The sequence below is a fragment of the Salvelinus namaycush genome, chromosome 16, assembly GCF_016432855.1.
Source record: "Salvelinus namaycush isolate Seneca chromosome 16, SaNama_1.0, whole genome shotgun sequence".
In the NCBI taxonomy this organism is placed as follows: Eukaryota; Metazoa; Chordata; class Actinopteri; order Salmoniformes; family Salmonidae; genus Salvelinus; species Salvelinus namaycush.
Window position 1 is genome coordinate 9,284,042 of NC_052322.1, and position 144,179 is coordinate 9,428,220.

The window sequence follows — 144,179 nt, forward strand, 5'->3', positions numbered from 1 at the left end:
GTAATTTTGGCTACACCAGCATTTGTGGCTAGTTAGTTTCAAGCAGCATGTGACTTATTATATGCATACTTGCAATGGGTGTTCTGTAAATAACCTACATCTTCCATTGGTTTTATATTACAGAGTTACCACAGTTTCTAAATGAACTACATTAGTTGGAAAAAGTTGATATATTTTTGCAATACATCACAAATGGGAAAAGCACATCAACTGAAGCTTAGTTTAAACCTGATCAATCAAATGTATGTATTTATACAACCCCAAAGAGCAAGCAATGCAGATGTAGAAGCACCTCCACAATACGGTGACAAATCCATCCTCTTGGTTGGATGAGAGCAGAATGGGCGGAGCTGCTATGTGTTGCCTTGGAGGCAGGAGACAGGCTGCTTCCCAGTCCTTGATGAAGGAACAAAGGTATTTTGTGCGTTCAATTAATAAAGCCTCTCTGCATAAAGAGTCAATTGCTTGACTTTTCAGAGCTCTAGTGCTCATCTATAAAGTTGACATTCTAAATTCACTCAAGCAGTGACAGTTGAAATCCAAACCAACTGTCCTCTATCTCACAGCAGTCCAGTCCGTTGAGACCACGAAGGACTCTGAGCCACAGCAACTCCTCTTGGCCAAATCCCGACTCTGACATACAAAGGAAAACTGATTCACCGGCTTCGCTTGAAAGCCTAGTTGAGTGCTGATTGCCATCATTACGGCAATTGCCAGATCCCATTTCACTCTATTATAGGGCTTCCACTGACTGAGCCCACTGGCACTGCCCACAGTCCCCTTCATGGGACACTTACCAACAGGAAGCGTGCGTCAGGGTTGATTTGAGGTACAGGGAGAGAGGCGATACTTGGGGTTTTAGCTGTGCCTGGGACAGGAGCCCCCCCCCCCCTTCCCAAAGTGGAGATGGCTCAGTTCAGCTTTCAAATTAACATAATTAACAAATACCATACAAACAACAAAAGGAATAGTTACATACTAAAATCACCCACTCAATTACTCAAAAACTTAAAATCCTTATTAATCATCGCTGCCATCCAATGGAAAGGGTTGGGAATAATTCCAGCTGCAAGAACAGTAGACCTATTGTGATACAGTCAGGGGTGAAAGTAACGGCATATGGTCTGGTACGACATGACTGCATATCAGCCCATGAAAAAAATTGAGAATTGACTGGAAACCGGGTGGTATACGCTCCAAATTGCGTTGTGGTTTGAGGAGAACACTTTTTGTCAAGGCGGAGATGAGTGGCCTAGACGCTCACGGACGAGGCAGAGATGAGTTGCCGAGACAGAGCGCGTATGTGTTTTGTTACTGATGTCTCTTTCCATTCATCAAATTGCTGTTGTGCAGTGTTGGGGTTTGGATTCTGAAGTTATTTTCTGAGGGAAGTGTGCGCGCGTAGCCAATAGGAGCGCCTTTGTTAAGTGATTGACAATCAGATGAAAACATCATGACTGGTTGTTTTTCTACCACATTAAAAGGCATAGGCATCGTGTCCATAAGGACAGGTGAAGATAAGCTTTCCCTAAAGTAAATGTAATTAAATAGGCAAAATTATATAGGCCTAGTCTAATTAACTTACTCCTGTCTATACATAAATAAATACAATCATTCAAAATAGGCTACTTCACCAGAAAGCATGATTTGGCCACAGAGGATCATGAGCTTCATTAAAAAAAAGTGGATTGTTTTAAATCGCATAACCTACACTAGAAAGGGCCCGCAATTTGGACAGAATTATAAAAATGTCTGCGCTCACTTCGTTGTCACATAACCGTAAGACATTAAATCTACTTTATAACCCACTGGGTACACACTGGTTGAATCAACATTATTTCTACGTCATTTCAATGAAATTACGTTGAACCAACTGGAAAGACATGTTGAATTAACGTCTGTGCCCAGTGGGAAGTGTATAGAAAATCAATACCTCAATATGATCCAGCTCATTTCAGAGCTGTGCAAATTCCAGACTAATCGGCTTTATATGCAAGGTTCTGTCACACAAACATTATGAATGTTTGTTTGGTAATCTTCAGGTTTTAGTGCAATGCTCTCATCTTTGGTAGTTTGATCTCATTCCCCCTGTGGACATTTTTGTTTTCTTCCACTTTTATTAGTGATGGCTATTGGCTAATGAGTGAAATCCAACCAACCTCTTGATATGGTCACTGGTTTTGTACTTCAGAAAGTACTTTAGAAAGTGTTCATACCCCTTGACTTATTCCACATTTTGTTGTGTTACAGCCCAAATTCAAAATGGATTAAATATATTTTTTCTCTACACATAATACCCATAATGACAAAGTGAAAACATGTTTTTAGAAATAATACAGACATATCTATTTTACATAAGTATTCACAACCCTGAGTGTCACACCCCTTTGGCGGCAATTACACCTTTGACTAGCCTTGGGTATGTCTGTATCAGTTTTTCACATCTGGATTTGGGGATTTTCTCCCATTTTCTCAAGCTCTCTTATATTAGATGGGGAGCGGCGGTGAACAGCAATCCTCAAGTCTTACCATAGATTTTCAATGTGATTCAAGTCTGGGCTTTGGTTGGGCTGCTCAAGGTCTTTCACATTCTGAAGCCATTCCAGTGTTGGTTTGGTTGTATGCTTAGGGTCATTGTCCTGTTGCAATGGAAATCTTCACCCAAGTTTAAGGTCCTTTGCACTATGAAGTAGGTTCTCCTCAATGATTTGCCTGTATTTGGCTCCATTCATTGTTCCCTCTATCTTTACCAGTCCGGTGACGTCGACCGGTGACGTCGACCGCCGAACACCGCCCGAACAAGGAGAGGCAACGACTTCGGCAGAAGTCGTGACACTTATGGTTTTGCCTACACCTAGTGACCTGCTTTTTAAATTATATGAACGAAAAATATTCCATTTTAATTGGAATGGCAAGCCAGACAAAATTAAAAGGGCCTATTTATATAACAAATATGAATTCGGGGGGGCAGAAATGATTAAATATTAAAGCATTAGACCTCTCACTAAAGGCATCAGTCATACAAAAGTTAGACTTAAATCCAAACTGGTTCTCTAGTAAATTGGTAGGAATGTCTCACCCCATGTTCAAGAATGGCCCTTTTCCCCTTATTCAGATTACAACTGCTCACTTTCAGTTGTTTGAAAAGGAAATAATCTCCAAAATATCATTATTTTTTAAACAAGCCTTAGAAAGTTGGTTGCAATTTCAGTTTAATCCACCTGAAAGGACAGAACAAATAATACAACAAATATTGTGGTTAAACTCAAATATACTATTTGATTAAAAAAACGTATTTTTCTATGAAATGTTTAAAAAATGAATATTTTTTGTGAATGATTGTCGCCCTGACCATAGAGAGCTTTTTATTCTCTGTTGGTCAGATCGGGGTGTGACTAGGGTGGGTCATCTAGGTAATTATATTTCTATGTTGGCCTGGTATGGTTCCCAATCAGAGGCAGCTGTTTATCGTTGTCTCTGATTGGGGATCATATTTCCCCATTGTGCTTTGTGGGATCTTGTTTTTGTGTAGTGCCTGTGAGCACTGCATTTTCTTCACGTTTCGTTTGTTCGTTTATTGTTATGTTTTGCTTTGAGTTTCACTTAGTAATAAAAGATTTGGAACCCAGATCACGCTGCGCTTTGGTCCAGTTATTATGACGATCGTGACAATGATATCATAAATTTGACTGGTGGAGTTATGTCACACATGCATCTAACACAGACATATGGTAATGTCTGCTCTACCCAAAATTACAACCAACTAATTGCAGCGTTACCACAAAAAATGGAAGAGGAAAGTAGAAGGGGAAAGAAGTAAGGAACTTGTCTGTCAGCCCTGCATTAAAGAACATAAATGATTAAAGAAAAGTGTGATAAATAAAAACATATACCAATTTCATTTAAGGACCAAAGAATTTACAGCTGTTCCATATAAACTGCAAAATAGTTGGGAAGAGATTTTTGATGTACCCATTCCATGGCACATGGTTTATGAATTGACACGCAAAACAACGCCGGATTCAAAATGTATAATTTTTCAATTTAAATTACTATACAAAATTCTTGCAACCAATAGAATGTTATATATATATGGGGGATACAATCTTCCCAGCTCTGCAGATTTTGCTGTGAGGAGGCATAGTCATTAGATCATTTATTTTGGTACTGTCCATATGTAGCTCGTTTTTGGTCACAGTTCCAGGAATGGCTGAAGAATTGCAACATTTGCCTAGAACTAACGATGCAGATAGCAATACTGGGTGATTTGAAAAGCCATAGTCAATCAATCAAGAATATAATAATTATTTTAGCAAAAATTCTTATCTTTAATTTACAATCTGTAGAAGCTATGAGAATAGAAAGGTTCAGTACTTTTGTAAGGCATCACAGCACAGTTGAAAAATATATGGCAAATAGAAATTCAAAATGGATGGTGTTGAGAGATAGATGGGAGGGGTTGAATGGAGCTGAATGGTGGGACTAATAACAACAAGAAAACCAATGTAAAACATACGGGGTCTGTAAAATCTATATAGGTTCAGAAATGTTGTGAAATAGCACAGTTACAAATAGAAATCAAACTGGATGGACATCAGAAATAGAGGAAGGACTAAAGACAAACAAAATATAACTATTGTAAAATGGATTGTGTCTGTAAAATGTGAATAAGATGTATAAACTGAAGTTAGAAGCCTAAGTGTTATTGTTTATTAGTTTACTCCAATTGGGGGAAGGGTGGTAGGGTTTGCGGTGAATAATAAAGGTATATTCTAAAAAAAGTATGTATATCTATATAGGTATGTGTATGTATATACAGTGGGGAGAACAAGTATTTGATACACTGCCGATTTTGCAGGTTTTCCTACTTACAAAGCATGTAGAGGTCTGTAATCTTTATCATAGGTACACGTCAACTGTGAGAGACGGAATCTAAAGCAAAAATCCAGAAAATCACATTGTATGATTTTTAAGTAATTCATTTGCATTTTATTGCATGACATAAGTATTTGATACATCAGAACTTAATATTTGGTACAGAAACCTTTGTTTGCAATTACAGAGATCATACGTTTCCTGTAGTTCTTGACCAGGTTTGCGCACACTGCAGCATGGATTTTGGCCCACTCCTCCATACAGACCTTCTCCAGATCCTCCAGGTTTCGTGGCTGTCGCTGGGCAATACAGACTTTCAGCTCCCTCCAAAGATTTTCTATTGGGTTCAGGTCTGGAGACTGGCTAGGCCACTCCAGGACCTTGAGATGCTTCTTACGGAGCCACTCCTTAGTTGCCCTGGCTGTGTGTTTCGGGTCGTTGTCATGCTGGAAGACCCAGCCACAACCCATCTTCAATGCTCTTACTGAGGGAAGGAGGTTGTTGGCCAAGATCTCGCGATACATGGCCCCATCCATCCTCCCCTCAATACGGTGCAGTCGTCCTGTCCCCTTTGCAGAAAAGCATCCACAAAGAATGATGTTTCCACCTCCATGCTTCACGGTTGGGATGGTGTTCTTGGGGTTGTACTCATCCTTCTTCTTCCTCCAAACACGGCGAGTGGAGTTTAGACCAAAAAGCTCTATTTTTGTCTCATCAGACCACATGACCTTCTCCCATTCCTCCTCTGGATCATCCAGATGGTCATTGGCAAACTTCAGACGGGCCTGGACATGCGCTGGCTTGAGCAGGGGGACCTTGCGTGCGCTGCAGAATTTTAATCAATGACGGCGTAGTGTGTTACTAATGGTTTTCTTTGAGACTGTGGTCCCAGCTCTCTTCAGGTCATTGACCAGGTCCTGCTGTGTAGTTCTGGGCTGATCCCTCACCTTCCTCATGATCATTGATGCCCCACGAGGTGAGATCTTGCATGGAGCCCCAGACCGAGGGTGATTGAGGTCATCTTGAACTTCTTCCATTTTCTAATAATTGCGCCAACAGTTGTTGCCTTCTCACCAAGCTGCTTGCCTATTGTCCTGTAGCCCATCCCAGCCTTGTGCAGGTCTACAATTTTATCACTGATGTCCTTACACAGCTCTCTAGTCTTGGCTATTGTGGAGAGGTTGGAGTCTGTTTGATTGAGTGTGTGGACAGGTGTCTTTTATACAGGTAACGAGTTCAAACAGGTGCAGTTAATACAGGTAATGAGTGGAGAACAGGAGGGCTTTTTAAAGAAAAACTAACAGGTCTGTGAGAGCCGGAATTCTTACTGGTTGGTAGGTGATCAAATACTTATGTCATGTAATAAAATGCAAATTAATTACTTAAAAATCATACAATGTGATTTTCTGGATTTTTGTTTTAGATTCCGTCTCCGTCTCTTGACGTGTACCTATGATAAAAATTACAGACCTCTACATGCTTTGTAAGTAGGAAAACCTGCAAAATAGGCAGTGTATCAAATACTTGTTCTCCCCACTGTATGTGTATATGTATGGGTATGTACATGTGCATGTATATGGATATATATATTTACCCAAAAAATATATGGGGGATTGGAAATGATGCAGACAATTACATTGATGGAAGCAACAATCTTTCTGCAATATTAAAGTGATCCACCCCTAATAGAAAAAATAGAATCCCCTTAGCTGCCCCCTTCTCCCAGTCCCTCTATAACCTGCGGGAGACAAAAGAAGCACCAGTTTAATGAATGTCAGTCTTTCCACTTCCGTTTAATAACATTGAACCTAATGGAGATGTATTTATTCTCAATAGAATTAAATCATTTTAGAATTGTGTAATATTATTTAAATATTGTATTGAAATGCATAGACTGTAGGGGAAACTGCTGGTTAGAAGAGCAAAGCTTACCCCACTGATACGTGTCTTGGATGATGGGGAAAACAAAATAATGAACAACATTACATTTCATAATGGGGGGAGCAAGATTAGCAGCCAAATATAAAAAAATGTATGTCAGTATTACTGCTCCCATGCAACTTACATACTCGATACAGTTGAAAAGGAGGCGAGGAGAAATAATGCAAGGAATCAAGGAAATATTCATTGGGATTGCATGTCTTCTCTCTCCGTTTTTTCCAGTTACCTCTCGTTCCCTTTTTTTTACCTGGTGTTCTCCCAGGCTCACTGAATAAAATGAAAATGTGGTAAACATGGATGATTACGCACATATTACCTACATCTAGATTGTTCTTTGGGCCAGCTAAATACAATCAATGCATGGATCACATCCAGACAAACCTAGCTACTGTGTTTCAATTCTATTTCATTGTATTTCTATTTTTATAGAAAAAAAATAACCCCATACCTACTGTGAAATAGACATTTAATCAGAAGACTGGAGGGTTTCAACTACTAACGTTAATTAGCTAGCTATCTTGCTAGTTATTTTACTCATCAATGCCTTTTAAAATAGGAAGTCAATTCAGCTGTTCATGAAATGCTTATAGATGTATAATAAATGCGTTATGGATATGTAGTCAACGTAAATCGTTACCAGAATTTTTCCAGAGCCTTGATATCATTGGTTTGCACTTACGGACTGCCCTCTTCAATTCAAACCACAGGTTTTTAATGGGGTTCAAGTCCGGTTCCAATCCAAGTGCCAATGCTGTTTAACTCCAGGCGGTGCTATGGTCAGATGACATGGTCAGATGCACACCAGTGGTGGGTTTGGCGTTGAAAAATGGATGCATTAGCAGAAAATAACCCCATACCTACTGTGAAATAGGGTAGTGGATCTGTGATGTTATGGGGTCATCTCAGTCTCAGGACTTGAACCCCATTGAACCCTATTTTACTGAGCATCCAATATAGCTTGTATTATTTATTTTACACATTATTTGTTGATCATCTTTATCAAGGGTGCCAATCATTTTTCGACCTGACTGTATATATTGTAAAACTATTTTTTATCTAGGACTAGTTCAGACTTTTTTGTCATCAAATTAGCACCTTTGAAAGCCCCTTTAATATGATTTTAGAGCGAGACAACAATCTTGATAAATGTGACCGACTGATAGGTTGAAACTTTGAATTGAACACAGGTTGTCTGCACACAGCAAAACTGTGTTAGCCTGCTTTGTGTGTTTGCATGTATGTATTTCAGTCAATATTTTGGCGTGTGCTTTGCCTTGCACCGGCCTGATACTGTGACCTGTTGGTGAGGTGAAGCACACACTGCTTTCCCCACTGGACTGGAGGAATATATTTTTGTCGGCCAAGGTACATTCTGTTCCATTTGATTTGTGTGTGTGTCGAACACATGCGCATATGTGGCTGTGTGTACGTGTGTTTGCATGCCAGGACTTGAAGACCTGTAAAGATAGCATACCAACACAACCCTGTCTCATTACATGTGTCCACCACTATAGGTCTGGGTCCTGGAGAACTGGCTGTAAGATTCCCTTGTTCCCTTCTACTATGGCATTGTGGAATCTTTTATAGTTCAATGAAGAAGCAGCAGACTGACTAACAGAAATGGAATGTTGACCATTCAAATGATTTGGCCTGAATTATCTGTGAACAGCTTACGCTTTAATCCAGTGAGTGTTGATGGACCTCGTTCCTTATTGACTGTCTATAGTGATACCAAAGGGACCTTCGCTAGAAGCAGGGATATACAATGCCTTCAGAAAGTATTCACACCCCTTGACTTTTTCCATATTTTGTTGTTACAAAGTGGGATTAAAATGGGTTTAATTATCATTTTTGGTCAACAATCTACCAAAATACTCTAATGTAATGAAACATTTGAAAATTATGAAAGAGTTATGAAAAGGAAAACACTAATATATCTTGATTAGGTAAGTATTCACCCCCTGAGACAATACATGTTAGAAATACCTTTTGTAGCGATTACAGTTGTGAGTCTCTAAGAGCTTTGCACAACTGGATTGTACAATATTTGGTCATTATTCTTTTTAAAATTCTTAAAGTTCTGTCAAGTTGGTTGTTGATCATTGCTAGAAAGCCATTTTCAAGTCTTGCCATAGATTTTCAAGCTGATTTAAGTCAAAACATTTAAATCAGGAACATTCAATATTTTCTTGGTAAGCAACTCCAGTGTAGATGTGGCCTTGTGTTTTAGGTTATTGTCCTGCTGAAAGGTGAATTGGTCTCCCAGTGTCTGTTGGAAAGAAGACTGAACCAGGTTTTCCTCTGGAATTTTGCATGTGCTTAGCTGTATTCCATTTATCTTTATCCTAAAAAACTCCCTAGTCCTTGGCAATGACAAGCATACCCATAACATGATGCAGCCACCACCATGCTTGAAAATATGAAGAGTCGTACTCAGTGATGTGTTGTGTTGGATTTGCTCCAAACATAACACTTTGTATTGTTGCAAACCGGATGTTCAAAATGTTCTGGAATATTTTTATTCTGAACAGAACTCCTTCTTTTCACGCTATCATTTAGGTTAGTATTCTGAAGTAACTACAATGTTGTTGATCCATCCACATTTTTATCACAACCATTCAACACTCTGTTTAAAATCACCATTGGCCTCATGGTGAAATCCCTGAGCAGTTTCCTTCCTCTCCGGCAACTGAGCCTGTATTTTTGTAGTGACTTGGTGTATTACACCATACACCAATACACCAATACACACCAATACACCATCCAAAGTCTAATTAATAACTTCACCATGCTTTACACATCTACCAATTGGTGTCCTTTCTTTGTGAAGCATTGAAAACCCTCCCTTGTCTTTGTGGTTGAATGTGTGCTTGAAATTCACTACCTGACTATCGGACCATACAATTATCTGTATGTGTGGGGTACAGAGATGGGCTAGACATTCAAAAACCATGTTAACCACTATTGAGTCCATACAACTTACAGTGAGCTCCAAAAGGATTGGGACAGTGACACGTTTTGTTGTTTTGGCTCTGTATTCCAACACTTTGGAATTGAAATAATACAATGACTATGAGGTTAAAGTCCAGACTGTCAGCTTTAATTTGAGGGTATTTTCATCCATATTTGGTGAATCGTTTAGACATTTTTGTACATATTTCCCCCATTTTAGGGGACCAAAAGTATTGGGACAAATTCACTTGTGTGTGTTTAAGTAGTCAAAGGTTTTGTATTTGGTCCGATATTCCTAGCAGGCAATGATTACATCAAACTTGTGACCCTACAAACTTGTTGGATGCATTTGCTGTTTGTTTTGGTTGTGTTTCAGAATTTTTCCCCCCAATAGAAATGAATGGTAAATAATGTATTGTGTCATTTTGGAGTCACTTTTATTGTAAATAAGAATAGAGTATGGTAGCATGTGAATGTACCATGATTACGGATAGTCCTGAATGAATCGTGAATAATGATGAGTGAGAAAGTAAAAAACGCACAAATATCATACCCCCAAGATATGCTAACCTCTAACCATTGCAATAACTGGGCAGGTTAGCATTTTTCGGGGTATGTTATTTGTGCATCTGTAACTTAATCAATTATCTAAACTTTTGACTACTTTAATACACATAAGTGCATTTGTCCCAACACTTTTGGTCCCATAAAATGGGACCAACTACAGTTGACATAAAATGGGACCAACTACAGTTGAAGTCGGAAGTTTACATACACCTTAGCCAAATACATTTAAACTCAGTTTTTCACAATTCCTGACATTTAATCCAAGGAGAAGTCTTAGGTCAGTTAGGATCACCACTTTATTTTAAGAATGTGAAATGTCAGAATAATAGTAGAGAGAATTATTTATTTCAGCTTTTATTTCTTTCATCACATTCCCAGTGGGTCAGAAGTTTACGTACACTCAATTTGTATTTGGTAGCATTGCCTTTAAATTGTTTAACTTGGGTCAAATGTTTTGGGTAGCCTCCCACAAGCATCCCACAATAAGTTGGGTGAATTTTGGCACATTCCTCCTGACAGAGCTGGTGTAACTGAGTCAGGTTTGTAGGCCTCCTTGCTAGCACATGCTTTTTCAGTTCTGCCCACAGATTTTCTATGGGATTGAGGTCAGGGCTTTGTGATGGCCACTCCAATACCTTGACTTTGTTGTCCTTAAGCCATTTTGCCACAACTTTGGAAGTATGCTTGGGGTCATTGTCTATTTGGTAGACCCATTTGCAACCAAGCTTTAACTTCCTGACTGATGTCTTGAGATGTTGCTTCAATATATCCACATAATATTCCTACCTCATGATGCCATCTATTTTGCGAAGCAAAAGCACCCCCACAACATGATGCTGCCACCCCCGTGCTTCATGGTTGAGATGGTGTTCTTCGGCTTGCAAGCCTCCCCATTTTCTCTCCAAACGTAACGATGGTCATTATGGCCAAACAGTTCTATTTTTGTTTCATCGGACCAGAGGACATTTCTCCAAAAAGTACGATCTTTGTCCCCATATGCTGTTGCAAAACGTAGTCTGTCTTTTTTATTGCGGTTTTGGAGCAGTGGCCTTGCTAAGCGGCCTTTCAGGTTATTCAGGTTAAGCGGCCTTTCAGTTTTACTCTGGATATAGATACTTTTGTACATGTTTCCTCCAGCATCTTCACAAGGTCCTTTGCTGTTGTTCTGGGATTGATTTGCACTTTTCGCACCAAAGTATGTTCATCTCTAGGAGACAGAACGCGTCTCCTTCCTGAGCGGTATGACGGCTGCGTGGTCCCATGGTGTTTATACTTGTGTATTATTGTTTGTACAGATGAACGTGGTACCTTCAGGCATTTGGAAATTGCTCCCAAGGATGAACCAGAATTGTGGAGGTGGCTGATTTCTTTTGATTTTCCCATGATGTCAAGCAAAGAGGCACTGAGTTTGAAGGTAGGCCTTGAAATACATCCACAGGTACACCTCCAATTGACTCAAATGATGTCAATTAGCCTATCAGAAGCTTCTAAAGCCATGACATCATTTTCTGGAATTTTCCAAGCTGTTTAAAGGCACATTCAACTTAAGTGTATGTAAACTTCTGACCCACTATAATTGTGATACAGTGAATTATAAGTTAATTAATCTGTCTGTTAACAATTGTTTAAAAAATTACTTGTTATGCACAAAGTAGATGTCCTAACCGACTTTGCCAAAACTATAGTTTGTTTACAAGAAATTTGTGGAGTGGTTGAAAAACGAGTTTTAATGACTCCAACCTAAGTGTATGTAAACTTCCGACTTCAACTGTATGTACAAAAGTGCTGTAATTTCTACACAGTTTACCTGATATGGATGAAAATACCCTCAAATTAAAGATGCCAGTCTGCACTTTATTTTACATCATAGTCATTGTATAATTTCAAATCCAAAACTCATTTAGGCTTGCCATAACAAAGGAGTTGAATACTTATTGAAACAAGACATTTCAGGTTTTCAAGTTTTATTCATCTAAAACAATGGCTACAAACTAAATTCCACTTTGACATTATGAGGTATTATGTTTAGATCAGTGACACAAAATCTAGATTTAATCCATTTTAAATTCAGGCTGTAACACAATACAATGTTAAAAAAGTAAATGGGTGTGAATACTTTCTGAAGGCACTATATATGCTTCCACCCATATGCTTAGAAAGCTTTACAGTCATTAAAAACATAGTCCCATTACTGTACAGTTAGCTAACACACTGAACAGGGATATGTGACCAGTGTTGGGACTGAACCCTTGACCTAAATGTTGCCAGCACCATGTTTAAACCAACTTAACCACCTGGACAACTTTGAGATTGTACATCAGAGTTTGTTGGACTTCATGACACTAGAAGACACTTTTCTCCCTTAAGCTTATTTGTATTTTCTTCATTGGATGTCCAAACTTTGCAGACCATTGAACACATTCAACCTGTATTACAGACATCAATATTTAATACCAGAGCTATTGATGTGATCCCTTCTGATTAGGCAGCTTAGACGAGTGGCAGAATCCACTGATTGAAGCAAACAGTTGCACTAATGTTTTAACTAACGGTTCAAAAAGACGAGCTGGAAAATGTTTGCTCCTAATGTTGGAAAGTTGGATGTGCACCGTGCAGCCATTTCGCTGTCATCTACTTTGAAAAGGTCAGGAGTTGGAGCCAGCGAGACTGGAGGTTGTGGTTTTTCAAATCGCTGTTTGTGGTTTCCATTGGCAGTGATGCGATTCTTGAAATATAAATGAAAAAAAGGTTGAAGTAATTTGCCATGTTTGGAAGTTGCTTATGGAAGATATTTACTGTTGAGTTTCGTCCATTATTTTCTGGCATTGGGCTGTTCGTCGTTACAGTACCAAGATGTTTCTGTTCGAACTAATCCGTTTTCAAAATGGCCTCCAGGGATGTAGCAAATTTCCCTGTGAAATCTGCGGTAGGAAAGCCAGTGAACAAGGTTGAAGGCAGAGGAGTTGACCTGATGCACCATGACCACATGACTCAGCATAAAAATAAAACATTTTGTCAGACGTCTTATGGCCCATATACAGTATATATACTGTATCCATTTTCCTAGTCAGGTCACATGGTTAGAAAAGCTCTGGGCCCTACTTAAAAACCCCTAAACCCTTCTTTCCCTCTTTCTCTCTCAGATATGAATGAGTGTGAGGAGACCAACGGTGGCTGTGAGGCTTTGTGCTGCAACACCATCGGCAGCTTCTACTGCAAGTGTCCACTCGGCCAGGAGCTCAGGGAGGACGGCAAGACCTGCCAAGGTGAGTGCTGTCACCCGGTGATGTCACCTATCACCTCACACTGTTCCCAGAAGCATCTGTGAATACAAGCCTGCAGAATGACTTAAAGGAATAGTTCACCCAAATTGCAAAATTACATATTGATTTCCTCACCCTGTAATCAGTTTGTAATTTTGTAATTTGGATGATCTTTCCCTTTAAAACAGAATGGTATGGGTTCACAGAATTAACAAATAATGCTGTATAGCAGGGGTAGGCAACTAAATTCAGCCGCAGATGATCGGGGGGCTGGAACGTAATTATAATAATTTGTTCACCACTAAACCCCAAAATAACTATTATTTGATACTTTTATTACGTTGATGACCATCTAGATTATGAGATGAAAGGTTCTCCTCACCATAGCTTTAGCCACGCCATTAGTGCTTAGTTGTGGTGGTCTGTCTGATCTCAGCCAACCTTTTGACGGATAGGAAGTGATTGCACAAAGCAGTGTTATTACAAGGAGATCTCTGTAATTAGTGTGTCCTTACATGGACACGGCTTCAAAGGTGCCTCTCTCTACCTGATATTTTACTTCCTGGATGTAGACTAGAGTACAATCAGTTACCTCTGTTTAAGTTGGAATCTGTTGCGTTGAAACTGCCACGTCCGTCTGTTTGTGACATTACAACAACAAAGACGTTACTTCAACTAATGAACACTGTTTTATTCCCTCGGACATCATTGCACATCACTGCTCCCGTGACAGAACTACAGAGTGTGTACTATGATTTGTTTTATTACGTTGCTGGATGCTCATCTCCTCCTTTTCAAAAACACAACACAAACAATAACAAATGTGCCTGTGGCATCCAGTGGTGCTTTCACCTTTCGCGCATTTTAGCTTTAAAGATGGGTTCCATTGCCCTCAAGACCAGCCATGTCATTCTACCCAGCATAACATGGTCCGGCCTTGGATTTGAACTTGGTTTTGAATAGTTGAGGGCTCTGAATCCAGGCCGATATGTCTTAAAGTTTCAGAAAGGCGATTTGATGTCAAATTGTAACGCTAATGTAGACATCTGCCATACATGCATGGTTGTCTTTGTGCCCTGATTCATTGCATATACTAAAAAGGACGCAAAGTTGATGTCGTTGAATCTTTTCAGGGATACTGAGAGTTTTTGACTCTCAAAAAACATTTGACAGGTAAAATCTATGGAGAATATCCTTTAGTCCTTTAGCGTATCTAGCTACATGGTAGTTTAGTGTCTAGCTAGCTACCGTCAAAGCACACTCATTAACTCACCTACACACAGAGCCCCACAGTGAGTCGGGCTGGAGCTGAGGATCACACATGTACACTGTCTGATGCAACACATTTTGTTTGTGTCATTTTACCCTCCAAATATTTCCTCTTCTTCTTCAGTGTCAAATCCAGAGGGGCTTGACACGCTAATAAAAACAACATTCCCGAGGACATTTAATGAATGCCTTGGAGAGAGTCCTCGAGTTTGTTTGTAATTTAATGAAGTATATTTTCAACCTCTCTCATATCCATCGGTAATAAATGAATGGCTCTTTTAATCCTTTGAATGTTTATCGCACAACTTCTTGACACAAAGAATTCACTCCTTGTCCAAAAGCATCGGTCCCCTTGGGAGCTACTTATTCTTCGGTCATGGCAATGATAGCTATTTTCTCTATTACACTCGGAATCCCAACAGCCGCCTATTGAAATGAAAGGAAGAGGCAGATGTTTGGAAAGTCATTAAGAATGAATAATATCCTGTCCGGTTTACATAAAGTCTTGGCTTTTCCCGGGTTGAAAGAACTGTTATGTTTTCTTTCCTTGGCCTCATTATTCATAAGAAGCTTTCAGGAGCTGTGTCCATGCCGTGCTGTATTACAGTAAGCAGGAGTGTAGGTGTGTAGATGTGTCACGTGTGCACGCGCATGTTGGGAACAATCTATACTGAGCCGCAGAAATGTAGTGGTGCTACAATGATTCTGTGTGTGTATGTGTGTGTTTGCGTGCATGTTTGTGTGTGTTTGCATGTCCATGTGTGTGTTTGTGCTTGGTGCTCATGTGTGTCCTATTTATGTCCAGACCTTTTGGCCTGAGGACAGCACCTATAAAAGACAGGAACAATTCATCCCAAGAGTCTCACTGCCATGAAAAAGACAGAGGATCCCTGAGTCAAAGCCAACATAAAATGCTCTCACTTCAAAGCAGGCCTTTAGCCTAGTCAATGGGGGTGCGTTCAGGAAAGTATGAACCACTGTGATGTGAACAGCCCAATCTCTTTCTAATCATGTCCGACTGGCTGCTGAACAATGTCTAAGGTGTCGCAGAGTATCTGGTTTGTATCATAGACTTATGGCACAGGTACACGAGCCAAGTATTTATTTGTGGGACAGTACGGTATCCATATTAGGACAGCCTCAGGATGTGAGACATGACTCATGTGGTGAATGCTGCCTGCATGCTACATACGCAGCATCATCAACACAGCAACGTTTGAGGCTTGTGTGCCTGGATTGTCTTTTTACACTAGTAAGGGCCGTCACTACATATGAGGATACAGAGGTTATAATAGCTTAATAAAAATATATATTTTGTACACAATAAAGAAAATCTATTACGGGTCAACATCTAAATATTTCTCCCAGTGTTAACGAAAGCTCAGAACGCTTATATTCTTGATCTGACAGTTTTAATCGCATGTGACTCTTTGTGAATGAGTGGAATCATCAACGGCGGTTTATTCGTAATGTTTGCCTGTATCCCCGGATTTGCCTCACAGATTTTACTTTTTAGCAGCACATTCACCACTCACCCAAACAGCAAAGTCCGCCCTCTTGCAGTACATGCCGAGGGCCTGATACGTGAAATGAACTACCCCCGAATTCCCCCAGTTTGAGACTAGAGACGCTGCAGTGTGTTTGCGAGATGCCGGACAAAAGGCAATTTTAGAACCGTCCCGCAACTCCTGCTTTGTCTACAGACATCCCCCAAACAAACAATGCAGGAGGAATGTAGGAGGAAGCATATAGGAGGATGCAGAGGAGACCGATAGAGAAGCTTCATTATTAATGCCTAGGAATACAAATCTGAACGGTATGGAATTTGAAGAAAAGAGATATCTATGTGAAGATTTTATGATTTTATTCTATTCATCATTACAACTGACTGAACAAAAATCTAATTTAATTGGTTGCATACTCATATTTTGCAGATGTTATTGTGGGTGTAGCGAAATGCTTGTGTTTCTAGCTCCAACAGTGCAGTAATACCTTATAATACACAACAATATACAGTCGCTGATGCTATGAACTTACAGCAGCTAATGCTGGTGTCATTTTTGCTTGTTTTTTCTGTTCTCCACATGACATTTTAAAGTGTTTTAAATGTATAGAAATGCAGTAAATGAGCTTCAACTTTAAACTTGTTTTACTTCAGGCTTTGTCATTCTATAGATGAGCTCACATATGGCTTGCTTCATCACTTGAGCACACTATTACCATGCTATTTCCCTCACTCAGCTGAAGTTGGCCATTCCCTCGCTGCTCCCATCCATGCACAGCAGTAGATGATTGAATACATCAAGAACAGCCTTTGCAAATCCCACAAAGCCTTTAATGTCCAAAATGGCATTAACGTGTTGATTTATGTCGGGCTTATAGCAATATACTTTGGATAGAGTTGATAGAGTCCATCATGTGAATAAATATGAGTTTTTAACAGTTTCATGTGTTGAATGTAGTTTAATGTGTTGAAATGCTTTTATTGTGGTGTAATTCAACATCTTGTGAATGTTCCTGTGTGGTGCAGTTGTTTCGTGTTTCTCCGCTTCTGTAGAACTGTGCTTCTGTCATTGTATCTGAGGATGGAAGAAGGAGGGAGGGACATGGAGGAGGAGTGTGGACCTGCGTTCGGTGAAAGGAGGGATGAGGGAGGGTCTCCCAAGTCAAAGAGAGAAACATGCAGCATGTCTGTCAAAAGCTGAGAGAGTTAGAGAGAGAGAGAGAGAGAGAGGAAATGCTGCCTGAAATAACAAAGAACATGACTCACTCTACTTAAACCCAGAGAGTCAACTGGTGCGGTGATCATACCTCCTCTGGGATACTATCGACAGCTTGGTACAAGCTCTACTATTCTATCTACACATCTTCTAACTTCCGAGCTTAGTTCTCTGTAGATACTTATCTCACACTTTCAGTGCTGTTAGGACCATGGCATCCCTAGGATGGTTCGTGGTGGTTCTAGTGGGCTTTTGGAGCCAGCTATGCCCAGGTCGGGGAGCTAATAATGGGCCTGGCAGATACCGCTACCAGCGCAGGAACTGCTACACCTGCTTCTATGGATACAATGGCTACAACACGGGACACATGAAAGGTGCAGGTGAGTGAGAAGTATGTGCTGCGTGCACAGTGCTCTACCATAGTACATAGTATAACAGTATATCAGTCCCCGTTGTGAGCAAGATCATGTCATATCTGTCATCGTGTGTACTGTATGACGTTAGACGTTGTCACCTGAACCTCCTGGAATGCAAGGGAACCTGTCGTTTTTTATTGATTATTTCTAAGAGATTATAATTCTGAATCAAGGCTTCTGTGTGTACTGACATCTGACATGTAGACACATTATCTGTGTGTGTGTGTGTGTGTGTGTGTATGTGTGTTTGTTTGTTTGTTTGTTTGTTTGTTTGTTTGTTTGTTTGTTACAAATACAATGCAACTTCATTGTCCCATATAGGACTGTGAACCTACATTAATGGCTTAACCTGCATTTATTTGCGTATTTAAAATTGTAATGGTGTGAGTGGAGTAATGGGACACGTATAAAGTACTTTGAAAGCAGGTAGGGATCAGGATACACTGCAGCTGCTGCAGTTAAGGGGAATATACTGGAAGATGAGCTCTATGAGCCCTGTGTAGAAATGAAAGTGAGAGAGACCATGCAAGTCTTTATCGAGGTTGTCCTTATTGATTACAGAGAGAATTACAAATTAACAAATATGTGACCGACTGGCTTGATTCGATCGTATGTGGCAAAACTTGAAACTTGAAACTTTTTTTTTTACGTTGGATACAATTAGAGACTCAGAGCTAGAAAATGGTATATCTTACACTACAGTTCAGGAGCAATGGGAAAGTAATTCTGCTTTGAAAGTTGATAAACTTGTAACACCACTTTTGAGAAAATTGCCCTTGAATGTTTATGTACACCTACTGGAGAGCTCTTCTTTGTCTACATCCATTCAGCATCTTCACACCCTCTTAAGCCTTAGCCACACCCATTTTTTTAAGCATTCACATCAAATCAAATCAAGTTTATTTTATATAGCCCTTCGTACATCAGCTAATATCTCGAAGTGCTGTACAGAAACCCAGCCTAAAACCCCAAACAGCAAGCAATGCAGGTGTAGAAGCACGGTGGCTAGGAAAAACTCCCTAGAAAGGCCAAAACCTAGGAAGAAACCTAGAGAGGAACCAGGCTATGAGGGGTGTGCCGGGTGGAGATTATAACAGAACATGGCCAAGATGTTCAAAATGTTCATAAGTGACACGCATGGTCAAATAATAATCAGGAATAAATGTCAGTTGGCTTTTCATAGCCGATCATTAAGAGTTGAAAGCAGCAGGTCTGGGACAGGTAGGGGTTCCATAACCGCAGGCAGAACAGTTGAAACTGGAACAGCAGCAAGGCCAGGTGGACTGGGGACAGCAAGGAGTCATCATGCCCGGTAGTCCTGACGTATGGTCCTAGGGCTCAGGTTCTCCGAGAGAGAGAAAGAAAGAGAGAAGGAGAGAATTAGAGAGAGCATACTTAAATTCACACAGGACACTGGATAAGACAGGAGAAGTACTCCAGATATAACCAACTGACCCTAGCCCCCCGACACATAAACTACTGCAGCATAAATACTGGAGGCTGAGACAGGAGGGGTCAGGAGACACTGTGGCCCCATCCGATGATACCCCCGGACAGGGCCAAACAGGAAGGATATAACCCCACCCACTTTGCCAAAGCACAGCCCCCGCACCACTAGAGGGATATCTTCAACCACCAACTTACAATCCTGAGACAAGGCCGAGTATAGCCCACAAAGATCTCCACCACAGCACAAACCAAGGGGGGGCGCCAACCCAGACAGGAAGATCACGTCAGTAACTCAACCCACTCAAGTGACGCACCCCTCCTAGGGACGGCATGAAAGAGCACCAGTAAGCCAGTGACTCAGCCCCTGTAATAGGGTTAGAGGCAGAGAATCCCAGTGGAGAGAGGGGAACCGGCCAGGCAGAGACAGCAAGGGCGGTTCGTTGCTCCAGAGCCTTTCCGTTCACCTTCACACTCCTGGGCCAGACTACACTCAATCATATGACCTACTGAAGAGATAAGTCTTCAGTAAAGACTTAAAGGTTGAGACCGAGTCTGCGTCTCTCACATGGGTAGGCAGACCGTTCCATAAAAATGTGGATAACAATATCTCTATACTCTCTACACTCGCCAGTTTTAGCTTTAGCCAGCACCATCTTCAGATTAGCCTTAACGTCGGTAGCCCTGCCCCCTGGTAAACAGTGTATGATCGCTGGGTGATTCGTTTTAAGTCTAATACTGCGGATAATGGAGTCGCCAATGACTAGGGTTTTCAATTTGTCAGAGCTAATGGTGGGAGCCTTCGACGTCTCAGACCCCGTAACGGGAGGAGTAGAGACAAGAGAAGACTCGGCCTCAGACTCCGACTCGCTACTTAATGGGGAAAACCGGTTGAAAGTTTCTGTCGGCTGAATGAGCGACACCAGTTGAGCATTCCTACAGCATTTCCCTCCAGAAGCCATGAGAAAGTTGTCCGGCTGCGGGGACTGTGCGGGGGGATTTATACTAACGTTACTATCTGTACTTACTGGTGGCACAGACGCTGTTTCATCCTTTCCTACACTGAAATTACCCTTGCCTAACGATTGCGTCTGAAGCTGGGCTTGCAGCACAGCTATCCTCGCCATAAGGCGATCGTTCTCCTGTATATTATGAGTACAGCGACTGCAATTAGAAGACATCATGTTAACTTTTACCGCCTCAGAAACCCGGATCCGGGATCACCCCCCACCCCCCCCCACACTGATTAGCATCGCTAGCATAGCGTCACAATTAAATAGTAGCATCTAAATATCATTAAATCACAAGTCCAAGACACCAAATGAAAGATACAGATCTTGTGAATAAAGCCACCATTTCAGATTTTTTAAATGTTTTACAGGGAAGACAAAATATGTAAATCTATTAGCTAACCCCGTTAGCAAAATACACCACTTTTCTAACTCCATCAGTTTCTTACTCCATCAGGTGCTATCACCAATTCGGCCAAATAAAGATATTGATAGCCACTAACCAAGAAAAAACCTCATCAGATGACAGTCTGATAACATATTTATTGTATAGCATAGGTTTTGTTAGAAAAATGTGCATATTTCAGGTATAAATCATAGTTTGCAATTGCAGCCACCATCACAAATCTCCCCAAAGCGACTAGAATTACTACATAGAGCAACGTGTATTACCAATTTACTCATCATAAAACATTTCTTAAAAATACACAGCTCACAGCAATGGATAGACACAGATCTTGTGAATTCAGACAATATTTCAGATTTTCAAAGTGTCTTACAGCGAAAACACAATAAATCGTTATATTAGCATACCACATATGCAAACGTTACCCGACCATTGATTCAAGCCAAAGAGAGCGATATCGTTATCATCGCCAAAATATATAAATTTTTTCACTAACCTTCTCAGAATTCTTCCGATGACACTCCTGTAACATCATATTACACAATCCATATAGAGTTTGATCGAAAATGTGCATATTTAGCCGCACAATTCGTGGTTACACAACGTGATTAGTGGGCAAAAAATCAAGCAATTTGCCCGGCGCCATTTTGGAAAGGCACCTAATCTTATCGAAAACTATTCATAAACTTGACTAAAAAAATACAGGTTGGACATGAAATGAAAGATGCATTAGTTATTAATGCAACCGCTGAGTTAGATTTTTAAAATTAACGTTACTAGACATACAGTGTGCGTTACAGCCAGACTAGTGCCGCAATAATGGCGTCACTAGTCGCCATTATTGAGTTTACATTTTTCCACATAAAAACGGAATAACATCATAAATAGCTCTTACTTTTCGACGAGCTTCCATCAGAATCTTGGCCAAGTGGTCCTTTGTCCAAAAGAATCGTTGCTTGGTTGTAAAACGTTGCATTCAACTTCTGATATAGCAGCTAACAATAGCTAACAATAGCTATTTTGCCCCAACGTGTCCAAATCCTCAAGACGCAATACTGAGGAAATTCCGAAAAATAGCAATATACTCGCATAATCTGATATAACTCGGTTTAAAATAGCTTCGTTATGATGTTTCTAAAACCTATATCGAATTAAATTACAGACGGATACATCTAACGTTGATAATTGAGCGTTTGAAAATGGCATCCTGAGGTCCCTCTCTGCGCAATGGTCAGCGTCGAAAAGAGGGCGCACCTCACTCCTTGGCCTTTTATAACCTCCGAGAGCTACGTAAAAAGCCCATTCCACTTCTCATTGGTTACTGACATCCAGGGGAAGGCGGGTGCAGTTCATGTCGTTCCATAGGATACACACAGACCTTTAAAACTGATCTGAGACCAGAGCTTCGCTCTCAGACCTTCGCAGTACCTGTCATGGATTTCGCTGTAGAAAGAGTTCTGGGTCACCCACAGACATAATTCCAACGGTTTATGAAACTAGAGAGTGTTTTCTATCCAATAGAATTAATAATATGCATATTGTACGAGCAAGAATTGAGTACGAGGCAGTTTAATTTGGCGACACCCAGAAAAAAAAAATGCTAACTGCTCCCCCTATTGACAAAAGGTTAATGTTACTGTTGAAAGTGCTGACGAATCATGAGTGAAAAAGTTGAATGAGATGTGTGAGGCCGTGTGCTAAACAGAGTGACTACAGTAGTGTACTAAATAACCAAAGATTCAAGACTAAAGGCTGGTTTATACTGTCTATCGACATGTCTGTTTAAAGTTGTCATAGTTACATCATGAACATTCTATTGGCGTCCAACATCAAACTTGTCGTTGTTGTAACGAAAAAGGATGAACACAAAACGACAGGCTGCATGACATCAGCAGCCTGGTGGTCCAAAATAGCATAACTGGTGTATTTTAACACCAATAAACCCATCCGTTTAACAATGAATTTAGTATATGTCAATCTAGCAAACCAGGCAACTAAAAGCAACTTTCTTAACAATGTTTTGTACTCCCTGACAAAAGGCCATGCAGCCGAAACACTTCAGAGTTTTTCAACTTTGTTTCCATTGAACATGCCATACAAATAAAGTAATTTTAATTCATTATATGAAGAGTGCCCTGGTCCTCCTTTCTTTTTAATGTTTTGGTTTGTGTCTAGCTTGTTAGTTAGCTAACTACGTTAAGTTAGCTGGCTAGCCAGTTCAAATAATGACCATATCATATAGCTGACAACGTCTTAACTTTAGCTAATTTGTATTCATTATTACAGGAAAATAAACTCAATTCAGATAATTATTTACAAGATAATGGCGAGCCAATTACAGAAAATACACTGTCTCGTTGACCTAACGTTATATCCTAATTTGACTTTGGTGCAGGTCATGTTGTTCTTCACTTCTCTGGTAAACACACACTATATCAAATAAAATCTATGTTTATTGTTGGATACAGAAGGTGTAAATGGTACAGTGAAATGGTTACTTGCATAGTGGAGTCTTTTGTTTAGACATGTAGCTAACTAGCTAGCTAAAAAATGAACCATAATCCTAACTCTTTTCTACCCTGCTTGAATCTACAGGTAGCTAAAGCTAACCAACTAGGTTTAATGTTAGCTAGCTAGCTAACATTAGGCTATAACTAGCAATGCAAATGGTTCTGAGATACAAATAATATTACTACACAGATCATACACATAACTTTAGCTAGCGAGCCAGCCAGCCAGCTAACGTTAGCTATCTAGCTAACAGTATGCTTTAACTTGAAATGAAAACAACTTTCTGACAAAATTAGAAACTTATGATATCTGAAAATATAGCTAGCTAGACTCTCTTACCCGTATACATGGATAAACGCTTCTCCCTCTCTGTCACAGATGCCATTGTTGCGCTTAGTTTGAAGATGTAATCCGGAGACAGGTGTTTTATACAACAGCCTTCTGTGTGTTCTCTTTTCGACTCCCTCCACATGTTTGCAATCAAACGCCTGAATTTTCTCCATCTCCTTAGCTATCATACTCTGCTTCCACCGGGCATTCCACTGATTTCAAACTCGGTCCTCCAGAAAGTGGAGAGCATTAGCAAGACTTTTTCAGTTCTTCATGATATCGTTAAAAAAAGCTGCTTTAGAAAGAATTACCTACATATACTGAGCAGCTCATGTTATAGACAGAAGCGTGCTACATAGCGCACCAAACTCATCTCTCGGCATGTCCAGCCCATCCCCCATCCATTATCTCAGCCAATCATGGCTAGCTGTAAGGTTCCTAGCTTTTTCTGCTAAAACATCTAGGCTCGTAATTTAACAATTTTATTCAGATTTACAGATGGCATACAATTTTGATATTACTGCACATTGAAGTTCACATATTCCAGAAGGCATTTCTACCAAATAACGCATTTTGATTTTTAAAAATTGTTAATTCAAATGCCTCTCCTGTGAAGTAGTGACGCTCGACATATGCCTAGTTTCCTGAAATGAGTCACATATAATTCCATTTACTGGCCACTGAAGCCTCCACTCTTCAACTCAATATTTTATAACGATCAAACAAGGAACTGAATTGTTGGAGCGAAATTTCCTTACTTTCAGTCTCATGATAAATGTTAATTAGAATCATGAAATATTGACTTATTGAATATAATTATGAATATTGCATTATGAATTATGGAGTATGATTGGTGGAATCATGTTTTGAGTTTTCTATTATGTTATCATGGGTATTTGAAAGCAGTATGGAGCCTCACCTGGACTCACCCCTTTTTCCCTTGTTCCCCTTCCCTATACCTATTTAGTGGTATGGTATTATGGCTCAGCTAGGCCTCAGTTATGGAGGGGTGCCATACAGTTTTTGACTACTACTACATTTTAAAATCCGATCGCTTTTGCTTTGATCATGGATCGACTATAGCCTTTGAAATTACCGTTGTTTGGAAACGTGAAACCTTTGTTTGGAGATTTTTTGTTTTGTTTTTATACAATCAAGGCTTGAGTCTTTTTTTGGTTGCTTTGGAAGCGGGTCTGACTGTGGCATCACATACCTGTAGCCTCAAGGCAAGTTTTGAATTGCATTACATATTGCCTTTATAACAATGTTTTACAGCTGTAAACAGATACATTTTGGGAAGGTGATGGGATAGCCGTCATGGAAAAAAGCTAAGGAAAAACCATCATGTCCTTTGATGCTTTAAGCATCCAGTATGGTGTGTTTTTGCTACGGCCACACTCAGACGTGGCCGCGTGAACACAGAGGAAATCGTATGACTTACATGAAAAAGCATTGACTCCATCCGAAATTCTCAGACTCCAAATCCCAGTGTCGGCACCCTAACTCTAGATGGTGTAACCCGCGTCAGCATCAGGGGAGGGTGATATGAGAGTGTGAGATGTATGTCTTAGATTAGAGATGATAAACTACCTGGCGTAGTCAATCTGCAGATGTAGCAGTTTCTCTGTTGTTTCTTTGACTTGATGAATTCATGGGATCCTCCTGATTTATGACAGTTGGGCTTCTGTTGCTTTTTGATGCGTCTTATCATTGTCCAGTAAGAGCATGGCGAGCACAGGGAGATCCTGGCATCAGATCACACATGCCGATGCATGGACACAGACAAGAACACACATGCACACACATTTATGTGCAAACGTACACACACACACAAACACATGCACACACGCTCACATACATACACACACACATATGCCAATGTTACTTCCCAAAACCAAGCTTCTGCTGCACTCCATACTCCTAATTTTTAATCACTGAGTGATTGGACCACAGAAGACCACAGTCTTGTAACCACCAAGATACATACTCTGTCATCTCAGCCAAGTGTGTTCATGGTTCCAGTTCCAATCATGTTGATGCTGGCTGGAAGTGTGAGATCGACCCTAGGGCAGCTGTTTAGGACATTACAACTGTTTTGTTGTGCTAGTCTGTGTGAATTTCATGCCTGTTAATGAGAGGTCAATGAGCAGTGAATGACTGTGAGGTCAGGGAGAGAAGTTGGTCAGGGCAACAGGGGCCAGAGGCTGATACCCTTGACAGATTGCTCTCTTGCTGCAGTTGTTCTTTCTCAATTCACTTAAAAAGGCTTTTTTGTGTAAACTGCTCTGTGGCAGAATTTGTAGGTTTTTTACTTTTAAGACAGTGACATGTGCGCCACAAACATTAGTGATTAATCGCCTGCAGTGGAAATACAATTATATTACTGGAACATTACTGGACTAACATTATTACATTTACATTTTAGACATTTAGCAGACGCTCTTATCCAGAGCGACTTACAGTAGTGAGCGCATACATTTTCATACTTTTTTCATACTAGTCCCCCATGTTGACTGACTAACCTTTTCAGGAACTTCAGTCTCCCTTGACCTTGGGTAGCAGCAGGAGATCATTTCATCTTCTTTATCCTGTGCCAAACACATTTATTCAAGGAGTGTAAATTGTTAACGTTAGCTGCTGGCTGCATGATTGCAGCAACCCAGTTAGCTAATGTTAGCGCGCTAGCTATTTAGCTAGGCTACTCTAAAGCTAACGTTAGTAGCTAGTTTTCTTAGCTAGCTATAGATTGGATCATTCTAGCTAGCTTTAGAGGATGACTGCTTTTATTAACTGCTTTTATTAACACACCTTGTTTTCCATGAAAATGTGTGTTCACTCTCTCATGAGGCAGGCAAACAAGCAGACAGGAGAGGAGGGTTTCCACTAAATAACAGCCACAAAGTCAGATTCTACAGACGGGAGAGGAGTGTGAGCGAAGAAAGAAACCAAGTGCAGAGTCAAACAACAAGGTGTTTGTGCAGCTAAACTAGTTGTTAAGAGGTGTGGTTGGTGAGGCTCTGTAGGCTGTAGCTAGGAGGCCACTGTGACTGACAGGTGAATTCACCTGTCACAGTGAACGTGGGGGTTACCGCGTGAAATGACAGGGACAGGATTGCAGTCACTAGACAAAACTGAGGCTAACAGGCTAAAATTGGGAGATATACTGTATGTAACTTGTCCAGTAAGAAAAACCTGCTTTCTTTTCCATTGCAAAATGTTTTTCAAAGTTTTTATATGACGTGAACTAATGAATATGTCTGGTAAACGCGTTCAGTGTTTTGAAAGTAGTGTGACGGCACCACACCAGATTAAAAAGTATTGGGGCAAATGCTGTCTCACCACATGTTGTCCGGCTGCTCTGGTGTCAAGTAATTGTCTTTTGTTTTTTCATGATTTGGTTAGGTCTAATTGTGTTGCTGTCCTGGGACTCTGTTGGATCTGTTTGGGGACTCTTCTCTATGTTAATCTATCTGTAGGTGAGGGCTTTGTTATGGAAGGTTTGGGAATCTCTTCCTTTTAGGTGGTTGTAGAACTCACTGGCTCTTTTCGCACACACACACTCATACACACACACAGTGTGTCAATTGAGCCTCCTGTCAGCGCCCGGGCCACAGCAATAAGATTCTTTGCAGATCTGTCAGAGGGGGTCCTCATTAGCCTGGAGTGCCTGCATGTGTTCGATTAGTACACTGTTTGGGAGGCTCACTTTGTATACACTGTATATGTAAATGTGTAGACTATGTACTGTATACAGTGTAATATAATGTTCTTTAATGTACTGAAACTGGAGGCTATTCTGCACAGACACAGATAAGCAAATACACAGTATGTTACTGTGGCGCCCAGAGAGAACAGATTTGGATGGAAATGGGTTGTTTTCTGTTGTTCCTTATTCTCCTGCTTTATTAACAATTCTGAGGTCGGATTGTGTGTGTGTGTGTGTGTGTGTGTGTGTGTGTGTGTGTGTGTGTGTGTGTGTGTGTGTGTGTACACCTGCTTGTGAGAGCTTGCCAGTGTGTGCTTGCCAGTGTGTGAAGTCTGCGTGGCATGTTTCATGAATCCCTGCTTTCCATCAGTGTTGATGTGGCTTTGGATTTTATCTCCTTGTTGGCAGTGTCCTATGAAAACATGCCACGTCTTGCATACACCAACAGCCTTAATAAAATGCCTCGAAGCAGCATGATTGATGAAAGAATGGTTATTTTTCAAATTGAAATGCGTACTCCTCACTTTGTTGTGGAGTCAACGTTCACGAGCCGTGAATGGCCATTTTGTCTGCCATCGTTTCATATGAGAGTAATCTTCCCCTTCATGTTTCACCCTGTAATTATCAAGAGGATATAAGGTTATGGAGCTGATGCTTAGACCAGATTCTGTTCAGTTGTAATGTGAAGAAAAGGTTAACGCTGTTAACATCCCTCTTTAAAAAATGACTGATGCCTTTGCCCATTGGGGTAAGAAACATATCGTATGTCAAAGTGCCTACAACCTTAAGACAATGATTTGCAACCCCGATATTTTGCCAACAGAACGTTAATATGGTTGCCAGCGCAGTGAGAAATACATTAGTAGCGCCTATTGTACAGTATATAATCTCAGAAGTCCCTATCATCACAGAGAGGATGCTGGCCATTTACGTGTGGTGGCCCCCAGGGGTCAGACATAATTATTTATCTCATGGAGGAGAATAGGCAGGCCTTTAATCATCATCACAGGAGTATTACCAAGTCCTGAGTGCAACCAGGCCCTTTTATCATGGGCAGCCTCGGAGAGTGTGCCAGACTGTCTGATGAGCTGTCTGGACAAGTCTGCCTTCCTTCTTCAGAGAGAGACTGACCTCTAATCAATGCTGCAGTCAAGTGCACTTGACTGTACTCTTCTACCCTACCTTACCCTCTACCTTACAGCACCCCGTGGGGTGGTCTGGCACTGCTTTGTGTTTATCAAGAAAGGCCACCCATTCCATCACTGTTAAAGGGCAATATTTCACCACTTTTCAACCTCATATTCATGATCTCCAGCACCATAGTTTGTCTACATATGTGAAAACAGCCATTTGGGAGAGCATGGAGGAACCACGAAGTTCAGATGAGCTCTTTTCAGTTGGTTATTTTTCTTCTTAACCATAATTGGTTTCTGTATACATGTACAGTTAGTAATGTGTCATTAACTTGAAATATGAGTGTTTCACTTTGAGTAATGCTGCTTTTACATGGTACGAGGTAGACGGCAAACCAGATGTCATTGTTTTCAATGAGAGAACGATTGTAAATGCCATTGAGGCTGGCGGTGAATGCCATCAGCCGCCACGGTAGATGGGACTTGCCGCCAGAGTTAAAATATTTCAACTTTTGCCATCTGCCATAGTGTTGTTCTCTACCGGATGTGTGTTTACTGAAATCACCATAGCAACGCATACTGTAGTGCTGGCTTGCTTTTGCCATCATTGTCTTTCTTGCTTTCTTGTCCCGCTATGCCGACTGGTAGGACGTTTTTTGCATCTAAACGCAGCATAACTCCTTGTTTGGCTCCTGCATGTTAAAGCAATGAAACGAAGATCCCTGCACCCTTCATTTCTTAGCTTCATCGTGGCGTCCTTCTGCGTACGTCTCTTGTCGTCTCCACTAATTTCTGTGTTTTTATTTAGACTCTCTCCATCCAGTCTCAGTCTCAAGAACCTCCAGCAGTAAATTGTCCCTTGGCTGTGAGAAGTAGCAACATTTTCCAATCCTTATAGCATTTACATGCTGCGTCTGGGAGCAGCTGCATCTGGGAACAGGGATTGTGTCTGGGGTTCAAATGGCTGTAAATACAATTTGAAGATGAAAGAGACAGCTTTGTTTTGTCTGTTAATGGACTTTCAGATCATTTGAACTGACGACCTTAACCTCACCCAGACACAACACTTGATTAGGCTATTTGGCCCAATGCCTCATGAAGTGCAGTTATTCCCGCATATGTACATTATATAAATACCAAACCGGACAAAAACTTTGCCGCTGGCCAACACTCTCCTCTGACACACAAACAAAATGTTCAAGTGTTTCCCTCCTCTCGATAAATAGATTGAGCGTTGCTGTAACTCTCCAAACCCCTCATGCTACCGAGATAAATCCACTGGTACGATCAACAATGCCTGACACACTAAATCCCCGGCTGATTACCAGGCATTTACTGCTTATCACACTGCCCAGTTTTAATGGCCACTGGGCCACTCTCCACTACTGGGCCAAAGCCAGATCCTTCCTTTCGCCTTTTATAACGTCCTCTGGTGGCTCATTCAGGCACATGCCCCCAAGTGGACCCTAATATAGCAACAGACGCAAAAACAACAGAGGACAACAGAGGACATCTGAGTTTAACAGCGTTTGTGTCAAATGCCAAATACCTTATTTCTTGTTCTGGCTTTCATGGTTTTGTTTTGGTGCTCTCTGGTCTTGTTGAAGTTGGAAGTTTAGTGGATGTTTGCGTGTCAGATGGTTTCTCATAGGCTTGAAAGGCAAGCCTCGTGACCACAGTGTCTTGAAATGATAACAGTAATGCGTGTCAGTGTTGTTGTGGAATGCTGCTTGACATTGTGGAGGAAAAGGAAGAAGGAAAACATGTTTGTTCTTCATAAACCCCAAATGGAGAATAAGCTTTCGTCTTACTTAGAAAATGTCACTTGATGGCTTTGATAAAGTCAACAATAGAGACATACTGTACTTGTCGTGACTGCTGTTTGCTGCCACATGTGTCTTGTTGATTGTATTGATGTGGCTCCTTAGGATAACAAAATGTTAGCTTATAGAGCAATATCCACTGTGCTGGAAAGAAACTGTTATGTTTTTGATAGGCACAGGTTTGTGCTGAGCATGTATTGTCCCATGGTAGTGCTCTTTGAAGAAGTATTATCCAGAAGAGAGGACCTTCAAACGGGTCCCTGACGAACACCTAATGTCATAGAGGACCCTGGATAAAGTTTTAATAGAGGCATAGAGAATCATTGACCTTTGACCTGTTACGGACAGATACAACTTATGGAGAGGAACTGGATGACATGTTTACAGCCTTTGAGGAGGCTTGGCTGGGCCCCATGTTCATTTTCCATTGCCATTCCTGATCCAGGGAGTAACGCTAACTTTTGTTGAAATAAATGGGATAGATATACTCCATTGTAGTGGTTGGTTGTCAAGATGCAGTAGGCTTTCCATTTTCGCAGGGCGTCTGTGGTTAGACTGGCTGATTTTGTGAATGTGTGTGCGTGCGTACATGTGTGCGTGTGTGTTTACTGGCCCTCCAGTGCTTGCTTTGCTAATTGTGCTGGCCTTTGTCCATCTGTCTCCAGTTACCACCTGGCTCCGATGAGATTGGCATGTGCCTGTATTTCTTGCTGATTGCGCTGTGTGTCTAAGGCTTCTCTATAAGAGGCTTGCAGGGCTTCTGGGGCTTAGGCAGAGCTCTTCCACTGCAGTACACTGTACAGCGAGAGCAGGGTTTCTGTGGTACACCCTACAGTGAGAGTTCTTCCAATACAATACACTGTGCAGCGAGAGCTCTTCCACTACAGTACACTGTACAGCGAGAGCTCTTCCAATACAATACACTGTGCAGCAGAGCTCTTCCACTACAATACACTGTACAGCAGAGCTCTTCCACTACAATACACTGTGCAGCAGAGCTCTTCCACTACAATACACTGTGCAGCAGAGCTCTTCCACTACAATACACTGTACAGCAGAGCTCTTCCACTACAATACACTGTGCAGCAGAGCTCTTCCACTACAATACACTGTGCAGCGAGAGCTCTTCCACTACAATACACTGTGCAGCAGAGCTCTTCCACTACAATACACTGTGCAGCAGAGCTCTTCCACTACAATACACTGTACAGCGAGAGCTCTTCCACTACAATACACTGTGCAGCAGAGCTCTTCCACTACAATACACTGTACAGCAGAGCTCTTCCACTACAATACACTGTGCAGCGAGAGCTCTTCCACTACAATACACTGTACAGCAGAGCTCTTCCACTACAATACACTGTACAGCAGAGCTCTTCCACTACACTACACTGTGCAGCGAGAGCTCTTCCACTACAATACACTGTACAGCAGAGCTCTTCCACTACAATACACTGTGCAGCGAGAGCTCTTCCACTACAATACACTGTGCAGCGAGAGCGCTTCCACTACAGTACACTGTACAGCGAGAGCTCTTCCACTACAATACACTGTACAGCGAGAGCTCTTCCACTACAATACACTGTACAGCGAGAGCTCTTCCACTACAGTACACTGTACAGCGAGAGCTCTTCCACTACAATACACTGTGCAGCGAGAGCTCTTCCACTACAATACACTGTGCAGCAGAGCTCTTCCACTACAATACACTGTACAGCGAGAGCTCTTCCACTACAGTACACTGTGCAGCGAGAGCTCTTCCACTACAATACACTGTGCAGCGAGAGCTCTTCCACTACAATACACTGTGCAGCGAGAGCTCTTCCACTACAATACACTGTACAGCAGAGCTCTTCCACTACAATACACTGTGCAGCGAGAGCTCTTACACTACAGTACACTGTACAGCGAGAGCTCTTCCATCTACACTACACTGTACAGCAAGAGCTCTTCCACTACAATACACTGTGCAGCGAGAGCTCTTCCAATACAATACACTGTGCAGCGAGAGCTCTTCCACTACAATACACTGTACAGCGAGAGCTCTTCCACTACAATACACTGTGCAGCGAGAGCTCTTCCACTACAGTACACTGTACAGCAGAGCTCTTCCACTACAATACACTGTGCAGCGAGAGCGCTTCCACTACAGTACACTGTACAGCGAGAGCTCTTCCACTACAATACACTGTACAGCGAGAGCTCTTCCACTACAATACACTGTACAGCAGAGCTCTTCCACTACAATACACTGTACAGCAGAGCTCTTCCACTACAATACACTGTACAGCAGAGCTCTTCCACTACAATACACTGTACAGCAGAGCTCTTCCACTACAATACACTGTGCAGCGAGAGCTCTTCCACTACAATACACTGTACAGCAGAGCTCTTCCACTACAATACACTGTGCAGCGAGAGCTCTTCCACTACAATACACTGTACAGCGAGAGCTCTTCCACTACAATACACTGTACAGCGAGAGCTCTTCCACTACAATACACTGTACAGCGAGAGCTCTTCCACTACAATACACTGTGCAGCGAGAGCTCTTCCACTACAATACACTGTGCAGCGAGAGCTCTTCCACTACACTACACTGTGCAGCGAGAGCTCTTCCACTACAATACACTGTACAGCAGGGCTCTTTCACTACAATACACTGTGCAGCGAGAGCTCTTCCACTACAGTACACTGTGCAGCGATAGCTCTTCCACTACAGTACACTGTACAGCGAGAGCTCTTCCACTACAATACACTGTGCAGCGAGAGCTCTTCCACTACAATACACTGTGCAGCGAGAGCTCTTCCACTACAATACACTGTGCAGCGAGAGCCTTTCCACTACAGTACACTGTGCAGCAGAGCTCTTCCACTACAATACACTGTGCAGCAGAGCTCTTCCACTACAATACACTGTGCAGCAGAGCTCTTCCACTACAATACACTGTGCAGCAGAGCTCTTCCACTACAATACACTGTGCAGCAGAACTCTTCCACTACAATACACTGTACAGCAGAGCTCTTCCACTACAATACACTGTGCAGCAGAGCTCTTCCACTACAATACACTGTGCAGCAGAGCTCTTCCACTACAATACACTGTACAGCGAGAGCTCTTCCACTACAATACACTGTGCAGCGAGAGCTCTTCCACTACAATACACTGTAGAGCGATCACACTGATTTGTATATGATTTGCAGTATGTTTCTCACTCTCTGCTCTTTGTCATTTCTTGGCCACAGATGTTGACGAGTGTCAGGTCCACAACGGAGGCTGCCAGCACCGATGCGTCAACACCAGAAGCTCGTTCTACTGCGAATGCAACCCAGGCACCCGCCTGCACACAGATGGCCGGACATGCATCGGTAAGGAGTAGTGTGAAATTGCCCTTAGACCAGTGGTTCCAAAACTATGGGTGACCTGATATGAAAATGGGGTCGCAGGAACATTTCCAAAATCCCCCCAAAATGTTTTTTTTATCGTTGTATCTCAAAATCATTGTAATGTGGTTACCCTTAAAAATCTAAATGATGATTGTTGAAATCTAAACGATAAAGTTCAATCAGAGTGCCCTTAGATCGTGGGAAAAGGCCGCACTTGACTGATGCGCATCGGAATGATTCAAGTGCAACAGTCAAGTGCAACCTTTTGTGCTGTCATGTGACTGAATGCTGCAGTCTAAGCATTCACGGGTCATTACGGAGGAGTTTTGGTTACTGACTCAAAGGGAATACCCTGTTGTCTCCTTCAGAGCATTAAAACGTTTTTATTATTTAACTAGGCAAGTCAGCTAAGATCAAATTCTTATTTACAATGACGGCCTACCCCGGCCAAACCCGGACGACACTGGGCCAATTGTGCGCCGCCCTTTGGGACTCCCAATCACGGCCGGATGTGATACAGTCTGGATTCGAAACAGTGACTGTAGTGACACCTCTTGCACTGAGATGCAGTGCCTTAGACCGCTGCACCACTTGAGAGCCCATGGTACCCTTCGTCAGCTCATATCTGTGTGAAGCTGGATTCAGCAGTGCTCTCGTCTGCATTAAAACCAAATATTGATCCAGGTTGGATGTGACAGCAGTGATGAGGAGCGCACTGTTGACCACGCCCCCTGACTTTGAGAAGCGACATGCACCAAGTGACATGCACCGAGCACACCCATCTCATCAGTGGTGGTGAGATAAGAGATAATGTCAGAGTAATTTTGTTAAAGGAATTTTAATTCCTATGTTTATCAACCAATTAAATTAAAACACTCTGCCCATACATAAGAATTTGTAAGATAATTATCAGCATTAAATGGACAGAAACCAGTCTTAAAATCAATCAATCAATAGCGTTTATTCTCGAGAGTACTGATCATAATACATTTTACATCAGGTTATATAATAAAGATGATGTCATAGGTTTTAATGTCCATCCTCCTCTCGGATACAATGGCAGTACAGTTAGCGTTCTCATTACTGTCTGCCACCTGTTCAACTATCTGCAACTAACCCAAGGTCTTTCCCCTCCCTGGGTAGAGACATCATTCTAGCCTGTCTGAAGATAAACCCATTCTTTCTAACAAGGAACACATAACATTCAACATTATGATTATAATAAGATTCATTCTTACAGTATTATAGTAGTATTCTGTTTAGTTATAATTCTAAGTCAAATGTATACATATTTTAGTCATTAAACACAAAAATCCCATAACAAATTTGCAATTGACTGTATAGCTCCACATTAAAAGTATGTGATCGGGAGTTGAGAAAACAATCAGAAATACTGTTAGAATGTTTTGCAATTGCCTGCCATAGCCCCAAATAAAAAAGTAAACATTGGCTGTTAATTACAACTTTTTTTGTGGTTGGGGTCATGAGAACTTTCAGATATCAAAACGGGATCGTGGACGAAAAAAGTTGGGGAACACCTGCCCTAGACGCTGACCTTGGGTCAGTTTTGCATTTCCCCACTAATGGTTAAGGTTAGGCTTGGAGGAGGGGAAGCTGATTCTAGGTCTCTACTGTACCTAGGGGAACTTCACCCTGGAGCCATCAGTGAGAGCTAAAGGGAGGGTGGCGCTGTGGAAGGGCACCTAAGGTCAACCAAGGTCAGGGGTGAGGGGTTTGGGAGTGATAGGGGTTTGGGATGAAAGAGGTGGATCTGGTCCAATGTGCTGGCTGTATCCCATTGTTGCCCTCACCATCTGGAAACTACGCTATGGGAGAGGCTGGGACTCACATCAAAGCAGGGAAAGGGGTCTTCACCTTCTGCTTGTGTCAAAAGGGGGAATCAAAGAGTCTTTTGTGCTGGCAAAAGAGGTGCTTTCCTGCTGTTCTCCAGCAGCCCTTACAGAGCAGGTTTGTGTCTGGGCGTATATACTGTAGTAGCGCAGTGTCTGCCTCTCTCTTGTCTCTTTCTCTCACACACATGTACACAGACACGAACACACACACACTCTCTCTCTTTTTCTCTCTCTCACCTTGCACTGTATCATAGCTATGGCACACAACAACAGCATGTCAGGTTAACTCAAATCAAATCAAATTGTATTTGTCATATGCTCCGAAAATAACTGGTGTAGACTTTTCCATGAAATGCTTGCTTATGAGCCCTTCCCAACAATAAAGAGTTTAACCCATTTCAGTCAATTGACGCACCGGTGTGTCAATCTAAGTAACATAATAAAAAAATCCCCATTTAAAATCCGTCAGTTTATTAAGGTCGAAATATATTTGTTTGCTTTGGATGCGTCTCAATCCACTGCATCTGCCAATGTTGCACTTCCGCATCTGCAGTGAAAAGTGACATCCTGAAAATCTGTCTTCTCACTAAAACATCTGTAGAGTCCGAACAGTTTGACATACAAACTACGATGGAAAGGGGAGACTCTCAGGTACATGAAGGCGTTCTCTGTTTTGCTCTACGACCACCACAAGTGGCAAGGGACTCATCTGAAGTCGGTACCGTTGATGTGCTAACTTCTGTTTGTAGCTTCCGAACCGTTTGGGCTACAAACTAATGTGACCTCACTGTGGAAAAGGGAGATTCTCACGAATACGATGATCTTCTACGTTTTGCTCTATAACCCCCACAAGTGTCAAGGGACTCGTCTGAAGGTATCTAGGACCCGTGAAAAAAACAAAATTGAAGTATGAAGGTAGTTTTGTGCCTACCCAAATTATGAGTAAAAATAAATATATTCACTACCGTTCAAAGGTTTGGGGTCAATTACACATTTCCTTGTTTTTGAAAGAAAAGCAATTTTTTTGTACATTAAAATAACATCAAATTAATCAGAAATACAGTGTAGACATTGAAAATGTTGTAAATGACTATTGTAGCTGGAAACGGCTGATTTTGTAAATTGAATATCAACATAGGCGTACAGAGGCCCATTATCAGCAACAATCACTCCTGTGTTCCAATGGCATGTTGTGTTAGCTAATCCAAGTTTATCATTTTAAAAGGATAATTGAACATTAGAAAACCCTTTTGCAATTATGTTAGCACAGCCCTGAAAACTGTTGTCCTGATTAAAGAAGCAATAAAACTGGCCTTCTTTAGACTAGTTGAGTATCCGGAGCATCAGCATTTGTGGGTTCGATTTGTGGAGTGATTTGTTGAGTGGGTGGAAAACTAGTTTTAATGACTCCAACCTAAGTGTATGTAAACTTCCGACTTCAACTGTAGATATTCCATAAAAAAATCTACCATTTCCAGCTACAATAGTCATTTACAACATGAACAATGTCTACACTGTTTTTCTGATCAATTTGATGTTACTTTATTAATGGGGAAGAAAATGACATTTCTAAGTGACCCCAAATTTTGAACAGTAGTGTATATATATACAGTTGAAGTCGGGAGTTTACATACACTTAGGTTGGAGTCATTAAAACTTGTTTTTCAACCACTCCACAAATTTCTTGTTAACAAACTTCATACTTTGCTGCAAAAAGTGCAAATCAATCCCAGAACAACAGCAAAGGACCTTGTGAAGATGCTGGAGGAAACAGGTGCAAAAGTATCTATATCCACAGTAAAACAAGTCCTATATTGACATAACCTGAAAGGCCGCTCAGCAAGGAAGAAGCCCCTGCTCCAAAACCGCCATAAAAAACCATACTACGTTTTGCAACTGCACATGGTGACAAAGATCGTACTTTATGGAGAAATGTTCTCTGATCTGATGAAACAAAAATATAACTGTTTGTCCATAATGACCATCTTGTGTTTGGAGGAAAAAGGGGGAGCCTTGCAAGCCGAAGAACACCATCCCAATCACAAAGCACGGGGTGGCAGCATCATGTTGTGGTGGTGCTTTGCTGCAGGAGGGACTGGTGCACTTCACAAAATAGATGGCATCATGAGGAAGGAAAATTATGTAGATATATTGAAGCAATATCTCAAGACATCAGTCAGGAAGTTAAAGATTTGTCGCAAATGGGTCTTCCAAATGGACAATGACCCCAAGCATACAAAATGGCCCTGACCTCAATCCTATGGAATATTTGTGGGCAGAACTTAAAAAGCGTGTGCGAGCAAGGAGGCCTACAAACCTGACTCAGTTACACCAGCACTGTCAGGAGGAATGGTCCAAAATTCACCCAACTTATTGTGGGAAGCTTGTGGAGGGTACCCGAAACGTTTGACCAAAGTTAAACAATTTAAAGACAATGCTACTAAATACTAATTGAGTGTATGTAAACTTCTGACCCACTGGGAATGTGATGAAAGAAATACAAACTAAAATAAATCATTCTCTCTTCTATTATTCTGACATTTCAATTTCTTAAAATAAAGTGGTGATCCTACCTGACCTAAGACAGGGAATTCTTACTAGGATTTTTAAAAAAAGTCGGTCCCTCTGCTTGTTCGGGCGGCGTTCGGCGGTCGACGTCACCGGCTTCTAGCCACCGCCGATCCACTTTTCATTTTTCCATTTGTTTTGTCTTTGTTTTACACATCTGATTTCAATCCCATAATTACTTGTTCATTATTTAACCCTCTGTTCCCCCATGTTTTTTTGTGAGTGATTGTTTATTGTATTTTCGGTCTGTCATGGTGTGCGTGTATTTTGTTACTTTGTATATTTTACATTTTGAGTAAAAGTACGTTGATTACTCATATCTGCTGTCCTGCGCCTGACTCTCTACACCAGCTACACATAGGACCCATTACAATCTGACCTAAGACAGGGAATTTTTAATAGGATTAAACGTCAGGAATTGTGAAAAACTGAGTTTAAATGTATTTGGCTAAGGTGTATGTAAACTTCTGACTTCAACTGTATTTCCTGAGCTTTCTTGTATCTCCTAGATATCGGACAAACACTTAAAAACCATGTTTCTTATGATACGCTTTTTGACTGTCTTTTTCGCTCTTTATGAATGTGTTATTCAGTGCGTTTCTCTGGGCTATACAGTAGTAGTAAAGGCCAAATTCAATAATTTATCAAATAGTGGTTTTATTTTTTATACCTAAAGAGGTCCTACAACTCAAAATCAACTAGCTAAATGATCCGTAGTATGACCATAGTAAAACAATTCCAAATGTCCGCTTATAATTAAGAATTAAAAATAAATGGTAACACAAGTGGAATAAAATAAAATACACAAGAGTGGAGCTACAGTATATACAGGGAATACAAGGGCACATGTCAAATCATTTCAGCCTTCTGAGGGGGAAGAAGCGCTGCCGTGCCCCCTTCACGACTGTGTGGGTGTGTGTGGACCAGATTAGGTCCTTAGTGATGTGAATGCAAAGGAACTTGACGCTCTCAACCGGCTCCAAAACAGCCCCACGCTCCACAACAGCCCCTCTTTCTCCTATAGTCCACAATAAGCTCCTTGGTCTTACTGACGTTGAGGGAGAGGTCCTGGCACCACACTGCTAAGTTTCTGACCTCCTCCCTGTAGGCGGACTCATCGTTGTTGGTGATCAGGTCTACCACCTTCGTGTTATCGGCAAACTTGATGATGATGTTGGACTTGTGCGTGGCCATGCAGTCGTGGGTGAACAGGGAGTACAGGAGAGGACTAAGCACACACACCTGAGGGGCCCCTGTGCTGAGGGTCAGCGTGGCGGAGGTGTTGTTGCCTACCCTCACGACTTGGGGCCGGCCCGTCAGGAAATCCAGGATTCAGTTGCAGGGGGAGGGGTTCATTCCCAGGGTCCCTCACTTGGGGATGAGCTTGGAGGGGACTATGGTGTTGAACGCTGAGCTGTAGTCTATGAACAGCATTCTCACTTAGTTATTTCCCCTCTTGTCCAGGTGGGAGAGGGCAGTGCGAAGTGATTGTGTCATCTGTGGGTCTGTTGGGGCGGTATGCGAATTGGAGTGGGTCTAGGGTGTCTGGGATGATGGTGTTGATGTGTGTCATGACCAGCCTTTCAAAGCAGTTCATAATTACAGATGTGAGTGCTACAGGACGATAGTTGTTTATGCAGGTTACCTTGGAGCTCTTGGGAACAGGGACAAGGATGGTCAGCTTGAAACATGTTGGGATTACAGACTGAGACAAAGAGAGATTGAAAATGTCTGTGAAGACACTTGCCAGCTGGTCTGCGCATTCTTTGAGAACACCCCCTGGTATTCCGCCTTGTGGTTGTTAACCCGTTTAAATGTTTAGCACGTTTGATGTCTTGTCAGAGGTCATAGTGGACTTTCTTGTATGCGCCCATGTCCGTGTCCTGTTCCTTGTAAGCGGTAGCTCTAGCCTTTAGCCCAGTGGACATTACCTGTAATCCTTGTTTTTTATGGTTTGGATATAATCTTAGAGTCACTGTGGGGATTTTTTCTGTTTGAGCTTTAAACAGGAAGCAGGAAAATGGAGTCATGGTCAGATTTGCCTAAGGGAAGATGATGGAGGGCCTTATGCGTATGCGTTTCTGTGGTTAGAATAAAAGTGGTTGAGAGTTTTAGCACCCCTAGTGGCGCAGGAGACATGTTGCTAGAAGTGAGGTGGAATGGTTTTAAGTCACCCCGTGCTATAGTCTCCACACACCAGAAACGCTGCCTCTGGGTGAGCCTTTTCTTGTTTGTTTATAGCCCCATACAGTTTGTTGAGTGCCAGAGTGTTTGTTGTTGGCTTGGGGTGGGATGTAGACAGCTTTGATAATTACGGAGGAGAAATCTCTTGGTAGATTAAAGGGTCTGCAGCTTACCATGAGTTATTCTTTATCAGGTGAGAAAGAGCGAGAGATTTCCTTCACACTTGAAGTAGCACACCAGTTGTTTTTTCTTTAAAGAAACACTACACCTCCTTGCAACTTCTACAAAGCCTCTGTACGATCCTGCCTCTGCATGGAGAATCCACCGAGTACTACGTGCATAGCGTCCTCATCCAGCCACGTTTCAGTAAGACATACATATAACATCCAGCTTTCCAAGTCTCTCTGATGGGAGATGTTACATTCCCACAAGACAATCTCAATATATCGCTCACGGAACGGGGACTAACAAAGAAAATCACTTTGACAACCAAAACAAAACAGAAAGGGGTTCAAAAAGGGTTCTGAAAGGCACCCTTGTGGGTTCCCACTGAAAGTTGGCAAAGCCACTAGTAAGACACCCACCATGGATTCCCACTAGGTTTTCCTCCAAAAAGACAAACTAAATGAAAAACCCACAACAACTTCGGATAGGGCGTAAAAAGAAAAAGAGTCTTCTTTCAAACTTAAGAGGTTGAGCTGGAGCACTGAGCCAGCCACTCTTAAATATCACCTGGGCTAGCACAGGTGAAACACCTTCCGACTAACGAAATGGACAAGCCAGCACAGGTGTAACACATACTTACTAACAAGGTGACACCAATTGGTGTGCCCTACGTGCTAACGTTATACCTCAAAATAAAAAAAAATCTGTAACAGAGAGACTCGAACGAAGATCATCCATCTTATTCTCGAGTGACTGGAAATTTTCCAATAGAACGGAGGAGAGCACCGTTTGGTTTTGTCTTTGCCTCAATTTCACCAGGAATCCACCTTGTGTCCCGTGTCTACACCTGCTGCGTTTTGTTAGGCCATGGAACAAAGGAATAGGATCCGGTATGAACAGTGGAATAGCTCAGTCGGAGTTGAAGTCGTATTTTAAGTCCAAATTGAGGTTAGTAACTGTCGATCTGATGCCCAGAAGTGGCTGGAGGTCATATGTGATAATAGTATGAACTTTCTGTATCAAAAAAGTAAAGATAAACATGATAAAAGTCACTATATAGCAAAGTTGTGTCACGTTCCTGACCGGTTTTCTGTTATTTTGTATGTGTTTGACGGTCAGGGCGTGAGTTTGGGTGGGTAGTCTATGTTGTGTGTTTCTATGTTTGTTAAGGGTGACCTGATATGGCTCTCAATTAGAGGCAGGTGGTTTTCATTTCCTCTGATTGAGAGCCATATTAAGGTAGGTGTTTTCACACTGTTTGTTTGTGGGTGGTTGTCTCCTGTGTCAGTGTCTATGTACGTTACGCCACATGGGACTGTTTCGGTTTGTTTGTTCGTTTGTTCGGTTTATGTAGTCTGTTCCTGTTTCATGCGTTCTTCGTGTCATGTAAGTTCATATGTTCAGGTGCGTCTACGTCGTTTGTTGTTTTGTAGTTTGTTAAAGTGTTTTCGTGTTTTTTCGTCTTTACTTTAATAAATCATGTCATATTCCAACGCTGCATTTTGGTTCAATCCCTGCTCCTCATCTTCGGATGAAGAGGAGGAGGAAAGCCGTTACAGAACCACCCACCACACCAGAACCAAGCGGCGTGAATTCGAGCAGTGGCCTGCTACACAGGAATCCTGGACATGGGATGAAATATTGGAGGGAAAAGGACACTGGGCTCATATTGGGGAATATCGCCGCGCTCGTGAGGAGATGGAAGCAGCGAGAGCCCGGAAGCGGTGGTATGAGGAGGCAGCAAAGAGACGTGGCTGGAAGCCGGAGAATCAAGCTCAAAACCGCAGATATGAAGGTACGCGGCTAGCAAGGAAGCCCGAGAAGAAACCCCAAAAATTTCTTGGGGGGGGGCTAAGAGGTAGTGGGTCTAGGGCAGGTAGGAGACCTGCGCCCACTTCCCAGGCTAACCGTGGAGAGCGGGAGTACGGGCAGACACCGTGTTACGCAGTAGAGCGCACGGTGTCTCCTGTACGTGTGCATAGCCCGGTGCGGGTTATTCCACCTCCCCGCACTGGTAGGGCTAGATTGAGCATTGAGCCAAGTGCCATGAAGCCGGCTCTACATATCTGGCCACCAGTAGGTCTTCTTGGGCCGGCTTACATGGCACCAGCCTTACGCATGGTGTCCCCGGTTCGCCTACATAGCCCGGTGCGGGTTATTCCACCTCCCCGCACTGGTCAGGCGACGGGGAGCATACAACCAGGTAAGGTTGGGCAGGCTCAGTGCTCAAGGGAGCCAGTACGCCTACACGGTCCGGTATTTCCGGCGCCACCTTCCCGCCCCAGCCTAGTACCACCAGTGCCTCCAGTTCCGGCACCACGCACTAAGCCACCTGTGCGTCGCCAGAGCCCTGTACGCACTGTTCCTTCTCCCCGCACTCGCCCTGAGGTGCGTGCCCTTAGCCCGGTACCACCAGTTCCGGTACCACGCACCAGGCCTATAGTGCGCTTCGAGAGGTCAGTGTGCCCTGTCCCTGCTCCCCGCACTAGCCTGAAGGTGCGTGTCCTTAGCCCGGTGCCTCCAGTTCCGGCACCACGCACCAGGCCTACAGTGCGCCTCATCCGGCCAGAGCCATCCGTCTCCCCAGCGCCATCTGAGCCATCCGTCTCCCCAGCGCCATCTGAGCCATCCGTCTCCCCAGCGCCATCTGAGCCATCCGTCTCCCCAGCGCCATCTGAGCCATCCGTCTCCCCAGCGCCATCTGAGCCATCCGTCTCCCCAGCGCCATCTGAGCCATCCGTCTGCCCAGTGCCGTCTGAGCCATCCGTCTGTCCCGAGCCATTAGAGCCGCCCGTCTGTCCCGAGCCGTCAGAGCCGTTAGTCAGTCAGGAGCCGCTAGAGCCATTTGTCAGTCAGGATCTGCCAGAGCCGCCAACCAGACAGGATCTGCCAGAGCCGCCAACCAGACAGGATCTGCCAGAGCCGCCAACCAGACAGGATCTGCCAGAGCCGCCAACCAGACAGGATCTGCCAGAGCCGCCAACCAGACAGGATCTGCCAGAGCCGTCAGCCAGCCATGAGCGTCCAGAGCCGTCAGCCAGCCATGAGCGTCCAGAGCCGTCAGCCAGCCATGAGCGTCCAGAGCCGTCAGCCAGCCATGAGCGTCCAGAGCCGTCAGCCAGCCATGAGCGTCCAGAGCCGTCAGCCAGCCATGAGCGTCCAGAGCCGTCAGCCAGCCATGAGCGTCCAGAGCCGTCAGCCAGCCATGAGCGTCCAGAGTCGTCGGCCAGCCATGAGCAGCTCCTCAGGCCGGAGCTGTTATTTATCCAGAACTGCCCCTCAGTCCAGAGCTGTCTCTCTGTCCGGAGCTGCCCTTCAGTCCGGAGTTGCCCCTCTATCCTGAGCTACCTCTCTATCCTGAGCTACCTCTCTATCCTGAGCTATCCCTCTGTCCTGAGCTACCTCTCTGTCCTGAGCTACCTTGTCCCGGAGCTGTCCTTTATCTTGGTGTTGCCCCTTAAATTAGGTGGGTGGAGTAAGAGGGTGGTCATTCTGAGGGGGAGACGTAAGCTGGGATTGACTATGGTGGGGTGGGGACCTCGCCCTGAGCCTGAGCCACCACAGTGGTCAGACGCCCACCCAGACCCTCCCCTAGACTTTTGGTGGTGCGTTCGGAGTACGCACCTTGAGGGGGGGGTTATGTCACGTTCCTGACCGGTTTTCTGTTATTTTGTATGTGTTTGACGGTCAGGGCGTGAGTTTGGGTGGGTAGTCTATGTTGTGTGTTTCTATGTTTGTTAAGGGTGACCTGATATGGCTCTCAATTAGAGGCAGGTGGTTTTCATTTCCTCTGATTGAGAGCCATATTAAGGTAGGTGTTTTCACACTGTTTGTTTGTGGGTGGTTGTCTCCTGTGTCAGTGTCTATGTACGTTACGCCACATGGGACTGTTTCGGTTTGTTTGTTCGTTTGTTCGGTTTATGTAGTCTGTTCCTGTTTCATGCGTTCTTCGTGTCATGTAAGTTCATATGTTCAGGTGCGTCTACGTTGTTTGTTGTTTTGTAGTTTGTTAAAGTGTTTTCGTGTTTTTTCGTCTTTACTTTAATAAATCATGTCATATTCCAACGCTGCATTTTGGTTCAATCCCTGCTCCTCCTCTTCGGATGAAGAGGAGGAGGAAAGCCGTTACAAGTTGTTACCGTTCTCTTGTCTCTCTGATTGATTTAGGACCGTTGCCTCGCAGCGGGCCATGGGAAGCCACCGAGGCCTGTCGAAACATTGTTGGCTTTGACCAGGGCCAGTTTGAAGGAAAAAAGCCTGATTTGTGTTTTTTTTATGAGTAATTACCACAGAGATGGGAACCCATTCATATTATTAACGTTTTTATAGAAATGGGCCCCAAATTACAGTACCTCAGTTTGTGATTATAATTATTAATTCATTGATTCATCCTTTTCCTGGAGAGCTACGACTGTGCAAGCTTTTGTTCCAGCCCTGCACTAACACAACCGATTCAGCTAAAGGTCCTGGCAAACAATTAATTAGTCAAATCAGGTGTGTTAGAGCTGGGCTGGGACAAAAATGTGCACCCCCGTAGCGCTCGAGTGTTGGCCACCCCCAAAGCCGTCATGTCAGTTGATCTACAAATACTTTTAACCCCATTTACTGTTCCTATTCACCACTGAGAGGTAGAACATGTGCTCCGACACACGCACTAATCTTAGATTCCCTCTTGGCGTCTGCACAGCAACTGCGTGCAGTCCAGAAGCGCATATTCAATTCAGTTATTTATTTAGATTTTAATCAGGCTACTTTGATGTCACGGTACGCTCTGATGGCATGATGTGTCATACAAACCATCTCATTCTTCTCATGCTGTTGTTTTTTTGCCAGGCCTTGTTTTCCTCCTTTAAATTAAAGGCAGCTTACCAACTCAAGGATGTTCCAAACAGTAGAGCAAAATAAGACACCATACATAAACTCTGTGACATATGTTTTAATGAGAAACATATGACTGACTGACCACACCCTTGGTGTGTTCCTACGTCACAAAAGTGTTTTTATCAAAGACTCAGATTGAGCTAGTGTTATTTTAAATTAATTTCTCTATTTCCCTGAAAAAAAGTATAGACCCTGTGCTGGAAATGTTTAATGATTGTGATTTTCTAATAACACATTTCTGTGTTCTATTCATGTGCTTTTCTAATAACAGTTTTCTGTGTTCATACAAGTGACCATATTGAACGAATCCTCACTTATCAGTATCTACAATTTGGCAGTACGCCCAGACCTTATTTGAGAACGAAAGATATCCTAGTTTCAAGGTCTCAGCTTAGAGAGAAGAAGCCTCGTGAGGTATTGATCGGTCACATGAATGAAGCAAACATTAATTATTTATGAATGATGAACAAGCTAAATCATGCAAATAGGACTTGTCTGCATTATATAAGGGAATTAACGGGACTGCCCCGTTAGAGCTCCTAACAGATGTTCACTATGGTGCATCAAGTTTGTTGGAACCTCTCCAGCAGGCTGATAATAAATAATGATTCATTTAAGATCGATTTCGAATGTCCCTGTGTAAGAACTTGCACGACAACCCACGTATATGTGTCTGGCCTTTTGGATTATTTATGAGCCCTAAGTAGTCTCAACTGTTCCCTAGCACAGAGCTTCCCAAAAAAACTCTTTACACTGGAGTTGTCTCCAGATGGCTATGCATATTCATGGCATGAGGCTAGTAGCATAGCTGCTCTCTCCATTGAATACAGGCGGTTGGCGTCAACAACCCTCATCGAATATTTAAAAAAGGATTACAATAATGAGATGTGTAGACAGCCCGCCGTGCCACTTTGTGGACAACAACTCCCATGTGTTATGGTGGAGAGACATGTATCTTGTCAGTATATCCATAATCTTTGCTCTTTCTTCCCCATGTCATTCTTTCACTCACATCTCATCTGGGTTCAGGCTTAGCACAGCCAAAGGAGCCAACTCATCCATCATTGGGAAATTGAACATTGCTATTTGAGAACTAGTATGAAATGTGGACCAAAATTAGACCTACTTGGCTCATATATTGGTCATGTGACGTTTTAGGTGATTTACTATCGATGGAGAGCATACAGGCAATTTACTTGCCAAAGCAACCCTGTCAAGTGAGTCATTATGGCTTCCCGGGGCACGTTGTCAGTCAGGGGAAGACCTGATACTTTCCACTGAAGATCTCACAGCTTTCCTGAATAAACAAATGCCAAACACAACCCCCTGCCCCTATACCACTCTAGGCACTAGATCTGACAGGATAAGATAGGTGTGGGAAATATTGCAAGTTCCACCTAATGGGCAAGGTTGAGCAACTATCATATTGCTTATACCTATCCAGTCCTTTCAGATATGCATAACGTTCCTAGGCTCTAGAGCAGGGGTATTCAACTCTTACCCTACGAGGTCTGGAGCCTGCTGCTTTGATGTTCTACCTCATCATTCATTGCACGCACCTGGTGTGCCAAGTCTAAATCTGTTTCTGATTAGAAGGGAACAATGAAACCAAGCAGTGGAACTGGCTCCGAAGGTCCAGAGTTGAGTTTGAGGGATCTAGGGGTGAGCAGCAAGGGTTGCTTCTAGTCAAGGTCCACTGCAATGAGCCACGTATTGTAAGTACCCCCTGCTGTCCGCAGGCTTATCGGCCCGAATCAGATGTCTCGCTAATGGAGCAGCAAAAAAAAGCGCTGTTATTATTGGGCCTCTGTTCTGAGATGGCAATTGAAGAGAAAACAGAGTGGAGCAGAGAGGGGTCAGCGTCTTCATCAATTTCCAAGATCGGAGTGTAGATAGGGTTCATGTTTGTTTTTGTTTTGAAACTGGAACCTCTTTTTTCTGAGATCCTCCAAATGAAAATGCAGGAGCTTCATCATCTTTGAGATGCAGTTCACCTTGGGTTATGCGTTAGCATTAATCAAATGTTTGAAACGATCTGGTGGTGTCTTGCACTTTGTGAGAACATGTAGACAAACACTTGCTTGTGCTGTCAGAGCGAGCAGACCTACTGTACATGTCATTTCCGCAAGTTTATCCGGCTCGCATGAACAACTATTTGCCTGTGTCATTGTAGATCATCTGACTAAAAAACAATGGTGGTCAAAAATGTAACTTTGAGAGTTTCTAAACAGGTACTCTTTCTTCACATGATGATCAATCAATTACATTTGTGTACTGTACATCGCCTTTAATTGTTGATCTATCATGTCTCACTCTGTGTGTTTCTCCCCAGCCGTCCACTCCTGTGCTGTCAGAAATGGAGGCTGTGAGCAGGACTGTGTGCAGCTGTCCCCGGCTCACTACCAGTGTCGCTGCAGACCCAACTATCACCTTGCAGAGGACAGCAAACACTGCAAGTGTAAGTGTAGTCGGTCATTTAAAAAAAAAAAAACCTGTGTGTGCTTGTGTGCAAACTTCTCAAAGCATCTGAGTTGTTTGGATTAAAAATCTGCGGTGTTGACCAATAGTATTACTGTCAAGTTAACCTCCAATCAGATATCAGACTTACATGGGGGTTGGAGAGATAATACAGAGAATGCTGAATTCCTAAAATGACACAAAGGAAATGATTGCATCCAGTTGATAAGAAGAGTCACTTGGGGGGCTGCCCTACAACAACGCTGGTGATGCTAGCTGATGCGAACTGATGCTGAGCCATGCAGCACAAACCTATTTTTCTTTGTTTTCCATGACAGGGAATAACAAAATGCTTACTATGCTGTGTTGGCTGTATTGGCTATGCTTCGACAGTTCATTTTCTGCCTGTCTGATCTGTCGTGGGGCCAAAGAAATCTAATGTCATTCTATGACTATAAATCCAGCCTGGTGTTTAACTTACCAGCGCCACTATGTTTTCTCCAACAAAGCCCATGAAAACCATGAACCAATACCGCAGCCTAATAAAAGTAGCACATTAAACAAACTCAATTGCACTTGTGGCCATTGTTGTTTCCCATGCCCATTTGGTATGACCCCCTAAAGGAGTATGGCAGCCTTGGCCTGTGGTGAATTTGAAATGCAATAAAACACAATTATGTCTTCTTAAAGGCTGCAGACTGCACCGATTCTGTCCATCGTAACTTGCTAACTTGTGTTAATGACCACTTGCCCAAGCTCTAGCGCCCAGATTTCCTCCTGCTACAGATACAGTAGATGGAGTATACAACTTATAGTCCAGGCAATATGTGCCAAATCTTTGGAGATATGTTCACTTTTTCATAAAAGCTTGAAACTTGGTACACTTGTACAGTTTGGGGCCCTGAATATGTTCAGATGGAGGCATGGAGGCATCGCAAAAACACCTCCCGGCGGATGTGGTGGACATATTCCATTCCGCCATAAACAAACAATGTATTCTGCGTCATATCCTATGAACCAAACATGTTAACACAGAAAATGTGATGTCTACCTCTCTATGTTGATGGTCAAGGATTACAATAATGCCATGCACAACATAAAAAATGCCCCCTGGCATCCATGGTGGCCATTTTGCTATTCTGCTACAAGCAGACAATGTATTTGCCCTGTCATATCCGCTGAACCATACACAGTAACACAGAAGAGGTGATGTCTGCACCAATGTTTTGATGGTCAAGGATTACAATTGTTAGTAATAGTTACGACTATTATAAAATGGTGGACTGCCACTGGGCGAAAAAGCATCCATATCAGGGGATATCTTTACACGTTTTTAATATTCTAAAGAATACAGACCATTTCCAATGCAAATTTGGAGTTTTGTGGATATATACTATATCCTGACAAATTCTAAATCCAGATGTGTCTTTTAGACATACAGTTTATTAGGTACACCACCCCGTTCATGAAAATGGTTCGCTCCTACAGACAGTCAAATCAAATCAAATGTATTTATATAGCCCTTCGTACATCAGCTGATATCTCAAAGTGCTGTACAGAAACCCAGCCTAAAACCCCAAACAGCAAGCAATGCAGGTGTAGGAGCACGGTGGCTAGGAGAAACTCCCTAGAAAGGCCAAAACCTAGGAAGAAACCTAGAGAGGAACCAGGCTATGAGGGGTGGCCAGTCCTCTTCTGGCTGTGAGTCACATGGTCATGGCTTGCTATATAAAGCAAGCAGACGGGCGTGGAGGCATTCAGTTACTGTTAGATTGAACGTTAGCATGGGCAAAATGAGTGACCTAAGCGACTTTGAGCGTGTTATGATCATCGGTGCCAGGAGCGCTGGTTCCAGTATCTCAGAAACGGCCGGCCTCCTGGCCTTTTCACGCGCGACAGTGTCTAGGGTTTACCTAGAATGGTGCGACAAACAAAAAACATCCAGTCGGTGGCAGTCCTGTGGGTGAAAACAGCTTGTTGATGAGAGGTCGAAGGAGAATGGCAAGAATCAGGCGGGCCACAAACAGGCAAATAACAGCACAGTACAACAGTGGTGTGCAGAATGACATCTCGGAACGCACAACTCGTCGATCTTTGTCATGGATGGGCTATTGCAGCAGACGACCACACCGGGTTCCACTCATATCAGCTAAAAACATGAAGAAGCGGCTCTAGTGGGCAAGCGATCACCAACACTGGACAACCGAGGAGTGGAAAAACATTGCCTGGTCTGACAAATCCCGGTTCCTGTTGGCGTAAGGATTTGGCATAAGTAGCGTGAGTCCATGGCCCCATCCAGTGGTGTAATGGTGTGGGGAATGTTTTCCTGGTACACGTTGGGTCCCTTGATACTGTTTCCATGCCCTGAAGAATTCAGGCTGTTCTGGAGGCAAAGGGAGGTACGACCCTGTACTAGATGGGTGTACCTAATAAACTGTGGGGGACCAGACATCCATCCTTGTCCCGTGCAGAATCGTTCTTGCTCGTACTTTAGCATGGTGTCGATGACGATACATTTTCAGTAAAGCAGAATAAAAAATTATTGATTCCACATTGCCCCCAAACTAAGCTTAACCTAAAGTATAATGTTTCTCAAAAAATAGTTGAATCAAATTTTCAAATCAACAACAGAAATATTATTATATGGTGTACATTGACATTGAGCAGGTAGCCTAGTGGTTAGAGCATTGGGTCAGTAACCAAAAGGTTGCTGGATCAAATCCCCGAGCCGACAAGGTAAAAATCTGTCATTCTGCCCCTGAGCAAGGCAGTTAACCCACTGTTCCCCGGATGCTGACGGAGTGGATGTTGATTACCTCCCACACCTCTCTGATTCAGAGGGTTAAATGCAGAAGACACATTTCAGTTGAAGGCATTCAGTTGTACAACTGACTAGGTATCTCCCTTCCCCATTGTCAGAAACTGAGATTTCATTGGATTTTTTCCCATTGTTTACCATAGCAGTTCACCATTATATAATAATCTGAACTGTTTGATGTTTTACAGGGTATCATTTTAATCCTTGACCATCAACACATAGGTGTAAACATCACCTTCTGTGATATCATGATATCATTCAGTAGATATGACAGAAAATACATTATCCGGCAATGGCGGAATAGCAAAATGACCGCCACTGCCACTAGGTTGCGATTTGATGTTGTGCATAGTACCATTGTAATCCTTGACCATCAAAACATAGGGGTAAACATCACCTTCTCTGTAATAACATGCTTGATTCAGGAGATAGGAGAAATAAATACCTTATTTGGTTATGGCGGGAATGGAAAATGTCAGGCGTTTTTCCGATGCCTCCATATCTAAATGTGCAGGGCCTCAAACTGTACAAGTTTACCAAGTTTCGTGCTTTTATGAAAAAGTAAACAGAATTTTCACAAATCCCCTGCGTGAGTTTAGCTGAACTACACAGCTGTGCTGGAGTGGTTGGCTTCAGATATCGTGGCTGGCAGTCCTCAGTCCTTACCCAAAGGCCATTGGCAGCCTGGATCCTTACTTCTGAATTATACTTCAGATGGTTCTTATTGTGGTCGACACGTAGATCTCAGATACATCATGTCGTATTTTATATATCAAGACATATGTACTATTGTTGGAATTTTACATTTAAACATCAAAAGACAAAAAAGCCCTCAGAGAAATGTCAATGATGTTTACAATCCAATTGGATTGAAGTGATATTTAAATGGTTTTGATAAAATAGAGGGGAAAATACAATTATAGTAATTTATGAGGTTACAAAGCAGAGCTTGCAGCTGTTGGGAAGTGTGTTGGGAAGTGTAAATTACTGTTCACTTTGGCGAGCTTTGAAATTCCTCTAGTCTTGTATCCGACTGCGAGGTCTGAGACAGACCAGCCGGCCGGCTTGGCGAGACTTGTCATTGGCTTGGCGACCTCTGACCATTGGTCTGACTGGCCAATACACATTAACTGAGTCTTACCAGAGGCTCACTGTTGCCTTGGTTACCAAAGCACCATCCAAGAGCGCAATGCATGAAATAGTTATACCTAGGGTGGATTTCAAACAAACCGGCATTGTGGAAAAGTTACATTGTTACTGTTGTGTCAATTATATCTTTGGGCAGATGTGGAAATCTTGTACCTTTACTGACTTTCTGTTCCTTTACAATGAATTCTCTGTTTCCTGCTTAGCTAGATGTGCACTGTCTTCCATACATCGACAACAAGTAGCTACGAAGAAAAAAAACGAAAAAGCACTTGATTCCTAATACATGTAGCCACTTGGAAATTCACCTCTCAGGGGTCCAGACATGGAAGTAATTATGGCCATATCTGAAGGGAGAAAGACTCCCATTTAACCCCATTACCCTCTTCCTCCCACAAATCCACAAGGGAGAGTGCCGGCAAGAGCATGGAGAATGTGTTTGTGTGTGTGTTTCTGTCAGTCTGTGTGTGTATGTGTACGTACATTATTGTACTCATTCTGTGTTACTGTGTTCCAGTGAGAAACCCCTGTGCAGACGGAAATGGAGGCTGTGTGCACACCTGTAGAAATGAAGGAGGAAGATCTCAGTGTGACTGTCGTCCTGGATATACACTGGCACAGGATGGCAAAAACTGTGAAGGTAAACTTCCAAATTGACTATGCTTCCAGGGATTATTCTATTAGTGGTAATGGTGATTACAATGATTGAGGTGTGTGTGTGTGTGTGTGTGTGTGTGTGTGTGTGTGTGTGTGTGTCTCAGACATCGATGAGTGTGAGACAGGCCAAACTGCCTGTGCCCACGGTTGCCATAACACCCAGAGTTCCTTTACCTGTGTCTGTAACCCAGCATACAAGTTGGGTGCCGACGGCAGGAAATGCTATCGTAAGTCAACTTTCATTCACTCTCAGTCAACTCCCATTTACTCATTGAGACATTACCAATTATCAGTGATGTCAAAATAGCATTACACATTTACACTTTTATTATAGAATTTTTACTGGCATGAATCATCATCCATATTCTCCTTTAGGCATGTTGGAGTTTAGAGTAAAATACAACAAAGGCTATTACAGATGTTTTGGTCAGACTAAAACATTAGCGCCACAAGAAAAAGGGATTATTTGCAAGAAAATATTGTGTGTATGTTTGTTTTGGAACAACAGGTTTCCACATTTGTCTCCCCTTAGGTATCGAGATGGAGATTGTGAGCGGTTGTGAGACTGCCAATGGAGGCTGTTCCCAAAAGTGCCAACACTCCGCCCTCGGACCTGTCTGCAGCTGTAACCATGGTTTCCATCTGGACGATGACCTCAGGACATGTGTGGGTGAGCAAAGAGCAGTTTGGAGAATAATATAATCAGTTTTGATCGATATGGAGTGATTTTAGTGCCGTGAATTCAAAACGATTGAATTGACAAATTATTGGCACTAAAGTCCCTTCGTAGACAGACTTGTCATCAATGGTCGTGTGTGTTTTAGACTTGGATGAGTGCGAGACGGGAAGCTCGTGCTGCGAGCAGGACTGTACGAACTATCCCGGGGGTTACGAATGCTACTGCGGGGCTGGCTACCGTCTCAACTCGGATGGGTGTGGCTGTGATGGTATGGTCCATTTAGCAGGATAACCTCCTTGATCAAATGCTATCAACATTTTTCTTAAATGAACTATCTACACAATGGGTCGACTTCCTGTTTACAGACATAAACAACAGAATAAAAGTCAGTTTGCTCTCCCTGATGTAGGCATGCCTTTAAAAAATATATATATATATATTTCACCTTTATTTAACCAGGTAGGCAAGGCATGCCTCAAGGGACTGGGTAAATTGGAAGACAATAATTGTAGTCTTGGCAGATTTAAGTTCTGTTGTTGATGTCTGTAAGCACGAAGACACCCTTTGCTCACAATGATGTAATCTCGCTGAACCTAAACAGCTTTTTAATGGGGTTTTCCTTATTGGTGTGTTTGCTGCAGCTTGAACTCTACAGTCGCGGCAAGCACATAGGTTTTCTTCAGGAAATGTACCTTTTCTAGTTTTGGTTGTTGACGTTGCAGATGTGGATGAGTGTCTGGTAGACAACGGAGGCTGTGACCATACCTGCCAGAACACAGCCGGCTCCTTCCAGTGCTACTGTCGCCTCGGACACCGGCTAAACGAGAACCGTCTCTCCTGTATTCGTAAGTGGATTGAAAATGAATCCTGTCTGGGCGGTAGTCAGGTCGAAATAATACTTAGGGCCAGAAGTTTATCCTGACTTGACCATAACCTGGCGGAGAAAAGCTCTGGGCCTTAGTGGTAGGCTATGACAGGCAGTAGACGTTATAGGCTGTAACTAGGGCTCAGAGTTGATTTAAGTGGCATGCTAAAGTGGATACTAGAATGGAGACTAAGTGTGCAGAGACAGAGACAATGACGGTTCTACTTTCTCCCTCCAGCCCTGGAGCGGGCAGTAGAGCTGTTGGAGTGGAGCGGCCGCATCGCGGTGAAGCTCCCTCCACCCCAGATCACCCTGCTGAATGACAACTTCCAGCCGCTGGAGCGCTATGACGACTATGAGGAGGACGGCCTGGGAGAGCTCCGGGCCCCGAGCACCCTCACCAAGACCTTTGGTATACATACACCTGTAGCAACACCCACATAAGGCACATATAAGACTGTTGTAATACCCAGATAAGGGAGTCGTAACACAGATGTAAGCAGCTTATAAGAAAGATGATAAACAGCTTGTTTGCACATGTTTTTTTAGATAGCAAACAATGTCAAAATTGGCTTCACTCCTTTACTATATATGTATATTGTACCTCATCTTCCTCTTCCTGCTCCTCCTCACCAGTGTGTCTAAATGAAACGTTTGGCCATGACTGCAGCCTGACGTGTGACGACTGTTCCAACGGTGGTGTGTGTGACCTGGAGGAGGGACGTTGTGACTGTCCTGATGGGTGGCGAGGCCTTGTCTGCAACCAGAGTGAGTCTCTTCTGCACCTGATGCCCTGCAGAGAGAACAAAATATACACTACATGTACAAAAGTATGTGGACTGACCTTCAAATTTGGGAATTCGGCTATTTCAGCCACACCCGATGCTGACAGGTGTATAAAATCAAGCACACAGCCATGCAATCTCCATAGAAAAACATTGGTAGTAGAATGGCCTTACTGAAGAGCTCCGTGACTTTCAACGTGGCACCGACATAGGATGCCACCTTTCCAACTAGTCAGTTTGTAAAATTTCTGCCCTGCTAGAGCTGCCCCGGTCAACTGTAAGTGCTGTTATTATGAAGTGGAAACGTCTAGGAGCAACAATGGCTCAGCCGCGAAGTGGGTAGGCCACACCAGCTCACAGAACGGGACCGCCAAGTGCAAAAGTGCGTAGCACATAAAAATCATCTGTCCTCTGTTGTAACGCTCACTACCGAGTTCCAAACTGCCTCTGGAAGCAACGTCAGCACAAGAACTGCTCGTCGGGAGCTTCATGAAATGGGTTTCCATGGCCGAGCAGCCGCACACAAGCCTAAGATCACCATGCACAATCAAATCAAATCAAATTTATTTATATAGCCCTTCGTACATCAGCTGATATCTCAAAGTGCTGTACCGAAATTCCAAGCTTTGGCTAGAGTGGTGTAAAGCTCGCCGCCATTGGATTCTGTAGCAGTGGAAATGCGTTCTCTGGAGTGATAAATCACGCTTCACCATCTGGCGTAGGTCGACGGACGAATCAGGGTTTGGTGGATACCAGGATAACACTACCTGTCCGAATATATAGTGCCAACTGTGAAGTTTGGTGGAGTAAGAATAATGGTCTGGGGCTGTTTTTCATGGTTCGGACTAGGCCCCTTAGGAAATGATATTCTAGACAATTCTGTGCTTCCAACTTTGTGGCAACAGTTTGGTGAAGGCCGCGTCCTGTTTCAGCATGACAATGCCCCCATGCACAAAGTGAGATCCATATAGAAATGGTTTGTCGAAATCGGTGTGGAAGAACTTGAATGGCCTGCACAGAGCCCTGACCTCAACCCCATCGAACACCTTTGGGATGAATTGGAACGCTGACTAAGAGCCAGGCCTAATCGCCCAACATCAGTGCCCGACCTCACTAATGCTCTTGTGGCTGAATGGAAGCACGTCCCCGCAGCAATGTTCCAATATCTAATGGAAAGCCTTCTCAGAAGAGTGAAGGCTGTTATAGCCGCAAAGGGGGGACCAACTCCTTATTAATGCCCATGATTTTGTAATGAGATGTCCGACAAGCAGGTGTCCACATACTTTTGGTCATGTAGTGTATCAAAACTTTAAAAGGGTTTAATCCTCAAAGTCACAAGTGTTATTGAGAACCTGCTGTGTTTTTAGTCAACAAACCCATATGGGGTTAACCCATTCCTGGGTGAAGCTACAGATGTAGGACCCTAATTCAACCAGTATTGCCATAGCAGCATAATCCTGCAGCAACAGGATTTGAACATTTAGTCCATAATGTGGCTTGAGCGGTGATGAGGCTATTAGCTGGACAAAAGTAGGTCACATGAAAGTACAATACTGTTAGTATAACCCGTGTTAGTGTGGGTTTTCAGTGAATTTATGTCAATCCTGAAGCTCAGCTGCATTTCCTGCGGCTTAAATTAAGATCCTACATCTGTATAAAAGTTACCTACCTTGTGTTTGAAGGGAATTTCACATTATGTCAGACATAATCATCCAACAGAAATGGCCTATTTTGATGACGTATCCAGCTTTGATTGAGAGACTTAACGCCATACGTCTATGCTTCTCTCACCCTCTCTCTCTCCTTCCCTCTGCCCAGCTTGTCTAGAGGGCACATTTGGCAGGAACTGCCTCTTCAGCTGTAAGTGTAAGAATGGTGCCACCTGTGACCCTGTGAGCGGGCACTGCCGCTGCCCACCTGGAGTCAGTGGGGATCTGTGCCAGGATGGTGAGTTGGCACACATTCATGTTATCATGCAGACCTGGATCAAAATAGCATTGTTTTCTCTTTAAATAGTACATGTGATTTAGCTTACCTAGCATTTGAGTTATCCCAAAAGTGCAAATACCAATATTGGTGCACATTATAATGTGCTATAATGTACTCGCTACTCTTTTCTATGTGTGTCTGTGCTCCATAGGCTGTCCTAGCGGCCTGTATGGGAAACTTTGCAATAAGAAGTGTAACTGTGCCAATAAAGGGCGCTGCCATCGGACCTACGGAGCCTGCCTGTGTGACCCTGGGCTCTATGGGCGTTTCTGTCACCTACGTGAGTGGTGTGACATCTCACCGACTCTCTGCTTTCTGTTTCCTTTCTGTCATACATTCACTCCCTGTAGCCATTTATTTAAATTGCCAGACCCAGTGATTACATCAAGGAAAGACTCATTCCTACTACGTCAGGATCATACTGTGATCGGGGGCTGTCAAGCATCTCAGAGGATTGCTGATCGAGGATCAGGTCCCCTCTGTCCATGTAATGCAATTCAATGTGATTTAAATGGCTAAACTGATCCTAAATCATAACCCCAACAAAGAGATTCTTTATCAATACGGGCCATGGACCTCTTGCCCTGCACAACCATGTACACAGTCAGGCAGTATTCCTGTGTGCCCTATCAGGCCTGCAGTCCTGTTTAACCCTTTGGTGTGCCGTCTCTACCCAGCGTGTCCGAAGTGGGCATACGGACCTGGCTGCTCGGAGGAGTGCCAGTGTTTCCAACAGAACACTCTGGAGTGCCACCGCCGCCATGGCTCCTGTGTCTGCAAACCAGGCTACCAGGGCAAGAACTGCCAGGAGGGTCAGTGGTTCAGGAGATGTTCTGCATGCACCCACACACACACACACACACACATCAAGGAATGGTTCTATCTTGCTTAATCTGGGTCTGGGAAACTGTCCCTAAATGTGTAACCAGCACTTTTAACCCACTTTTGCGCCTCTTCTCTAGAATGTGACAGAGGATACTATGGCCTTGCCTGCAAGAGGAAATGTGAGTGTCCATCAGGGGTACCCTGTGATCATGTGACAGGGGAGTGTCTGCGCCAGTGCCCGCCTGGTTTCCATGGGGACAACTGTGACCTAGGTGGGTACAGTGCATGGCGTGCCAGCCCAGACCAACGCAGAATAGTACTTCATTGTCCATTTATTGGGAACAGAAATGTGTATTTACACTGAACTAAAATATAAATTCAACACGTAAAGTGTTGGTCCTATGTTTCATGAGCTGAAATGAAAGATACCAGAAATGTTCCATATGCACAAAAAACATATTTCTCTAAAATGTGGTGAAGACATTTGTTTACATCCCTGTTAGTAAGCATTTCTCCTTTGCCAAGATAATGTATCTACCTGACAGGTGTGGCATATCAAGAAGCTGATTTAAACAGCATGATCATTACACAGGTCCACCTTGTGCTGGGGACAATAAAAGGCCACTCTAAATTGTCACACAACACAATCCCACAGATGTCTCAAGTTTTGAAGGAGCGTGCAATTGGCATGCTGACTGCAGGAATGTCCACCAGAGCTGTTTCCAGATAATTTAATGTTCATTTCTCTACCATAAGCCGCCTCCAATATCGTTTTCAAGAATTTGGCAGTACGTACAACCGGCCTCACAACTGCAGACCACGTGAAATCACGCCAGCCCATGACCTCCACATCCGTCTTCTTCAATCCACGGTTTCTGGTTGGGGACGGTTTTAATAGTTGCCGTTGGTACAACATCACCGATGCACTTGCTAATAAACTCGTTCACCGAATCAGCGTATACATCAATGTTGTTGTTCGACGCTATCCGGAACATATCCCAGTCCAAGTGATCGAAGCAATCTTGAAGCGTGGAATCAGTTTCTGTCTATAGGCTGGGGGCAGCTAAATGGAGTCGTGGTCAGATTTGCCGAAAGGAGGGCGAGGGATGGCTTTGTATGCGTCGCGGAAGTTAGAGTAACAATGATCCAGAATTTTCCCAGCCCGGGTCGCGCATTCGATTTGCTGATAAAATTTAGGGAGCCTTTTTTTCAGATTAGCCTTGTTAAAATCCCCAGCTACAATTAATGCAGCCTCAGGATATGTGGTTTCCAATTTACATAGTCCAATGAAGTTCTTTCAGGGCCGTCTAGGTGTCTGCTTGGGGAGGATGTACACGACTGTGATTATAGTCAAAGAGAATTCTCTTGGTAGATAATGCGGTCTGCATTTGATTGTAAGGAATTCTAGGTCAGGTGAACAAAAGGACTCGTTAATCATAAGGCATACACCCCCGCCCTTCTTCTTACCAGAGAGATGTTTGTTTCTGTCGGCGCGATGCGTGAAGAAACCAGGTGGCTGTACCGACTATGATAAAGTATCCCGAGTGAGCCATGTTTCTGTGAAACAGAGAATGTTATAATCTCTGATGTCTCTCTGGAAGCAACCCTTGCTCGGATTTCGTCTACCTTGTTGTCAAGAGACTGGACGTTGGCTAGTAGTATACTCGGTAGCGGTGGGCGATGTGCCCGTCTACGGAGCCTGACCAGAAGACCGCTCCGCCCCTTCTGCGGCACCGTTGTTTTGGGTCACCTGTTGGGATCCGAACCATTGTCCTGGGTGGTGGACCAAACAGAGAATCTGCTTCGGGAAAGTCGTATTCCTGGTCATAATGTTGGTAAGTTAACGTTGCTCTTATATGCAATAGTTCCTCCCGGCTGTATGTAATAAGACCTAAGATTTCCTGGGGTAACAGTTTAAGAAATAATACATAAAGAAGAAAAAGATTGCATAGTTTACTAAGAACGCGAAGCGAGGAGGCCATCTCTGTCAGCGCAAAAATCCATATTTTGGATGCTCTGGATGGACGCATACAACAGCGTGTTCCAGTTCCCGCCAATATCCATTAACTTCGCACAGCCATTGAAGAGGAGTGGGACAACATTCCACAGGCCACAATCAACAGCCTGATCAACTCTATGCGAAGGAGATGTGTCTCGCTGCATGAGGCAATTGGTGGCCACTGGTTTTCTTATTCACGCCCCTACTTTTTTTTTAAAGGTATCTGTAACCAACAGATCCATATCTGTATTCCCAGTCATGTGAAATCCATAGGTTAGCGCCTAATGAATTTATTTGAATTGACTGATTTCTTTATATGAACTGTGCAAACAATCTTTGTAATTGGGTCAATTCGAATTTAAGTCATTCAATTTAAGAAATCAACTGCAATTCCAATTCAATAATTGAAAGAATTGCATCCATTTTAAATGATTTCTCAATTAACTGAAAACGTGAAGCTAATCACTTCCTGAATTGAGTGACTTAAATTCCAAGGGACCCCAACCTTGCACAACACGCACATGCACAGTTTGGGCATCCATCTTTTTTTCTCATGGTGTTTCTCATGGACCCACACAGTCTTCAACGCACACAGTAGTTCCAGCTCTTTATGAGTTCATATTCTTATTTTAGATAAGTTACTCAACACTGGTCTTCTGTTTCCCTCTCTCTTGCTGTTTGTGCTGAGCAGTTACACAATAATCAACAGGAGGCTGGGGGGGAGGGTGTTAGCTGCACATCAGGACCTTGATTATTTGAAACAGGTGTGTAAGTGCTGGGGTTGGAACAAAAGCCTGTACACCCTGTAGTCCCCCAGGACAAGAGTTGGAGACCACTGTATTGGAGCCATTAGGTAAGAACAGAAGTGTTCATTAAAGGGTGACATTTTGATCATGGAAAAAAGGAGAGCTCATTGCAACCCCTGCATCAACAGACAGCACCCTAGCTATGAGCCAACCATGTGATTCTCAGCCCGGTCTCCCCTACTGCATCATTCTATAATACCAAACACGTTAAAACACTTCTCCAGACATTGTAAAATCTGATAATTCGCTTACAATGGCATTGGTGTATCTGGAGCGTGCGTGCGTGCGTGCGTGCGTGCGTGCGTGCGTGCGTGCGTGCGTGCGTGCGTGCGTGCGAGAGAGAGAGAGAGAGAGAGACCGTGTGGCGGAAGGGGATGCTAGAGATGGTGTGTGCTAGTGGGTCTGGGCAGGTGTGATGTTTGTATTATGTTGTTGTTTGTATGTGTATGTTCTGTATTGTTTATCAAATATCATCTTAAAAAAACAGAAGACTAAAATGTAAAACATTTGTGCGTGTGTGTGTTATACAGCAGTGTTTTGGCCACACTGACAGGCAGCTGTGTGAATGTGTGGGAGGGAGGCTTATTGACCTCTGAGGGTGATGTTCTAGGAACCGGAGCCATCCTTTGGGTCTGCTTCCTCCATCCATGCCTCCCTCTATCTTTTGTGTCTGGCTTTGGACCTAGCAGGATGGTCATTGTGTGATGGATATACTCAAACTCTGTGGGAGATAGAAGTGTCTGTGTGTTTGTGCATTTCCATACACGCATGCTTGCGTCCATGACGGTGTGTGTGTGGGGAGGTGAACTTACTGCCGAAGTAACTATATTACTGTTCGTGTCTGCGTGTGTATATAGCTATGCATGTGTGTGGTTGTGTGTGTGTCCATACGACGAAAATAACCAGAATAGTTTCACTGAAACACAAAGTTGGCGTTGAGTTGCTTGTCATCTGGAAGCCATGAAGCGACCAGAGCCTTGCATCTGCATTCAATTAGGAACATTGGGGAATCGTGCCGGGATTCTTTATTTTTTTTCTCTCCCTCCCCAATTCAATTCGCTTTATTGGCATGACGTAACAATGTACATATTGCCAAAGCTTACTTTGGATATTTACAATATGAAAATCATAAGAATCAAAATTGTCAATGGGACAACAATAACCAAGGGTCAAAATAACCATACATTGAACAATAACAATAAGCATACAGTAGAGGTTGATTGGTCTGTCAGACACTGTCCCTCATCTTATGGCAGGCAGCAATGTATTGCGCTGCCAACCCACAGCTCTCTGCATCCTTCCCCAACAGGATGGGTAGCCTAATCAGAGAGGTATTTGAAACCTTGAATAAGGGTTTCAAATTTGGGGAAATTACACTCTCTAATGGTTTTATATTTTTGACATTTTGTCAGGAAATGCAGCTCCGTCTCAGGTTCTGCTGTTGTGCAGTGGTTGCACAGCCTTTCCTCTACAGGGAGCCAGGTTTTCCTGTCTACCCTTCTCAATGGCAAGGCTGTGCTCACTGAGCCTGTACTTTGTCAAGGTTTTTCTAAGGTTTTGATCAGTAACCATGGTCAAATAGTTTGCCATGGTGTACTGTCGATTTAGGGCCAGATGGCACTGCATTTTGCTTGTGCTTGTTTTCCCAATAAGCAATGCAGTTTTGTTTTGATTGTGTTGTAATTTGTTTTATTCTGATTGATTGGATTTTCTGGTCCTGAGGCTTCAGTGTGTTAGTAGAACAGGTTTGTGAACTCAGCTCCAGGACCAGCTGGATGAGGGGACTCTTTTCTTTGCTCAGCTCTTGGCATTGCAGGGCTTGGTAATGATATGAGAGGGGGTCACTGTATTTTAGTTTCCAAAACTTAATTGCTCTTTTTTGTTGTTTTTATTATTAGTGGATATTGGCCTAATTCTGCCCTGCATGCATTGTTTGTAGTTTTCCTCTGGACATGTAGGAGAATCTTACAGAACTCTACATGCAGAGTTTCAATGGGGTGTTTGTCCCATTTGGTGAAATATTATTTTGCCAGTGGACCCCACACCTCGCTGCCATAAAGTATAATTGGTTCAATGACACATTCAATTAGTTTTAGCCAAATGTTAATAGGTATTTCAATTTGAATTGGTTTTTTAATGGCTTAGAATGCCCTGCGTGCTTTCTCTCTCAGGTAATTCACTGCCTCATTAAGGTGTCCAGTTGAGCTTATTTTTAAACCTAAGTAATAGTAGTGTGTGCAGTATTCTATATATTTCGTACCAATTGAGAACTTTAGTCTAATTCCCTGAGATCTGGAACTTCTCTGGAAAATCATTATTTTAGTATTTTTGGGGTTTACTGCCGGGGCCCTGGTCTGGCAGTACTGCTCTAGCAAGTCCAGGCCCTGCTGTAGGCCATGTGCTGTGGGTGACAGCAGGTATAGGTCTTCTGCGAAGAGTAGGCATTTAACCTCTGAATTGTGGAGACTAACACCAGGGGCTGAGGATTTTTCTAGAATAGTGGCCAATTCGTTGATGTAAATATTGAAGAGTGCAGGGCTCAGATTGCAACCCTGGCGAATGCCTTGCCCTTGGTTAAAGATTTCTGTTATTTTCTTGCCAATTTTAATGCTGCACGTATTGTCAATATACATTTGACTTAATTATGTAATGTTTTAGCCCCTACACCACTTTCAATAACTTTGTAGAACAGTCCTGTTTGCCAAATAGAATCAAATGCTTTTTGGAAGTCGATAAAGCAAGCATATATTTTGGTGGACATGTTATCTATCAGGGTGTGTAGGGTGTAAATATGATCAGTCGTGTTATGTTTTGGTATAAATCCAATTTGGCTTTTACTCAAGACATTGTGCTTATTAAGGAAGTTTAGAAATCTTACATTTATAATACTACAGAAAACCTTCCCCAGGTTACTGTTCACACAAATGCCTCTGTAGTTGTTAGGGTCAAATTTGTCTCCGTTCTTAAAGATTGGAGTTATGAGTCCTTGATTCCAGATGTCAGGGAAATAACCTACACTCAGGATCAAATTAAACACTTTTAATATAGCCAATTGAAATTTTGCACTAGTGAGTTTGAGCATCTCATTTAGGATGCCATCAGGTCCATATGCCTTTTTAAATTTGAGGGCCTGAAGTTTCTTATAGAGCTCCTGGTCAGTAATTGGGGAGTCCCATGGATTTTGATTGTCCTTTATAGCTTTTTCTAATCCATTCAACTTCTCATGAATTTGCCGTTGTTCTGTGTTTGTGTCAGTTTGAATGGTGTTGTAGAGTGTTTTACAATGGGTTGTCCATATGTCACAATTTTGAATCGCTAATTCCTCTTTTCAATTTTTTTTGTTTTTTCCAATTTTGCCAGAAGTTGTTTGTGTTTATGGAATCCTCAATTAGTGTCAGCTGCTTGCTGTTGTACTGTGCTTTTTTGGTTCTGAGTGTACATTCATAGAGTTTTAAAGTCTCACAGTAATGAAGGCGTAATTCACCATTATTTGGGTTTCTGTGCTTTTGGTTGGATAGTGTTCTAAGTTTTTTCCTCATAATTTTACAATCTGCATCAAACCAGTTGTCATCTGTTGTCACGTTACTGACCTTTATTTCCTTTGTTTAGTCTTTGTTTAGTTGGTCAGGACGTGAGCTGGGTGGGCATTCTATGTTTTGTGTTTCTATGTTGGGTTTGTTGTTTGGCCTAATATGGTTCTCAATCAGAGGCAGGTGTTTGTCATTGTCTCTGATTGGGAACCATATTAAGGTAGGCTGTTTTCACTGTTTGTTTGTGGGTGATTGTTCCTGTTCGTTGCGTTCATTGTTTTTCCTATGTTCACATGTTCAGGACTGTAGCGTCGTTGGTTTCGTTCTGTTTATTGTTTTGTTCGTATTGAAGAGTATTCAAATAAATATGGATACATACCACGCTGCGATTTGGTCCGAGTTTGGTGGGTGATTCTGTAACGATCTTCGTAATGTGGAAGAGAGGATGACCAAATGGCAGCGTGGTATGTATCCATATTTATTTGAATACTCTTCAATACGAACAAAACAATAAACAGAACGAAACCAACGACGCTACGGTCCTGAACATGTGAACATAGGAAAAACAATGAACGCAATGACCAGGAACAATCACCCACAAACAAACAGTGAAAACAGCCTACCTTAATATGGTTCCCAATCAGAGACAATGACAAACACCTGCCTCTGATTGAGAACCATATTAGGCCAAACAACAAACCCAACATAGAAACACAAAACATAGAATGCCCACCCAGCTCACGTCCTGACCAACTAAACAAAGACTAAACAAAGGAAATAAAGGTCAAGAACGTGACATCTGTGGTCTTTGTTTTGTTTTTTTATCAATTTCAGTTGTGCTTCTTTTGCCGTTTGCCTGATGTTTTTTACTGCTAGATTGATGCCTTCTTTACTATGAGTGTCACGTCACAACTTGAGTTGGGGTGGGTATTCTATGTTCTATGTTTTGGCCGGGTAGGGTTCTCAATCAGGGACAGCTGTCTATCGTTGTCTCTGATTGAGAACCATACTTAGGCTGCCCTTTTTCCCACCTGTGTTTGTGGGAAGTTGACTTTGTTTAGGGCACATAGCCTTTAGCTTCATGGTTTGATTTTGTAGTGTTTATTGTTTTGTTCTGCGTCATTTTTATTAATAAAAGAAAATGTACGCTCACCACGCTGCACCTTGGTCCTCTTCTTTTCACGGCCGTGACAATGAGTGAATGTGGTATCCAGAAAGTTATCTAAGTGTGTGTTTGGATAGTTTGGTTACAGGTTGCTTTCTGGTATTCTTCTGTGCTGTTTTGGGCCCATCTGTATGAATTGCTGATGTTGTATAGCTTACTGGGCTGTGAATGTGTGGTTGTTTCCATGTCTGTTCTTTTGAGGAACAACATAATTTGGCTGTGATCAGACAGAGGTGTTAGTGGCTTGACAGTGAATGAGCTGAGAGAGAAAGGGTCAATGTCTGTAATCATATAGTCTACTGTGTTGTGGCCAAGAGGTGAGCAATAGGTGAATCTCCCCAAAGAGTCCCCCTGTAAACGACCATTGACAAAGTACAGACCCAGGCTTCTACAGAGCTGCAACAGATCCCTTCTGTTTTTGTTGATGGTGCTGTCACTGTTGTTTCTATGGGGGAGATTAAGGCAGAAACAGTATGGCCCGTAATAAAGCTGTCCCCTCGTGTGGTCGTTAGATCAGGTAGTGTTCCTGTGCGAGCATTTGTGTCCCCACAGATGAGCACATTTCCCTGGGCCTGGAAATGGCACGTCACTTCCTTAAGTGTGGGGAAGATCTCCTCTGAGTAATATGGGAATTCTGAGGGGGGGATATATATTGCGCAAAGGAACACATATTTTTCTGTCAGTACACGTTATTTTTCAGTTTTAACCAAATGTAAAATTGAGGGGATCAATTAGATGTTGTAGTTCGGATTTGTACCAAATGATCAGTCCTCCAGAGTCTCTGCCTCTATTGACAGAGCTGTGTTTCTGTGATGGCACAATTACCTCTTTGTAGCCTGTGGGACAGTGAGTGACAATGTCAGCCTTACACTATGTCTCCTGCAGAATGATGACGTCAACATCTTTAAGATTTTTGTTGAACTCCAGTGCTAAACTCTTCAGTCCAAAGGTTGGTGAGTTTAGGCCCTGAATGTTCCACATGCTAAGTGATAGTGATTTCATGTTGCAAAGAGAAAAAATAGCAGTCAAAAAACAGTAACTACTAACTATTAAATTGTTAAGAGTGAGAAACAGGATAACAGCTAACATTTTTTCTGTTATATATATATATATAAATATTCCTATTCATTGAACAAGTCAACTTTTAGTACAATAGGTGTGTGTGTGTGTGTGTGTGCATGTGTCCGTGTGTGTTTAGTGCAGATGTATTGGAGGAGCTGTTTAATCTCACTCAATCCTACAGGGTTCTCTTGTCCTCTGACGACCTCTGCGTAGCTGTGCTGGTCCTGCTATTGGGCCCTGTGGAGGGGGGCCAGGTCTGGGCCGTGTGGCTTCCTCTCTGGTCTGGTAGAGGTGGTGGTCTGGTGCGGGGTAGTAGGCTGGGCCCTGTCCAGTCTGGATAAGCCGATGGAAGTGGTGATGCTCTGGTGGTGGGTGGGGCCTGTGGGGTGCGCTGGGTCTGGTGTGGCGTTGAATGGGCCTGGGGCTCCTTGGTGGTGCAGTGGTCTGGTAGGGGTCTCTGGGTGGTCCTCTGGCCAGTGCGGCATGGGGTGTTTGTCTACCAAGTGCCACGTCCTTTAGAGACTTGGTAAACATCCCTACTGTCTGCTTCCTCAGGTGGGAGTGGTCGTGCAGATGCTCTGGGGTGATTGTTGGGTGGTGAGCAATGTGCACGTTCTCTCTCTCTCTCATCAATTAATTTTACTAGAGAGTGCACATTGCTGCTTTTCCATGTACATCAACATTACATATGTAGGATCTTAAATTGTTTTTGAGGTTTAAAAGGGCTTCTAAAGTTTGTAATTGTTTCTAATTAGCTGCTGCTCACACACCACCTCCCTTCACGTTTCTTTCTTTACTCCCCCTTACTGAACCATGATGCTGTAGGCTGTTTTTCAACATTACATCGCTAAAGAATATTACATTGCTAATTAGACTGAGTGTATGTGTGTGTTGCCTGTGTTTGATATGCTGCGTACATAGCTGCATGTAACTCCCCACTTGAGTTTTGCATTGGGGCCAAAAAGGTATCTGCTTGTTTGTACGACCATGTTGATCGTGGACATAGCATGTAGCCTGACTTCCCTCCTGGTCAAAATAACATGAACTATCCTACTGAGGCATGGAATGCAATAGTTTGAACATGTCCAACATGTCCTTTGTGTACAACATGGAGTTTATAGGCTACACCAGACAAAGGCATTAATTTCCGATCAAGGAGGGTGATGCGGCAGAGGAGCACTGAGCAGGAGCTGCTGCCCACTCCACTGCCTTCGTAGCTATGTAAAATAAAAATGTGCAGAAATCTCAGTATCTTTAACCACGGCAAATCGGGTTTCCATCAAATTGGGTACAGCAGCTGCTCCGTAGTTCTAATCCACAAATTAATTCACATTTCCTGTTGTGGCAGGATTATTTCCTGCTGTGGGAAACGGGTCAAATTAAGATCCTACACCTGTAGCAAATGGGGAGTTTCTGGACATGCTGTGCTAGACAGGTCCACCTTTCAAGAGAAACTGATGCAGGATAAGTAGAGGGTGTCCAACACACATCCACACATATTTCCTACATGTCAATCCAATCGAAACATATTCATCCAAATTAAGTCAATTGAGGGTAGCCAAACAGCTGTGTAAGCATAAATACTTCATCTGTATATCATCATACTATCTGTCAATGAATCATGAATGTCTGTGTGTGTGTGTCCTCTCTTACAGACTGCCTGAAGGGGCGCTACGGGGCTGAATGTAACCAATTGTGCCACTGCTCTGGCGCGCCATGTGACAAGGTGACAGGACAGTGCCACTGTCTTGACGGTGTGACTGGACAGCACTGCGAGACTGGTAAGGACGGGGGGCAACATGCTAATAGGGCAATGGGGAAGAGGAACAGGGATGGTTGGTGGAGTGGTTTCCAATCACTGAATCCAAAATATTTGTTATATTGCTGCCTTTTCTCTTATGTGTACTACGCAAACATCCAAGGACATTTGTCAGGCACTAGGAATATAGAGTATCAACAGTGCACAACATAGAGCTGTCACAGAAAACCTCAACCTCCGAGGTGTTTGGAAAAAAAGGAAAACTAGATAGGAGAACCAGTACTCCTAGAACCAGAGCCCATCCTCATCTGGCTGGCCCAGGCATAATGACAAATCCAATAGGAATATCCTGGCATACCGGCATGGAAATATCCCTGTGCAGCAATATCGGCCATGGTCGGCCCTCTTTAAAAGCCCTCTTCAAATCACCATGGGATGGGCTGGCCAGAGACGCAGCAGTATGTGTGTTACATTCAACAATGTGACCACACATCTCTCTCCAACGGCTAACCATAGTAAAACAATCCAAAAAAAACATGTTGTGATTCCATCTCTGATGTCTTTCATTCGGGTCCGTTTGAGCTTCTCTTGGACATTGTTGTGAATACGAGCTCCTTGGAGGAGGAGATGGAACTGAGTCTGGCGGTTTTAGAGAGAAGTGAGGGCTTAAGTTCCACACCACACTTGCTGTGTCCCAAATGGTACCCTATTCCCTACTTAGTGCACTACTTTGTACCAGGGCTCTGCCATTTGGGACGCATCGAGTGTCTTTACTCGACCTTGTTCACCTCTGGCTAAGGTCAACATGAACCAAAACGGCACGGAAAATGATGGGGCAGCTAAAGCATTGGAGCCTCTCTTCATTCACTGTTTCGCAGGAAGAGTTGTGTCACAATATGGACCCATAAAAACAATGTTAACAAAAAAGGCTTGTGCACCCATTATAGTACACATGTGAGGGAGAGAGAAAGCGAGAGAGAGACAGATCAAGAGTATTTGTCGTCAGAAAAACCCTCTGTAGAGAGTTATCAGCGGCAACCCACCAAAATGCAAGCCCCCGTGGGTGCTGCCATAGAGTTACATTAGAAGTCATTGGCCACAGATAAAATGACGTCAAATCGTGTTATATCTACAGTAGCTTTGATTGGACTGATCATGTCAACATCATACTTTCAAAATCTTAGCTAGCAAGCTAGCAGTCATAATCATCAAGTTGACAATCTACTGGCAAATGCTTTTTAATCCTTGTCATATGAAGAGAAATAATGAAGAGTATTTATAGATAAAACGTATCGGTGCTCATCGGTATTTACGGCCTCCAGTATTTATGCTGCAGTAGTTTATGTGTCGGGGGGCTAGGGTCAGTTGGTTATACCTGGAGTACTTCTCCTGTCTTATCCAGTGTCCTGTGTGAATTTAAGTATGCTCTCTCTAATTCTCTCGTTCTCTCTTTCTTTCTCTCTCTCTGAGAACCTGAGCCCTAGGACCATACGTCAGGACTACCGGGCATGATGACTCCTTGCTGTCCCCAGTCCGCCTGGCCTTGCTGCTATTCCAGTTTCAACTGTTCTGCCTGCGGTTACGGAACCCCTACCTGTCCCAGACCTGCTGTTTTCAACTCTTAATGATCGGCTATGAAAAGCCAACTGACATTTATTCCTGATTATTATTTGACCATGGTTGTCATTTATGAACATTTTGAAAATCTTGGCTCTCTCTAATTTTCTCCTTCTCTCTTTCTTTCTCTCGGAGGACCTGAGCCCTAGGACCATACGTCGGGACTACCGGGCGTGGTGACTCCTTGCTGTCCCCAGTCCGCCTGGCCTTGCTGCTATTCCAGTTTCAACTGTTCTGCCTGCGGTTATGGAACCGGCACCTGTCCCAGACCTGCTGTTTTCAACTCTTAATGATCGGCTATGAAAAGCCAACTGACATTTATTCATGATTATTATTTGACCATGCTTGTCACTTATGAACATTTTTGAACATCTTGGCATAGTTCTGTTATAATCTCCACCCGGCACAGCCAGAAGAGGACTGGCCACCCCTCATAGCCAGGTTCCTCTCTAGGTTTCTTCCTAGGTTTTGGCCTTTCTAGGGAGTTTTTCCTAGCCACCGTGCTTCTACACCTGCATTACTAGCTGTTTGGGGTTTTAGGCTGGGTTTCTGTACAGCACTTCGAGATATTAGCTGATGTACGAAGGGCTATATAAAATAAACTTGATTGATTGATTGATTGACCGGCCATTGGACAAAACATTACACAAGTTGGAAATCGCAAATTCAACATGAGTGATTTGGAAGGAATTAGTGGCTAACTGCAAGCATTGCAAAGCAATCACTAGCCTGCTATTCAGTGGATTGGCTATGTGTGTAACGGTTGTCCTCCTCCTCTTCGTCCGAAGAGGAGGAGTAGGGATTGGACCAAAACGCAGCGTTGTGATACGACATGAATATTTATTAAACAAGACGAAAACTAAACACACTTGAGAATATACAAAATAATAAACGAAGTCAAACAGACCCGAACAAACGAACTTACATATACACGAAGAACGCATGAACTGGTACAGACGACACAAACGAACGAACAAACGAAACAGTCCCGTGTGGTGCACAGACACAGACACGGAAGACAACCACCCACAAACAAACAGTGTGAACAGCCTACCTTTATATGGTTCTCAATCAGAGGAAACGTCAAACACCTGTCCCTGATTGAGAACCATATAAGGCTAATTACCAACGAACCTAAACATAGAAACACATAACATAGAATGCCCACCCCAACTCACGCCCTGACCAGCTAAACACATACAAAACAACAGAAAACAGGTCAGGAACGTGACAATGTGGTCCCAAGTCTGGGTTTAAGAGTTGTTTTTCCAAGCTTAAAATGATAAACATTTAACATTGTCAATCCAGCATGATTTCTGCCGCGCTCAAAGCCACTTAACTCGGAACTGGGAAATCTGACTTCAGTGAGTTCAAGACAACTGGGAACTCAGGGGGGAAAAAACGAGCTCCGACTGGGAAAATACGTTTTGAACGGTCAACCAACTCGGAATTGTAAGTCGGGAACTCGGGCCTCTTTCTAGAGCTACAACCTGAAGATCACTGACGTCGTCATGATTTTTTTTTTTTCTGAGTTTCCAGTTTTCTTGAAAGCACCATAAATCCAGAGAATGCCAGATTGATGACAAAGTTTGATGACAAAATTTGCCCACGAAGGACCGTCGCGCCACCTTCCTGTTCAAGTGAGCACAGCACAACAAGGTGAACCCAAAAATGTATTGTACGCTGCTGCATAAATGATGTAATATGCCAGGGAGATATGTAAATTGTAGCTCAGAAAGTAATACTAAGTGTATGCTGTATAGTATGCTGTTAGGAGTCCATGTTCCTCACCCTAATAATTTGGTATATTATCCCCTCTTAATTTCACCTACTGTTCTGATTTGGTGGTGCACATGTAGCCTATAACCTGTTTTAGAGAAAAAATAATTATAAAATATTGTAAGCGCTTTCATTGCTTGTATGCCCCTTTATTTATCCTACAATTCTGACTTGGTGTACAGGGAGAACACTGTATGAACGGCCCATGTTCTGAATTCTGTCGCTGTACATTTCAAAAGTGCTGAACAAATAGTTACATTGACTACAGTACGTCCGTCCTAGCTCGCTCATTAATGTCTTAATCAAAATTACGCATTGACTCTTGTCCGCTTGTCGCCCCTTATGCCATATTTTGTACATCTCAATTGTCAGAAGAAACCACAATTGTTTACGCAAGTCAGCCATATCAGCTATGTTCTTTTTAAAGGCAGTAAATGAGCCTGAATGAACTGTTTCGCTGCCAGACAAGGTTCCGCTGATAGCCAGGTGTAGTATTGGTAAGGTTTTGGGACTCTGTTGGGACAGCTTTATGTAGGCCCTAACAGTTTGTAGGCACCATTTGTCACCATTATAGTGCAATTAATGTATTGTTTAGTGTTGTGTAATGGCTTTGCTGGCATGCATTCCCCACAAAAACATTTTTTTCCCCCAACAACATTTAGATGTTAGAATCGCCACTGCGAGTTATACATATTTTAAAACAGCACTTTATCAAATTTGATTTTCATAGAAGACATGAGAAATACTACTCTGTTCATTCTTTCACCATGGAACACTGGTCAGAATAATAATACTTAATAGTATTAAGGAGATGGAGAATAGAACAATTAATTCACCATGTAGTCTTTGGAGTCTTTCTCTCTCTCACACTTTTTCTCTCTCGCTCTCTCTCTGTCTGTTTGTTTGTTAGAGTGTGAGGAGGGTCGATGGGGTGTGGGCTGCTCAGGCTCCTGTCCTCACTGTCAGAACGGGGGAGTGTGTGACAAACACAATGGAACGTGCCGCTGCCAACCTGGATACATGGGCACCCTTTGTCAGAGTGGTGAGAGACACACGTGCACACACACTCTAGTTACCACTCCTCAGACTTAGTATAATTGTAGAGGTGGGGGAAAAAATGTATACAGTGGAGTATCGCAATATAATTTTTGATAATTTAATATTGACACTGACCAAGTATCAATTAGTAAAAATAAATAAATAATATAACAAAAATATTATTTTTTGCTAAGTAGTTAAGTTAGTCAGCTGTACCTGTGCTCAAGGTATTTCTCAGCCTATTGCTTGTTCTCAATGTTAAAAATGGTGTGCCAACATGTTTTGAGAACTTAGTGCCTTCGGAAAGTATTCTGATCCCTTCGGAAAGTATTCTGATCCCTTGAATTTTTCCCCGTTTTGTTCATTCTAAAATGGATTAAATAAATAAAAATCCACAGCAATCGACACACAATACCCCATAATGACAAAGTGAAAACAGGTTTTTAGAAATGTTAGCAAATTTATTAAAACATAAAAAACAGAAATACCTTATTTACATAAGTATTCAGAACCTTTGCAATGAGACTCGAAATTGAGCATCCTGTTTCCATTGATCATCCTTAAGATGTTTCTGCAACTTGATTGGAGTACACCTGTGGCAAATTTAATTGGTTGGACATGATTTCGAATGCCACACACCTGTCTATATACGGTCCCACAGTTGACAATGCATGTCAGAGCAAGCCATGAGGTCGAAGGAATTGTCCGTAGAGTTCTAAGACATAATTGTGTCGAGGCACAGATCTGGGGAAGGGTACCAAAAAATGTCTGCAGCATTTAAGGTCCCCAAGAACACAGTGGTCTCCATCATTCTTAAATGGAAGAAGTTTGGAACCACCAAGAATCTTCCTAGAGCTGGCCGCCCGGCCAAACTGAGAAATCGGGGGAGAAGGGCCTTGGTCAGGGAGGTGACAAAGAACCCGATGGTCACTCTGACAGAGCTCTAGAGTTCCTCTGTGGAGATGGGAGAACCTTCCAGAAGGACAACTATCTCTGCAGCACTCCCCAAATCAGGCCTTTATGGTAGAGTGGCCAGACGCAAGCCAGACTCAGTAAAGGCACATAATCTCTGGTATGATGAAACCAAGATTGAACTCTTTGGCCTGAATGTCAAGAGTCAAGAGTTGCAGTATCATGCTGTGAGGATGTTTTTCAGTGGCATTGACTGGGAGGCTAGTCAAGATCGAGGCAAAGATGAAAGGAGCAAAGTACAGAGATCCTTAATGAAAACCTGATACAGAGCGCTCAGGACCTCAGACTGTGGCGAAGGTTCACCTTCTAACAGGAAAACGACCCTAGCACACAGCCAAGACAACGCAGGAGTGGCTTCGGGACAAGTCTCTGAATGTCCTTGAGTGGCACAGCCAGAGCCCAGGCTTGAACCCGATCGAACATCTCTGGAGAGACCTGAAGATAACTGTGCAGCAACGCTCCCCATTCAATCTGACAGAGCTCGAGAGGATCTGCAGAGAAGAATTGGAGAAATTTCCCAAATACAGGTGTGTCAAGTTTGTAGTGTCATAATCAAGAAGACTCGAGGCTGTAATCGCTGCCAAAGGTGCTTCAACAAAGTACTGAGTAAGGGGTCTGAATACTTACAGTTGAAGTCGGAAGTTTACACACGCTTAGGTTGGAGTCATTAAAACTTGTTTTTCAACCACTCCAGAAATGTCTTGTTAACAAACTATAGTTTTGGCAAGTCGGTTAGGACATCTACTTTGTGCATGATACAAGTAATTTTTCCAACAATTGTTTACAGACAGATTATTTCACTTATAATTCACTGTATGACAATTCCAGTGGGTCAGAAGTGTACATACACTAATTTGACTGTGCCTTTAAACAGCTTGGAAAATTCCAGAAAATGATGTCATGGCTTTAGAAGCTTCTGATAGGCTAATTGACATAATTTGAGTCAATTGGAGGTGTACCTGTGGATGTATTTCAAGGCCTACCTTCAAATTCAGTGCCTTTTTTCTTGACATCATGGGAAAATCAAAAGAAATCCGCCAAGACCTCAGAAAAATAATTGTAGACCTCCACAAGTCTGGTTCATCCTTGGGAGCAATTTCCAAATGCCTGAAGGTACTACGTTCATCTGTACAAACAATAGTACGCAAGTATAAACACCATGGGACCACGCAGCCGTCATACCGCTCAGGATGGAGATGCCTTGTGTCTCCTAGAGATGAACGTACTTTGGTGCGAAAAGAGCAAATCAATCCCAGAGTAACAGCAAAGGACCTTGTGAAGATGCTGGAGGAAACGGGTACAAAATAATCTATATCTACAGTAAAACAAGTCCTATATTGACATAACCTGAAAGGCCGCTTAGCAAGGAAGAAGCCACTGCTCCAAAACCGCCATAAAAAAGCCATACTACGTTTTGCAACTGCACATGGTAACAAAGATCGTACTTTATGGAGAAATGTTCTCTGGTCTGATGAAACAGAAATAGAACTGTTTGGTCATAATGACCATCGTTATGTTTGGAGGAAAAAGGGGGACGCTTGCAACCTGAAGAATACCATCCCAACCGTGAAGCACGGGGGTGGCAGCATCATGTTGTGGGGGTGCTTTGCTGCAGGAGGGACTGGTGCACTTCACAAAATAGATGACATCATGAGGTAGGAATATTATGTGGATATATTGAAGCAACATCTCAAGACATCAGTCAGGAAGTTAAAGCTTGGTCGCAAATGGGTCTTCCAAATGGACAATGACCCCAAGCATACTTCCAAAGTTGTGGCAAAATGGCTTAAGGACAACAAAGTCAAGGTATTGGAGTGGCCATCACAAAGCCCTGACCTCAAACCTATAGAAAATTTGTGGGCAGAACTGAAAAAGCGTGTGCGAGCAAGGAGGCCTACTAACCTGACTCAGTTACACCAGCTCTGTCAGGAGGAATGGGCCAAAATTCACCCAACTCATTGTGGGAAGCTTGTGGAAGGCTACCCGAAATGTTTGACCCAAGTTAAACAATTTAAAGGCAATGCTACCAAATACTACTTGAGTGTATGTAAACTTCTGACCCACTGGGAATGTGATGAAAGAAATAAAAGCTGAAAAAAATCATTCTCTCTGCTATTATTCTGACATTTCACATTCTTAAAATCAATTGGTGATCCTAACTGACCTAAAACAGGGATTTTTTACTAAGATTAAATGTCAGGAATTGTGAAACTGAGTTTAAATGTATTTGGCTAAGGTGTATGTAAACTTATGACTTCAAATGTATGTAATTGTGATATTTCAGTTTTTTATTTTTTATAAATTAGCACAACAAAAATTAAAACTGTTTTTTCTTTGTCATTATGGGGTACTCTGTGTAGATTGATGAGGAAAAAAACTCAAATTTAATCAATTTTAGAATAAGGCTGTAAATAAACAAAATGTGTCAAAAGTCAAGGTGTCTGAATTCTTTCCGAAGGCACTGTATCTCCTAAACTCGTTTCCTCATGTCTCTCTTGTTCCTCTGCAGTAGACATATACAGTAGTGAGCAATATGTTTGGAACATCAAATCACAATAAAATTGCAGTATCGAATTTCAATACGTGATATGTATAGAATCGCAATGTATATCTTATCGGCACCTAAGGAATGTGATAATATCGTATCGTGAGGTCCCTGGTAATTCCCAGCCCTATATATTTTACCATACTATCTCTGTCTCTTAGTCTGCCTGTTGGGTAGATTTGGCCTGGGTTGCCATCTACGCTGTCTGTGCGATAACGGTGGGCGCTGCCATCCGTTGACGGGCCGCTGTGCCTGTCCTGAAGGATGGACTGGACCCAGCTGCAGTAGAGGTAATGCTGACAGTGTGTGAGCCACAATCAATGCTGTAGTACTTTATGATACCCCCCTACAACTCAGACCTGGGTTCAAATCAAATATTATTTCAATCTGATTGATTTAATTGAGTTTCCCTGGCACAAGGGAACCAATAGAAGAGTCGAAAAATTGAGGCCTCCCGGGTGGCGCAGTGGTCTAGGGCACTGCATCGCAGTGCTAACTGCGCCACCAGAGTCTCTGGGTTCGCGCCCAGGCTCTGTCGCAGCCGGCCGCGACCGGGAGGTCCGTGGGGCGACGCACAATTGGCATAGCGTCGTCCGGGTTAGGGAGGGTTTGGCCGGTAGGGATATCCTGGTCTCATCGCGCTCCAGCGACTCCTGTGGCGGGCCGGGCGCAGTGCGCGCTAACCAAGGGGGCCAGGTACACGGTGTTTCCTCCGACACATTGGTGCGGCTGGCTTCCGGGTTGGAGGCGCGCTGTGTTAAGAAGCAGTGCGGCTTGGTTGGGTTGTGCTTCGGAGGACGCATGGCTTTCGACCTTCGTCTCTCCCGAGCCCGTACGGGAGTTGTAGCGATGAGACAAGATAGTAATTACTAGCGATTGGATACCACGAAAATTGGGGAGAAAATGGGATAAAATTAAAAATAAAAAAATAAAAAATTGTAAACCGTACACATCTGGCTAAAGCAAACGTATTTGAAAGACTTCATATAGTAGTGAATCCAGGTCTGCTACCACTACGGCTTGCAATTATAGTGATAATAACCCATAAGAGTCTAAACCCTGTCTAATCCGGGGGAGGGCGTTCTACTAAGCTACAGTGCCTTTGGAAAGTATTCAGGCCCTTTGACTTTTTCCACATTTTGTTACGTTTCAGCCGTATTCTAAAATGGATGAAATGAGGAGGGAAAAGAACTCAGCAATCTACACACAATACCCCATAATGAAGCGAAAACAGTTTTAGAAATGTTTACAAATTTATATAAAAGAAAAAACATAAATACCTTATTTACATCAGTATTCATACCCTTTTCTATTAGACTCAAAATTGAGCTCATGTGCATCCTGTTTCCATTGATCATCTTTGAGATGTTTCTACAACTTGGAGTCCATCTGTGGTAAATGCAATTGATTGGACATGATTTGGAAAGGCACACACCTGTTTATATAAGGTCCCGTAGTTGACAGTGCATGTCAGAGGAAAAACCAAGCCATGAGGTCGAAGGAATTGTCTGGGGATCTGGGGAAGGGTACCAAAAAATGTCTGCAGCATTGAAGGTCCCCAAGAACACAGTGCCCTCTCACATTCTTAAATGGAAGAAGTTTGGAACCACCAAGCTCTTCCTAGAGCTGGCCACCTGGCCAAACTGAGCAATCGGGGGAGAAGGGCCTTGGTCAGGGAGGTGACAAAGAACCCGGTGGTCACTCTGACAGAGCTAGAGTTCCTCTGTGGAGATGGGAGAACTTTCCAGAAGGACAACCATCTCTGCAGCACTCCACCAATCAGGCATTTATGGTAGAGTGGCCAGACGGAAGCCACTCCTCAGTAAAAGGCACATAACAGCCCTCTTTGAGTTTGCCAAAAGGCACATAAAGACTCTCAGACCATGAGAAACAAGATTATCTTGTCTGATGAAACCAAGATTGAACTCTTTGGCTGGAATGCCAAGCGTCACTTCTGGAGGAAACCTGGCACCATCCCTACGGTGACGCATGGTGGTGCGAACATCTCTGGAGAGACCTGAAAATAGCTGTGCAGCAACGCTCCCAATCCAACCTGACAGAGCTTGAGAGGATCTGCAAAGAAGAATGGGAGAAACTCCCCAAATACAGGTGTGCAAAGATTGTAGCGTCATACCCTAAAAGATTGGATGCTGTAATCACTGCCAAAGGTGCTTCAACAACAATACCGAGTAAAGGATCTGAATAACTTTTTTTTTGCTTTGTCAATATGGGATATTGTGTGTAGATTGATGAGGAAAAAACAATTTAATACATTTTAGAATGAGGCTGTAACGTAACAAAATGTGGAAAATGTTAAGGGGTGTGAATACTTTCTGAAGGCACTATATATGGAATTATTTTAAGAAAGTCATACCAAGATTCATTTAGCTATTTGCTTTTGAATTTTAAGACACCTTGAAGTATAATTTATTTTATTATCATTTTTTTATGAAACATTTTATTTGGGCTTAGTGCTATTAGCCAATGCAAACGCGTTGAATAACAGATTCACTACATTGAGCAACAGATAGTCCCCCCCAAAAATCTAAAGGAAGTTTGTTCTGAAGTGTCTGTCCTATACATGTATCTGAGAGAAATAAGAAAGACCAGGAAACAGCAGTTATTTTTTTTTACATGTATTTAACCCCTTATTTTTGGCACTAACAAGTGTCCATATGTACACCGAACAAAAATATAAATGCAACATATAAAGTGTTGGTCCCATGTTACATTAGCTGAAATAAAAAATCCTAGAAATGTTCATGCACAAAAAAAGTATTTCTCTCAAATGTTTGTGTGTTTACATCCCTGTTAGTGAGCATTTCTCCTTTGCCAAGATAATCCGTCCACCTGACAAGTGTGGCATATCAAGAAGTTGATTAAACAGCATGATCATTACACAGGTGCACCTTGTGTTGGGGACAATATAAGGCCACTTTAAAATGTGCAGTTTAGTCACACAACACCATGCCACATATGTCTCAAGTTTTGAGGGAGCGTGCAATTGGCAACTGCAGGAATGTCCACCAGAGTTGTTGCCAGATAATTGAATGTTCATTTATCTACCATAAGCTGCCTCTAACGTTGTTTTAGAGAATTTGGCAGTACGTCCAACCGGCCTCACAACCACAGACCACGTGTAATCACGCCAGCCCAGGACCTCCACATCCGGCTTCTTCACCTAGGGGATCGTCTGAGTGGGAGTGGGGAGTTGCTGATGACTATCTCTGTCTGGAATAAAGCCCTTTTGTGGAGAAATCCTAATTCTGATTGTCTGGGCCTGGTTCCCCAGTGGGTGGGCCTGACTGCCAAGTGGGCGGACCTACCATAGTCATGTGAAATCCATCGATTAGAACCTAATGAATTAATTTCAATTGACCGATTTCCTTATATGAACTGTACACTGTAATTCCATTTTAGAAAATGAACTAGTCCCCGGGGACCTTCAGACGAGTCTTGTGTGGGCGTGTCCAAGAGCCAATCAACCGACATGTACTGTACGTGTTCGTGAGAGTCTCACCTCTCCACGATGACACACAAAACGGAGAACACCGTAATGTGTGTGAAAGTCCAATCTTTCCATAGAGGGGTCATAATAGTTTTGTAGGCCAAACCGTTCGGACGCTACAATTTTTGAGTTGTCTCATGGTCTGACAAGCAGCGCTCTCGCTCTGTCACCTTTCACCGCAGATGTGGAAGTGCGACATAGGCGGGTGTCGTGGATTGAGACGCATCCAATGCAAAAAAACAGATATCTCTAGCTTTAACTGATAGGTTTTTATGGGAATTTTTATTTAGCTAATACATTTTCTGCAGGGGCGCAGACATCGACCTCAGGGGATAACACTGTACTTCATTAGTTGGTTCCTTTTTTGATCATGTTCACTTTGATTTGGAGAGACATTTGAAATACTGAAAGGTCTTGTGCGTCTGAAATGGCACTCTATTCTCCCTTTAAGCCCCCTACCCAGTTGTGGAGGTCATGACTTTTGACCTCTGACCTCTGTCTCCATGGTAGCGTGTGACGCCGGGCGCTGGGGGGTGGACTGTGCCAACGTGTGTGAGTGCCCGGACAACGATGGCAGCTGCGACCTCATCACGGGACAGTGTCGCTGTGAGGCGGGCTACACAGGACCACGCTGCCAACAGAGTACAAACATAAAATATCTCCTTTCTAGTGTGAGTGTGTGAGTGTGTGTGTGTGTTAATGGAGGCTGGTGACTTGGAACATTTAGGAGAATGGGACAAAGTGTGTTTCAAAAATCAAGGGACAGCAACCAACCAAGACTAATAGTTGCCATAGCAAGGTTATTTATCATCCAATATGATTGCGTAATACCTGTATTGACGGTATTTAACTTTCCTAGTTAAATAAAAACCCTTTAAAAGTAAAAAACATGAGAAGCTAGTTAAGCGAGCTAGCTAGCTAGGCTAATGGAGACTGCATGCGCTTTCTTGTCCTACACAGTTACAAACAACAACAACTCCTTTCAGAATATAAAGTAGCAATCCTACCTGTTCTTAATAGCCTCGTTTCACTGCCACAAATAAAATGATACCGTCTAGCGAAATAACAACACAATGTCAAATACAGGTAGCTTAGTCAAATAATTAACATCCAACCAAATTAACCGTTACTCTCTCGCGGGAATTCCACTAACGGTTCGTATGTAGCCAAACGTAGCTGCTGCTCATTCTGTTTTTTCGAAAATTGATAAATGGTAAAAAATAAAGTAAGGCCCACGTCCATAGAGACACATAGCAGCTCTACTGGTAGTACTGCTACTACCAACAGTTCTACATCTGCACCTGTCGATGACACAAGTTGTTCTGCTTCCACGAGCACATCCAATGCTAGCAACAGTAATTCTACATTTGTTGTTAGCCCAGCTTGCATGGACACAGACAGTTGTGAATCTGATGCAGCCGAAGAGCTACTGCCCCCTTACCTGGGAAAGCACCGAAGAACAAACATGGACATTGGACCATCGAAGAGGCGCAAATATGATGAGAACTACATTCATTTGGGGTTCACTTACACTACCATTCAAAAGTTTGGGGTCACTTAGAAATGTCCTTGTTTTTGAAAGAAAAGCACATTTTTTGTCCATTAAAATAACATCAAATTGATCAGAAATACAGTGTAGACATTGTTAATGTTGTAAATGACTATTGTAGCTGGAAACGGCAGATTTTTAAAATTGAATATCTACATAGGCCCATTATCAGCAACCATCACTCCTGCGTTCCAATGGCACATTGTGTTAGCTAATCCAGGTGTATCATTTTAAAAGGCTAATTGATCATTAGAAAACCCTTTTGCAATTATGTTAGCACATCTCTGAAAACTGTTGTCCTGATTAAAGAATCAATAAAACTGGCCTTCTTTAGACTAGTTGAGTATCTGGAACATCAGTGTTTGTGGGTTTAATTACAGGCTCAAAATGGCCAGAAACAATAACTTTCTTCTGAAACTCGTCAGTCTGTTCTTGTTCTGAGAAATGAAGGCTATTCCATGTGAGAAATTTCCAAGAAACTGAAAATCTTGTACAACGCTGTGTACAACTCCCTTCACAGAACAGCGCAAACTGTCTCTAACCAGAACAGAAAGAGGAGTGGGAGGCCCCGGTGCACAACTGAGCAAGAGGACAAGTACATTAGAGTGTCTAGTTTGAGAAGCAGATGCCTCACAAGTCCTCAACTGGCAGCTTCATTAAATAGTAACCGCAAAACACCAGTCTCAACGTCAACAGTGAAGAGGCGACTCCGGGATGCTGGCCTTCGAGGCAGAGTTGCAAAGAAAAAGCCATATCTCAGACTGGCCAATAAAAAGAAAAGATTAAGATGGGGAAAAGAACACAGACACTGGAAAGAGGAACTCTGCCTAGAATGACAGGGAGACAGTGGAGTGGTAACGTGCGTGCAAGCAGTTGCTTCCGACGCCTCTTGGGTACACTGCAGCGCAGCATCCACTGAGAGGCTCTTGCTGCCAAGGGAATGCCTGACAGCTTGAAAGACGTTTTGGACACTACAGTGAAAATGGTTGTTAGAGCAAGGCCCCTGAACTCTCGTGTATTTTCTGCACTATGCAATGAAATGGGCAGCGACCATGTAACGCTTTTACAACATACAGAAGTGCGCTGGTTATCAAGGAGCAAAGTATTGAGAAGTTTTTTTTAATTAAGAGACGAGCTTAAAGTTTTCTTTACTCACCATGATTTTCACTTGTCTGACCGCTTGCATGATGATGAGTTTTTCACACAACTGGCCTATCTGGGTGATGTTTTTTCTCGCCTGAATGATCTGAATCTAAGATTACAGGGACTCTCCGCAACTAGATTCAATGTGCGGAACAAAATTGAGGCTATGATTAAGAAGTTGGAGCTCTTCTCTGTCTGCATTAACAAGGGCAACACACAGGTCTTTTCATCATTGTATGATTGTTTGTGTGCAGTTTCGCAGGTACTTTCCCGAAGTGGATGACACAAACAACTGGATTTGTTATCCCTTTCATGCCCTGCCTCCAGTCCACTTACTGATATCTTAACAAGAGAACCTCATCGAAATTGCAACAAGCGGTTCTATGAAAATGTAATTTAATTAGAAGCCACTGCCAGATTTCTGGATTGGGCTGCGCTCAGAGTATCCTGTCTTGGCAAATCGCGCTGTTAAGACACTGATGACCTTTGCAACCACGTACCTATGTGAGAGTGGATTCTCGGCCCTCACTAGCATGAAAACTAAACACAGGCACAGACTGTGTGTGGAAAATGATTTAAGACTGAGACTCTCTCCAATACAACCCAACATTGCAGAGTTATGTGCATCCTTTCAAGCACACCCTTCTCATTAACCAGGGATGAGTTATTCACAATTTTTAATGAACAAATAACGTTTTACATGTAAGATGGCTAAATAAAGAGCAAAATTATTGATTATTATTATATTATTATTTGTGCCCTAGTCCTATAAGAGCTCTTTGTCACTTCCCACGAGCCAGGTGTGACAACTCACACTCATTCTTATGTTTAATAAATGTATCGTATAGTGTGTGTGTGGCAGGCTTACAATGATGGCAAAAAAACAACATTTGAGAGTGCGCTGACCCTGGTGCTGGAGGGGGTACGCAGCTGGAGGTTGAATGTTTGAAGGGGTACGGGACTATAACAAGTTTGGGAACCACTGGTGTAGGCCTATGCAACTGTTGGCCTAGTTAAAATTCTATAATTCACAGTCTTTGTCATCACTGTTGTGTTGATTGATTAATCCTAGGCAGCCGAGCCAGGCCGAGTTGGAATATAAGCCAAATTTGATCACATTCACATTTTGTACTAACACAAACAAATGGACTTTAAATACATTGTTATGAATTTGTTTACCAGATGGACAGGACGTATAGGCTGTATGCAGCTGCTGTTAGTAGTAGTAGTTGATCAGACTGAGAAATTGTCTAGTTTTCATCCCATATAGCATGTCAATATCACTAATGTTTAGGTGTAGACTAGGCTGCTATAGCATTTATGTCAAGAGTATTTTCTTGTGTCTGTCGGGGGTCATTCCGTTTGCTAAATAAATATCGGAGCAAAGTGGAAAGCGCCCTCTGCGTCAACCTCCACTGGGCACAGATGTCAATACATTGTCTATTCCATGTTGGTTCAATGTAATTTTGTTGAAATTACGTGGACACAATGTTGATTCAACCAATGTGTGCCCAGTAGGCTTTTTTTTATATAACTTTTAATGGATTGTGCGATGGAAGCTATGAAATCATTTTGAATTTATTTCTGCGTCCCAGAGAAGACATTAGAAACGTCCATATTCTCAGCATGTAAAGCATCGTAACGTGCAATTACCTCTGCAAGCTCCTTGTAGTTGGCCTTGTTTCCCTCTCATTGTGCCAACTCTTACATAGCCAAAAATGCAGCTTTGTCGATAAGCTGCTTGAGAACATCCCTGTTTCACCTTCTCGTACTTTGAATATGCAGACCTTCATCCATGACATGATCGATGTGGCTTTTTCCCAGAAGCTTGAATCTGATGTGGGCAATGAAAGGGTTTTTTCAACAAAAAATCCACTACGTTGTAGTTGGCGTTCGTCGTTCTGGCAGAGAAAACTGCACTCTGCTAGCTAGCTACTTGCCACTGAAGTTGGCAAGGCAAATTTAAATAAATTACACTAATGCGACACAAATATAAAGTTCTAAAACCAAGAAAACAATATATCATCTACCTCCTGTACCTGTAGTGTGAACAAACTAATTTGAATTGAATAATATCCTAAAAACGATCTCAATCTCAATCTATCCAACAATGTCACCAACTCACAAAAATCACACACGCGTAGTGCTAGGTTCATTCTCTGATCCTTTGATTGGATGGACAACATGTTAGTTCATACTGCAAAAGCTTTGATTGGTTGGAGGACGTCCTCTGGAAGTAGGGTCATAGAGGAAGGCTGTGCTTCTCTGGTCTCTCTGGTCTCTTAAACCTCTCACACCTGAGAGAGCTGGACTTGAGTATAGAAAGGAGTGAAGCTTTACCATGTACTGTAGGTCTATGGAAGTGGGTGAGGAGCACGATCCTCCTAGGTTTTGTATTGAAGTCAATGTAGCCAGAGAAGGCTAGAAAATAGCTGTGCTGAGACTACACTATGGTGCTACCCTTGAGGGTACTGTTGAGACTACTGTAAACATTCATTGCAAAAGTGTGTTTTAATCAGGTATTTGGTGACATATTTAGTATAGTTTTATCTAAAGGGATAATTTTTCTAAAATTCCTCCCCTTTCTTCCTCTGAGGAGCCTCCACTGGTTTGTGTGAGTGTGTGTGTGTCAATGTGTGTGACTGTACATAGACTAGCTGGGTTGGGGCCTTCTCTGCCTGACACTGTTTAATAACAAAGTCACTAGCAGGGAAAAGTGTTTTAGTTTCTCTCTAAGCTCTTTCTCTCTGTCTCTACCCTGGCGCTGAAACAGAGTGCCCAGAGGGCTCCTTTGGCGCTGGCTGCAGACGCAGGTGCCAGTGTGCCAATGAGGCGGCCTGTGAGCATATGGGTGGAGCCTGCACCTGCCTGCCTGGTTGGACAGGCACCTACTGTGAAAAACGTAAGTGTGTGTTGGATAACCAATTAGAGTATGGTTGTGTATGTACTGTATGTGAAGAATGCCCACATGATATGTTTGGAATGTGACTGTGTGTGTGTGTGTGTGTGTGTGTGTGTGTGTGTGTGTGTGTGTGTGTGTGTGTGTGTGTGTGTGTGTGTGTGTGTGTGTGTGTGTGTGTGTGTGTGTGCGCGCGTGCATGCGTTTCGATGTGCCGTTTGTGTTTGTGCAGCGTGCCCTGAAGGATTCCATGGGCTGGAGTGTCAGCTGCAGTGTCAGTGTTCTAATGGGGGGAGATGTGATCACCTGACAGGGGCCTGCCACTGTCCAGACGGCTGGGTCGGATCACAATGCAACACCAGTGAGTCCTATTGGCCTATTCACCCATCCATCCATCCATAGAATTTCTGTAGCCGCTCAAAAAAAAGAAAAGAGAAACTGAAAAACAGGTGGAAGTAGATTTAATGAAGCGACTACACCCCATTGTGCTATTTCTCTCTGTGTCTGGTGCATTAATACCCATGTTCCTCGTTTGTATGTGGCATTGCATATTCCCCTGGATCAACATAGTCATTTTTCAGTTCAACTGGTAACGGGGCAGGAGCAGGGCCCATTCCAAAGAAGCGTGTGTATGTTTTTTTGTTTGTGTGTGTGTGTGTGCGTGCGTGCATACGTATGTGTGTGTTTCCTGCAGTAGTGCCTGTATTGTGTGGAGAGCTGAGCATTTCCAAAACTCTGTCACGATACCCTTTGTATCTGTGTACAGTTACGGTACAGTGCCTTCAGAAAGTATTCAGACCCTTTGACTTTTCAATTTTTGTTCCGTTACAGCTTTATTCTCAACTTGATGAAATTGTTTTTTTCCTTCCTCAATCTACACACAATACCTCACAATGACAAAGCAAAAACAGGTTTTTAGAAAATGTTGCGAATTTATTAAAAATAAAACAACTGAAATATCACATTTACGGAAGTGTTCAGACACTTTACTCAGTACTTTGTTGAAGCATCTTTGGCAGTGATTACAGCCTTGAGTCTTCTTGGGTATGACGCTACAAGCTTGGCACACCTGCATTTAGGGAGTTTATCCCATTGTTCTCTGCAGATCCTCTCAAGCTCTGTCAGGTTGGATGGGGAGCGTTTCTGCACAGCTTTTTTCAGGTCTCTCCAGAGATGTTCGATTGGCTTAAAGTTCGGACTCTGGCTGGGCCACTCAAGGACATTCAGAGACTTGTCCCGAAGCCACTTCTGCGTTGTCTTGGCTGTGTGCTTAGGGTCGTTGTCCTGTTGGAAGGAGAACCTTCGCCCCAGTTTGAGGTCCTGAGCACTCTGGAACAGGTTTTCATAAAGGATCTCTCTGTACTTTGCTCCGTTCATCTTTCCCTTGATTCTAACTAGTCTCCTAGTCCCTGCCGCTGAAAAACATCCCACAGCATGATGCTGCCACCATCATGCTTCACCGTAGGTACGGTGCCAGGTTTCCTCCAGACGTGACACTTGGCATTTGGGCCAAAGAGATAAATCTTGGTTTCATTAGACCAGAGAATCTTGTTTCTCATGGTCTGATAGTCTTTAGGTGCTTTTTGGCAAACTCCAATCGGGCTGTCTTGTGCCTTTTACAGAGGAGTGGCTTCCGTCTGGCCACTCTACCATGAAGGCCTGATTAGTGGAGTGCTGCAGAGATGGTTTTCCTCCTGGAAGGTTCTCCCATCTCCACAGAGGAACTCTAGAGCTCTGTCAGATTGACCATCGGGTTCTTGGTCACCTCCCTGACCAAGGCCCTTCTCCCCTGATTGCTCAGTTTGGCCGGGCGGCCAGCTCTAGGAAGAGTCTTGGTGATTCCAAACTTCTTCCATTTAAGAATGATGGTGTTCTAGGGGACCTTCAATGCTGCAGACATTTTTTGGTACCCTTTCCCAGATCTGTGCCTCGGCACAATCCTGTCTCGGAGCTCTATGGACAATTCCTTTGATCTCATGCCTTGGTTTTTGCTCTGACATGCACTGTCAACTGTTGGACCTTATGTAGACTGTAGCCGTTCTAAGTCATATCCAATCAATTGAATTTACCACAGGTTGACTCCAATCAAGTTGTAGAAACATCTCAAGGATGATCAATGGAGACAGGATACACCTGAGCTAAATTTCGAGTCTCATAGCAAAGGATCTGAATACTTATGTAAATAAGGTATTTCTGTTTTTAATTTGTAATACATTTCTAAAAACCTGTTTTCACTTTGTCATTGTAGGGTATTGTGTGTATTGCTGAGGAAATGCTGAGGAAATGTTTTTATTTAATCCATTTTAGATTAAGGCTGTAACGTAACAAAATGTGGATTAAAAGTCAAGGGGTCTGAAAACCTTCCGAAGGCACTGTATCTTATGTCTGTTTTTGTTCCCCCTAACATTCTGCAACCTGCTCCTGTTGTAGCATGCCAGGCGGGGTGGTTTGGAAGTGGGTGTCAACACACCTGTGAGTGCTGTAATAATGCCAGCTGTGACCCTGTGAGCGGGCAGTGCCAGTGTATGCCAGGCTGGACCGGCGCCAGCTGTGAGAAAGGTACTGTCAGTGTGCGTGTGCGTGTGTGCGTGTGAGTGTGAGTGTGAGTGTGCGTGTGAGTGCATGTGCAGCGGTTTCCCCTGTATTCATTTAGCAGCAGTGAACCATTAAATAATGAAACAGGATAAAATATAGCAATGCTAATGATAACCGTCTTCTCATAGATGGAAAGGCTTTCCCAAATACTTTCTCCATTAAATGTTAACTAGCTACAAAGTAGCGTATGCCTACCTGTCAGAATAATATCATGATTATCTGCATCAATTTAGTGGGCATTAGTTTTGTGAACTCCATCACGTGTGCTACAGAACCGCTGCTAACCAGACAACAGTGCTAGGTGCATGCTCACTTGTGTTAAATTGTAACTACACTCCAAAATATTTAAAACATTCTTAGATTTTCCCCACGTCTCAAAAGTGGTCTCCTGATGCCGTTTAAGCATTGTTGTGGACTTAGAACATCTATACATTTTTACTTTTAGATTCAAACTAGAAGCACAGAGAGCGTCATTTTGAATTCATGAATTTGCATGTTTTATTAATCTACTGTATTTGAAGTCATGTCCCCCAGTCCTTCACTTTTCCTAAATAAGTATATTAACACACGTACAGTGGAGACAAATGATTGGATCCCTTGATAAAGATGAGCAAAAAATTATATATATTTTATACTATACTAAAAAGACAAGTAATAAATAAAATAAAAACTCAAAAAGATACAGGTCCATATGATTGAATGCCCTGTTTTCAATACTCCAGGTCCCTCACCTTGCAAGGATAACTGAGCCGTCTTCCACGATTCCATGCACTCTACACGTGAGCACTCGCAACACTCAAAGCACAGTAGTCTATTTAAACTCAAAATATACCATTCTGATCTTTTGAAATGCATTTTCTTAGCTTCATAATGTTCCGTAAGACATGCCTAAACAAATTAATAATGGATGATCTTTGTGATGGTGTTTGATTTGAAGTGTTTTTGTGATTTTTCAGTTGTGTGTGTGTATATAGCCTACAGTTACATAAAATACATGTTCCGGAACATATTTTTAAACCTCCCTCTTTGGGCTGGATGTGTGAATGTGTAGTTCATGCATGCATAATCTATGAGCAGAATTTGAGCAGAATTTTACCTCAATTAGCCATGAAATCCCTAGTTTGAAGCAACTGTTTTTCTGGAACCTATTCTGCGCCATTTTACCTACATTTTCCCCCAGGTAGGCCAGCCTAGCAATTCGAGTTCAACCAATGAGTTTCAGCACCTCACCATATGAGTGACAGCTACAGTAACAAGATGCACATGATCCACCCACAGCTGAGAGAGAGAGAGAAATTACGTGGTGCACAGTGCACATATCTCGCAGAGTACGCAATTTTCAGGGACCACTTTTGGCTCGTGAGCACTACTTTCTGAACTACTGGCTAAATAGTATACAAAAGTATACTAATAAAATGCTATTGTGTTGAAATACATTTCCTTTCATATTCTAATGTTACCTTCATAAACAACTAAAGCATTATTATTGTGATGAAATGTATTTATTAGACTGCTAGAATGTTAACATCAAAACGATGTTTCATTTGCTTAGAACCGGGGTATCGAGGCCCGGCATTTTAAGTGTTAAAAAAAGTGTGATTTGAGAGCAAAAACCTGAAAAAACTGGGGAAGATCCGTAACCTGAACAACCCACCTCTCCTCTCCTTTTCGCGACCCTTTCTACCACTGATAAAATACATTTTTTGTGGAAACACTTATGTGTGCATGCATGCATTCATGCACACACTTCCAGGCATGTTTGTGAAAGAGAGTCCTGTGTGTGTGCCCATGCATGTGTGCGTGGGTGACAGAGAATGTATTATTTTGCCTCCAGTAACCCACAGGCAAAATTGGGAAGTTCATTTGAAAAGTGGACTATGCTTAACTGCTATTCAATACTCCACATCTGTACACTTCATTCCCTTACCTTCCCTGCAACAAGCCCCATTAAGAAAGAGCATCCCTAATGCTAGGTAATGGTAGCATTTTTTCCCCTTTCTAACCACTGCACTCTGAATCACTACCCTCCCCCTAAAGGAGTGAAAAGGGACAGACTTTTCATACAAAACAGATGGTACACTCTAATTCTCTACCCTACCCTTGAGGTGTGCGTGCACTCGACTTGTTCACTCCCCCTCATGGATTGAAATAAGACTGACTGATGTACTGTACTATGAAATATGGTGAAATCTGTCTCCTGCTCACAGCGATGTGTATCTCTCTTTCAGAATGTCTAGAAGGCTTCTATGGGTCAGACTGCCTGCATCACTGCCTGTGTCAGAATAGTGGTGTGTGTGATCGTTTCTCTGGGGGATGCTCGTGCCCCAACGGGTGGACCGGGGTGGCCTGCGAACTGGGTAAGTGATGGATCAACCAACAGGACCAAAAGGGAAATAAGGGGGGTTAGGAGATTTGCAATGCACTTAGGCCCTGTAACAAAGGTTAATGCAGTAACGCAGTACATTTTTACTGTATAGTGTCATAAAACTGGTTAATGTAATAACGGAGAACTTGACAGAGAACTTAGCCCTGGTGTTTGACAACTTAATGTAATAAGTTATCCAGTGGTTATTACGATATCAGGTGAGTAACAACATTTTTATGAATTATACAATAACTTTAACAGATCATGTAATAATATACCATAATCACTGTCTTTATGATTCATTTAATTAATTTCAAGCATCATGGCTTTTCATGTCTTTGGGGCAGAACAAAATGTGTTGGGCAGGTGTTAATATGATTTGGTGTGGAAGAGTCAAGAGAGCCTGGCAACACTGAATAGCTTCTGTTGAGATATTCCTTAGATGAAAAGTGGACAAAAATCGATACTGAATACCCTGGATTCAGGGTAAGGACTTTATTATTATTGTCTCAAGCGCATCAATTAGCTGCATAACAAAAAACGATGTAGGCACCTAACATGGATAATCTTGATAAAAACACCTTATTGGTCATAGTTTTGTAATATGAGAGGACAAAGCTCAACACTAATTTGATTATGAAAATGACATTTGCCCGTTTTGTAAATAACTCTACCTACAAAAATGAAAGGCAGCTTTGCAGAAGAAAACATTTAACAAACTGCAAGGTGTAAAGGCTTTATATGGCACATAAAGTCTTCATAAACACACTTCACAAATCTTTACATTGAAAAAAGGGTAAGGCTTTTTATCAGTAAGATGAATTTGTCGGTAAATCTTTTGGTATTAGGTAACTACTTCTCACAGTCAGAGCAGTGGTAAGGCTTCTATCCACGTTGTATCCGCTGGTGTACTTTTGAATGATATTGTCCAGCAAATCTAGCTACAAAATCAGAGCAGTGGTAAGGCTTATCTCATGTGTGTATTTGCTTGTGAAGTTTTGCGTTTTTACGATAAGAGAAACTATTAACGGTGTCAGAGCAGTGGTAAGGCTTCTCTCCTCTGTGCATTTGCTTGGGATGTTTTAAGACGCTCAATTGAGACTTCCCACAATCAGAGCAGGAATAAAGCTTCTCTCCAGAGTGTGTTTTCATGTGTCTTTCAAGATGTGATGAGAACTCTTCTCACAATGTGGGCAGTGGGGAGACCTCTTTGGTTTGTGAATTTCCTGGTTTTGCTCTTTGGATGCAGAAGCTGGCCGAACTTTGTCAGAGGCGTAAGGTTGTTCTCCTGTGGGACATAAAACAAAAGGATAAGCTGAAACAAGTGGCTAAGAATCAACTTATTTCACTGATTAATGAATAAAGTCATATGTGTAACATGAGATAATTCTACCTCTCAATTTGAAAAGGGAGACTAATTTGTGGAAAATGTTAACTCCCTCTTACAATGTGCTCTTACCATGAAAAAACAAAAGACTCAGTCTTCTCTTCATCATCTCCCCCTTTTAATGTTGACGTTCAAATCCAGTGTTGGACTGCATTCTTCCAGCTTCACTGATGCCACCTCTGGATCCTGGACCTGAAGATGTCTCCTTTGTGAATGACATCAGAATAGCAAGTCAGTTGGTGTTATGTACAAATCAATGCTTTTAAGTAAGCTGTACATGACAAAAGAGAGCTCAATACCAATCATATGTTGTCATTTCTCACCATGTTCAGTTAGCTAAACACTCATTTCACAAGACTTGCTACTGTCTGAGTAAACTCCAGACAGCCATACACTGAATAATACAAATAGTAGCATTGACAATGTTGATGCCGAACCATGCAGGTCTCCATGCTGTGAAATAACATCTCACACAATTGGTCACCTTGACAATTAAACCTTTAGTCTGTCCTAAAACTATGCCGTGGAGAATCCAGTAGATGATGGTTCTGGGTTACACAATGAGAGATGAAAACTTGAGAACACCAAACAACTTTAGATGAAACTTGCTCTCACCATGGTCCAATACTCCGATCTTTCCCTCATCCACTTCATCTTAAATGTTAATATTCCAACCTGTTGTTTGACTGCAGAGGTTGCTTTCAGTGTGTTGCTTACATGTGTACTGATGTAGCACTCTCATAATTGCCTCTTGTGCACAACGTCGTCTTTCATCACTCAGATTTTTCAAGACAGAGACGACACGTTGTTCAAAATTCTTTCTGAAAAGTCTAGTACGTCGAACATGTTCTCCTGCAAGGCAGCTGAATCAATGACCTTGTCCTCCTGGCGTTTACTTTTGTGGCCTCCTGAATGCTGCTCCTCTTCTTCATTTTTAATGATGACATTCAGCTCCAATGTTTTACTCGTCTTCCAGGTTCACTGATGCCATCTCTGGGACCTGCTGTAAGCCTACACTAAGGGCCCCATTGTCACAATCAGGACTCAGTGACTCAGTTCTCTTTATCTGCTTGCTAGAGCTAGATATAAAAGTCTCTAGATAGATTAAGTCCTAAATAGAAGTCAGAGTTCAACCTCCTGGTCTCCCCTGTGTGTGCCACTCCCCCTCCCATTGAACTGTATGTAATGTATGAGCACATTTCGAACAACGTCTGCAATAAGTGCTGTGGGGCTTACACACACACAGAAGGAAAGGTTGTGGTAGATGTAACGCATCGCAGGTCATTTCACAGCTCTTTATAATCTGAGCATTTATGTCAACGTCTCTGAATGATCTATTTAGATAATCAACTGACGACTGGATCACCTTTCTCTCTCTTTCCCCCCTGCTATGTGTCCCATTCTCTCTATGTCTCGTTTTATCATTCCTCTCTCCCCTACCTATCTTTCTCTCCCTCCTCTTTAGCTCTCCTCCCTTCCTCCTCTCTCTTTCTCTCAAATCAAATCAAATGTTATTTGTCACTCTTCTTAAAAAACAGGTATAAGCTAACAACGAAATGCTTACTTCCCAACAATATAGAACATATAACAACATGAGGAATAAATACACAATGAGTAACGATAACTTGGTTAGATGCATTGTACCGAGTTGATGTGCTGTGGCACGAGGTAACAGATATGTACATACAGGTAGGGATAAAGTGACTAGGCAACAGCTGTGCAGTAGCAGAGAAAACACTATGACTTATTTTATGAGTCCTTCTTGTCTTCCTCCCTCCTGTCTCTCTTTCTCTAGTTCACTCCACCTATTTGTATGATAACTCTGTGTAAACTCCTGTCTGTATTCTGTCTCTAAATGTTGTCTAGCAGTACCATATCACAAAGTGACATTTTGAGTATGTGTAAATGTACTTGGTGATTCTGATTCTATCCCCAGAGTGTGCCCATGGCTGGTTTGGGACGGACTGTGCTCAGCCCTGTGCGTGTCTGAACAGTGGTGTGTGTGACCGTCGCAGTGGAGAGTGCAGCTGTGGCCCAGGCTGGGTAGGACAGCACTGTCAGACAGGTAAGGAACAAGAATCTTAAACATGTTGCCCTAAGACCTGTACTTTCTTGTACTCTGACCTGACTAACTAAGTGTGTATGTGTGTGTTTTAGTACATCTTGTCAATGTTGTTGCATGTGTATTTATATGTGTGATCAGGGTTGTAACAGATTATATATAAATCTGGATTACATCATCCGATTACAAAAATGAAGTAACTGTAATCAACCTGGATTACTTAAAAAAAGTGTACTCAGATTAGTTACATTCTTAAAAACATCTGATTTAATCTAAACAGTCCGAATTTCAGTTGTTTAGCGCACCCTCAATACTTGTCACATGTTCTCATCTCAGCAAGATTCCGTTGTCCTGCTAATCACCCATCAAGGGTGGATGGCTTCTTTGAATGAATAGGTGGCTTCCAAGACATTTCTACATGGCCCACTGGTCAATCAGAGAGTTGTCTGGACTCCACAGGGTTCCTTCTTGCTGCTTTGTAGCCTATTTACAGTTAAATTTCACTCTCTCTCCTTCGTGTGCTCGAGTAGTGGGAGAGAAAAATGCTTTCTGGTAGCACAACATTTCAAAATGCAATCGTGGGAAAAACATTGTTTCAAGCCAACCAATGTTGCTACTGTTGAAGAGAAAACTGTCTCAGCTTTCTGTAGGTCTATATTTTATTTGTCAACTCTTGAGGGAAGGACACTTACTCCGGCCATCCACAGTGAGTTCATAAAATATATGGTTAGATGTCAATTACACAGCTAACTATCAGCCAAATTACCTTCTCAGGTATTGCCAGATGTGATATTCCCATCAACGAGCACTTGGTGGGCAGAGTAATGGCTCTGCGGTGTGACAGCAGATCTTCCTGTCAGCTAAACAGATAGAGGGCCCACGACAGGATGCATTAACTCATTGAGCAGCCGCTCGTGAGACATTTTCTTCACACTGCCTAGTCACACTACAGCTGCCCCTTGGGCAAGCCGCTTTACTCAGCGTCAAGCCAGAGGCATGCCTGCTCCCCATCACAGATTATTATTATATATTCTATATATTGGATGTCATGGCAAAAGCACAAAACATGTTTTTGGAAAAGTACTTTAAATGATTAGGTGTGGGCAAAATTATTTCAGGATCTGGGTCCACAGGTGACAACAAATAAATGAAATCAAATTGTATTGGTCATATACAACTGGCAGGCTTCTCACAATGCACTGGTGACAAAAGTGAACAATCAAATAAGTGACAGTAAATATAAAATATAGTAATACTACAAATAATAAAAAAGAAAACACTAAAGAAAGGTGCTAATAAAATAAGATCAAAAAAGACAAGGTTTATTCATGCGCATAGTGAGTGGGGTAGAATGAGAAAATACAGTACAGTGCATTAGTAGCAGCATAGTTAAAATGATGAGTATGTACAGGAGTTAAGGTAACATGACTATTGCAGTGGTCTGGTACACTATAGTAATTCCAGTGTGTACAGAATATGAATAAGGCTAAGTGTGTGGTAGCGTGTAGTAGTCAGCCCGGGGTTCAGCTGTTGAACAGTCTTTTGGCTTGGGAGAAGAAGCTGGCTTTGAACCTGATGGTCAGACTTGATGCTCCGGTACAGTTCTCCCCTGCACACCTTCCTCTTGGCCCCCTTCACAGACAGAAACCTAACCTACAAAGTGAGAAGTATTATAAATGACACTCTATGTTAACATATTTCCCTCCCCCACCCCCTATATTTTATATTCATTTATTGTGACAGTTGGTAAAGAAACTGAAACAAATCAAAGTTTGTCACGTGCGCCAAATACAACAGGTGTAGACAGTGACATGCTTACGTTTACAGGCTCTAACCAATAGTGCAAAAAAGGTATTAGGTGAACAATAGGTAGGTAAAGAAATAAAACCGTAAAAAGACAGGCTATATACAGTAGCGAGGCTATAAAGTAGCGAGGCTACATACAGACACAGGTTAGTCAGGCTGATTGAGGTAGTATGTACATGTAGATATGGTTAAAGTGACTATCCATATATGATGAACAGAGAGTAGCAGTAGCGTAAAAGAGGGGATGGTTGGGACACAATGCAGATAGCCCGGTTAGCCAATGTGTGGGAGCACTGGTTGGTCGGCCCAATTGAGGTAGTATGTACATGAATGTATAGTTCAAATCAAATCAATTTATATAGCCCTTCGTACATCAGCTAATATCTCGAAGTGCTGTACAGAAACCCAGCCTAAAACCCCAAACAGCAAGCAATGCAGGTGTAGAAGCACGGTGGCTAGGAAAAACTCCCTAGAAAGGCCAAGTGACTATGCATATATGATAAACAGAGAGTAGCAGCAGTGTAAAAAGAGGGGTTGGGGGACACACACAATGCAAATAGTCCAGGTAGCCATTTGATTACCTGTTCAGGAGTCTTATGGCTTGGGGTTAAAAACTGTTGAGAAGCCTTTGTCCTAGACTTGGCACTCCGGTACCACTTGCCATGCGGTAGTAGAGAGAACAGTCTATGACTGGGGTGGCTGAGGTCTTTGACAAAGTCAGATGACATGATATTTCATGTAAATGCCTTGTGTTAAAGTTCTGTGTGTGCTTACAAGTTGCTCCTGGACGTCAGCATGGTCTCTAGCAGCTCCAGGTCTTGCCGGTCCTTCAGCAGTAAGTGGGTGACCTCAGGCAATGACAAATCTCCAACCGACCCATTGGCCTGGAGAACAGTCATTGTCACACTCCTGAAAACAATTGCAGACCATGATGTTTAAGGCTACAGCAAATAGAAATATGCAAGATGTTACGTTCTTAGCTGCTTGCCTACTACAAGCTGGGTCCTTAGCTTTACCTCAGTCAGTCTTCTCATTTCCAGTCAGATACTTTGCATTTCTACCCTGAAAAAAAACAGGTTTTACTACATTACACTGGGACTAAAACAATTGTGAGCTGGGTTTTGCCATGGCACTAAATGAAAAACAAATCAGATTACATGAACAAATGGGCATGTTTCTCCTCTCAATGTAGATAGTCATATTCCAACATAATACAGGAAAGAAGATGTTTAAATTGAATCTGTCTCCAGAAGGGTTATTAGGTCTTCAGAAAGGTTTGAATGATCCTTGGAGGGAATTTTCAATAGCTTTGAGAGTGCATTGTGGAAAATTAGGGTAGCCTAGTGGTTAGAGCGTTGGGCTAGTAACCGAAAGGTTGCAAGTTCGAATCCCCTAGCTGACAAGGTACAAATCTGTCGTTCTGCCCCTGAACAAGGCAGTTAACCAACTGTTCCTAGGCCGTCATTGAAAATAAGAATTTGTTATTAACTGGCTTCCCTAGTTAAATAAAGGTAAAATAAAAAAATATCCCAAATCCAAATGTGTCACAGGTGAAATTGCATTTAAGCAATGTTTTTAAATTAGTTTAAAAACTATTGGTCCTTTCTTTTCTGGTTATTCAGGAACTCATAAGTGAAAGAAAACAAACTTCTCAAAAACGGGACTAGAGCCCCCTCAAACCTACTTGTATTGCATTCAGTGCCAGCACAAGCTACATCTGTAACGGCTGTTGGAAGGAGAGGACCAAGGTGCAGCGTGGTACGTGTCCATATTTATTAAATGAACACTGAAATAACAAAGAATCACGACCGAAACAGTTCTGGCTTGTGCAGACACACAACAGGAAACAACTACCCACAAACATAGGTGGGAACAGGATACCTAAGTATGGTTCTCAATCAGAGACAACGATAGACAGCTGTCTCTGATTGAGAACCACACACGGCCAAACACAAAGAAATAGACAACATAGAACACCAGACATAGAATGCCCACCCCAACTCACGCCCTGACCAAACCAAAATAGAGACATAAAAAAGGAACTAAGGTCAGGGCGTGACAACATCACAGATTTCTTGAAATTACAGGATACATTTAAAGATACATTTATATGTAGCTTTCAATAACATTTGTTTTAAATGATATTTTGTTTTAAAACTACAACAAATAAGGAAAGCTGTACAAACAAGTCACATTTCTAAAGCATTTTGTAGTATAGTGTTCTTCTTCAGCTGGGATTATCCTGAGATGTCCAAAAATGAACAGCTGTGGTTAATCAGCAGTTGGCACACAACAACACTGGAGATGTTTCCTTTCTTGGTGGTAACATCCCTCTGAGTGGACACGATTTGCAAGCAGCATGTTCCTGGATTGGATGGGGTTTTGCTCAAGGACCAATGGAATTGCCAAAATGTACTGAACTCCACCCAACCGGGAACCTGCCACCATCTCTGCCGCTTCACTTGAAAAAACAAATACAGTATATCTTCATATTTAAAAAAAGATATACTCACTCTGTTATGCATGGGAATATTTTGGAAAAGATTTCCTAAATGAAAATCTGATTTGCTGGGGTTTTTATAGTCTTTTATGTCCCAAATTTCTTTATTTTTTTATTTTTATGATTTGCTCAAAAAACTTGGGGGTCCAAATAAAATTCGACCCACGGGCCATCATTTGGGAAATCCTGCCTTAAACTTTGTGAGTGCTATACAGTAGCATGTCTTTGCTTTTTACAATTTGTTTATGAGAGATATCATTTCTAAATTTATAGCTTAAATATTGTGAGTGTTAAATAGGCTAGATAGCACATCTTTCTTTTTGTGTTATTCACACAATTTGTTTATAAGAAGAGACATAGCATAGTTTATAGATTTATTTGAAAGGTTTAAGGCTATATTTGTCAGTTTCTCGCTCTGTTGATTTTGAAGTTGTGTTAGCCTATTTGAGTTAGCACTTTTTTTTTGCAATTCTAATATCTTTAACATGTTGCCTTCTGTTCTCGTTTTTATTTATCAATAATAGACAGTAATCGAAACAGTGGATGTGTTTGTGTATGCTTAATCATAACAACAGCGTAATTAATAAATCATGTTTTTTTGTGGTGTAGCCTACAGAAGCCTATTGGCTCCAATCCAAGGGGGAAGCGCTCTGTCAAGCGGTTGAATATGAGAAGCCGCAGTGCAGACGAGAATAAGCACTTTGATGACAGCAGTTAAAAATGTTCATGTTTTTTGTGCCCTACACAGCATGTGAGGCTGGCCTGTTTGGCCCAGGGTGTGAGGAGCAGTGTCGATGTAAACATGGGCCCGTGTGTGACCACGTCAGCGGAGTGTGTGTGTGTCCTCCTGGCTGGAGGGGACCTCTATGTGACAGAGGTACGGTCAGATTGTTGACCTAGGATCAGATTAGCCTTTTAGATCATAATGAATGAGATTACATGGACATGGGGAGACCTGATCCTACATCAGCACTCCCACTCTGAGGCTACTATAAATGTACTGAACCTATTTATCACAAGGGCCTGTACATACTGTAAATCATAAGCAACAGACCACACGCATTGACTTAATTGAATGTACATGATTTCCACATTCACCACAGCCTGTCTACCTGGCTCCTATGGGAAGGACTGTGTGCTACGTTGTAACTGTCCCCACGGCACTTCCTGCAACCACGTTTCCGGCGAGTGTGGCTGTCCCCCTGGATTCACTGGCAACGGCTGTGAGCAGAGTGAGTGACCTGGAACAGACTAGTCTAGCCTAGAAGCCAGAGGGACAGGAGAGTAGAGTAACACAGAATGCTTCCTCCCTTCCTTGTTTCCTTGAGGTTAGCACCGATCTATAAGAGTCATTGTGATACTTTCACCAATCCAACCCTTTCAGATCTGTGATAACCCCACGGAAGGATATGTTTTTGAACTATTAGTAAAAAGGGCCTGAGGTAGATATGCAGTATATGTATTGGGGTTGCTGAATGAAACGATAGTAAATATACGTACAGTTCCCTTATTACTACTACCCAACATGTAGGCACACCTTTTTGTGTAGCCTACTGAAAAAGTCCATATATCAGGATATTGTATGGGAATCAACGTGTGTTATGTGTTTCTCTGCCAGTATGCCAGGCTGGCACATATGGGCTGAACTGTAACCAGGTGTGCCAGTGCTCTGGCACCAACCAGCTATGCCACCCGGACACCGGCCTCTGCTACTGCACCCCTGGTTACCATGGTTACAACTGTGATCAAGGCAAGCACCCCCATCACACACATTAACGCACAGACACACACTTCCTGAACCAATGTAACAAAGGGATTCCACTGTTGAAAGTTTAACTTACTATAGTCATAGGTAGGCCCAGGAGATTTTCCACAATGTGACCGGATCAGGAAACAATCTTGACCTTAGTTATGACCTCACCGGATTAGAAAAGAACGTTGATGTTTAAACACAGCTAAGTCCTGTGTGTGTTTGGCTTGACAGAGTGTGACATAGGACGGTATGGCCCAAACTGCGAGCGGCTGTGCCAGTGTAGGAATGCTGGTGTGTGCCAGACCATCACAGGCACCTGCCAGTGCCTGTCTGGCTACATCGGAGCAGACTGCAACATCAGTGAGTGCCATCGTGTGCCAGGGGCATGGGCATATCCATAGGCTACATTTAGTTATTTACCAAGTACTTATTGTAACATTAAAAAGTAAAATGGTAATTGTCATTAATTTTTCATCCTATAACACAAGCACTACCAAGTAACGTTTTGTATGGTCTCTCTTTCCCTACTCTTTTCCTCTGGTTCTACCAGCTTGCCCATCAGGGCGTTATGGGCAGGACTGTGCCAGGGTGGCTTTGTGTGGGGAGGGGGCACGGAGTGACCCAGAGACGGGCAGGTGTGTGTGCAAGGTCGGCCAGCGGGGAGAAGACTGTGGACAGGGTAATACACACACTGTAACACACACAGTTGATTCCTGCTCCACAATGAGAGTCATATGTAGTAATCCATCCAGTCATGTTTTATTGACAATCTATGGTGCTTGTGTGCGTGCTGGTGCCTGCGTGTGTTTGTGCCTGTGTGTGTTTCTCAGGTTGTGCCCAGGGTTGGTATGGGGTGGACTGTGGCCAGCGCTGTAACTGCCGTAACAGTGGTGTGTGTGACCCAGTCTCTGGAGGCTGCACCTGCGGACTAGGCTGGACCGGACCCAGCTGTGACAGAGGTGACCTGACCAGACCTGGCTATAAATACTATTCTAAATCTTTAAATTACTTTGAACATTTGCTTTAGCCTGCCTGGAGTGCCAGGTGAGCATGGTTTGCACTTTTGCTTCAATTCTATAGGTTACACTGCAACAGGCAACCTCAATCAAGCACAGACACATTATTTGAAATGATCTCAAATATTATTTGAACCCAGGTCGTGACAACCATGGTCCTCAATTTCCCATTCTCCTCATTGTGTTGTGAATTGATGTGAAGACTCCATTTAAGTGCCCCTGATATCATGATGAGCCCATGACACGATCCCATTGCTTTCCCATTATACGGTGTGTGTTTCTGTTGCTCTGTCATTCAGAGTGCCCCCTAGGGAGTTACGGGGCCAACTGCAAACTGCAGTGTGATTGCAATAACAATGGGACGTGCAATAGAGTGACGGGAGAGTGCCGGTGTGACCCGGGATACTACGGTCACCTGTGTGAACACGGTAAGTCGGGTCGATTCAGTGCCTGCTGCTTTGAGTGGATCAATGAATCATCAAATTGATCATGTGACATAACTCCATTTTAAGAAATCAATGAATCAATGTATTTCGCTACACCCGCAGTAACATCTGCTGAAATATGTGTATGTGACCAATACAATTTGATTTGAATGTAGATAACACTGTTAGTATCAGAGTTTAGGTTTGAAGGGTTAGTTTCGGAGAGTGAGAAACGATATAAGAAAGCTATTCAAGGCGTTTTTTGAATGCTCTTTCTGATGTTCTAATGTTTTACTATCCTAACTTTCTGTTCTATGTTCTGTCTAGCCTGCCCTGCTGGTTTCCATGGCCACCGCTGTCAGTTCCAGTGTAAGTGTCGAGGCCACTCCCCCTGTGACCCCAGCACAGGGCACTGTCTTTGCCCTCCTGGTTACCATGGATACCGCTGTGAGAAAGGTGAGAAGGATTAAGTTGAGATTATGGTTAATTATGGATAATAATAATAATTAATTATTAATTAATTAATATTATGGATAATATGGTTGTAACTCCTGATAAAGTGTGACTGTTACATGCCCCAGTCATAATTAAGGCTAAGATGTTGTCTCCTGTGTCATGTGCTCCCCTCCCGCTCATTCCCTGTCACAGAGTGTGAGCAGCGTCGTTTCGGGGTGGGCTGCTTCCAGTCATGTGACTGCGAAGGGGACACCCCATGTGACCCCATGACCGGCCGTTGTCTGTGCCCCCCAGGGAAGATGGGCACGCATTGCGACACAGGTAGTTGTTTGCTTCTTTTTATTTATCTAAGTAGTATGGTTCATCAACATCTGTTTCCTCAACGACTATGGGGCGAGTCCTAACTTCCACTTGGTGTAAGTCCAATTTTCACTTAGTCTCCCACTAACATCAATGCAGTTAGACTTAAGTCAAAGTAAGGATTCACCCCTACAGGCCAGACAGCACCATAGTCTAAAAGTGTTCTCACGGTTCTTGTTTCCCTGTCTGGGCTTTGTCCAGATTGTCCAGTGAACCGCTACGGCCCGGACTGTTCTGAGAGCTGTGAGTGCAGGAACGGGGCGCGGTGTGACCCACGGAACGGCCGTTGCACCTGTCTACATGGCTGGATAGGACCCACCTGTCAGGACGGTACGTGTATTGATAAGGGAGAAGGGACAGAGCATGGACCAAAAGAATGAGGAAGTAGAATACTAGAATGGACATGAACCTTTCTATGATGGGATAAAGTTCAGCCATTTTGGCCATGTAGTTAGTCAACCATGGTTTGACAGTGCTGTGATAAGAGAGTAAAATAATGAATTTGAATAATTTATCTGCTATGTGCAAGTTATGTTCTGGTGTGCGACGGGTTTTGTACCCACGTGTATTATTTTGTATGTTTTGGATTTCAGAGTTTTTTGAGCACTTATTAAACTGCTCTGTTTTATACCAAGTTCGAGCTCCTGCGCCTGACTTCCCTGCCACCAGCACGCACCCTTACACAAGTGCTATACAAACACAATAACATGTAAAGAGACATTTAAGATAATATCAAAGCAAACTTCCAACACACTTTACAATAAAGCAATGAAATGTTAGATAAAAAACAAGCAAGATGTAATAGGCTAAATAGATTACTAAAACAAAACAGAGTGGAAGCTGTTTTATAGGAGTTCAGTCTAAAGCTAAGAGTGCTCTCTCTTCTCTCTCTGTCTTCTCGTCTGCAGGAGGGTCCCTCACGTCTCCACAGCTGGGCAACAGAAATCAAGAAAGGAATCACTCACACACTGTCCCAGTATAGCACCCCCTACTGACTGACCCCCAGCCTCATACACTGCGGCCTACTGGTCACTTCTAGAGATCACAGAGCTCAAAACTGAACTGAAGCACTCTCAAAACAACAACGGACTGTTTTGTACAGAGAAGGGAGTGCTATGGCAGGGCCTTGATGAACTAAAGGGACTTCTGAACTGGAGATGCCATTTTGCAGAGTTGTCTAATCGCAGACATTGGAGTTCAAATAACACACTACACTTGACATCACAGGGATGACTGTCCTATATTTCATCTTACAGGGTGGACTCTTAAATGTACTCAAGAGTTAACAGACAGGGCAACATTTTTTTGCAGGCCCTGGATAAGAGGACATTTCCGGGTCAAATGCCAAAAAGGATAAAGTCATGCGAGGTATACAGAATTATTTACTGTAAAATACAGTTGTTGAATATCATGTACCATGCTTAACAGTTGTGTATTTGTGTGTACATTGTGTGTATATTGTGTGTATGTAAATGTGTTCATGTCTACAATTCAATCATGTTGTACGTATACTCACGATATGGCAGTACCTCATTGGAAGTAGTTATTTGTTTGAACATTGAGGAGATTTGTTTTACGCTCATACCATTTTTTTAAATGATTGTAGTTGTAGTCATCCTTACTGGCTTCTCCAAAAACAATAGGCTACTCACACGCATGGTCCATTTTATTTCTATCTTTGCAGCCACCAATGCACTACACAGACTCTTATGGCACAGTTGATTTATAAATAAGAAACAATTCAGGATCATTTTCATCTGAATGAAATGCTCTACAGTATTTGGAGAACCTGCACCAGGTGATGATGACTTGCACACAGGTCAATATGCCTTAGTCTACACACCTTATTTTACATGTATGTAGATACTATATGAAGTGACAGCTTCTCTGAGAAATGGAGGGAAAACTGTTTCAGTTTTCAATAAAAAATATTGATTATATGTGTACTGCAAAACACAACATGAATTACTAAATGTTGTCTAGACTGCATTTGCTACATATCAAGCAAATGTTAGCAAAGAGTAAAGGGGCCAGTCGTATGTCAAACCCTACAGATGCTATACATTTACCAAGCCTGATCACAGATCTTTATGTACATTAGAAAACTCCTCTGGTGTAAGAGTCATTTTTAGTTGTTTGCTAAAGCATATACAGGTATCACATTGACCATCTATATAGAACATATTTAAAAGTGTTAACTTGGTCATCGCCAGCTTGTGTGATCAAACTGCATAGTCAACTCATGTATGAAGTCAAGATATTCTACATTCTTCCCTGCACAAGCCTCTGTCACCATCATCTGGTGGCTCTCCACATTACATATTGTGATCTGCCCAGCTTCATATATGAGGGCAGTTAGTTGTAGCCATAGTTAGAGGACTCTAGGTGGATATACACTACTGGTAAAAAGTTTTACTTCAAAGCATATTTGAAATCGGACACTTTGGTGGGATTAACAACAAGATTACCTTTAAAATGGTATAAGAAACATGTTTGTCTGAGGAATTTTAATTATGAGATTTCTGTTGTTTTGAATTTGGCGCCCTGCACTTTCACTGGCTGTTGTCATATCATCCCGTTACTGGGATTGCAGCCATATTAATGCAACCACTGTGTCAGGTTTCAAAAAAACTTTATGGAAAAAGCACACCATGCTATAATCTGAGTACAGCGCTCAGAGCCCAAACAAGCCATACAGATATCCGCCATGTTGTGGAGTCAACAGAAGTCAGAAATAGTATTACAAATATTCACTTACCTTTGATGATCTCATTCAGAATGCACTCCCAGGAATCCCAGTTCCACAATAAATGTTTGTTTTGTTCGATAACGTCCATAATTTATGTCCAAATACCTCCTTTTTGTTCGCACGTTTAGTTCCAAAATCCAAATTGATGACGGGCAGGTCAGACGAAAAGTCAAAACATTTCATTACAGTTCGTAGAAACATGTCAAACGATGTATAGAATCAATCTTTAGGATGTTTTTAACATAAATCTTAAATAATGTTTCAACCTTTGAGAATTCCTTTGTCTTCAGAAATGCGATGGAACGCAGGTCGCTCTCACGGGAGCGCGCATGACCAGCTCATGCCAGACACCTGACTCAAAGAGCTTTCCTTCCCTCCTTCCTCACAGTAGAAGCATCAAACAAGGTTCTAAAGACTGTTGACATCTAGTGGAAGCCTTAGGAAGTGCAATATGACCCCAAAGACACTGTATATTGGATAGGCAAACCTACAAACCTTAGATTTCCCACTTCTTGGTTGGATTTTTTCTCAGGTTTTTGCCTGCCATATGAGTTCTGTTATACTCACAGACATCATTCAAACAGTTTTAGAAACTTCAGAGTGTTTTCTATCCAAATCCACTAATAATATGCATATCTTAGCTTCTGGGACTGAGTAGCAGGCAGTTTACTCTGGGCACCTTATTCATCCAAGCTACTCAATACTGCCCCCAGCCATAAGAAGATTTATTAACTCTATTTATTGAACTGCATTGTTGGTTAAGGGCTAATAAGAAAACATTTCACTTTACACCTGTTGTATTCGGCGCATGTGACAAATAACATTTGATTTGAAATGAGATTGATTTTAGTTGAATGGAAAGCGTTATACACTGCTCAAAAAAATAAAGGGAACACTTAAACAACACAATGTAACTCCAAGTCAATCACACTTCTGTGAAATCAAACTGTCCACTTAGGAAGCAACACTGATTGACAATAAATTTCACATGCTGTTGTGCAAATGGAATAGACAAAAGGTGGAAATTATAGGCAATTAGCAAGACACCCCCAATAAAGGAGTGGTTCTGCAGGTGGTGACCACAGACCACTTCTCAGTTCCTATGCTTCCTGGCTGATGTTTTGGTCACTTTTGAATGCTGGCGGAGCTTTCACTCTAGTGGTAACATGAGACGGAGTCTACAACCCACACAAGTGGCTCAGGTAGTGCAGCTCATCCAGGATGGCACATCAATGCGAGCTGTGGCAAGAAGGTTTGCTGTGTCTGTCAGCGTAGTGTCCAGAGCATGGAGGCGCTACCAGGAGACAGGCCAGTACATCAGGAGACGTGGAGGAGGCCGTAGGAGGGCAACAACCCAGCAGCAGGACCGCTACCTCCGCCCATTTACATCAGAAGACTAAATCAATACAGAGGTTACATCCCAAATGGTAGAATATTCCCTACATAGTAAACTACTTCAGACCAGCAACCTATAGACCGTGGTCAAAAATAGGGTAGAAACATCGGAAGGCTCATCAGTAATGTTTCCCTTGTTGGACAGATGGATAACGTTGTCTGAGCAGTCGACGCGTTGTCTCATTTGCTTGGGGTTTCCCCCCAAACTAAAATTGGTTAGTCAATCTCGCAGGAACCTAATGTAGCTACCATTAACTAGCTATTCAATGGAAAGAACGACAACAATATGAGCTTGTCATGCGGCCCTGCATGGTGAGTAAAATTCAATAACTAACAACAAGTGAGTTATCTCCAGTCCAAAGTTTTAGATAGCTAACGTTAGCTAGCTAGCAACTGTCCATAAGTTAACGTTACCATTACAACTCCGCAGCACAACATTGATTTAACATTTTAATCTAATCTGTGCGATAGTTTTCTAGCTAGCTGCCATTAGTTTAGCTATAGCTGCAAATTAATCTAACGTTACCGTTAGCTTTAGGTGACCTGGTGGTAGGGTAGCTAGCTAGCTACAGTAGATGATATAACGTTAGCTATATTTTAACGTTAATGTTAGTTAGCATTTACAAATATTTAGCTAGTAGCTAGTTCAATTCTGTGACAATTAGATGTAATAATAAGATAGATAATTACCCAATTTACAGTTAACGTTAGCTGGCAAACCAACAGTCAAATCATTCTGAGCCTTGCTAGTGTGCGCGAGCTAGGTATAATTAATGTTTTGCTTGCTGTGATCCATGTAACGTTAGTCTCTCGCACTAGCTTTGATCATGGCTGTCTCGCTTGGGAATCCTGTTTGAGACCACATTGACTTCTCCAAAGTGTTAAGCATTGTTATGAGACGCAATGTGGATGGATGATTCAGTGATTTAATTACACATTGCCAACTCATCTCTTCAGATTTATCATCTTCTACACAGTAGAGGTGGCCACTTGTTTTATGATTTGCCGAATTGACACCTGCGCTTTAATCTTATGGGTACCTGGGACGATAGCGTCCCACCTGGCCAACATCCAGTGAAATTGCAGAGCGCGGAATTAAAAAATACTAAATTCAAATATTTAACATTCTTGAAAATATATGTGTTATACTTCAAAATTAAGCTTAAAAAACTCTTGTTAATCCAGCCACTGTGTCAGATTTCAAAAAGGCTTTACGGCGAAAGCATACCATGCGATTATCTGAGGACAGCGCCCAGCACACAAAACATTACATACAGTTACCAGCCAAGTAGATTAGTCAACAAAAGTCAGAAATAGCAATAAAATGAATCACTTACCTTTGATGATCTTCATATGGTTGAACTCACAAGACTCCCTGTTACATAATAAATGTTTGTTTTGTTCGATAAAGTCCTTCTTTATATCCAAAAACCTCTGTTTTGTTGGCGCAATTCCAGTCCAATGGCTCAAAGGCAGTCACAACAGGCAGACGAAAAATCCAAATAGTATCCGTAAAGTTCATAGAAACATGTCAAACGATGTTATTAATCAATCCTCAGGTTGTTTTTGGCCTAAATAATCGATAATATTTCAACCGGACAATAGCGTCGTCAATATAAAAGAAAAACAAGAAAGGCGCGCTCTCGGTCGGGCGCAGAAAACAGGTCTGGCGACTTCCCAGGGTCCACTCACTCAAAGTGGTCTTACTCCCTCATTTTTCAGAATACAAGCCTGAAGCAATTTCTAAACACTGTTGACATCTAGTGGAAGCAATTTGAGTCCTAAGTCATGGGATACTGTATAGGCAGTCAATGGAAAACTACAAACATAACAAAATCCCACTTCCTGCCTGTTATACAGTTCTGTTGTACTCACAGACCTTATTTTAACAGTTTTGGAAAATAGTGCCCCCTACCCTAGTGAGGTTAAAAACTATTTTTTTAAGCTGTTGGCTTTCTACATATTTTCTGATGATATGAAACGTGCCCCCTGCAGGTGAGGAATGATTATGCATTGAGAGAAGGTAGCTATTCAAGCATTGTGACACTCGTCCCAATTTCGATGTCTACACGATCTACGGCCGACTCTGTGATGCTGAGTGGCCATGTGAAGGTGCATTGTGCATACATTTCGACCTACTACACTAACAGCCTACTCCCACCGAGGTTCTAAATGGAACATGATCTACTAATGATATACCGCTGTCCGGCCCGACGTCGGCGAGATGTATGTGTTCTGTCTGGGTAGCTAGCTAGCTGAACCGCAATAATCTCAACTCATACTACTAACGTTACCAATACAAAACTGATTGTCATAGCTGTAGTATGAATCTTCAGGTAGCTAAAGTTAACCAACTATGTTCAATGTTAACTAGCTAGCTAACATTAGGCTATAACTAGCAATGCAAATGGCTTCTGATTCTAATAATATTACTACACAGATTATACACCTAATATTAGCTAGCGAGACAGCAAGATAACGTTCACTAGCTAGCGAACAGTACGCTTTAACTTGCAATGAAAAGTTATTGTTCTTGTTCTGCCAGCGTTGTGTCAAGTCACTCCGGTTCACATTGACCATGGCGTGTGCAGAAAGTAACTGATCTGTCTATAGTGCCTGCTAAATTCAGGGCATCAATGTTGTTGAGAAAAGTAGCAAAACTTTTGTAGTTCTTGATGGCTAACTTTATATCTTTCAAAAAAGACATGTTAGAAAGGATTGTCAACACATACTGAGTAGCTCACATTATAGACAGAAGCATGCTACTTGGTAAACCAATCCAAACGAATCTCCCAGCATGTCCAGCCCATCCATTATCTCAGCCAATCATGGCTAGCGGGAAGGTTCCTGACTTTTTCCATGGCTAAACCAACTAGGCTCGTAATTTAACCATTTTATTCATATTTTCAGATGGAATATAAGTTTGTTATCAAAGCACATGAAAATGAACATGTTCCAGAAGGTATTTCTGGCAAAAAATCTATTTTGATCTTTAAAAATTAAGATGTTCAAATACCTCTCCTGTGATTTAGTGACGTGCGACATACACCTAGCTTCCTGAAACGGGTCACATTTTGAAAATTGGCTGCCACTCCCCTCAGGGTACAAATCTGGGGTGGCTCTATATCTAAACCTTTTCAGGTGGGTCCTCCTCTTTCAGGTGGTAGCCTAGCGGTTAAAAGCGTTGGGCCAGAGGTTGCTGGTTTGAATCCCAGAGCAGACTAGCTGAAACATCTATGAGCCCTTGAGCAAGGTACTTAACCCTAATTGCTCTGGATAAGAGTGTATACTAAAATGTTAAGATTTTACATTAATTTATATTTGTGCCTTATTTGGTACTTTTTTCACAAAATGCACAATTGTTCCACATTTTTTGGTTTAGAAGCTTGATGAGAAGAGTCAGGGCCATGCATAGACCTTTTGGGTGGCATGTGCTTGAACCAAAAAAATGGCACCGCGAAAATCAAATGTCCTGCAACAGTGAACGCAGACTAGTTGAGAAATTACAAAAAAAGGGGAAAGCAGCATCTTACAGTAAAGTATTTATCAAAATTATTTTTAAATTGAATAAATGATGCACTTATTAAAACACAATTCCAGTCAAAAAAAGAAGATTGTAAGAAATGCTGTAGCCTACCATTAGGCTATTATATCCAACCCAACTCCTGTTATTACAGCCATAAAGGTGATGCATTTTCAAAACTCAAGATAGGCTACAGAAATAAACGTATTTTTACACCTGCATTTGGAGTTGAAAGTCATTCATGTTAGCAGCCAATATGAATTAGGTGTACATCATGTCGTATCTCTGGAATCCGGAGCAAGCTAAATCATACAACCATACACCCTATACTTGTAGCAGAGGTTGCAGGATCAGGTGGAAAGCATGTTCTGTCTGCACGGCGCCATCACGTTGGAGGGCAGCCTGTCTGCCGAGTGCTCATTGCTCACAAATTTATTACGAATTTATCGTAATAAATTCGCCAGAATATTATCCATAATATTGAAGACAGTGCGATGTTAAAGCTGATTATCTTTAGACATATAGCCAGTCGCCACCCAAAGGGCTATCTGAGATATGAAAATGATCAATGAAATCGTCAGGTAGCCTATTGTTTTGGCAATCATGAGTCAGTAGTCGATTGATAAATTGTATTTTAGATGGATGATAAACGTAGGCCTAATCTGTTTTTGCCAGGCAAAACTGGAAGAAATGAAACAGGATCTTTCTAATCACTAATCTGGATAAACACGCCAGCCTTTGCGCGCCAATGCTGATAACTGGTCATTGACATTGACCAGATATCAAGACGCGCGGTGCAATTTGTGGTTCTAAAGCGTAGATTAGAATGCAATGACGATTTTATGGCAGTGGGTTCAGAACAACAACGACAAAAAAAATGTAAATATTTGGGGAGAAATGACACCACCACCGAAAAGGAAACTTTGGAGACTGGAAGGGTAAGGGGCATGTGCGCTGCACAGATAGAGCCCAATTTGTTCGTGTACCTGAGAATATTCAATATTTTAAGATTTGTTTTATATAATGACGGCGTGAGACCTGTTATTACGTCTGGTTTGAGTCAGTTAGGAAGACGTTAGGCAAAATACATATTTTCTGGTCATATTTTGTGTCTAAAAAAAATACGTCTTAAACTGGTCATATGATGTCGCGACCAGAATGTCGTGTGCCCGTTGGGTTATAAGGACCGTCATTGGAACACCCTTTCCCCTGCATAGGACTTCCATCAAATATGATGTTGGAGAGGATGCCATTCCCCAAACTCTTTCAATAAACTTTGATATTGAAATGTAGTCTCTGTTGTTCATTTAGATTCAAATAACCAACTCATCATCCAGCTTTGATTATTTCAATCAGCTGTGTAGTGCTAGGGCAAAAAACAAAACCTGAACCCAGGGGTGCCCTGGGACTGAGTTTGGGAAACCCTGCATGGTCTAATGAACAAAAGCCATAATTAATGTAGGCCTAATAAATAACTGTATTTGTAAATTGCAAATGTGAAGACACAAAGATCTATATGGGAAAGCTTCATTTGGTTGATTAAAGCTACCTGGGACTGGTAAAAATAATGGTTTAGGCCCCGCCACTGTTTTGGTGTATGGGGATTGGGCTGGGAAAATGTCCGAATAAATGGGTAGGCCTATATATACACAGTATAAATAATGGCCATTGAACATATTTTGAACTGTTAGAACTTCTAGTAAATTATTTTTTTTAGTCAGAGGGACTATGTTCATAAAAGATGTTGAAGCTATGTATTCCAGAAGAAAATGTGTGTTCCCGGTAGGGGGAAGGACACGTTTTTTTTACTTGAACTATACTACATATTGGCTAAAATGTAAGCCTAGCTGTAGCTTGTCTATGACGACTTTACCAACAGGAATATAGATTCCAAGGAGTATTTGAAGGCGGAATACTGGAATACTGGAATACTGTGAAGTACTGGAGACTGTACAGTACACATGCCTTATCCTCACAATAAATGTTTCAAATTTGACCACATGGTGGCACTATATGCACAAATGTGGTAATCTCCATTCACAATGAGTATAATTCTATTCCATGCCATTGTAGCCTGTTTTTTGCCAAGAGGCCCGAGTTTTATCGCACAGGTGGGCCAAGTGCGCACGCACACACACACAGTTTCATAGTAATCAGATCAATCGGCAGAATTATAACATCGGGTAGGTCGAGTATTCGCAATTCCACCATTCTTGCATGATATCAGGATTTGGGTGTCACTAGTCAAGATGATCAATTCCTATTGGTTATCAACCAATACAATCTAAGCACTTATAGGCCAATGAACAGTTAAATTATACATTTTGAAATAAATATATTTATTTGATGGTGACTCAACATACAACATTTCGGTTCCAAGAATTGAAACAGTAGCATTTAGGCCAATGCATAGCCAGACCTCTGGTATTTGGATAGATTAAACACACATTCAATGCACGTGAAAGATTAGTTTATTTGAAACCATGGTTAGTAAATAGGCCTACAGGTTAATCAAAAAATCTCCATGAATTAAAATAATATGCCTGCAATTTGGCAAGAAGAGGACACATGCACCTCAAATATTACTTTTAAACAGTAGGCTACAATATGTTTTAGCTAATCAAACCATTGGCCTCTTTCCCCATTGTAATAACTTGATCAAACTTATCCCAGCCATGTTTGAAAAACATCGGATCATAGGCCTACATACAGGACATGAAGATTGTTTGTGCAACCCAAAATAGATGAGGCAATATTGATTCAAAAATATCATTTTATTGAAATAAACGAAGATGTTGGATACCACACGTTCCACATTCAATGAACTTATAACGAATCCAAATGCCTCGAGTTGAAAATCCAGAGGAAAACTTCAATAATAATTTATTAAACTTTTATACCGGGCATATAAAGGTGTATAGGCCTACACTAGAAAACGGAAAATATATAACATTTACAACAAACACCTACAGGCCTAATAGCCTACCTGTAACAAAGAAGCATGATACATTTTCTTTGAAATTGACTCAATTATTTGGGGAAGAACAGGTCTATCTACATAGGCCTACGTGTCACCCCCGGGACAGCAGAATACATGAATGTCCACAGTTAATGTCCAATGTTCCCACCTAACGAACACTGTAAATGAATATTTGAATAGCATGAACATCTTAACACAATTCAGCAGATTGACATATTTATTTAGCCAAAAAACGTATTTCGTTGATAAGCTATAAAATATATTAGCGCATATCAAAACAACAAGCTGTCTATATTTACACTAACTGGCTATTTTATGAATGACAGCTGAAAAACAGGCGTTCAAGTGCTCGAGTCCAACATTTCTACTCAAACGAGTGCGCAAGTGGCATTTCTGGTTGTCTGGCAAAGGAGAACTGGGGGTAGCACGCTTGGGAAGTCGAGCCACCGCTGGGGCTCAAAGGCTGGGTCATACAACCACAGGGGCATCCGTTATGTGGCATCAGGACGGACGCATGTCGGTGGTAAGCACTGTAGGTGGCGTGGAACTGATGGTTGTGGTAGTAGGTTACAGGGGAGCTGGCGTATCCATTTGGGGACACTGAGTGCACTTGTCCGTTGATGGGCTGCGACTGGGGGTAGCTGTATGAGGTGGCCTGAGGTGAGTTTGGCTGGGAGAGGGTCCAGGGGTTACTGACAAAAGGCGCCTGTACATAGACAGGTTTCTGTTGCAGGTAGAAGTGCTCCGGATAGTCCATGCAGGTGGTCCCCGCTATGTAAGGAACGATGGCAGGTCTGTAGGGTCTCCTCACCCTTCTTCTGCGTCTGTAGTTCCCTTTCTCAAACATGTTCTCAAATGCAGGATCCAAAGTCCAGAAATTCCCTTTTCTGTCACCTCCGCCCTCCCTGGGTACTTTGAGAAAGCACTCGTTGAGACTGAGGTTGTGCCGAATGCTGTTCTGCCACCCCTTCTTATTTTTCTCGTAGTAGGGAAATTTTGAGATGATGAACTGATAAATCCCGCTCAGGGTCAACCTCTTTTCTCGGCTCTCCTTGATGGCCATGGCAATGAGGGCGACGTAAGAGTATGGGGGCTTCTCCGTTTGACCCACTCTGGCCTTGTCAGTCTCGTCCACAACCTCCGCTGCGCTGTCTGTGCTGTCTGCGGAGCCCTTGCCCTTGGCCATGCCCGAGGACGAGTCGGTTAGATCCAATATGTCCAATTGCTGCTCATCGTGAAAGTCCTTTTCGTCCATCTTATCATGTAGTTTAAATCTTCCTCAGTTTAGGAGCTGCAGTGTCCAACCACACGGGAAAAGTTTTTGACAATAGTGTTCACAGGTGAGACGCGCATTCCGCTACTGTTTTAAAACCCTCCCATAGGGATGTCTGCCCTGGCTGGGACACCCTTTCATATAGCCGCTTTTCCCACACTGTTGCTGGGTTCTTTAGGGTCAACAGTTATTTGTTTAAGTTGAAAATGAGGTCACAGACATGTTGTCTGTCTGTTTATCGGTATTCGTGAAGTTTTACAATACTATTAAGCCCTTTGAAACGCATAGAACAAGGTGAACTATAGATTGTGTGAGTGCGTTCAACTGATGTGTCAAGCGATGTTTGTAAGCATGGATGAGTGATCTGACTTTTCTCTTACTGCAAGCTATTATATGAACTATTTGACCTACAATGCCAGGCGCACTTTTACCCCAAAATAGAGACACAGACTACCAACCGGCTACATGATGCAGGCCAGACAGCCTTATTTAAAATATTTCCACCCTCATTTTATAAATTATATTAATCCTTTTATAAAATGTCCTTTATATAAGTCAACGGCATAAATACGAATAGTCCATTAACATTTCACACCATACATTTAGTTTTTGCTTTTCAGGTTTTGTCACCAATTTAATTCGGGAAAAATAAGACATTCAAAAAGAAAAATACATGTTTTAAGCACAATTAAGACCAACTTTATAGCTATATAATATTATATTATCAACACGAAATATGACACGAATTTTTTCAGTAAATGGATTGAACGACAGATTAGGCCTAATGGCCTGACACTAGTATTGCAACATGGAAATTCCCTTTTATCCACACAGTGCAATCTACAGTTCATCATGAATAGCACATACACATTTTGAAACACACACTGACTTATGCATGCACGCATGCGCACACGCACACACACACACACGCACACACACACACACCTTTACCTGTATTACCTTTCTGTATTCATTCATACATAGACATTTCTATTCCATCCAGACCTGTAAATATAACTATTTTCTGGACTATTTCATGGCAGAACATTGTAAATCCACAGGTGACGTGATACCATATCTGCTCACATGCTGGGGAAAAAAGGAGAGTAGGGGGGCAGGTATAGGGTCACGGATCGAGGATGGGCCGGAAACCATGCCTGAACCACCTCTGACCTTTTCACATTGGGGTGAACTAATCTGGCAGCGTCTGCCATGGTAAGGCCTCTGTTTACCACATGGTCATTGACGATGGCCCGTACTTCATTGGACACAACAGTTCACTGCCATCTGTCTCCCTCTCTTTGATGTCCACCTCTTTGTATTTGTATTTATTATGGATCCCCATTGGCTGCTGCCAAGGCAGCAGCTACTCTTCCTGGGGTCCAGCAAAATTAAGACAGTTTATACATTTTAAATAACAGATTTCACAACATATTAAGTGTGTGCCCTCAAGCCTCTACTCTACTACCACTTATCTGTAACACAAAATCCATGAGTACGTGTGTGTATAGTGCGTATGTTATTGTGTGTTTGTATGCATGTGTCTATGTTTGTGTTGCTTCACAGTCCCCGCTGTTCTATAAGGTGTATTTGTATCTGATTTAAATCTAATTGTACTGCTGGTATGAGTTTCTTGATGTGGAATAGAGTTCCATGTAGTCATTGCTCTATGTAGTACTGTGTGCATCCCATAGTCTGTTCTGGACTTGGGGACTGTAAAGAGACCTTTGGTAGCATGTATTGTGGGGTATCCATGGGTGTCCGAGTTGTGTGCCAGTAGTTCAAACAGGCAGCTCGGTGCATTCAACATGTCAACACCTCTCACAAATACAAGTAGTGATGGGGCCCATGCCCACCTCTCTGACGGGTCCCTTGTCTATGAGCTCTTTGGTTTCTTCCTCTCCCTTGCTGTCTATCCTGCTCCATGTTGAAAGAAATTGTTCACACACACCCTTTTATATGGTGACCAATTGTGGTGAAATCATGTGAAATCAATTAGGAATAACGAGTAGTCCTTATGTATGGTTATCATGTATCATACATGTCATTTAGGTGTTTATACTTTACAAACACACATTTGATTTCTGTAGTTCTCAAAATCCATATATAGTAGACAAACCAGTTTAAAATCTGTAGGTTTACTAAACGGTTAAGTGATCAACCATTAAGCACAGTTGGATTAAGTAATGGTCAAATGTATTTAAACAAATGAGAAGAGAATCATATGAAAAGTATTGTGAGCATTGCATTGTGAAAGGCAATTGTTTTATATGAAAGGTATTTCTATATAGATGAAACACGGATTAGGCTTGGTGAAAAAATTACTTTGTGATTTGTGTATATCAATTGAAAATGTGCTTAAAGTTAAAGAAAAAACAGCCTTTTTGATGATCTGCTTTGAGTTTTGTACTAAGAGTTTCCACATACTTGTGAAAATAGCACCAAAGCGATAAAAATAACTATAATTTGAATAGGCCTTGATCTAAAATACCATCCCACTTAGGTTAGAAATAAAATTGTCATTGACAGTAACTCTTTGAATTTGAGGTTTGTGAATAAATGCTTCTATAATAGGCTAATGCCCTCGGTGGTGGAGAGACACGGGGGAGAAATGCTGAGTAATACAACATGGCCAGGCGTAGACACCATAGACATCGTAGACACCGTAATCACTGCTACCCATAGAAATAGAATGTCCAGAACAAACATTCCCATTCAAGTCGATGTTCCGTGATGGGTGGACCTTCAGCCATATTGAGTGCACCTACAGTCAAGTTGCTGTGGTGTGAAGGGCTCACTCGTTCTAGTCATTTTATTTTTATGCCACCACCCACATACAGTGAGGCATGACCAGCGGACCTGTGGGAGACAGGTGATAATGATCACCTGCTCTCAGGAGACAGACTGTCTCCCCTGAGTGACTGATAGGGAAACAGACAGATCTCTGAGTGAACTAGCTCACTGTATAAAGGCACCTGTGTGACACTTGGTTTCAGCTCAAACTAGCTGACTCAAGGCATTGTAGCAGGATGACCATTTGGACAGTTGATACAGATGTAATAGCTAGTGGTACATTGATACATTTAACAACGAACCCAAACTGAAGAAAGTTTTACAGTATCTCAAAAATATGTAGGCTACCTCATAATTCTACTGGGTACATCTACTTGCTTAACAGAAGGAAGTGAAATAAGGTACAATTCTGTAAAATCACCCATGCCCTCAGACTGCAATCTCTACATTCTTACATTCTATAAGAGATAATGTTATTAAAAGGGAGCTCAGAAAGTCTCCCCGTGCTAGATTTACTGACTGATGTCATGAGAGCAAAGCAAGGCGTCAGATAAAATACAATATCTCTACAGAACAACCATGCAGCAGCCTAAGCCATTTGAGATCAAACAAGAATGCAGCACAGGATAGTGCCAAAACCAAAAGAAAGACCAAGCTTAGTGCATGTAACATGATTTGGATTTACAAATGCTCCTGTTCTCTTCTATGTAAACAAAGAGTTATGTAAAGGATATTTGTTGTGTGTTTACTAGGGCTACCTTTATTAATACTCTACATGGAACTGTCCCTCCAAATTGGCTGTTTTTCCATGATAATTCTGAGGAGATCTATTATTTAAATTTCCACTGTAGGCAATGCTGTCTCCCATCCTAGATTCCCGGGCCAATTAAGCACCTTTCACAGCCCAGCTTGAAAGGATTATCAGATCAAACGTTCGTATTTGATCCTCTCCAGTTTGTTACATTTGAGGAGAGACAGTTGTAGAGAATGTACATTGTAACAATGTTGCATAGTTCAGTAGCTGTGAAGGTCTTTGCCTGTGGGAATTGTGGGAATTGCATCACATAGGATTAATAAAAAAAAGAACACATTTCATTCTGGAGAAAACAATTCATACATTCTGCTAAAAGTTTCATCCAAAACTAAAACAATAAAAATACAAATAAACTTAACACTGCTGGTACATAGAGTCAGATCTGGGGCCATATGTATCAAGCATCTCAGATTAGGAGAGATGATCTAGGATCAGTTTGACCTTTTAGATCATAATGAACAAGATCCCATGGACGGGGGGGACCAGATTCTAGATCAGCATTTCTACTCTGATACACTTTATGAATACGGGCTCAGGTGTTCACGGATTCTTAAGATGCATGGAATAGTTGTGAGACGGAGGGTGAACGCCTTTAAAGATGTGGGAATCTGAAGGTGTAATGGATCACAAAGGTGCTCGGTACAGTAGCTACCTCTACCACCTGCATTGGCTATCTGTATGCTGGATGGCATTATGTACATTACATTAGAACAAACTAGCACAGCAGTGCCATTTCTATTTGTAATATGATCCAGTGAGCATAAAAATATTTGCCATTCATTACAAAATATTTATGAATATGGTTTTAATTTTCTGATGTACTGCACAGGCCAGTACATCAGGAGACGTGGAGGAGGCCGCAACAACCTCCGCCTTTGTGCAAGGAGGAGCACTGCCAGAGCCCTGCAAAATGACCTCCAGCAGGCCACAAAGGCGGAGGTAGCGGTCCTGCTGCTGGGTTGTTGCCCTCCTACGGCCTCCTCCACGTCTCCTGATGTACTTGGCTGTCTCCTGGTAGCGCCTCCATGCTCTGGACACTACGCTGACAGACACAGCAAACCTTCTTGCCACAGCTCGCATTGATGTGCCATCCTGGATGAGCTGCACTACCTGAGCCACTCGTGTGGGTTGTAGACTCCGTCTCATGCTACCACTAGAGTGAAAGCACCGCCAGCATTCAAAAGTGACCAAAACATCAGCCAGGAAGCATAGGAACTGAGAAGTGGTCTGTGGTCACCACCTGCAGAACCACTCCTTTATTGGGGGTGTCTTGCTAATTGCCTATAATTTCCACCTTTTGTCTATTCCATTTGCACAACAGCATGTGAAATTTATTGTCAATCAGTGTTGCTTCCTAAGTGGACAGTTTGATTTCACAGAAGTGTGATTGACTTGGAGTTACATTGTGTTGTTTAAGTGTTCCCTTTATTTTTTTGAGCAGTGTATATATTCCCTGTCCATCATGCATTGACAAAAGTTTAAAACAGTACAGATTGGCCTGTGTTCACTCGAAATGCTAGAACATTTCCTCTACACTAACCTGTTGACAGATGATGCCATTGAATATGCAGAACTGTTTCTATTCTGCCTAAACTGAAAACTATATCCAGAGATCTTCACCAAAATCAGCGTATAATGCAAACGTGTAGAAGTCAAAGGTTGCGAGTTCGAATCTCAACTTTAGCTAATTAGCAACTTTTCAACTACCGACACATTTTTTTGTTACTTTGCAACTTTATACTTAGCATGTTAGCTACCCTTCCCCTAACCCTAACCGTTTTAGCTAACCCTTCACATAACCTTAACCGTAGCCCTTTAACCTAACTCCTAAAGTTAACCTTAACCCTAAGCGAGCTAGCTAACGTTAGCCACCTAGCTAGAATTCGTAACATATCGTACGTTTTGAAAATTTATAATATATTGTATGTTATGCAAATTCGTAACATATTGTACATTTTGCAAATTCGTAACATATTGTACATTTTGCAAATTCGGAACATGTAATATGAATTTTAATTCGTAACATATCACTAAATTGAACGTCTCAGATTTATGTAAAGATGATGATTAACAATGACAAACTTCCGAGATTCTGAAGCAACCATTCCAAGAATACCTTCCGGTTGCAGATTGTGGCAACTAAACTGCACTATTATAAAATGCCCATCCCCTTCTCAACAGCTCAGGTGGCTCAACGCCTTATATCTTATTCCCCTGAGTGTGAAGGTTGTGGAGAGTGTGTTAAATGGCTGCAAACAGGCAGATCTGCTTAAGCTCAATGAGGGTAATATGATACCATGACGTTTGGAAGTGAAATGAGTGATGTCCAGCTGCTGCTACTGTTTGAACGCAATGGTTTCAGTCCTCCAGACCATTTGAGAATGTCACTGAACAGCACACCCGCATGCATGGATTACAGTGCAAGCACACACATCAACCAGAGGAACCAAGAACATGCTAAGCAGCTTTTTATCAAGCATGTGCAATTGTCAACCATGCACTGCAATCATCACCAACAATTCCACCATTCAGTATTATTTGAATACCCTAAATACCGTGAGGAATTGTGCATGGTAAACCTATTTCATAATCCATTTTAATTATGATGATTATTGTTATTTTTTGATTTTTCTTTTTTGTTCTGAGTTGTGGAAGATCGAGATACCTATATTTTGTGCAAAAGAGTGATACATAAACCACTGTGACTCAACTGAGGCACCTGTCAAGCTGGCATAAGGGATGAAAGGAAACGATGGTGTGTTGTGGCTTTTATCTAAATACAAGTGCATGGAGCAAACCACGGCCCTCTCCCAGCCATACAATACAGCAGTCATTTAGGCACCACTCCCAAATCCCCCTAATCTAGAGATTACAGGACTCCACATCCCCTCTGTTACTGTGTGTTGTATTTCTCTTGCATTGAGGTAGAGTACATACCAGTACTTTACCTCAATGCAAGAGAAATACAACACACCGATATCATTATCAGAAGATATATAAAACAATACCCACAGTATTTCTCAACTATGACCTGGAGAGGATTGCAGGATAGCAATTCCATCAGTAGTGTCCCCCTACCTACACATTTAAGTGGAGAACTATCAACGTGATGATGACTTCTCTGGGTTAGTTCGAGCATTCAGAAATGAAACAGCATAAAACCAAACAAAGAGAGTACGATCATTTGTTTAAATAGAGGACCTAACGACTTCTCTTTGAGTCAGTTTGCCTTGGCTGAATTCTCATGCGAGGTGCAGCTCTGCCTGTCTCAAGTGATGAGAGACTAGAATTCCCTGTTCAGTTCACAAAGCCAGTGAACCGTGCCTTTTTCCCACAATGCACCGCTTGGCAGGTTCTACATGACAGCACTTGGGCCTGTTCTCTGCCAGTCTGGCCCGCAGCCCACAGCGCTGCAACTCACAGCAGAGCAGCCAGCTGATCCACTCCCAAGACAAGCCTCTCACTCTATTGTTGACTCTTGCAAAATTGTGGGTGTACTATTAGGTTACTGTGTGCCATTGTAGTAATTTAGCCAACACTTAGACACAGTGTTTTCTTAAACTTAAACAGATAAAGTATATTCACATGCTAACCATTATCTCAAAATGACACTCAGTATGGTGTGTGTTGTTGCATGAACGGGTAGTAAGGATGTAAATTAGCTTTATAGCTTACTCTGGCACATTTACATTGATGTGTAAATGGACATGTTGATTAATGTGAACTGTCAATGTCAAATAAATTGCATAAATGTAATAAATACATTTTTATTAGTTACTGCCTTCCCTGTAATTTTCATCAATAATCAGTGGCTGATCATTGCCATTGAGTGGAGACACTGTCTGGATCACTTCTGTGGTAAGATGGTCAACAACAAGTGTGTACTCAGCAACTGTCAAATGTAGAACTCAGCCCTGCCAAGATAAAGTTAACAAATATTTTTCTGTCACATTTAAAGTTGTTCAAAGACAACTGGTTGTCTTCTCATCTTAATGGATAGTGATGCAGGAGTGGCAGAAATCCCTCATTTGTCATCCACGTGTTAGGGTGGCAGGTAGCCTAGCAGTTAGACCAGAAACGAAAAGGTTGCTGGTTTGAATCCCATAGGCCAAAAAATCTGCCGATGTGCCCTTGAGCAAGACACGTCACCCTAATTGCTCCTGTAAGTTGCTCTGAATAAGAGCATGTGCTAAATGACTTTTTTTTTAATGTACAATGTCGTGGACTACATAATGTTAATTTGCTCGTTGGTCCTCATTCAAATGTTATTTTGCACAATGCAAAAGTCTTCCCCTTCTACACAACACTTGGTAAATACAATGCAGGAGCAGATCAGAGATAACAGGCAGGTTTTATATCACGTCAAGTTCAGTGACAAATGATGCAAATCAACCGTGTGGCTTTCCCTGGAACTTTACTAGCTTTGTCATATTGAGGTCAAATGACATGATTGGGAAACAGAGCCTTCCACCATTTTGTTTCTAGGCAATGACTTCACTAGATGTTACGCTAGATTTGACTGACTGTGTATTATTTCTTGTTGATTGACTGTTGCAATTATTGCGAAGGTCATATTCATTTCTGAAAAGGGTTACAAACAGAGCCGTTTGGAATTGTTTACCCGTTGTTCTGTCACTAGCCACTCTAGTTTGATCCCAAATCTCATGAAAGCACCTTACAGAGTGCATTGTTGTTTGTGATGGAACACATGTGAAGGCCACAACTAAACAGCAGAGAAAATAGGCTTGTTAGCTTTTCAAATTTAAAATTGGACATTTTGGATTACGCTGGCGAGCCTCACTTTTCACTGTTATTATAGTGGCTAACCTCGTCAAAATGTCCTAATAGCCACTCTAGCACAGATGGGACTGTAAATGTTCATGTACTCTCTTAATTTGACTAGTGGAAATTACAAACTTGAGAAGCCTTTTTAAACCCCAAATACACTACAATTTGCATTTCCTGCTCCTTAGGAAAATTCCCTGTGACAAGAGAGTGATGAAATGAATATAGTACACCTGTAAATATTGAACACATAACTGCTTTCCAGAAGTGGATCTTCAGTTGGGTCTTTTGTCCATTTATAAGCAGCAAAGTTAAAACATACCAATAATTCCATACAGGCTGATGTAATTACCTTATCTTAGTTCCATAGTGAGCATGGTCAAAACTGTATGCTGTCCATAGTGGTAGTTAGAGGACTCAACTTGGATATAACCCATTTTAGCATGGGCACTGCCAATGAGTGCTTCCACCATTTTAAAGTATTCAAAATGGGTGAGGATTCCTATGGGTTTGGAGCAATCAGCCAATGATCAGAGTATTGTCTTCTTTTTCAAATTGGGTGCTATGGTTTGTAAATGGCTTTAAGCTATATCACAGCCATCTAGTGGCCACAATAAATGAATCACACACAACATTTGGATCAGGACTCCAGCACTGTAGGTGGCGGTAAATCACCAATATTAGCTTGGCACTTTATTCAAACATAACAGAAGAAGAAAACGTACTACTTTAAAATGGAGATAGCCTCAATGGTGCTGTCCATGCTACCACAGATGCCATAACAGCACAGATACAAAGATGATACCTCTTTCCATCTCTATGATGCTGTCCATACCTGTGCATCCCCACTTCCTGGTCACCTGTGTGCCTGTATCATAGACTTAGATAGACAACATATCTTTGTGTCTGTGAACGCATGAGCAGTGCCATTGAGGACTTCCACCATTTTAAAGTAGTCAACTGGGTTTGACCTCCCAGCCATTGAATTACACTTGTGAGCAAACATTCCAAAACTGCAGGTGGCAGTAGGGATCTCTATCTCTATGGGATGTATACGTGTGATCAGTCACACATGACCCAACATATAGTGTGCCCTATAGTGTACAAATTCATTGGAATATACAAAGACAGATACACTGTATAGATAATACAATTTAACAACCACACAAGTAGACCAAATTCTTAATGAGTATGACAGCATATAATGTTATACACACTACCAAATATATATTCACAAAATAATGACCTGAACTTCTATACTTAAGGATAGTAACAATGATTCATTTTACATTTAGAAAATGTCAAAATTATTAGAACACACACAAACATGCTAAATCTCCTAAAACAAATATACAAGGAAAGCTTTCCACAAATAAAATATTATTTCCGAGATATAGAGCTCTCGCTTTGTCATAACAAGTAAATGTGAATGAATTATAATTCTAAAATGTTTACCTTAAAGGGATAGTTTTCTGAAATGTTAACACAATCTTGATTTTTGTTCTTACCTCAAGAGGGTTATTGAGTCTTTCTTTGAATTTTAATACAAGCTTTATGAAAAGCCATTTAAAGTAAACAATGCATTGAACGCAAGTATGAAAACAAAATAGCTAATGCACTTCAATTCAACTTATATTGCGCCAACATCATTTTACAAAATCTGTTTGACTTAGAATTAAAGATTTGTTACTGTTTTTGTTTACTTCACAGAGCTTTCCATAGAGCTTGTATTAAAATTCTCACTAAGACTCATCTCCTAGAGTTTGGAAATCTGCCTTTAGCCATTCTCTGCATATAGAGGTCAAATCTCTCCTTTTTTTAATATCGTTAAGACACATCAGTTAGCTAAAAAACAACATGTTAAAGTTCAAGATGTAAGTTAAGTAATCTCAACTTTGATTGATAAATCAGTTTTGAGAATCCCACTAGAAAAATATAAACCTGTTGAGTTGGTCTGGTCTCTCTCTGGTGTGTCTGCCTGCTGTCATCTTGTTAGTGGTGGCCTCTTTCTTCTTCTTTGAGGTTTATTGGCAGACTACACTCATAAAGTGTGTTGCCGCCACCTACTGTACAGTGTAGTAAAAAATACCCCCAAAACTAAATATGTTTTGGATGAACAAATTCATGCTAATTACCAAAAGCACTAACCAAATTCACTCCATTATCCTGAATTTCAAACAAAAACAAAAACGGTACTATTCAGATCCCTACACAGGCTCAGGAACCAGGAAGGGGGGAACCTCTTCATTCAGTATTCCCTGTAACATTTCGGCTGTAAAGTCCTGGAGATCCAGGAATCTATTTGCCGTCTTCACAGTGTTGTCTAGCTTTTTAGATTTTTTATTTATTAGTTTGACTAACGCAATTTATCACTTGCACTATAAATGCAACAAAGTCCACCTTCTTCACTATTAGTGTGTCGGGATCCTTCTCCTGCATGGCATTCACTTCAGACTGTGGGACATCCACGACCATCTCCTCTCTACTCACTCCTTCAGCTATTAACCCTGGCTTCACATAGAAGACCTCCTGTGTTGCCCTGATCCTAGCTACTGCGACCTCCTTCATCCGTACAGGGCACTCCGGGAACGTGATTCCCATCACAATTACAACAACATGCTTCATCTGACTCTTCAACTACTATATATTTATTCCTTCATCAAACACTTGCCACGTGTCCAAACTTTTTACAATTGTAACACTGCAGCGGTTTCTGTACATACAATCTCACCTCATATCTCACATACCCAAGTTTTGCATAAGTTGGGAGAGCCACTTCCTCAAACGACAATAAAACCAATGGGCTTTGTTCCTTCTTTTTCCGTCTATCATTCGATTCAAGTGACGTGCATCTACCACTCCTGGAATGTTATCCCTAAACCACACAGCCTCTATGTCCAACAAGACACCGGAGATGACACCTTTAACCGGTGCCCTACTTTGAAAATCATAGCTTTCCACATCATACAATGGCATCTTGTTGAGCCACAGAGCTTTCTCCTTTTGTGCTTTTGGCACACACAAAATCAGCATCATACCGCTCCTGGTCACTCTGACCGATTCCACTTTACCCAATTTGTCCTTCACGATCTTCGAGACAGCAAACGGGTCACCCAAAAAAACATCCTTGCTCGTGAATTGCACTCCAACCATAAACTGCTGTTCATTTCCAACTTTAGCCCTTTTTACTCCACTCTTCACCATCGTCCACTCATTCTCACCAACTGTACTCGCGCCAAGAAAATCGCACAATACTTCCGCCATTGCTCCTCCAGCCATCCCCCGGACTCCCTGGCTCTTTGCTGTAAAATATGCAAGAGTTTGTGTTCTCGAAGTAGCACCCGTATTGTTCGCATTCCAGCACAGCTGTTGCTTCACCAACTTTTTCTCAATTTCCTCCATTTTGTCCACACTACTCGCCGTCATTTCCGACTCACCTTCCCTCTTCCAGCTGCCTTCCTCTACCTCCATCTCAACAAACTGCTACCTTCATCCAGTGGTTGCCTCTCCTATATGGGGCGGCAGGTAGCCTAGTGGTTAGAATCTGTTGTTCTGCCCCTAAACAAGGCAGTTAACCCACTGTTCCTAGGCAGTCATTGTAAATAAGAATGTGTTCTTACATGACTTGCCTAGTTAAATAAAATGTCCAGAGCTCTCTAGAGAGCTGAAATACAAAGCTTCTTTCCAGTTCCACAGGGGGAACAAAATGGCTGCCGCTTCTGTGGGGTGTAAGGTGAAGTTGCCTCTAGACACTAATCTTGTGTCAGTTTTTCATTTCCCCCACTAATGGTTTAGTTTTGGATTGGGGGAGGAGAAACTGACCCTAGGTCTGTACCTATGGGAAACTTCAACTCTAAGTCACATGTGTCAAACTCATTCCACGGAGGGCCAAGTGTCTGCGGGTTTTCGCTCCACCCTTGTACTTGATTGATTAATTAAGGTCACTAATTAGTAAGGAACTCCCCTCACCTGGTTGTCTAGGTCTTAATTAAAAGGAAAAACCTAAAGCCCACAGACACTCTGCCCCCCTGTGGAATGTTATTTATTTTATTTTATTTAACCTTTAATTAACTAGGCAAGTCAGTTAAGAACAAATTCTTATTTACAATGACGGCCTACCCCGGCCAGACCCTAACCCGGACAACGCTGGGCCAATTGTGAGCCACCCTATGGGACTCCCAATCACGGCCAGTTGTGATACAGCCTGGAATCGAACCAGGGTCTGTAGTGATGCCTCTTTCACTGAGATGCAGTGCCTTCGGAGCACCATTCCCTCATCCAGTTTCATGAAGTAGTCACCTGGAATGCATTTCAATTGACAGGTGTTCCTTGTTAAAAGTTATTTTGTGGAATTTCTTTCCTTCTTAATGCGTTTGAGCCAATCAGTTGTGTTGTGACAAGGTGGGGTGGTATACAGAAAATAGCCCTATTTGGTAAAAGACTAAGTCCATATTATGGCAAGAACAGATCAAATAAGCAAAGATAAATGACAGTCTATCATTACTTTAAGACATGAAGGTCAGTCAATCCGGAACATTTCAAGAACTTTGAACGTTTCTTCAAGTTCAGTCGCATAAACCATCAAGCGCTATGATGAAACTGGCTCTCATGAGGACTGCCACAGGAATGGAAGACCCAGAGTTACCTCTGCTGCAGAGGATACGTTTATTAGAGTTAACTGCAGCCCAAATAAATGCTTTACAGAGTTCAAGTAACAGACACATCTCAACATAAAATGTTCAGAGGAGACTGCGTGAATCAGGCCTTCATGGTCGAATTGCTGCAAAGAAACCGCTACAAAAGGACACCAATAAGAAGAAGAGACTTGCTTGGGCCAAGAAACACGAGCAACAGAAAGGTAGAAATCTGTCCTTTGGTCTGATGAGTCCAAATTTGAGATTTTTGGTTCCAACCGCTGTGGCTTTCTGAGACGCAGAGTAGATGAACGGATGATCTCCGCATGTGTGGTTCTCTCGTGAAGCATGGAGGAAGGAGGGTGTGTGATGGTGTGGGTGTGCTTTGCTGGTGACACTGTCAGTGATTTATTTAGAATTCAAGGCACACTTAACCAGCATGGCTATCACAGCATTCTGCAGCGATACGCCATCCCATCTGTTTTGCGTTTAGTGGGACTATCATTTGTTTTTCAACAGGACAATGACACAACACACCTCCAGGCTGTGTAAGGGCTATTTGACCAAGAAGGATAGTGATGGAGTGCTCCATCAGATGACCTGGCCTCCACAATCACCCGACCTCAACCCAATTGTTATGGTTTGGGATGAGTTGGACCGCAGAGTGAAGCAAAAGCAGCCAACTAGTGCTCAGCATATGTGGGAACTCCAATACTTTTGGGAAAGCTTTCCTCATGAAGCTGGTTGAGAGAATGCCAAGAGTGTGCAGAGCTTTCATTAAGGCAAAGGGTGGCTACTTTGAAGAATCTAAAATCTAAAATCTATTTTTGGTTACTACACGATTTCATTTGTGTTATTTCATAGTTTTGATGTCTTGACTATTATTATAAATGTAGAAAATAGTGAAAATAAAGAAAACCCTTGAATGACTATGAGTCCAAATTGAATTGAATGAGTCCAAACGTTTGACTGGTACTGTATGTGTGCCAGGTGTGTGCCTTTTCAAATCATGTCCAATCAATTGAATCTACCACAGGTGGACTCCAATCAAGTTGTAGAAACATCACAAGGATGATCAATGGAAACAAGATGGACCTGAGCTCAATTTCGAGTCTCATAGCAAAGGGTCTGAATACTTATGTAAATGTCATATTTCTGTTTTTTAAATTTAATAAATGTACAAAAAAATTCTAAAAACCTGTTTTCACTTTGTCATTACGGGGTATTGTGTGCAGATTGCTGAGAAACTTTATTTAATCAATTTTAGAATAAGGATGTAACATAACAAAATGTGGAAAAAGTCAAGGGGTCTGAATACTTCCCGAAGGCTCTGTTTTGAATTATTTTACATACATGGTTATAATCATTGTCAAACATGATTTATGTGGTTGATACATATTTCAAGTTGGATTCGAAAAACAATACAGCAGGCACCCCGGCACTAATTCTGCTTGAGAGCCCATCTGGTGTTCATCCTTCCCAAATTCTCCCACGTCACCCAGCTCCTTCACTCTCCACTGACTCGCAGTAGAAGCTCGCATCCAGTTCAATACCCTGGCGCTGGCCTATGGGGTCCCAAGGGGAACCGAAAACGTCTGAAAACTCTCTTTAAAGAGCACCTTGGTTCATTGTCAAAAATATTATGCCTCTTTTACTTTTAAAAGAAATTTGGTAACTATTTAAGTAATTCCAACAAGGAGGATCTTTTAAGTATAATATACTTTGCTCAAATATATTACGTGCAAACAACTAACAGGATCTCAAATTCCTTTCATTCAACTTAATTTTTTCAGGTTCAGAGCAGTTTTTTTTTTGTTGACCTGCTTAAGTCCTTCAAGTCCCAGAACTAAAGTTATAAGTTTTATATACTTAATGTAATCAGTTACAGAACTAAAGTTGTAAGTTTAATTTGCTGAATTTATTCAGTATCGTAACTGATATTCTATGTTTAATCTACAAATGTTTTTTGCTCAGTTACTTATGGCACTCAGGTTAGCAAAATGTTTTTAAATTGGGTTCCTACTACTCAAATATATACTCACAACTAAACTCAGCAAAAAAAGAAACGTCCCTTTTTCAGGACCCTGTCTTTCAAAGATAATTCGTAAAAATCCAAATAACTTCACAGATCTTCATTGTAAAGTGTCACGATCGTCTTCTTGAGACAGATTGGACCAAGGCGCAGCGTGTGCAAAATACATCTTCTTTTATTGAGAAGAGAGAGAAAACACAAAACAAACACTATATACAAACTAACAAAACAACAAACGACCGTGAAGCTAAATAACGTAAGTGCACAGACAAGCAACAAACGTTCAACATAGACAACTACCCACAAAAGCCTACTGCCTATGGCTGCCTTAAATATGGCTCCCAATCAGAGACAATGAATGACAGCTGTCTCTGATTGAGACCCAATCTAGGCAGCCATAGACATAACTAGACAACCTCACTCTTCTCTACCCCATACACATACAACACCCCTAGACTAGACAAAACACACAAAGACAACCCACCCCAACTCACGCCCTGACCAACTAAATAAATAACAGAAAAAGGAACAATAGGTCAGGAACGTGACAGTAAAGGGTTTAAACACTGTTTCCCATGCTTGTTCAATGAACCATAAACAATTAATGAACATGCACCTGTGGAACAGTCATTAAGACACTAACAGCTTACAGACGGTAGGCAATTAAGATCACAGTTATGAAAACTTAGGACACTAAAGAGGCCTTTCTACCGACTCTAAAAAACACCAAAAGAAAGATGCCCAGGGTCCCTGCTCATCTGCGTGAACGTGCCTTAGGCATGCTGCAAGGAGGCATGAGGACTGCAGATGTGGCCAAGGCAATAAATGGCAATGTCCGTACTGTGAGACGCCTAAGACTGCGCAACAGGGAGACAGGATGGACAGCTGATCGTCCTTGCAGTGGCAGATTACATGGAACAACACCTGCACAGGATCAGTACATCCGAACATCACACCTGCGGGACAGGTACAGGATGGCAACAACAACTGCCTGAGTTACACCAGAAACGCACAATCCCTCCATCAGTGCTCAGACTGTCCGCAATAGGCTGAGAGAGGCTGGACTGAGGGCTTGTAGGCCTGTTGTAAGGCAGGTCCTCACCAGACATCACCGGCAACAACGTCGCCTATGGGCACAAACCCACCGTCGCTGTACAGTCAGGACTGGCAAAAAGTGCTCTTCACTGACGAGTCGCGGTTTTGTCTCACCAGGGGTGATGGTCGGATTCACGTTTACAGTCGAAGGAATGAGCGTTAGACCGAGGCCTGTACTCTGGAGCGGGATCGAATTGGAGGGTCCGTCATGGTCTAGGGCGGTGTGTCACAGCATCATCGGACTGAGCTTGTTGTCATTGCAGGCAATCTCAACGCTGTGCGTTACAGGGAAGACATCCTCCTCCCTCGTGGTAACCTTCCTGCAGGCTCATCCTGACATGACCCTCCAGCATGACAATGCCACCATCCATACTGCTCGTTCTGTGCGTGATTTCTTGCAAGACAGGAATGTCAGTGTTCTACCATGGCCAGTGAAGAGCCCGGATCTCAATCCCATTGAGCACGTCTGGGACCTGTTGGATGGGAGGGTGAGGGCTAGGGCCATTCCCCACAGAAATGTCCGGAAACTTGCAGGTGCCTTGGTGGAAGAGCGGGGTAACATCTCACCGCAAGAACTGGCAAATCTGGTGCAGTCCATGAGGAGATGCACTGCAGTACTTAATGCAGCTGGTGGCCACACCAAATACTGACTGTTGCTTTTGATTTTGACCGCCCCTTTGTTCAGGGACACATTGCTACATTTATGTTAATCACATGTCTGTGGAACTTGTTCAGTTTATGTCTCAGTTGTTGAATCTTATGTTCATACAAATACTTACACATGTTAAATTAGCTGAAAATAAATGCAGTTGACAGTGAGAGGACATGTCTTTTTTTGCTTAGTTTATACTTAAAAAGCTGATGTAAATAGTTACCTCAATATACTTGGGATCATTTACTAATAATTATTATTTCTATACAAGGGAATATGCAAAGAGAAACAACAGTGTTCAACTTCAAACTTCAACACCTTTATTTTGAATAAAGGTTTTCTTCAAACTTCAATCTCATATTGACCCTTAAACCCTACTCCTTAAGCAATTATGGAGAGCTCATTTTTTGTAATCTGTAAGCATTCTGGGTATAATTCCACCTTGCCTCCTTAGGTAAAGTTACATCCAGATAGCTTGCACCTGACTACAAATTATTTCAGATCTTCACAACTGCATAAAGCTTAGGTGATAGTTTGGGATTAGCACTTTGACCTCACATCTTGTACAGTTTGGCAAGAATTCTCTGGTGGTCTGTGTGCCCCTTAACAACAAAGCGATATTTTAACAAAAACGTAAATGAAGGATTTATCTTCATAGACTTTACACAAAGCACAATATGAATTTTAGCTCAAATACAACCTCATTCAAACTGTTTTAGATTCATCAAAACATGGGTTTTCAAAACATACATTGCACATATTGTTACAAAAATATGCCAATATTATTTTGACAGGTATAAGCATTCTGGGTATAAGTCCACCATGCCTCCTTAGGTAAAGTTACATCCAGATAGCTTGCATCTGACTACAAATAATCTCAGAAATCCACTAGTGCATATGGAGAAAGTTTTAAAACAAAGCTGTTTTTTTTTTTACCAGGAATTGACATTGTCTCTTATGACTTCACCTGACAAAGAGCATCATGTGAACTGTAGCTCCTATACCACCTAGCAACTAGCTTTTCAGCTTACTGAATAGGGTTTAGACCACAATTTGTGAGTGGCCATTTGAGAGTTCTCATAGATATCTTTAGATATCTCTGAAAAAAAGTAAGTTCATCTTTTGAGCTTGGACGCGTGGGGAGGTCCTGAGATCATCAAGTTCCAAGAATACTTTTTGGAACACCTCAAAAGGTATATTTCAGATCATTGGGGTACTTTAGATTTAAGCCATAGATGAGGCCCAAAAGCAAGGTACATGACTGTAACACTGCGAATACCAGCCAGGACCTCTGCTCCTTCGATGCAGATCCCATGCTCTATATTCTGGTGCAGATCCTTCACAGTGAACACCTTCATCACATGCTAAACGAGGTCCTCTCGGATCATGGTGTCGTGAGTGAAAAAATTAAGAAATAACAGACCAGGCTATTACATTAACTGTGCAACTTGAGGATGCGAGGGAAACAAAGGAAGATACCTCATTTAGAGGTAAATATGGATACAGAAATAAAAACCTTTACCTCAACCCTCTTGCCGAGGTATATGACCAGGCCACGGATCACACTGTCTCTTTTTCCCTGGATGGTGTGGTGGTTCATTTCTTCACTATCAAATGAGGAGAGACAAACATATCACACAAGTCAGTTATACTTAAACTAAATATTTAATAGTGAGAGCTTTGCAATAGCAATGGCTGGTTGACGAATCACCGTCTCTGATGATTCGTTGAAAGCGGCAAGACAAAAGTACATAGGTCTTTTATAGTCAAGATACACCCCTTTCAACCTACATGACGAACAACAGATATATAGAATGAGTCACAAGGTTAAGATTTGAATGAAAGATACCTATAACACATAGCTGACAGTATCTGCTGTGTCAACAGTTTTCATTGTATAGACCAGTGTCTGGCCCTCCGACTCCAAACTGGAACCATCTCTCCCTGGTATGATATAGAATAGAAACGTTAACTCACGCTCTGGAACGCTCTTTGGGTTTTATAACCCTCTTTTGAACGCTCTTTGGGTTGTTATCTCCCAGAGGCCCATCCTCAGTAGAAAACACACACAATAGCTATAAGAATCCTCTATTCTGTTGAATAAAACAACCATTTGATGCAATAAAAGTATTATAACATAATCTTGCAATTTTTCCTCTCACATTCCCCCATTTTGAGAGTCCTCTCAACTTAAAAGAAAAGTACAAGATTTAAGAACATTCATTCAAAAATGCATATATTCCACATAAACCAAGAAGCATAAAAACAATAGCTCATTGCATGAAGTTCCTGCACGTGACCGGCTGCCATAGCACTGGCTCAGCCTCCTTCCAAGAAACTCAGCACTGTCTCCCATTTCAACCGCCAACACATTTTCTAAGCACTCCAGCAATTTGTCTGGGGAGGTTATGATACACAGTCACCTGCACGAACCCATGAAGAAAAACAAAAAATGCATACAGTTTATGAGATTCAAAGCTATATCTTCATAGACAGTGAAAATCACATATTTAATGCATAATGCAGTGCACGCAACAACGGAGTTTAATAAAATAAGCTTTAGTTATCCATCACACTCCAATGGACCAGCATGGTATGGTGGAAATGACTATTTCCATCCCAGAAACTAAAATCAGCATATCTTGTTAGACAAATCCAGGTAGTGACTCCTAGTTAAAGTACATTTTATTCCATTGGTGCCTAATGAACATGACCCAAGACAAGCATCATGATTCCACTATTTATAAGGCAATGCCTATAGATTAAATAGATTAGGATCAGTTTCACTCTCCGGATCAGAGTTCACACATTCCATTCACCATGGCATGGTGAGAATAGCGTCAACATCTTTAGTTCCTAACAATCAAAACAATCAATCCCTAATACATTAATGGCTTCACTCATATAGTTATTAACATACTAAACTCAAATCAATCCTTCACTTTTAAAAATCATTCCGTTTCCAAATCATAATTAAAAACCCAATTAATTATCCAACCAACATTTAGATTGACATTGCTCAGTGATTCAAATTGGTCCCATCACTCAAAGTTAAAAAAAATCTATTTAACACACATCAACATTGGCAGAATGTACATTTATATTAACATCCAGCACAATTGACGTTCATAACTAGATCTAGTCAGTCAAACATAATAATGATAATTTGAATAGCATATTTTTAAGTTGTTGGTTGTTACTTAGAAATATTCTTTCAAATGTAGCATACTACCTTGGATTTTTATTTGCAAATGCCAGTCTTTTTCAACATTTAAATGAAGTACTATATTCATGAATGTAAGTAAAACCAGAAACCTATTATTTTAAGTAAAAATAATTGATTTTCTTTTGCAATATTTACAATAGCCTGTGGGTCATTTTTTACAGTGATGAACACTGTAAAAAATATAACCAATGTGAAATGGCTAGCTAGTTAGCGGTGGTGCTCGCTAATAGCGTTTCAATCGGTGACGTCACTCGCTCTGAGACCTTGAAGTAGTTGTTCCCTTTGCTCTGCAAGGGCCTCGGCTTTTGTGGAGCGATGGGTAACGGTGCTTCGAGGGTGACTGTTGTCGTTGTCATGACTTCTGCCGAAGTCAGCCCCTCTCCTTGTTCGCATTCGGCGATCGACGTCACCGGCTTTCTAGCCATCGCCGCTCCATTTTTCATATATCCATTTGTCTCTTCTTGTTTCCATACACACCTGGTTTTAATTTCCCCAATTAAGCTACTTGTATTTAACCCACTGTTTCCCATCATGTTTTGTGTGTACTTGTTTTCATGTTAGGTGGTGTTAGTTTACGCGCTCTACTTTTATGTTCCGTTTTTTGAGCGCGTTTGTTTCATGTAGTGCTCTCGTTTTTTGGAACTATAATAAAGTGCGCCTGTTCATTATAATCTGCTCTCCTGCACTTGACTTCGCCTCCAATACACCATACTGACAGAATTATACACCTTCAATGGAGTCAGCAGGAGCAGGTACCCCGGTTAGAGGAGTCGAGGAGCGCGTCCAGGAACATTCGGCCATGTTACAACATCTTGGTGCCATGTTGGATCGCGTTGTCCAGACCATGGACCGCTGGGAGAGACAGGAAGTCTCTCCAGTGTCTCGACCAGCACAACCGGGGTTATCTTCATCCGTTCCATCCGGAGAGAGTTCTATTGGGACACGTCTCTCCCTTCCTAGGTAGTATGATGGAACAGCAGCACAGTGCCAGGGATTCTTGTTACAACTGGACCTCTACCTGGCCACTGTGCACCCAGCTCCCTCAGGAGGGGAGAGAGTGGCCGCCCTCGTCTCCTGCCTCACAGGAAGAGCGCTGGAGTGGGCAAACGCCGTGTGGAGAGAAGGAGACGTGATGCCAGACCACTTCGAGGAGTTCACCCGTCGCTTCAGGGCCGTCTTCGACCATCCACCTGAGGGCAGATACTTTCTGTGGCACACATCAGAGTCAAATACTTTCTATAGAACAAACTTCACGTCAGGATAGGCAACCGAAATGAATAATTAATGTATGTATATCTTTGTTGTTGTTTTTTTTACGCCTGATGCATAGGATGTTAATTTACTGTACATTCCACCCACTCTTTTGCTAGTTTAGTACCTCCAGTAATTTCTAGACCCAAGCTCCGTACATTTGTGCATGTTGTACAGCCCAACTTTGAATTCTGCATGAGAAGCCAGGGGTTATACGTTTGCTTGTTCTTGAAGAGCAACTTGCATCTTCTCCGAGCACTTGTTGGTGGATGCACTGCCCCTCCCCTCCTAGCTAGTGCCGGTTGTGATGCTGAACTGGCGGGATTAGCATCACCATCAGGAATAGTTTGCCCCTCACTCCTCTCCTCCGGCTCTGGTAGTTCTCTGGCTCGTTTTGGGTTTGATTCACCATCTTTCTCTGGATTTTTGGTCTTGAAAAATGAATTTCTTTTCTAATATTTTATTTTATTTTGCTTTCCCACGATTCAAATTCAGTAGGGAGACGACTAGATTATTATGTATGGACCTCTTCACTAGCTGACCACCTCTACCAAGACCTGTGTCAAGATCAGTTACTTACCCCACTTGCCCTCTCCATAACCTCTATGTACAAATAAGAGAGCAGGTCAGGAGTCAGTGTGGCAGGATAGGATGATGACACAGAAGGATCACCGTGCTTTTACATGATGGTCTTTCTGGAGGCGGGATAAATAACGAGGAGGCAATTTGATTTAATGCTGTTCGCTTTTATTAGAATGTCTACAGTGCAAACAGTGAAATAATTTATAAATCACGCCGCGATATGTACCGGATCTGGGCAAATAGGTGCCGGAACAAACAAAGTAAAATCTGAGAGGTGCCAGATCCTGTTCCGGCAGGATCCGGCTCAAATTAAGCACCGCCTAGCAACCTCTAAAAAACGAAACAAAAACACTAACAGCTTACTGTTGTACTTTTTTTGCGCTCATACTTGTCTTTTCTTACTAGCACTGATTTAGCTTATAGCTGCTTTATTGAGGAAAGTTTAACTTGCAATGCCTGTGATGTGGTTGTCTGACTTACCTTATTTGAACGCACTGACTGTGCTGGATAAGTGTCTGCTAAATGACCAAAATTGTAATTGAAATGAATAGACAGAGCTTTGAATGCAAAATATGCAATCCATGAGATTGAAGCTGTACAGTGTTTGTTTACAACAAGCTTTTGGGGTTCTGATGGGGTTAGACAGTTGAACTCAGCTCATGGGGAATTTAGATGTAGTCTTCTATCATTTAAAAGTACAAGAATGTATGTGCAAATCACAGACTGCAGCTTTAACCTGCATAATTAATATGGAAATGTGGCGTAATGTCTCAAGTTAGTTTCTGCTCGTAAAATATCAAATTATCATTTTATGAAATGCTACTTTTCAAAAATACTATGTGACAGTTACACGGCTGTGGTGAGCTGTGGAAATAATTTCCTTTTTGATAAACAAAACATTTATTTTGGATGAATAACAAAAATCAATCATTCATTGATTAATTTATTGATTAACACATCGATTTATTTATTTATTTATTCATAGATTTATTCATTTATTGATTCATTCATTCATTTGTTTTCTCCATACAGCAGCTCTCATGCTGACACCTGCTGGCTAAAGATAAGAGTTGTGGACCTGTGAACTTTCCTGTTTTTGGTATCTGTTGTACCTCTGCCAGATGACATTATGTACCTCTGCCAGATGACATTATGTACCTCTGCCAGATGACATTATGTACCTCTGCCAGATGACATTATGTACCTCTGCCAGATGACATTATGTACCTCTGCCAGATGACATTATGTACCTCTGCCAGATGACATTATGTACCTCTGCCAGATGACATTATGTACCTCTGCCAGATGACATTATGTAACTCTGCCAGATGACATTATGTACCTCTGCCAGATGACATTATGTACCTCTGCCAGATGACATTATGTACCTCTGCCAGATGACATTATGTACCTCTGCCAGATGACATTATGTAACTCTGCCAGATGACATTATGTACCTCTGCCAGATGACATTATGTACCTCTGCCAGATGACATTATGTACCTCTGCCAGATGACATTATGTAACTCTGCCAGATGACATTATGTACCTCTGCCAGATGACATTATGTACCTCTGCCAGATGACATTATGTACCTCTGCCAGATGACATTATGTACCTCTGCAAGATGACATCATGTAACTCTGCCAGATGACATTATGTACCTCTGCCAGATGACATTATGTACTTCTGCCAGATGACATTATGTAACTCTGCCAGATGACGTTATGTACCTCTGCCAGATGACATTATGTACCTCTGCCAGATGACATTATGTACCTCTGCCAGATGACATTATGTAACTCTGCCAGATGACATTATGTACCTCTGCCAGATGACATTATGTACCTCTGCCAGATGACATTATGTAACTCTGCCAGATTACATTATGTACCTCTGCAAGATGACATCATGTAACTCTGCCAGATGACATTATGTACCTCTGCCAGATGACATTATGTACCTCTGCCAGATGACATTATGTACCTCTGCCAGATGACATTATGTACCTCTGCCAGATGACATTATGTACCTCTGCAAGATGACATCATGTAACTCTGCCAGATGACATTATGTAACTCTGCCAGATGACATTATGTAACTCTGCCAGATGACATTATGTACCTCTGCAAGATGACATCATGTAACTCTGCCAGATGACATTATGTAACTCTGCCAGATGACATTATGTACCTCTGCCAGATGACATTATGTACCTCTGCCAGATGACATTATGTACCTCTGCCAGATGACATTATGTAACTCTGCCAGATGACATTATGTAGTATTTATTGAGTGAATAATAATAGAATGATACTGATTATGTACTATTCTAATGGCACATTGTGAAGATTGTCATTTATGGGCTCTGACAAAGGAAAACAATAAAGTATTACGGTATGATACATGGATGATACCGACAGACCTAGATAAACCATTCTAAAAATGAGTTGCTTAGCAATACTTGGGCTGAAATGATAATAGCAAAATTATCGTTTAGGTTCTAGTCCCAGTTCACATGACGATGCAATCAGAGGAGTGTGGTAGGCAGATATATCCAAGCATGTGCTTATTGGAACGAATGGAAAGATATGAAACACATTACCAGTCCATTTCATTCCATTCCTGTCAAAACAAAAAGCCTGTCCTCCGATATATCTAGCCACCACTGGTTGCAATGCTTCATGACATAAGGAAGAACGGAGTGACTGAATTCAAAATACATAAACAATGTATACTTTCTGCTAATTTAATAAATCATATTGAAGTTGTTATAGAGCCGTACATTGTAGACAGGAAGCTGTATGGCTAATTCCAGAGTATTTGTTTTCTGTTTTGTAAAAATGTGTGTATCCTGTTGTTGTGATATTTTTGTGTATTTGTCCACTACAAAGTCTTCAACCCAATTTTTCTCTGTGATCTGCTTCTTGTCTTGCCCAATAGTCACACTGCACATTTTGTAAACATGCCATATTTAAGTTATACATTTGAAGTTATTTCTGTTGGAGTTTGCATTATAGGGAATAGGCTGGCTTGCTGGGTCCTCCATATTACATCACACCCTGGCAAAACATTTGTCAGAATTCTGATCGGTTTTATGTAATATCTCAAAAATGTGAAAAGTGAGGTGTGACTTTGCATTGGGACTTTTGAGAGGTATAGGTGGCGATGGCAGAGTGCAAGCCAAACGTGTCAAAACCTCAGTATCCCCAAAAAAGGTGTAAAAACAACACACTAGAGATGACAGATGACTGGCCTTGACTTTAGTTGTACATGATGCATGTATGTGCGACTTCTCAAGGTCCTTTTTTCTCCTCTAAAATATATTATCACCTCAATGCTTTAATCATATGTTTTCAATTATGTTTAACTGATATGCACTGTGTGGAACTAACAAACATGTTTAGATGAGCAACTAAGGAAAGGAAAGATGAAGGGGGATACCTAGTCGATTGTACAACTGAATGCATTCAACTGAAATGTGTCTTCCTCATTTAACCCAACCCCTCTGAATTAGGCTGGTGGAAGTCACGTGGTGGCAAGTGACCCACACAAACTCTCACAAACTCTCTGGCGCCCAGGTGGTCCACTCTCGCTTCTACCAGTACCTGTGAGAGGGGGTGTCGTCTGTCTGTGAGATGTGTATGTGTTTGATCGTCTGTGTCTGAGACCCATGGATGTTAGTGATTTTATTTGGTTGGTGATTATATAGACGACACCCCCCCTTGGTTTGACAGTTTCAACAGTGTCACTTACAGTAAGTCACAGGGAGCAGACACAGATACTGAGGTACAGACAGTTTGAGCACAACTGTGTCAAGATGTCGGAGGGAATCTATGGAAACTGAGATGGATATGAAGATGACGAATCTAATGAAATGAACACGGACATTGATGGCACGTTATATGCCAACGTAAAACCCTTTAAACCCACTCCAAGAGATGGAGTTGATTCTCAACCTACATGTAACACACACACACACACACACACACACACACACACACACACACACACACACACACACACACACACACACACACACACACACACACACACACACACACACACACACACACACACACACACACACACACACACCGCGGCCGACCCGCTCATTAGGCAGATTGACAAAGGCGGCATTTTCTGAGCTGAACTGACCAAGACGGACCTCCAACAACACCACATTAAACCATACATAATTCTGCCCAAAAACAATGACAATTTCTCTCAACCAGTGGCATATGTGATTTTAGGTGAGCGCTAATGGTGCTCTTTGATAAGCAGTGCCCACTTTGTCAAAGGCAGGGGCACAAAATATTTTGCTTGTCCATTCCCAGCTCGCCTCTCCAGGGTGCTGTTGGAGACACGCATCTCTGCAGCGCTCCACCAATGTCAAAAAAAGAATATAACATAAATCATGTAGCAGATATAGGATATGGTAGAAAGAGTATGTGGCCTTTTTTGTAGCCTACAGACTGGAGATAAAATGTATGACAATGTAATGAGACGGACACTTTTTTACATCATGCAGGTTTCTCAGATCAAATAGCCTAACCTAAATTCGCAAAATCAAATAAAAAATGCGCTGTCAAGATAACAAAGAACACATCCTAAAAACAGGACAGGTAAAAGTAAAATTGACATTATGGAATGGACAATCACAACAGTTGTCGAGGCGTTTCACCCCATTGTCATGATCAGTGGTTTCAATTTGGCCTCCATACATTTTTGACAAGTTGATCATAGTGAAAAAGATAATACTTCTGCATTTCCCGCTGTGTAAGCACATTGCAAATAGGCTCGCGATAACTCCTGATAAAGTTGGGTAGCTGATATTTAGAGCTTAAATAGCCAAATTGATTAGTCACAGGAATCAGGACTAATAAAGCCAATGTAATGGCCTGTTTTACAAACGGTGGGCCTACCACATGGATGAGCATACATAAAATACATATTTTTTTAACTCCAGAAAAGATGCCTTTTCAACGTTCTGGAAAATATGTATTTTAAATATACAGAAAATACCTTTTCACCTTTCATTCAGAACCTACATTTAACACAAATTCAGCGTCTGGAAAATACGTCTTTTAGACGTCTTATCAAAGTCATTTTGCTTACTGGGACTATTCTAGTTTTGGGGTGGTGGCATTTTTTGGTCTCTCCTATGACACAATTTTTTGTCTCGTCTAGAGGTGGAGATACCTTAATATAAAATGACTCAAGTCAAAGTGAAAGTAATCCAGTAAAATACTACTTGAGTAAAAGTCTAAAAGTATAAGATTTTAAATGTACTTAAGTACAGTGAGGGAGAAAGTACAAAATTGTCATACTTGTGTCACGTAGCTAGGAGTGATAGTGCATTTATGTTTAGTTGGTCCACCAGATCAGAGGCAGTAGGGATGACCCGGGATGTTCTCTTGATAAGTGTGTGAATTTGACCTTTTTCCTGTACTGCTAAGCATTCAAATTGTAACTAGTACTTTTGGATGTCAGGGAAATGTATGGAGTAAAAAGTACATACTTTTCTTTAGGAATGTAGTGAAGTAAAAGTAAAAGTAGTCAAAAATATAAATAGTAAAGTAAAGGACAGACACCCCAAAAAACTACTTAAGTAGTACTTTAAAGTATTTTTACTGAAGTACTTTACACCACTGAATATAATATCTACTCTGTAAGTCCCTAACTTGTGGAGTTTGCCTGGTTATTCCTGTGTTAGGCTTAAGGTGTTTTTGTTTCTATTTGTAAATCTATTAAATACACTGTGTGTACAAAACAATAACACCTCCTCTTTCCATGACAAAGACTGACCAGGTGAATCCAGGTGAAAGCTATGATCCCTTATTGATGTCACTTGTTTAATCCACTTCAATCAATGTAGATGAAGGGGAGGAGACAGGTTAAATAAAGATTTTTAAGCCTTGAGACATTGAGACATGGATTGTGTATGTGTGCTATTCAGAGGGTGAATGGGCAAGACAAAAATATTTAAGTGCCTTTGAACAGGGTATGGTAGTAGGTGCCAGGCGCGCCGGTTTGTGTCAAGAACTGCAACGCTGCAGTTTTTTTCCACACTCAACAGTTTGTGTCAAGAATGGTAAACCACCCAACGGACATCCAGCCAACTTGACACAACTGTGGGAAGCATTGGAGTCAACATGGGCCAGCATTCCTGTGGAACACTTTTGACACCTTGTAGAGTCCATGGCCCAAAGGAATTTAAGCCCTTCTGAAGGCAAAAGGGGGTGCAACTCAATATTAGGAAAGTGTTCTTAATGTTTTGTACACTCGGTGTATGTAGTTGATGTCTGAAGAGACTACAGTTTGTCCACCGTTCATCAGGCCCAGGGAGTGGAACTGTGGTGTAATAGGCTCACTAAATATCTATATTTGTTACAAACAATTGGAGATCACTTACAAGTCATACTGTTTTCCTTTAAGTTTCATTTACGTTTTTACAGTTAATAATACATTTTAAATGACAGCAGTTTTCTATTTCTGCTTCCATTCTGTTGTGTACTGTATCCCATGTGTTCATTGTACTTATTAAATAAATCTATAAAATGTGATTAAATGCTGTACTACTAATAGTAACTCCAGTGTTTCCCTTAAGTTGTAAACTGGTATAGCAAGCATAGTTTAAATAGATTTAAACTATTTCTCATCAGGAAAGTTATAGCAGCACCAGAATTTAACCCTAGATGGCAGTGTCTTTGTGCCCGATTCAGACTAGGGAAGTGTACGCCTTTCCTACGCACTTCTCAGTAGTTGGTTTTCAGACTTACCTTATGCAGGTGGGTAACGAGCTTTGCAGGCATGGTTCCCTTGTGCGTGCTGAATAAATTTAATTCAACTGCTGAAAACCCTCCCACTTGCTGGCCATTTTTCATTCAATAGGGTTTTCTGTACATATATCTAAAGCCATCCCTTTAAATTTGGTGTACCTTTAGTTAGAATATTCTTGACAGACTCAAATATTATGGGGAGAACGGTTCAGAATATTAGGGATCAATGACAGAAAGCCATGTAAATACATACATATTCGTCTCCTTTTCAGTTCGTAGATTTTAAAATACTCTGATCTTGTCCGTTTTTACGGTTAGTAAAGAATTTATGAATAACACAAAAACAGGTTTGGAGAGCCTTTACGCACAAAATATATTGGTGAATCGAAAATACAGTGGTTTGATTCAACCCGGAAGTTGCCATATTCAATTGTTCAAACCATGAAATATAGGAATGTGAGAAAAGTGTATAATAGAACAGTAGTCCTATCAATCTACCATAATAATGTTCACTACTCATGGAACTGTGATGACAACGGTACAGTCGTCGTGAACCGTGTGCCAGGCTCCAGGTTTAAACTGCTATGTGTGGTCTGCGTTCCATCATGATTCAAATAGGCTACCTGTCCCAAGTTATTGCACAACTTGTAATACGTTAGCCTAATATGATACACTATTTCTAGGGATCCGCAGGAACAACCACACAAACGTGACAGAGGAAAGAAAGGCAAACTAACGAGTTAATGGTATGATGCAAAATGTAAGGAAACTAACACTGAAGTCAGTGACAGTTTTAAATGTGCGTGAGTGAAATAGTGGGTAATAATTAACACAATACAAATTGTAATAAAAAATATAAACAGTAAAAAGTCTGGGCATATAATTAAAACATTCTATGCAAACGGCTTGCTCATTTAACTAGATCTTATGAATAGCTCTTATGAAAATAAATATTACAGTGCATGGAGAATGGTTTTATTTCTATCGGAAAAAGAAAGATGTTGTTCCACTTGGAACCGACACGTTGCTCAACCTTATTAATACTATCATTGAGCATAAAGGTGGTGAAATGAGGGAATTAAATGAAGGTCAGAATACGGTGAAGGTCAGAATACACCTCTGCCACACCTTCATTTCTTTGATCTCCACCCCCCAAAAATAGGATGAATAGCATGCTATTCTCATGCTTAAATTTAAGGTCAGAATACGGGTAGAGAAAGGTGCTTTAAAAGGGAATTATGTTCCATTTACGCATGCTTAACTCGCGTCAGAATTCCCCCCATATGAGTACCAGGCCAGGGCTCTTTCTCCATTGTCAAAACATCCATCCTCTGATACATCCATTTTGGGGCATTAATGATACATAGCCATTGATCCTGAAATTATCAAGGCGATACCCAAATGCAGACACAGGAGACAGAAGGTTGGAGTCTTACAATGTTTATTAATCCAAAGGGGTAGGCAAGAGAATGGTCGTGGACAGGCAAAAGGGTCAAAACCAGATCAGAGTGCAGGAGGTACAGAGTGGCAGACAGGCTCGTGGTCAAGGCAGAAAGGTCAGGCAGGCGGGTACAAAGTCCAGAAACAGGCAAGGGTCAAAACCGGGAGGACTAGAAAAAGGAGAATGCGAAAAGCAGGAGAACGGGAAAACAGCTGGTTGACTTGGAAACATACAAGACGAACGAGCACAGAGAGACAGGAAACAGGGATAAATACACTGGGAAAAACAAGCGACACCTGGAGGGGGTGGAGACAATAACGTTGACAGGTGAAACTGATCAGGGTGTGACAGAAATATAACTTATAAAAGCCTCCTGGGTAGGGTTGCACATTTTGGTGAATATTCAGAGGTGGAAACTTTCCGTGGGAATTAACGGGAATATATGGGAA

General features: G+C 42.0%; 2 protein-coding genes across 2 annotated transcripts; one reads left to right on the forward strand and one right to left on the reverse strand.

The window, feature by feature from the left end:
• The first annotated feature begins 17,619 nt into the window (after nt 1-17,619).
• Nucleotides 17,620-104,223, forward strand: LOC120060891 (multiple epidermal growth factor-like domains protein 6). The gene is made up of 34 exons (XM_039010307.1): nt 17,620-17,967; nt 33,615-33,737; nt 47,739-47,864; nt 52,345-52,467; nt 52,589-52,711; nt 53,017-53,154; nt 53,309-53,431; nt 53,886-54,008; nt 54,267-54,440; nt 54,665-54,796; nt 56,632-56,760; nt 56,954-57,082; nt 57,480-57,614; nt 57,765-57,899; nt 67,845-67,999; nt 72,188-72,386; nt 76,061-76,189; nt 79,918-80,049; nt 84,873-85,001; nt 85,231-85,359; nt 87,429-87,557; nt 89,822-89,950; nt 93,282-93,410; nt 98,462-98,590; nt 98,817-98,945; nt 99,332-99,463; nt 99,698-99,826; nt 100,017-100,145; nt 100,297-100,425; nt 100,782-100,910; nt 101,235-101,363; nt 101,556-101,684; nt 101,925-102,053; nt 102,632-104,223. The coding sequence occupies exons 1-34, from the start codon at nt 17,799-17,801 to the stop codon at nt 102,703-102,705; spliced, it is 4,509 nt and encodes a 1,502-aa protein (XP_038866235.1). The 5' UTR covers nt 17,620-17,798; the 3' UTR covers nt 102,706-104,223.
• Nucleotides 104,224-112,734: 8,511 nt separating this feature from the next.
• foxl2l (forkhead box L2-like) lies at nt 112,735-113,625 on the reverse strand. Its single transcript, XM_039009977.1, has one exon. The coding sequence runs from the start codon at nt 113,623-113,625 to the stop codon at nt 112,735-112,737; it is 891 nt and encodes a 296-aa protein (XP_038865905.1).
• Between the last annotated feature and the right edge of the window lie 30,554 nt (nt 113,626-144,179).

Coding starts and splice junctions, on each gene's coding strand:
- LOC120060891 (XM_039010307.1), top strand. CDS start 17,799: ATGGCATCCCTAGGATGGTTCGTGGTGGTTCTAGTGGGCTTTTGGAGC. Junction 52,712..53,016: donor CGACGGCAGGAAATGCTATC/GTAAGTCAACTT, acceptor GTCTCCCCTTAG/GTATCGAGATGGAGATTGTG. Junction 76,190..79,917: donor TGGACCCAGCTGCAGTAGAG/GTAATGCTGACA, acceptor TCTCCATGGTAG/CGTGTGACGCCGGGCGCTGG.
- foxl2l (XM_039009977.1), bottom strand. CDS start 113,625: ATGGACGAAAAGGACTTTCACGATGAGCAGCAATTGGACATATTGGAT.